Below are 144,179 nucleotides of genomic sequence, written 5' to 3' on the forward strand. Positions count from 1 at the left end.
ACCTGGTAAACAGGGCTAAGCTGTGGGGAGTCCTTCTGTCCATGGGCATCCATGCTCCCCTGGTAGGATATCTGGCCGAGCTACATAGAGACCTCAAGACCTCGGTCAGAGTGACAAGGGAAGGAAGATGCACCTGTCACTTTGACTCAGAGAGGGGGGTTAGGCAAGGATGCATCCTTGCCCCCCTCCTCTTTACTCTCTATATAAATGGCCTTGAGGCAGCTCTGACAGAGTCCCATATTGATATCCCACGTGCAGGGGAGACAAAGATACCTGTCCTCCTGTACGCGGATGACGCTGTCCTCTTAGCACGTTCTGGAGTGGCATTGAATAAACTGCTTTTATCTTTTGGGGATTTCATGTCCTCGCTGGACATGAAAACAAACGTAGAAAAATCCCACGTAATGATAGCAGGAGCCACAGGCAGGAAAAGAAAGATTAAAACATTCTTCTGCGCTGGGAAAGAGGTTAGGAGAGTTCCATCCTTCCCTTATCTTGGCGTGACCTTTGACGAAAAGGGTAAGTGGGGCCCCCAGCTTTTGGCCAAAAGCAACGCTGTAGCAAGAGCGGCTGCTGGGTTGCTCGGTTTCGCCAAAAAACTTGGAGCCCGTCCCATGGAAAGCATTATAAAGGTCTATAAAGCCAAATGTTTGTCGGTTGCTCAATACGGCTCTGTCATTTGGGGGTACACTAATCATGAATACGATAAGATTCAGAAAGTAGAAAATAAATTTTAGCGAACTCTGCTTTCCGTCCCCCAATCGACTTCGACATATATAATACACACGGAGCTCGGATTGGGCTATATTACGGACATTTTAAAGCTAGCCCCAGTTATTGGATGGTTGAAAGTGTGGCTCAACCAGGAGCTTACTCTAAATCATAGCATCCTCAAAGATTGTTTAGCCCTGGATAGAGCACACAGTATTCCATGGTTAAAATATGTTCAGACGCAGTTAACTCTAGTTGGCCGACCTGAACTTTTTTCTTCCCCACACACGATAAATCAGGAAGACATAAAAACAGTCAAAAATGTATTGACTGACCGTTATGTCTTGGAGAGGGAAGCCACAGAGTTAAATAAATCTACGATTAGGAAACACTGTATGCTAACATCTGTTTCAGGTATGGAACCGTATCTCTCTTTGGTAAACAAAGCATACCATCGTTTCCTTCTAACAAGATTTCGTCTTGATCTGATTCCATTCATCGTGGGTAATTTTAAACAGTGGACTAGACCTGAAAATGCTGAACCATGTGACTGCGATTATTTGTCTATCCAAGACACGACTCATTTTATCCTGTTCTGCGGTCATTACAAAGAGAGTAGGAAAAAATACTTGCTGCCTATATTGTGCAATATGGGTTTTACACAGGTAAAACCAGCTATGTTGTTCTTGCAACTTCTACCGAACCTAAAAGTGACATTTCATGTTGCTAGTTTCTTGGTTGCTGGCGCACGTATAAACAAGCATCGTTTTAAAATTAGGCACCTTGTCCCTGATTAATATGTACCTTCTATATTTTATTGATTTTATTCCTTTTAAATATCAATGTATATCTTATTTTGTATAACGTGTTTTTAGGGTTTTTTAAACAAAATTATGATCTATGCATTATGTGTCTTGATGAAATGTTCTCATGTATTGCTCGCTCTTTTATGATTTTTAATAATCGAATAAAGATATTTGACTGACTGGCTGCCACTTACGTGTATGATGGGGCCTAAAAGGGACAAGATGGCGTGGCCACTGTTTCACGATTTTCACTTTACTTTCAACAGTGGCTGGGGTGAACATAAATGAACGCCGCTTATATATACCTAATTTTGGTCATTTTCCACAATTGGGTTTAAGTAATATCCTATCTCATTGCCAGTTGTAGCGTCCTCCTCACCCCAATGGTGTCGTAGAAAATTTCATGAGTGATGTAATGTGAGGTCATTACCAGTTTATGGCAAGGGTGTGAGTTATAGCTACTTTAGAGCAGCAGTAACTGTAAGGAGATCATAGTCTCCTTATCTGCCAGCAGAGATCCCCTTGCCAGCTGTTGAGTGAAGTGGATAGAAACCCCCTAATGGATTGCCAAGCAGGGTTAGCTCAGGAAGTTTATCAATCTCTAGATCTGGTGGATGGTAAGAAATACTTGGTCCCAGAAATCCCCCAAGAGAGGGCACGACCACATAAGGTGTAGGAAGGTACCCAAATCCCCATCAGGAATTATCAGAACAAGTAAGATCAATGACAAAGCCGGGCTGGGGTAAGGTGACAGCGAAATAGCAGTTTATACAGTATCTCCCTGCCTTGAGCATGGTGTACAAAGTTATTAGTACGGAAGAAAACTTGACATTAATTGGGATCAAGTGAGAGATTGAGGTATTTTTCCCATTGTGTTTAAAAGGGCATTTTGCATGTAGGTGTTGGACAATTGAGCATGCTGTAGATTTGGGATATCATGCGCTTAGTCGATATATAATATTTTGAGTAATTTTTCAATGGGTGGGAGAGCCCAAGTGGCACTAGCTTTATTATGCACAATCAAATACCTAATTTGGAAATAGTGGAAGCGTTGAGACTCTGGGACCCCATATTCATGCTTTATATCCTTCAAGGATTTCAAAGCACTATCAGTGTAGAAATCTTGAAGGGGAAACAGTCCGTAGATCACCAAACTTGAAAGTCGCAAGTGTTCATGCTGGGTATTATTATTCACAATGATCCTGAGAGAGAAGGGAAAAGAAGTGAGGCCTTTTCTTTATTTTTGCATGTAAGAACGCCACACAGTAAACGTAGCCCAGGTAATGGGGGAAACATACAACAGCGGAACCATGGTACTTCACCAATCGGTTTGGCAGCCACTTTTTGGCTGACGGAACACCACTGCTTGTACGTTTCTCCCTGCAATCATTCAATCAAGTAGCAAGCTGAGAGGCTTGGTAGCAAAGTAAGAATTGGAACCCCCAGCCCACCCTCCCTAGAATGCCATGTATATATATCTTTGCAGAAAGCTGTGATCGGCCACCGGCCATATGTAGTTCATGCAATTGCCTGTAGGCCGGATGCCTTCTTTCCCAAGAGGCAGGGTCATCGCTTGGAACAAATGCAAAATGTGAGGTAGCAAGGTCATTCTGAGAGCAGAGAAATGCTCCACGCAGGAAAGCGCGATTCCTCCATGCAGCGAAGATATGGCCTCATACCGAATAAGGTCAAAGTGAGCTCTTGCTTGATATTGCAAATGGGTTCTGCCCATTTTGTATGCCAGCATTTTTGATCACTGGGGTTTTGATGGTGGAAAGTCTCACTGCCATTCATTTCATGGTAAATTGCACTGCGCATGTTTATCACCAGTATCAGCCTTTTAAGATAAAGCTGCTCTGCCACAGCTTGGGTAAGAGGCACTTAGGTGGTTCCATGTGTGCACACACATGTAGGATTAACGCAAGAGACTATGGTCATGTGCAGCCTAGTGGCTGCACATAGGTAACCTACCTGTGGCAGTTTTAAACTGCACATTTTACCACTCAAAATACCCCTTGTTGACAAGCCTAAACCTTCCTTTTAAATAATAAGCGTCCCATATGTATTGCCCATGAAGGCAGGGTGCAGATATTTAAAAGTAGGGCAAGTAGAACTTAATGTTTAACATGTCCTTATAGTGAAATATCCCAAAAACGATTTTCACGTTAGCAAGGGAATCATTGGGCAACCGTGGTACATTTATTAAATGCTAAATTTGAATTGGTAACAGCTAGAAAGCTAAATTACAGCTTAAAAGAGTTAAAAGTAAATTTCTCTTTATTGAGGTCAGATTTTATATTATAACTTTACAGATGCCACTTTTAGGAAGGTTGCTTTTTCGTGCATAAAGTTTGAGAGTTTCCAGCTGCCTGGGCTGGTGAAGGCTCTCCCAGTGGGAAATGCATATTGAAGCAAGACAGCTCTACAAAGGATGTGGCATCTTTACAGTTGGGCACTGCCCAGATTACACTTTAATGGGTCTTTTTCGAGAACACACAGACCTCACGAACAAGTTACTTATCTTCAGTAATGCTTTTTCTGGTAGAGAATATCTAACCACAGATTTCTCACCTTAGAATATACTAAACTAGTCAGACTGTTTCAGGAAAATTCTGAGCAGTACCGTTGCTTGCCGGTAGATGGCATTGATGGGTCTGGGTCATCATCCGAGTCGAAAGTGAAGTAGTGGTGTCCATATAAGCACCACCCAGGTGCAATGACATTAGTTTCTTTTGGAAACAGCTCTGCTAAAGATTTCCACAAGGTGTAGGAGTATCGGCCCAAGAGGCATGCTGTGTTTGCCAACTACAAAACTATGATGGTGAAAAAATACAGATGCACTTCCCAAAGGTGTCCAGCGCAATGGATTCCCTGTCTGGTGGAGCAGATGGGATTGCATTTGGGCTGACCTTAGATGTTGAGGCCTTCATCACCAGGCTCTCAGGGGAGGAAGGCTGGGAACCATGGGGTGGGATCGGGCAATCATATGGTGCAAAAGAACATGTACAAGGTTTGGCTCAGGGCCCTAGGAGAAAGTTGGTGAGGTCTTCAATAAAAGGAAGCAAGGGCTCAGCCAAGTCCACTCAGGGGTGAAGCACCTCTGTTAAGATGTTGGTCTTGACTTCCAAGGCCAACAACTGCAGGTAAAGGACCTCACCTGCCCAGCGCATCATGGTAAAGGATACACCCCCTCAAATCTGGGTCCAGGGGGTAAATCATGTCAGCGTCTGGGGAAGTGTTCAGCCCCTGGCCTCTCCCAGCTCCTCATACCAGTTCTCCATGGATCACGGTCCTCCTCCATAGTATCAAACCCTTCCTCCTCGTCATTGCCCTCAGCAGGGAGAGAAGTGTTATCAAGTGGTGGGATGTCCAGGCATTGGTAGGGCCTGGACAGTGCCAGCAACTCCGTTGACTGGCATTGGGGCTGTGTCAGCTCAGAGTCTGGGATCAGGATGGGCTTATTAACATTGAGCAGCGCCAGGATGGAGTAAGCCAGGACGGAGAAGACATCCATGTTAGCATCGGTCTGGATCCTGGATCGGATTCAAAGGGCTTAGCTGCCGTCTAGGGCAGACTAGCCCGTGGTAAGCCAGCCAGGGCACTTTGCGCCTCTGTGGGGCCCAAAGGAGCTCCAGAGAGTTGATGGCCTAAATATGGCATGCATCGAGTTCTAGAACTCTTAGGGGGCGGATGTCGTTCCGGGGCACACTGGGTAAAGCGGAGTAGGCCATGACACTGGCTCTATAGGTGGACTAGGAGCACGACGTTTACAGGGGAAGTTGAAGAACAATTTAACTTCTTTTTCTTACGCTTCTTAGACATATCCAAGTTGGAAGAAGAGGTCTTGGAGTGCAAAGATGACCATTCGCAGAAACATACCCGAAAACTGCCCCAGGCGGGACCCCAAGAGTGTTACAGGGGCAGAGAATAGTACAGAGACTTCTGTTGCACTCCCAGGAGCATCATCGGACACTGGTGAATCACCTTGGGGCACATGGACTTGCACACAGAACAGGTCTCTAAGTCATCACAACACCACAGACAGAACAAGTGGGGAGCAGACACCGATGTAAAAGTTACTTACCTTCGGTAACGCTATATCTGGTAGACAAACAGTCTAGCCGCAGATTCCTTAACTTGTAATTCTCTCCAGGTGCCAGACTGGGAATTTTTCAGCAGTACCTCTACACGCCAGGGGGCAGCGCCGTATGGCTCCACAGTGACATGGTCTCTGGATATGACATTAGTGGAGCCATACAAGTCCCTTCCGGCGCACTGACTCCAGTTTCTTCTTTTCCACGCAGCAATGCAGATCTGGAGAAGCGGTTCCTCGGGCATTCTGTTTTTGGCCTACTTCAACTCCTTTTTGCGTCTGGGATGAGTGTGCCTATGCCTTTGGGTTTTAAGACATGCGATATCTGTACTCGACAGATGTCGGCTACGGATCCACATTCCATCTTATATAGTGCTTAGGAGAGCACCACCACTCCGAGGAGTGCGACGCCTGTAAGAGGCTGAAGCCCAAGTCCTTGCGGGTAAGGCGAATAAAGTTGTTGACTGTGCAGCTTTCCCATTCGGAGACTAGGTGACGGTGATCTCCTTACCGCTCTGAAGTTTCTGCACGGGGTCATTCCCGTGGCAGTCATTCATCCAAGTAGTGGAAATCCCATTGGAAGGGATCGAGGTCACAGAAGTCTTCGGCCCACAAGTCGTGACGTCGTTGCTGGTTCCTGCCGCTCCTTACTGGAGGATGTAGCACAGGAGTCGACCCCGAGCTTCCCTCTTTATCCTGGAGCCAGGGCGACTATGACCCAGATGCAGGCATATTTTCATGTTCTACAATCCTTCTTTGGGTCTACACCTTCCCCTGGTGCACCTTTAGGCCCCAAAGAGGTGGAAGGGATTCTGATTGGAAGCATGCCAGTGGGTTCGTCCTCAGCACCGGTTGAGGACGTAGACTCTGTACCTGGAGTCATTATGTCAAGACACAGCACGGTGCAGCTTCCATTGTGACGTCGATGGCGGCAGATGAGGTAGCCAAGACACCAACACCACGCTGGAGAAGCCCATTCATGGTGCACGTCGATACAACGCCGCACCAACGCTGATCGGCGCAGGAGATGACGATTTTAGCCACTGAAGGTCCTTCACAGTCTCCTTTACAAATTGAGGATTAAGCTGGTTATGTTGCTATATCTCCAGTATTGCAAGAAGATACTGGTGACAGACACCTTGGTTGGTCTAGGTCAGCCTCAGGTAGGAGGTTCTTTGGCGGCATTTGGTGGAGACTGAAGTCTGAACACGTCTCCTAATTATGATCTGCTTTCTCCGCCATGAACGGCGACAGAGGCTTGTGCAGCTTTTGCCGAGACTATTAAGAAAGCTGCTGGAATACTAAAATTGCAGCTTCTGTCGGTGACTTTGACATCTGATCCATTATTAGATCCATTTCATCAAGGTGCCATGGGTGTTGAACCTTTAACCCCATCGCCGCTGGGCTAATACCCCGGGGGGGGTGGGGGGGCACGCGCGGTGCTGATGACGAGCTCAGCTTGTCATGCAGCACGGCGGCCGTGTGCTGATGACGAGTTGAGCTCGTCATGGCCACGCCCACTCGTTGGAACGCCCAGCACAGCGGGGTAATTATCCCCGCGTGGGCGTTCCACGGAGGCCATGACGAGCTCAGCTCGTCACCAGCACACGCCCATCGTGCTGCATGACGAGCTCAGCTCGTAATCAGCATGCAAGGTGGTATTACCTTATGGAGAGTTTATGTACGATATTCTCCTGTGTACTTGGGCAAGACCAATGTCAGGTATTTCTGTTGCCTTGGGAGAATTCAAAGTTAAGGAATCTGCGGCTAGATATCTCTATCAGAGATCTGTCAGCTACAAGGTTGCAGGAGTGGCGGAGGGAAATGGGGTCTAGCATCTACCAAGCAGAAGAGAATAGGAGGGACATAGTAACAATGAAGCAGGAGGGGGCGGAAAGGAGACGGAGGGAGAGCGAGGGACTGAAAAAAACCTGATCTCTTATGGAGTGCGAGTTTAACAAATAACAAAAAAGTACCTCTGCAATTGGGCAGTCACTGGAAGGACACTGGCCACAGACAGGAAACTATACTTGGTCCACGCTATATGTCAAGAAACGAAGAGACAGAAGAACAAGGAATCGCTGCCCTAGGAGAAGCAAGGAGTGGTAAGTAATGGGCGGGCCAGAAGCTCATTTTTGTTTTTATTTTCTGTACTAGAGATTTAACAAGCACAACAGAAACACGTTATATTTATTTTAAATGTTTTATTAGCATATTGCTGACAGTGGTTTTTGATAAACATTGAAAAACTTGGTTACAGATCTCCAAGATATAATTAGGCTTTCCCGTTTTCAGTTTCTAATTTCAGTAAATTCTGGTGGTGTTTTTTCAGCGTTTTCCAGTTATTTCAATACCTCAAAAAAACAGTGCTTTTCAGTGGTTACTCATTTTCACGCCCTAAAAAATAACTGAAAGTGAATTACCAGTGTTTATGTAACGCTTTGCTTTTATTATGGCTTGCTTTCTTCATTGATGCATGGTATATAGACAGTGTATATGAGGTCCAAATACATTTTTACAAGTCAAACCCATTGTAGTACACCGTACAATATTTCTTCAGTGAGTCTTTGGTCATTCGCGCTCCCTCTTTCCTTCTCATGTAGACTTTTATTTGCGAAAAGGCCCTCTCGACATTGGTACTTGACTGGCAACGCCAAAACAGCCAGTACACAATTTGCGGACTCTGGACACTGATGCAGCTTTCCATACCAATACTGGTGCACCTGAAGGTTGGCATTCTCTGGGACAGGTTCTGCAACATATGCATTGAACTGGCCTTTTCCCACATGTTAGCAAAGATACCACGTGAACCTACAGATGCTTTCAGGGTAACATTTTCCTTTGCAGCATGTGTAGCTGTAGATACACATGCTCTAAATAGACCGTAAAGCAGTACCTTCATAAGCAGTAGCAAGCATATGTTCAATGCAAATGCCTGAATGAAAGTCATTAAGACCGTCTGGCCAACCATAGACTGTTGGCTGGCCAGGGAACAGGCAAGATGGCAGCTGTCTAGAACGGGCCTATATGTGCTCCTCTGAACCAGACCACGGCGCTGTGGATTTCTTACTCCAGCGAGGGCAGGGTCTGTGCTGATTGAATCTACCTGACTGGGCAGCTCCATCCAAGTGAGAGCCAATAAACGTGTCTATTTATTACCTTTCAGACTTGGAAATCACAGACCATTACAATACTATTGCAGCTGACCACAGCGTCTCTCGAATCTCTAGAATATTAGTACAAAACACTGGAGCACCCTTTTTATGATGGAGGGCATTCCACTGTTTTGAGTGCAAGCTAACCATCCAAGGCAGCAAAGGCACTCTGCAGCTACCCTTGAGTCAACTTCAAACTAATTTTCACTGGAAACTGAAAAACTATAACAGCAAAGTGAATTAATGACATTTGTCTCATATTTTCCCAACTGGAAATGCAATCGTGTGGTAAATTCTGTGTTTGGAAACTGTGTTCTAAATTAAAGGGTCATGGCAAAGCATCAAATCTTTCAATGCTGCTTTTTCCGAAAACCGGCACTAGTAACACAAAATATAGAGTGTTTCAGAATATCGATGGCAACGTGCATCGCCAATGAACCCAGGAGCGGTCATTCTTGTATTGATTTTTACTGGGGAATTTTTTTTTTTTCTTAGTAAGTGTCGCTGGAATTACAAAGCGCCTATATATTGTGCAGTCGGTGAAAGGAGGCCTAGGCCCAGCTGCCATGCTAATGATGACTAAAGGCCGCCTGGTAGCTGCAGGGAGGTGGCATGAGGGCTGCGAAGCTTTGCTGGGCGAGCAGATATGAAAATCATTTCCATGTCAGTCAGCGGCACGAGTGAGGGGAGCAGCTTTACTATAGCATACCAACAAACCTGTTCTTTCACTCCATAACACGTTCAGGCCTGCGGCTTCGGGCCGGAATGTGATTATGTGCTGGGGAGAAGCTATTCACGTTACTATTTTAACTGACTGATATGGGGAGACTCAGTACTCCTGGGCTTTACTGCTGGCTTTATCCTGCTGCAGATACCATACCATGTTGGACGCTGTGGAAGGAAGGACACCGTCTTAATCAGCAGGATCTCGATATGCCTGCGAAGACCGCAAGCGGATCGAAAGCTCACGGTGCTGTAACAATCCTGGCAACGCCAAAATAAAAGAATATGCTCTGTCCTAGAGTAACTTAATCGGGTTCTCATGAAAAGGGCGCTAACAGCTTTGGGCCAAGTTCACCCTATATTCCGCAATATGCAAGATGAGCAAAGGCAGCAGTGCAGCGGCTGGTTGATCGGATCCACCCGAGACGGGTGCCCTCAGGAGAGGGGCACGGTCATGGACAGAGCCTTGGACGGGAGAGGGGCTTCTCCCTTCTCAGCCACACATGTCCCAGCATCCCCGCGTACAACAGAGGGTCATGTCATGAGTGAGTAAATATACAGTTACTGTACATAGTTTACATGTTAGTACTACATAGCTCACAGAGGCGCAACTAGAGTCAAAATCGGCAGTGTAGCTGCAGGGGCTCTAAGAAGGAGCGAAAGAACAACAGAGACTCGTTAAGTAAATGGTCTTTTTAAAGACCTGTGAAGTACTTGGGTGCGGCGACTGTAAGACAGACGGCAGACCACAACAGCTCCTCTCCCCGCCCACGTGAGCCAGGCAGGGGGCCTGGTGTTGCTCTGGCCCTAGGGCCATTCACACCTTAATGGGTGTGACTCACCTTCCGAGCTGCTTTCTTCTCGGGCCAAAATTGTTGTTGCCTTGTAATGCTTTGTCTCCATCAAGTGGCCAAGTGGTGCAATAACTCTGAAAATCAGTGACACTCTGTTTAAACCGAGTCAGCTGATTTTCATCCGGTAGGGTACGGTCGGTTTTAACAGCCTAGGTATACTGTAGCGTAAAAGGGGCACCAGGTGCCAACCAAATCAGTGCCCCCATAGCATAAGTAGAATACGACAAGTGGAACACCTGACACCCTCCACTTTTTCGCCAGACACACAGCCCCAGCATCATCCAGATGCGTCTCTTGCAAACATACAATTGTTATGTTGTTGCTTAAGGAATGAGAGGGCTCTATGCCGTTTAGCAGCAGGTGCCTAATCCCCTAAAGTGCCAACTAAGAAACTTTACCGCACACGCCATAGTCATTCATTCATTCACACACCCTGTCTGACAACGTGCCAGGACTCCTCACTCTTCTGCAATGACATGCCCTTTTTCATAACATAACATACGTTCACACAATAACAATTAGAGAAACACCCCCTCCACCCCACACGGACAATACTCTGCTAACATCACAGACGATTCTGCCCACTCGCCGATCGTGCCAGGACGTGCACAGCATCCCACTAAAGCCAACAGGGGCAACAAGAAAAGGCTGTTCCCTAATCAGCCCACCCCGTTGGTCTAGATGTCCGCTGTCATTTCAGAGTGCATACCTTACATATACACTAGCCGGGAGAAAGCCCCCCCCCCCCCACCCTCTCCCGACTCCCACTGAGTCCACCCACAGCAACAGACAATACCATAAAGCGTTCCTGAAGTTCTATGAAGTAATCCTGGGCGCAGCGAGCAACGGTGGGGCCCTGTATTGAATGTTTAATTACTTTCTCTCCAGGAAGATCTTCCAACAAAGTCTCAGGCACAGTGTCCTTTGTCCATTGTAGATTTGATCCTGTGAATCAGGATCAGCGGAAGCAGCTCCCAGCGAGATAATATCCACAGTACCCTCCACAAAGGGATCTGACTGCAGTGTTCCATCATCACCCACCATCATCCTCTGCTGCTATATCTCCGGAGCAATCTGCAACTCCTCAAATTTTACTGCTGCTGGCGGGCCCCATCAGGACGCGTTCCTCATCGTCGCTTCTGACCCCTCGCTTCTCCAGGTGGCAGCCCATCACCACTGCCAGACATACTCCGGGGAATCAAAGAATTGCGCTTTACACCTTTAGAGCACCTCCAGCTTGGCAGGATACAGGAGTATGTATTGCATGTTCAGCTCCCGCAGCTTGCGCTTCACTCCTAGGAAGGATTTTTGGGGGTCCTTAACTTGCTTAGTGTAGTCCAGGTAGATAGCGACTTTATTACTTTCATACTAGAGGTTCTGGTGTTCCCATGCCATCCTCAGGATGCAGTCTCTATCCCGATAGTTTAGAATTTTAGAAATAGCTTGCCGCGGTGCCCCCGGGGGCGGGGAGGGGTCAATAGCCTTATGCGCTTGCACGCTCTCTATATCCCAAACACATCCGACAGTAGGTTCACATCCACAGAAACAGCATCTATTCGGTCTCTGACAGTCTGCCTGGTCAGCCACTATGGGGAAGGGGGGGGGGGGGGGGAATAGTATACTGTGTAATGGTGTTAGATCCAGTCAGCTTCTGGGCTTTCTCTTCGCGATCTCCGACCAGTAGATGTATCAATGCATAGGGACTCGCCCAACACTAAATATCCCTAAAGCAGAAGGCCGACAAACAATGCTCCTTCGTCCCACAGTAGCGAGCTGGGGCCAACCTACCCCAGAAGGCTCTCATGTACAGTGACCTCAGGTCTGCCAGACTGCAATCAGAGATTTTTGCTTTACACAGCCAGCATGCCAGGGGGGAGAGGCCATGCGGTCGACAAACAATTCAGCACCAGGGTCTCTCCCAGTTATGCACGCATCATCCCTAGGGTCCCCACACGCTTACCAGGGGCACCACAACTGGACCAATGTACAGGGACACAGCTCCCACAGTTCAGCTGTTCCCAGAGCTATAGTCACAGGGGCAGAGGGCGGTAAACAGTCACCCCCCCCCAACCACACACCACCCCCGAAGTCCATGGCCACCACTTTTGTCTAGCCGCCCGGGGCAAGTGGGGGCCCTAAGCGCAGGCGCGATTAACCAGCACCCCAACCAGGCCCGCAGCGGGCCGCTCTGCCTCCCGAGCCCCGGCTGGGGGAGCGGCACCCGCCTCAGGCCCACTCACCAGCGTCAGCCGGACGTGCAGGCCTCCAAATGCCGTCTCACCGCCATTCACTTCTGGACGCCGATAGCAGGCAGCGCGTCCCAGGAGCACTCTTCACACCCGGACTGGGGTCCCCAACAGGCCGTCTTTCTAGCAGGCGTCTTCAGGAGTTCGCGTTCTCTGCGGCAGGGATCACGCCCCTGTAACAGACTGCAAACAGCCTCAGCCAGCCGCCCAGAGATCAAGGGCGCAGGGAGGGAGCACCACAAATCGGCCCTCCACTCGTTCCAAAGGGGGTTGCCCGCAGTACGTACTTTCGCGATTCCCGCAAAACAGGGTCGCAGCTCGTGCGGATGGACGAGAGCTGGCGAGGTTCACATCCTGTCAGTCATGTTGCTTGGCCACGCCCCCAAATACGCCTACAAGTTAGATGCAAACATTCTGTATACTCCAATTCCAAAAGAGGAGAATTGAGTAATATCATGGATTGCAGATGGGCTTCATTCTAGCTGCACACGAGGGTCTAGGTTCTGCACACGCAGGGATTACCGCAACAGTTTCTTTACTGTAACAACGCTATTGGTGGCCTGGCTTAACAAGGCAGACGAAGAATTTTGTCTTACAGTGCGACATCTGCTAGCAGATGAAGGGTTCCACCATAGCTCGTCCAGCACAGACACCATTACTAATATCAGACGGACCACTCGCATGTGTCTATTTGGACCACTGCAGCCCCTCTACAACTGGATGGGGCTTGCAAGTACATCATGGTGGCAGCAGATTCATGCTCCAGATTCTTATGGGTATGGCCTCAGAGCTCGGCTGAAGCTCAAACTGTTATAAAAGATTTGAGAGTCTTTATAGGGACATACGCAGTTGGCACATTACATTCTGACCGTGGCCCTGCGTTTAGCTCTAGGGCTTAAAAGGAAGCTATGGACGGTTTGGGTGTAGCAGTGCAGTACTACTCTCCATACCATCCCAAGAGAAGATTGGTTGTGGAGTGGAAATACCTGGACTTAAAAAGCAATATTTAACAGCAAGAGTATTAGGTTTGGGTGTTAGTTGGGTCAATCATTTATATGGGGAACAGCAAACCATTTGACATCAATAAACGTTTGGCTGTTTTACAGGATCTAAACGAATCCAGAGCACTACTAAGTAACGTGCAAGTAAAATGCACCGCCACAGAGAAAGTCCATTCAGTCACGGAAAGACCTGTCTGGATTCCAAAAGTCAGGGAACTGGTCAGAGAAAAAAAAAATCAAGGTCAAAGAAGAATTTGGGCCATCCTACAGAAAGCCTGTACCTGTCCTGGCCTCTTTCCGGCAAAAAAGAAGAGAGATTAGTCTCCATTGATCTGATCAAACCACACTATGTGGCTGATACTGAATAGTAGGCCACGTGGGCTCCTGGGTAGCAGACACTCTCCTCTCGCTACCATACAGGAAGACTCGTAACATTCGAAGAGTCACCAATTCGAAGTGATGGAGTCTCCAACAATGAAATGAAGCTCGTTCCTCTGGAAACGAGACTACAAATGAAAGACAAAAATCAATTCGGCCTACCACCGAAGTCTCCATCAATATGCCTCAACAAGAGACACCTACCAGTTCAACACAACCTGCTGAGCTACCAAAGATGGATCCAACTGCATCTGGCTACTTCATCGATTTTGATACCTTCTCTCTTGATCACAGTGAACTGGAGACAGTGCCAGCTCCAGTTTCTCGTAAGCAACAGATTCATGAATTCTACACTTTTATGAAAAAGACAACTTTAGTATCACCTTGGCTCCAGCTTTGGATCATAACTGGAAAATATTTTTTTCTGTTCTGGATTGGCCTTACTGTTGAATGGAAAATATCTCCCACAACGCAACGCTCTGCAGTATCCACTGTGAACTTGGTCTTGAAACCTCATACATCATCTCATCGTGAACAAAGACTTGTTTTCCGTGAACATTACAGCTGTTCCAATTCCTGATGGTATTGTTTGGAACAAGGTTGATTATGATGTATTTGGCCCTACTGAACTTTTGAAAATACCACATTTATTTAAAATATCTCTCAATGATATTACCTCCAGTACATTTTCTGATGGTTGGGACTTTGAAACTTTAAATAATATGTTGTCTGCATTGAAAAACCCACTGCATTTTCAAACAATGAAATGTTAGAGGACACATCTGATTTTCATAGCATGTACTGTTACCATCATTATGGTCATCGCCTTTTACACAAATCCAGTATCCCAGGTAATGTTTTCACATACCACCAATGGGAACATTGCCCATCACCACCAAAAGGTAGTTGGAGAAAGTTTGCACAAACAGTTTCCTATTTTTCAAGGTTTAACACTTCTGGCTCAACCTCATCTTACTATAAGGTTGCACTACACCTGCACAGAAAAATATGTTGACTAACATCAAGCAGATTTATTCTGCACACTTATTGCCTAAGTTTCTGAACAGGGTTTCGACTTATGGAAGGACACAATAGACACAAAATCCGTCTAGGGTTCTAAGGAATGGCAAGTTCAGGGAACAAAAGCAGTATTTAGAGCATGCCTCATTCCGCAAAAAATAATATTTCTGAATGAAACTGTGCAACAGACTTCCTAACTTGGCTAGCCAAGAATAAGGATTTGAACACACCACAGTTTTCCACACCTTCACACATCAATTTCACATCATGTAGAGGGATACAATAGATGACATCATGCAGTACAATACTTCAGACACCAAATGGAAGGGACGGTTAGTTTGGCCCACAAACAGATGTCAATCAAGATTCAGGGGTACAACCGAAGGGTTTAGCATCCATACACCAGACGCACGATATGTACAAAGAACATCCGAGGATAGTGACATCCTGCAGTGTTGGGAAGTTATGCCTCGATTTGCTAAAAACCTCTACTCTGTCCCAGGCGAAAAAGCATTCATACTTACTCTCAGATGATATGGAACTGAGGGATTTTTCATTAGGTCCCAGAAAGCCACGTCAAACACGTTTTTATTAAGTTGTCTATAATGAATTCTGGGAAATCTCTCAACAAGAAGCTGCGGAGTGACTGCGTGAAATGGATACAATTAACCTAGAAAAGGCGTTCGCTGTAGTTGACAATGGTATGACTGTTAACATCCAGGATTTATTCACTGGGCAACATTGTATCTTCTGCTATTGATATACTAGAAAATGACTAGGGTATGTGCCTCGGAGATTTATCAACAGTACGTTTCAGCATACAATCAAACTGGAAAACAGATTACAATGGCACAAAGGGGAGCAAAATATACAATGCTGCGTATTGAAAAATTGACAAAATACCTTTTTCTGTGGCAGAATCACAATCCACAAAATGGTTAATCCATGGCCATATAAGATTACCAGTCACAACTTTCCAGTTTCGGTATTGCCTAGAACATCAACAGGCAGGCAGATATGAAGCAATGGGTAGAGATTTCATCAAGGAATCTTGGGAATAGCCGTACAGATTGCGATGCAGGAATGGGTGCACAGAAGTGTTTCTTATCGGAACCAACTGCGATAATTCCTTAAGTGGATCTCTCCTATGGCAGATATCATGGTTCATGGGGCCTGCAATGATTCAGTTGCTAACTTATCCTGTCACTTGAAAAGGACCCCAGCTGCCGTTATTAAACCGGGATTAATGTTACTTTCAAATGTGAGTTACCTGATGCTGAATGATCAAGGTTGTTGTGAGATGCAATCGGCCATCAGCATATCTTGTAACTGTAGGCTCCACGGTTACTTGCTGTATGCAAGTATTGTTTCCACCGACCCACACAATCAGGGAGGCACCGCTAAGGCCTTCGTTGAATGTTTCCTTTATACGGTTTGATGCTCTGAGCCGAACGAAAGTCATGCTTTTACAGCAAACCGCGCCCTTAACCTACACTCGAGAAACTTATGATCGCCAGGTTTTAGGTCCTCGGCTGACATACAGGCACTAGTACGAACAAACTGCCCTTTCCATTTCACAGAAATGGTATAACGTATCTTTAAAATGTCTGATACGATAGATTCTGGACTGTTAAGCACCTTTGACATAATCCTCCGAGTTGTTCCCAACTTTATACACTCTGTATTCGGACGCATTTTTGGAGGGTTTCCATTGATCCCGTTTCTAATAGCAGGTATCCTGATTGTCCTTTTTCTGCTACGCAATGGGCGTCCCAGTCACCAAGGAGATGGAAAGAACGCTCTACGAGCGCCGATTCTATGATAGTATGGTACTCCATCTGGGCACACCTCACCTTCGGGAACTAAGTGAGTCTTGGTTCCCATCATTTCGAACAGTCTGGATAGACTGTTCTGCTTGTCCTCCGCTGCCTTTTCTGCAGACATGAAAAGGTGTTGGATATCTGTCTAACACTTCCATCAGCTGCGCCACAGGACGTGGATGCTTTACTGGACCCGTTAAAGGCCCACGTATTAAAGTGTCCTCTGCGTATTCCAGTGTTGATGTTGGCATTCTTAAAGCCACCATGGGACGATTCAGCTCCTGTTGGAATGGAGACCAGCTCCTCTACAGGCACACCAGTCATGGAGACTAAACCGGATTCCCCAGCATTGGCTGTGTGCACTGCAGAGGAACATCCGTGCTCGAGTGACCTGATCTGCGAGGTGTTGCAGGAACTCTCGTCTACGATTGCAGGCAACAGTAATGTTACGTCTCCCAGCCAGGCCACAAACATTTCGCTCATTGCGTGCTGGGAAAATTCGACCTTTTTCAAACACAACCAAATTTGGAATTTAAAAAAAAAATCCTTTTTCGAAACTGCATGGTTTTCAGTCTCATTGTTTGGACGATATATATGAACTTATTTAGTACAGACTTCTATCGCATACCCTAAATTCCTTTTTAGCCTTTTTTTATTTTTACATTTTTAAATGCCATTTTAATGGACCTATTAATAGTTGTGTACCACGTTTTGCCATACGTACAATTTTTAGTATGTCGTCCAGTCGGATGAGGAGTGGGTGTTATGTTCCATATAGGTACCCCAATATAGGCTCAGGTAGTCACCTAACCTTTCACCTATATTCTCTGAACCATTACACTGCATAACGATTCTTGGGACAGACCTTTTACCTAGTTACGGTAATGCCTAAATGACATGGGGGTTTCTCTGAAAAATAGCCTCATTCATTATGCACAAGGATTCTTGGAATCACAACAGGACACTATCTCTTGCATAATAACTATGTACAAGGGAAACTCCTTCCGTCATCCTAGTCCGACATGACACAGCAACGTATATCCCCTGGGGGCACTACTTTGGGTATATATCACCATATCCTGCTGAGGTAGTGAGCGGAGAAAAGGACTTCCATGCAGACGCACTGACGCGAGACGCTGAGGCTCCTGCACGCAGACACTCCAGCTCGCAGTGGGGTGTCCATCTTGAGACCAAGACTGGGTCCCGCAGTCTCTCACTTCAGGTAATGGGGTTGAACTTATCCTAAAGTGATTCTTTGCTTTTACACCTACATACATGCTAGGTACACTTCGGTACATCTAGTTAAGATTGAATCGTAGGAGTACGCATTCTACGATCATGTATTTTATATACTTGGCTGTATTCATTGTTTTAGCAAGATGGTAGAAATATACCATCCTTTTACTCAGTGCTAATAATCATTTATATCCGTTACTGTCCAATGGCTGTTTAAGCACACCTATTTTACACTAGAATGGCGCTGGTTCAATAAATGCTTATTGAAAAACGCCTCCACCGTTTATTCTGTGCATCTCTCTGAGACGACGTGAGCACAAGTGACTGAGCTAAAAGTAGTACACTGCTTCCACAGTCCTGAGCGCACAGGGTTGTCATGTTCGATAGTTGCCAAGAACTATTCTCTCCTTGGTAAGAGGGTTTCTAGTGGCACTGTGAGTCAGCTGGTATACAGGCTAACAAACCCGGTGGGGGTGTCTAGAATCAGTCTGGACACCAATCTTACAGTGTATGTTGTCTAAACGTGCAGATCCTATATCGTTTTGATAGGAACTACACAACAGCACATTAAAACTGTGCATAAATAAAGGAGGTTTTCAAGGTATCTATTAAACAAGGACTAAGTTAAAGTCCTGCCAAAGTCCAGGCAAAGGGAAATAGCCATATCTGGAAGAATTTTTGCTAAAGGCCAACTCACAAGACAACTATGAAAAGTTTCACTTGGCAATTTAACTTAAAAAAATGCAACACTTTTTTTAGGGGAGAACGTTTACTGCTTGGCAGTGTTGACAGAAAAACAAAATAAGTAAGTCTTCAGAGGAGAGACTATTTCCATTAAATTCTGTTGCAATCGAGCCAATGGGATCTAGTCTTCTATCGTCTCCATTGTGGCAAAAATATTTTTAGTTCTGATTGTGAAACTTTATACAGGATCCCTCCAGCAGCGTATAAAGGACCAGTGGAGTCAGCACTCTGGAAACTAATGGTCAACTGATAAGCCTGATAGCAGCTATGTGGTTGTTTGTGTGGTGGACAAAGGAAAAGACTATGAGCAAAGGAGTGTCATTTCAACCTACGCTCTCATTTCAGACTACAGCGACTGAAAGCATCCTGATACGGTGAGGGTCGCACATCAGTTAGCTAGAGACTATAGTCTAAGCAGAGTCACTGGGCCAGGGCGACTGACGCTGGAATCTGGGGACCACGGTTCGATCCCCGGCTCCGGCGGCAGGTTAGCCCAGCACCATGTGACTCTGGGCAATAGCTCGCTTAATCTTTCCGACGGCCCCCAGCGCCTAGAGACCCTTACGGGTGATTGTGCGCTTTACAAATGTGGACTTTACTTTACTATATCCCATTAAAAGGTAGAACTATGGGTTATCGATATTAATCTTTTGAAATCACTTTTTACCAGCACGTAAGCACAAATTATCGGTGACAGCAAGACACAACACAAAGGTTAAGCACAACTAGAAAAACCAGGGAGGGACAAGAGAGAGGACACTCTTGAGAGAACCTCATCATTTGAATTTGAATTTGAATTTTGAATTTAAAAACACTTATAAAGCGCACGTACACTGAAACAGTTTCATGGCGCTGGTAAGGTCCCTACAAGAGAATAAAGAAAAGAGAGCTAAGTGCCAAAAGCCTGCTGAAATAGTAAAGTTTTTAACGACCTCCGAAACTCCATATAGGAGGGGGAGAGTCTTAACGGTAGGGGGAGATCATTCCAAAAGGAAGGTGCAAGTACCGCAAACTTCTGCCCCCCCGCCCGCTTCTTTCTAAATCGAGGCGTGGTTAGTAAGGCCAAGCTCGAAGAGCGAAGGTCTCTAGTGGGGACATAGGAGGAGATTGCCGAGTTGATAAAAGCAGGGGCAGTCCCCGCTCTTGCTTGGAAAGTTAAACATCCTAATTTAAACTTGGCTCGCTGTTTTATAGGGAGCCAATGAAGGCTCTTGAGTAGTGGGGTCGAATGGTGGGACCTTGACAGTCCAAAGACCAGTCGGGCAGCCTGGTTCTGTATCAGCTGCAGTCGCTGCACAGCATAGGCCGGGGCTCCATTATAGATAATATTGCCATAGTCAATTTTTGACAGGACCATGGCCATTAAAATAAGTTTTAAGGCAGGGGCAGAAAAAAACCTAGCAACCTTCCTAATCACTCGAAGTGTAAAAAAACAAGAGGAGACCACCGAACTAATATGTGAGTGGAGTGTTAATTGATTGTTAAGCATAATCCCAAGTGTTTTAACTGAACATGAGGGAGGAGGGGGGGGGCCAAGTGCAGGGGGCCAAAAAGAAGGGGACCAGGGGTTGGCAGCACCGCCCGTCATCACCAATTCTGTTTTTTCCGGATTAAGTTTTAACTGATTGATGTTCATCCAGTCTCGGATAAATAGCATGACGGACTGGAAACTGCCAACTCCTGAGGGAGAGGAAAAATCAAAAATGAGTTGTAGGTCATCTGCATAATTGTATACAGTGACCTCCATATTCTGTAAAGCAAACACCAGCGGAAGAATATACAAATTAAATAATAAAGGGGAAAGGGCAGATCCCTGGGGAACACCACAGTTGACATTACGCTGAGGGGCTGAGAAGGTGCCTAGATGAACTGCCTGAGTGCGATTCGTCAGAAAAGACTCGACCCAGGCTAGTGCCAGCCCCCCTATCCCTGCCGCCCTGACACGTGATAACAAGATGTCATGGTCCACAGTGTCAAAGGCGGCAGATAGGTCTAATAAGACCAATATTTTGGGGGTGTTGGCATCAAGTCCCTCCCTAAGTTGGTCCATAACCGAGATCACCACCTTCTCGGTTGAGTGTCGTGGTCGAAAACCAGCTTGGCATGGCGCTAGGTAATTGCTGTCCTCAATAAAGGTACTCAGCACCTGGGAAACATGTGCCTCAGCCACCTTTCCCAGATAAGGTAGCAGGGATATGGGGCGGTAATTAATTGGGGAGGAGGGGTCAGCCCCAGATTTCTTCAGAATGGGGATGATGGTGGCAGATTTGAGCACAGTGGGAACCAGGCCATTAGAGAAAATGTCATTTATTACTGTGAGGGCGGGAGTAGGGCAGGTCAAAAACACCTGGGCCAGAATGTGAGCAGGACACACATCTGACGGAGACCCAGATTTTATGCGCTTGAGAAGTGGAGGCAAAGACTCACTAGTTAGCTCAGGTATGTGAGTAATAGACTGGGTATTTTGTGGGGAGGGACAGTCCAGGAATGACTTTGACGGGGGCGGAATATGTGCTTTTATTTGTGTAACTTTGTCAATGAAAAAATCATTTAGAGAGTTGCACAGTAGCTGGGAGGGGATATTCACAGGTGAGGGCCTGTCTGACGTTGCCAGTTCATGAACAGTTGCAAAGATTTCACGAGGCTGGCACTCTGCTGTCAGTATACGTTGTGAAAAAAAAGCCTTCTTAGCCTCTAGGATGGCTGTTTTATATTTAGATAGTGAGGTGGTATAATTAACCTTGCTAATCGGGCTATATTTTAACCTCCAAGCCCGTTCAGCCTGGCGGACCGCTAATTTAAGTACCTTCAGTGCAGGAGTAAACCACTTATTAGCATGGTGATGATGATTAATGGTAACCTTCTTTAAAGGGGCCTTTTCGTCACGAAGGTGAATTAACCAGCTGTCCAAAGTGGCCAACTGAAATTGAGATGGTGTATCAGTAAGATCAGGGCAAGTGGCGATTAATGATTCACAGAACGCGGGGACGTCAACACGGCTCCAGCTTCTGGCCCATAGCGTTTTAGAGCGACAAGAAGCATTTCGTAAGGGTAGGTCCAAGGAGAAAGACAGAAGATAATGATCAGACCATACACAAGGAACAATGGACAAATTAGTAGTGGATAAGTTAAGAGTCCATATTTGATCTAAAATATGTCCCCGGGTGTGTGTAGGGGTTTGGACATGCTGGATAAAATTTAAACTCGATAGTAATGAGGTAAAGTCCTTCGAGGTAGTGTCTTCTGCAGGATCGCTGGGCCAGAAATTAAAATCACCAAGTACAAGTACCGTGGCATTGTTAATCACCAGGGGGGCCAGCAGCTCTTGGAAGGCAAGAACAAACTGAGAGGGGGTTTGGGGAGGACGATAAACCAACACACAGGTTACAGGAGATTTCGGTGAGCCAGACCGTGCAACCAGACAATCCGCCACAGGTAAAGGAGGAGATGTCAATATTTGAAACCTAAGGCTGTCGCGAAAGATTAAAGCGACCCCACCACCTGTTTTGCCATCAGAGCGGTCAGCTCGTAAGATGGAGTAAGAAGGAGGAAGAGCCGCCAAAATACTGGGCTGGGAATCAGGGCGATACCATGTCTCCGTTAGGCACAATATATCAGGGCTGTCGCTGTCGAGGAGATTGAATATCTCCTGCTGATGCGCGACTGCCGACCTGATCATTATACAGTCTCCCTGCACAGAATACAGAACAAACAAGCAGATCAAAACAAACTGCACAGTTACAAACAAATGAGTAAAGCGCAACTATATTATTCACTGCATTGTTTACAGTGAAATCCACCAACAGCAAAAAGCTCATAATGCTAGGACCGGATAAGCAGGTACTCGTAGGCTGGATCAAAGATGAATGCACTTTTAATGAACTGGTCATTCACTTCTCTATATTTTCCATTAATCTTTGTGATTGTGGAAGCAATCGAAATTTTGAAAAAAGCCCAGATACAAATGATCTTCGTTCCAGAGTGACCTTCCTAGTGGTGTAGGAAGGTCACTCTGGAACGAAGATCCAATACAGGAGACTGAAATGCAGGCTGCGCCAACAATTTAGAGTATAAGGCAGAACAAGGCACTACAACTTACAGTCAAGCTAAGGGGTCTGGCTCCTGAATTTCTGCAACCAACAATTAAACCTGCCACCAGACTGCATGAGCATTTATAAAAAGCCAACCGGCTTTCTGTCACAAGGTCACATACATTAAAGTGGAAGAGATTTTGTATCTGGAGTTTTAATTAGCAGTAGCAAACCATAAAGATTTGCCTTAGTTAAACATCCATTCAGATGAACAACGATACACATTCATATGTGGCATATGGGTCAAAGAGTCAAGAGCTGCAGAAAAAAGTAAACACCCAGTGTGAACACACAAATTAGAAGTATAAAGCATGTTTAAGTTTACACTGATTGAGCAAAACAGTGAACGAATTGGGTGAGTCATCTATGGTATGTCGTTAGCACCCGTGCACAAAAATATGAACATGCAGCACCAAGCGCATACTAAATTCAATTTCTAGGTTATCAGTAAGCAGCACTAGTCTTTCCTATCCACTACTAGAAATATTACTCATCGAAATATTACTCATCAAAACTCATTTTAAAAGGGAAAACGTAATAGCTAAAACATACATCTATGTACCAAAATAAGCATACTAGTTAAAAAAGAAAATATACTTAAAATAATAAAATAGATAGAATATGCAGTTGTCCAAAATACAACTGAGGAGTTTCTGATCTCCTGACAGATTTCTCAGTAACACGAAGTTTAAATGTATAGCTTGGCTCCATCAAGATTTACGTTGACCTAAAGCAAAATATTGAAATTATGTATCTAGTTTGAAAACGTCCTCCGCATATGGTTTATTAAAACAGACATTTTTCAAGCAACACGTTCATGTATTCGGAACAAGAACTCCCAACATCATGACCGATACAAATTAAGAAATTCTCAAGATAAAAAAAAAATATGGACATATTTATTAATAGAATCACTTTTATATCATCTGTTCATATTTTACACCAACAAGTGCCTCATCTGGAATTATAAATTAGGTTATGCTGCAAGTAGAATGACAAAGATGATTACCATGACTGTAGCCAAAGCCAAACTGGATGGATACTTTCTTCAGTAGCGGCCACATTTATTAGTATAAATACTTTTTTTTTTTACAGGGGGAAGATAGATCAATGATAGTTGTTACAGTTTTCTTTAATCAATCATTTTGAAAATAAACGGATTCCTCATTCCACATTAATAAAATATGGAAAATGGTATCAGACACATAATGCAACTGTTCTACATTGTATCTTGTAATGTGCTAGCACAAGAAAATAACTTACGCATTCCTCTAACCAAGTATTTGAAATTATATAAACAAAGTAAAACATCTATTTTAATATGGATACGTTCTGCAACAAAGCAGAGCATTTACTGTATGACCAGCTTCTATCAGTCAGTCAGTAAACGGGCAGTGAACTAAAATGCAAAGCACTAAAACTGGTTTGAGACTGGCATGACTAGTTGATAACCTGCCACCTGGCCAACCTGCTTAAGTTCATCAATCAAATCTTCTCTCCGCCTCTTCCTACTCACTACCAAAAACCTGGAGGCACCTTGCCCATGAGATTTACTTTTGAGCCCATATCTTTGGGCAATTTGATGAATTTGCTTTCGCTCGTCATTGGTAAGTTCGTTAGAAAAAGTTAAATTCTCCTGACTGTAGGAGGCTGCATAGTTCCTTATCATCATCTCAATATCTCTTTTATTGACTGCATGGTTTCGGTCAAGATCAAGACCCAATCCTTCTCTCTTAAATTGTTCCTTCACAACGATGGGCTCAGCTATACCTTCGCCCTCTTTTCCCAAACCTCCACCAGTCCAGCCCATTTTTCTTAGTAGCTGATTACCAATGTTGTCGTCTTTAATTTTTTGTTTGTAAGCTTCTTGTGCCGATCGGCCACAAATCTGATTTCTTGAAATTGCCTCTTCTGTAGGGCCCTGCTTTAGTTTATTTACCACTGTAGGGTGGGTTTGTTTGAGTACTCTTAAAGCTTCTTCTGCTGCAATGTGTTTCACATTCTTTTTCAGGCCTATTCCCTCAGCAATAAACTGACTGTCCAAAAACACTTTGCACTTCCACTCCTCACCAGTCATTTGGTCAAAGGTATACTCAACTGTTACCTTATTGAACTGAGCAGTATCATGAAGTGTGCAAACCGGATTTGCAGAAATTTCATAAACAACAAGATCCTGTAGAGATTTGTTCTTCTGTGGAATAGATGCACTGCTTGTCATTGGGCCCTCTGTTTGTCTGATTTTCTGGACATTAGACTGCATTTTTTTGAGGATCCGGACTGCTTCTTCAGCAGCTGCATGCTTGCTGGTTTTCTTATTTCCATATCCCTCGGCAACACAGTGGTCTTGCAAAAACAATTTACAACGCCAAGCAAGAGAAGGCATCAAGTCATACTTGTATTCTAGTTTCATTTTGTTGGTAGAAGCAGAATTGTTAAGGATACACACAGCATCACTGGCATTTTCAGTAATGACAAAACTAGTCCAAGGTCTTGCAGAGTATGGTTCTTTGCTTTGATTAGCATCCTCTTGCACATTAGAAGAATCTTCCTTTCTAAATGTAACATCATCATCGTCGTTGTCGTCGTGCTGCAGCTCTTTAAGGGCTGGTGGGAATTCAGGTGTGGGTGCACCACATTGACAAACTACCAGGTCTTCTTGGAAGCCATGTTTAAACTTTCGCTGGACACTCCTAATTTCAACAGGCTTTTGTAAAAGTCTCATTGCCTGCTCTGCAGCCCTGTCTCTGGCTCCATTTTTGCTACCAGAATAACCAGTGGCCAAGTACACATTTTGGCATCTTACCTCACAAGCATAACCATCTCCAAGAAGCTTTTTGTTTCTTGGCAGATCAGCAGGTGGAATGGTTTTTAAAGCAGCATAAATATACTCTGGGTTGGTTTTGCATGCCTGAATACAACGAGTCAACAAAAATGTATGATTCACTTTTTCTGGAGCTCTCGTGATTTCAGGAGCATTAAGATTCTGCAATGCTACAGAAGAAAGTTTTTGGATTAACATCTCTCTTTTTTGAGTAGGTGAACACAGGTCCAATGTAATGTTTCTTTTAGGTCCCTTACGATTCAAAGGCATTCTGCCTGTTTTTCGAGGTGCTTTCACAAAGCCAATGCCTTTTCGCCCCTGTTTGTTGTTCTCGGTCCACATATCCAACACATGTGACCTAAAGTTTTTGGATAAAGTTGAATTGTGAGATTCAAATTTTGCAGAATAGTTCTGCTCCATTTTAGTCATAAAAGTTTCATTATAGTCCGGATCATTTTGAGAGTATTTGTTAAGTTGTGCATTTTCTTCGTGATCACTGAAGCTATCCAAAGCAAAGTCTGCAGAACTCCGTTCAAGCATACGATTGAAAGCCATTGTGCTATCAAAACACTTTGGTGCATCACGGCTAGTAGATTCTTTCTTTACTTCAAATGGTTTATTTTCTTCTTCCTTAATGGTGCTGGCCACAAAATGTACAGGTTCAAAACGTGGTCTTGGACGAAACTTGGAAGTAGTTTGCTTTGTTGGAGGTTCTTGACCTGTGAAATAAATACAAGAACAAACAAAATGTCAAACAATGGGCAAACTTTTCACTAAACATATCTTTGTGCTGAATTATGAGCTTTCCACACACCAATGATTTATGCTCAGACTCCCACGTTTTCTCCTGATACTGCCATTCAATCAATACCTGGAATACACATTTGGATGTCTCTACAATCATAATAGTTATCATCGTTTGTAATCTCTGATGCGAGCACTGTACTGTTTATCCTCCATTTGATAACTCACTTACTGTAAATAGGACAATACATGTATTTCTCCTTCGCATTTATATTGTGAACCAGCAGGTGTCCTCAGAAAATAACCTGCAATGTGCCTCCTAGCAACACTATCACACCAGACTGAATATCGCATGGCTCACATACTACTTTGCCAAATGTGAAAATTACCCTCCATTTCTGGAGTAATACTACCTGTGATGCGGTGAGGTGCTTAAAAAAAAAAACGAACAAAGAGTGGGGCCAGAAGAAGAAAGAAGTTTTCCATTCTGGGATATAATATATACACTATCTGACATGGGGGTTCTGTGGGGGAATCCCTAGCTCATGAAAGGCACCAGCAGCCTCCATCTTTGTTATAGCAGGGATCAGTCATTTACTACATCATACCTTCTGTAGACAATCGCATTCAACTGAGTTATACAAGCTATAGAACTGTTCATCAGGTGCTACATGCAGTAAAGTCTCACAAACACATATCCAGCTCCTTGAGCCTAGAACATAACATTTTAAGGGGATACGCAGAGTAATTATAACATTCATTAAAGATGATCTAGACCAGAGTTGGGGTTGGAGAATCTCAGAACATGCATCCATCCAAAATCATCATTGCATTTTATAGCTTTAGCAAAAAAATGCTTCGGACAGCAGTAACACTCTTCTGTTAGACTGGTTTGGAGTTCACAAACAAAGGCACAGCTAAAAATGCCTGAACGAGTGTTAGCTTTTGGCAATTAGATGCAGACCGTGCCAATGCGACTTGTCAAACAAACAGCAGTGCCATATCGTGCTATCCCGTTTGCCTTCAGATGATCAGGAAAAGACAATTAGGTGGTGCATTCCACTACTCCCTCCCCCGAGACAGATGCTGCTCAACTCTCCCTGGAGCATCTTGATTTTAGAAAGATGGTGATTTCCTTGTCAGCGATTCACTGTTTTTCTGAGGTGGTAATAATAACAAGCATTTGCAATGCAATAGGTCTCGCATTAGGAAAGTTTGAGCTATTGGTATTGTAAATGACAAATTTTTAATTTATGTGTTGGTTTTGAAAATAGCGAAATTAATAGCTTTGTCATTTACAATGCCAATATGTTCAACTTTCTCAAATGTGACACCTATAGCATTTGTAATGCAATATGTGTTGTATTTACGTGACTTAGGTGTATTGATCTTACAAATAACAATGGCTTTTATTTTTTTTAAATAATTAATACTTAAATGAAAGTTATTGTAATTTATAATGGCAAGAGCTTAAACTTTTGTAAATAAGTTTTGTGAAGTGAGGGCGATAGATAGAGTGAGGGCGATAGGGCGAGGGCGATAGATAGAGCGAGGGCGATAGATAGGGCGAGGGCGATAGATAGGGCGAGGGCGATAGATAGGGCGAGGGCGATAGATAGGGCGAGGGCGATAGATAGGGCGAGGGCGATAGATAGGGCGAGGGCGATAGATAGGGCGAGGGCGATAGATAGGGCGAGGGCGATAGATAGGGCGAGGGCGATAGATAGGGCGAGGGCGATAGATAGGGCGAGGGCGATAGATAGGGCGAGGGCGATAGATAGGGCGAGGGCGATAGATAGGGCGATAGCTAGAGTGAGGACGATAGATAGGGCGAGGACGATAGATAGGGCGAGGACGATAGATAGGGCGAGGACGATAGATAGGGCGAGGACGATAGATAGGGCGAGGACGATAGATAGGGCGAGGACGATAGATAGGGCGAGGACGATAGATAGGGCGAGGACGATAGATAGGGCGAGGACGATAGATAGGGCGAGGACGATAGATAGGGCGAGGACGATAGATAGGGCGAGGACGATAGATAGGGCGAGGACGATAGATAGGGCGAGGACGATAGATAGGGCGAGGACGATAGATAGGGCGAGGACGATAGATAGGGCGAGGACGAGAGATAGGGCGAGGACGATAGATAGGGCGATTGATAGAGCGAGGGCGATAATTAGGGCGAGGGCGATAATTAGGGCGAGGGCGATAGATAGGGCGAGGACGATAGATAGGGCGATAGATAGGGCGAGGACGATAGATAGGGCGAGGACGATAGATAGGGCGAGGACGATAGATAGGGCGAGGACGATAGATAGGGCGATAGCTAGAGTGAGGACGATAGATAGGGCAAGGACGATAGATAGGGCGAGGACGATAGATAGGGCGAGGGCGATAGATAGGGCGAGGGCGATAGATAGGGCGAGGGCGATAGATAGGGCGAGGGCGATAGATAGGGCGAGGGCGATAGATAGGGCGAGGGTGATAGATAGAGCGAGGGCGATAGCTAGAGCGAGGGCGATAGCTAGAGCGAGCGCGATAGCCAGAGCGAGGACGGTAGATGGAGCGAGGACGGTAGATGGAGCGAGGACGGTAGATGGAGCGAGGACGGTAGATGGAGCGAGGACGGTAGATGGAGCGAGGACGGTAGATGGAGCGAGGACGGTAGATGGAGCGAGGACGGTAGATGGAGCGAGGACGGTAGATGGAGTGAGGACGGTAGATGGAGTGAGGGCGGTAGATGGAGTGAGGGCGGTAGATGGATAGATGGAGTGAGGGCGGTAGATGGATAGATGGAGTGAGGGCGGTAGATGGATAGATGGAGTCAGGGCGGTAGATGGATAGATGGAGTCAGGGCGGTAGATGGATAGATGGAGTGAGGGCGGTAGATGGATAGATGGAGTGAGGGCGGTAGATGGATAGATGGAGTGAGGGCGGTAGATGGATAGATGGAGTGAGGGAGGTAGATGGATAGATGGAGTGAGGGAGGTAGATAGATAGATGGAGTGAGGGCGGTAGATAGATAGAGTGAATCTGTTTGTCACAAATTAAGCACTAGGAAAGCAGCACCAATTCCAAAGGCCACACAAGAAATTCTGTAAAGACACAAACCGTGAGCAAAAGGCAGGACTAAGAAAATAAAAGTCACATTGAGCGAACAAATGTACCTGTTTCCTCCCCGCCTCCCCAACACCACCTTAGGAAGGATGCTGTAGGCGGTTATATGTAGATGGCAGCACTATTGCCTTATATTTCCACAGCATAAGCCTGTGTGGGCACCACAGAGAAGCACCGCAAACCGCGGATACAACTGTGTTCTGTTAGTGGCATGGTGAGCGTTAAAACCGGTGTGTTCATACAGCGAGAGTAACGCTTGCCCAAAAGGATATAGTTTTAAAAACAGAAATTGATAATTTGGTGGGGGAACTGGGTCACTAGCACCACTGCAGTCCTTTATTAACTACTACACATGCCTGTCTTCATAAACATATTACTTACCTGTAACCTGCCCCATAAATCTATATTTACATTCACATGTAAATCTATGTGGCATTGTGTGTCCGGAGAGCACCCAAAAATTTTGCTGGGTTGACGAAATTATGTGCCCCAAAAAGTCAAATTTACTGAAAACAGCTGCCTCTAAAATCCTATTAAAGTTTAGTCCATATACTCTTCTTTCAGGTACATTCCCCCCCCCCCCAAAAAAATCATATTGTGAAGCTGCTGCCTCATGAAACACCGCCACTTCATTATTTGCAAATTAAGCATTACGAAGGCAGCAGTAGCTATGTGTTTACTGAGCAATGTAACTAAAAGGTTTACGAAACTAAAAGCCACATATCAAGTTTAAAGGGCACGCCTAAAACATTAAAAGCAGATATCGTGAACAAAGGCACAATACACAGTGAAGTGTAAAAGCCAAACGTTACGTCCAAAAGACTCGTATATAGGTAAAGAAGGTTTGTGTGGCCTGAAAAGGACACATTCGGATTCCAAAGAATGCACAAGAAGCACTTTAAAAGCACAAATGGTGAGCATAAAGCACATATAAGACAAAAAAAACTCACATATAGCAAAGAAAAGTACATGTTTGGCCTCCCCACTTTAGGATGCAGTAGGCTGTTAGGTGTACATGGCAAGCCCTATTACCCTTATATCTCCACAGCATAAGCCCTGTGGGCACCACAAGGAAGCACAAAGTACAGCCGCTGAATAGAAAGCAAATACAAGGACTGTGGTCTGTTTCTGGGATGGCGAGCTTTAGGCAGGGTGTGTACATACAGCACGACTAGCATCTGACCAAAAGGTTGTTGGAGAAAACTCTGTACACGGTTAATGCGGTGGGGGGACCGGGTCACTAGCACCATTGCACTCCTCCTTCATTAACTACTCCACATGCCTGTCTTCAAAAGCACATTACTTACCTGTAACAGTAGCTTTGCAACATAAATCCTGATGTCCATTTGTGTATATTCCAAACATCAATATATCTGTAAAGCCACTGAAATTATATGGCTGACGACCACCCAAATATATGGTCGGGTTGACTAAATTATGCACATTAAAAATGACAAATTTACGGTGCCTTGTCTGTATGCTAAAGATCGCAATGCAAAACCCGTAAACACATATCGTTTTCAAAGTATAAGTTGTGCAGGGCGATAGATAGAGCGAGGGCGATCGATAGGGCGAGGGCGATAGATAGGGCGAGGGCGATAGATAGGGCGATAGCTAGAGTGAGGACGATAGATAGGGCGAGGACGATAGATAGGGCGAGGACGATAGATAGGGCGAGGACGATAGATAGGGCGAGGACGATAGATAGGGCGAGGACGATAGATAGGGCGAGGACGATAGATAGGGCGAGGACGATAGAGAGGACGATAGATAGGGCGAGGACGATAGATAGGGCGAGGACGATAGATAGGGCGAGGACGATAGATAGGGCGAGGACGATAGATAGGGCGAGGACGATAGATAGGGCGAGGACGATAGATAGGGCGAGGACGATAGATAGGGCGAGGACGATAGATAGGGCGAGGACGATAGATAGGGCGAGGACGATAGATAGGGCGAGGGCGATAGATAGGGCGATAGATAGGGCGAGGACGATAGATAGGGCGAGGACGATAGATAGGGCGAGGACGATAGATAGGGCGAGGACGATAGATAGGGCGAGGACGATAGATAGGGCGAGGACGATAGATAGGGCGAGGACGATAGATAGGGCGAGGACGATAGATAGGGCGAGGACGATAGATAGGGCGAGGACGATAGATAGGGCGAGGACGATAGATAGGGCGAGGACGATAGATAGGGCGATTGATAGAGCGAGGGCGATAATTAGGGCAAGGGCGATAAATAGGGCGAGGGCGATAGATAGGGCGAGGGCGATAGATAGGGCGAGGGCGATAGATAGGGCGAGGGCGATAGATAGGGCGAGGGCGATAGATAGGGCGAGGGCGATAGATAGGGCGATAGCTAGAGTGAGGACGATAGATAGGGTGAGGACGATAGATAGGGCGAGGACGATAGATAGGGCGAGGACGATAGATAGGGCGAGGACGATAGATAGGGCGAGGACGATAGATAGGGCGAGGACGAGAGATAGGGCGAGGACGAGAGATAGGGCGAGGACGAGAGATAGGGCGAGGACGAGAGATAGGGCGAGGACGAGAGATAGGGCGATTGATAGAGCGAGGGCGATAATTAGGGCGAGGGCGATAATTAGGGCGAGGGCGATAGATAGGGCGAGGGCGATAGATAGGGCGAGGGCGATAGATAGGGCGAGGGCGATAGATAGGGCGAGGACGATAGATAGGGCGAGGACGATAGATAGGGCGAGGACGATAGATAGGGCGATAGCTAGAGTGAGGACGATAGATAGGGCGAGGACGATAGATAGGGCGAGGACGATAGATAGGGCGAGGACGATAGATAGGGCGAGGACGATAGATAGGGCGAGGACGATAGATAGGGCGAGGGCGATAGATAGGGCGAGGGCGATAGATAGGGCGAGGGCGATAGATAGGGCGAGGGCGATAGATAGGGCGAGGGCGATAGATAGAGCGAGGGCGATAGCTAGAGCGAGGGCGATAGCTAGAGCGAGCGCGATAGCTAGAGCGAGCGCGATAGCTAGAGCGAGCGCGATAGCCAGAGCGAGGACGGTAGATGGAGCGAGGACGGTAGATGGAGCGAGGACGGTAGATGGAGCGAGGACGGTAGATGGAGCGAGGACGGTAGATGGAGCGAGGACGGTAGATGGAGCGAGGACGGTAGATGGAGCGAGGACGGTAGATGGAGCGAGGACGGTAGATGGAGCGAGGACGGTAGATGGAGCGAGGACGGTAGATGGAGTGAGGACGGTAGATGGAGTGAGGACGGTAGATGGAGTGAGGACGGTAGATGGAGTGAGGATGGTAGATGGAGTGAGGACGGTAGATGGATAGATGGAGTGAGGGCGGTAGATGGATAGATGGAGTGAGGGCGGTAGATGGATAGATGGAGTGAGGGCGGTAGATGGATAGATGGAGTCAGGGCGGTAGATGGATAGATGGAGTCAGGGCGGTAGATGGATAGATGGAGTGAGGGCGGTAGATGGATAGATGGAGTGAGGGCGGTAGATGGATAGATGGAGTGAGGGAGGTAGATGGATAGATGGAGTGAGGGAGGTAGATAGATAGATGGAGTGAGGGCGGTAGATAGATAGAGTGAATCTGTTTGTCACAAATTAAGCACTAGGAAAGCAGCACCAATTCCAAAGGCCACACAAGAAATTCTGTAAAGACACAAACCGTGAGCAAAAGGCAGGACTAAGAAAATAAAAGTCACATTGAGCGAACAAATGTACCTGTTTCCTCCCCGCCTCCCCAACACCACCTTAGGAAGGATGCTGTAGGCGGTTATATGTAGATGGCAGCACTATTGCCTTATATTTCCACAGCATAAGCCTGTGTGGGCACCACAGAGAAGCACCGCAAACCGCGGATACAACTGTGTTCTGTTAGTGGCATGGTGAGCGTTAAAACCGGTGTGTTCATACAGCGAGAGTAACGCTTGCCCAAAAGGATATAGTTTTAAAAACAGAAATTGATAATTTGGTGGGGGAACTGGGTCACTAGCACCACTGCAGTCCTTTATTAACTACTACACATGCCTGTCTTCATAAACATATTACTTACCTGTAACCTGCCCCATAAATCTATATTTACATTCACATGTAAATCTATGTGGCATTGTGTGTCCGGAGAGCACCCAAAAATGTTGCTGGGTTGACGAAATTATGTGCCCCAAAAAGTCAAATTTACTGAAAACAGCTGCCTCTAAAATCCTATTAAAGTTTAGTCCATATACTCTTCTTTCAGGTACATTTCCCCCCCCCCCCAAAAAAATCATATTGTGAAGCTGCTGCCTCATGAAACACCGCCACTTCATTATTTGCAAATTAAGCATTACGAAGGCAGCAGTAGCTACGTGTTTACTGAGCAATGTAACTAAAAGGTTTACGAAACTAAAAGCCACATATCAAGTTTAAAGGGCACGCCTAAAACATTAAAAGCAGATATCGTGAACAAAGGCACAATACACAGTGAAGTGTAAAAGCCAAACGTTACGTCCAAAAGACTCGTATATAGGTAAAGAAGGTTTGTGTGGCCTGAAAAGGACACATTCGGATTCCAAAGAATGCACAAGAAGCACTTTAAAAGCACAAATGGTGAGCATAAAGCACATATAAGACAAAAAAAACTCACATATAGCAAAGAAAAGTACATGTTTGGCCTCCCCACTTTAGGATGCAGTAGGCTGTTAGGTGTACATGGCAAGCCCTATTACCCTTATATCTCCACAGCATAAGCCCTGTGGGCACCACAAGGAAGCACAAAGTACAGCCGCTGAATAGAAAGCAAATACAAGGACTGTGGTCTGTTTCTGGGATGGCGAGCTTTAGGCAGGGTGTGTACATACAGCACGACTAGCATCTGACCAAAAGGTTGTTGGAGAAAACTCTGTACACGGTTAATGCGGTGGGGGGACCGGGTCACTAGCACCATTGCACTCCTCCTTCATTAACAACTCCACATGCCTGTCTTCAAAAGCACATTACTTACCTGTAACAGTAGCTTTGCAACATAAATCCTGATGTCCATTTGTGTATATTCCAAACATCAATATATCTGTAAAGCCACTGAAATTATATGGCTGACGACCACCCAAATATATGGTCGGGTTGACTAAATTATGCACATTAAAAATGACAAATTTACGGTGCCTTGTCTGTATGCTAAAGATCGCAATGCAAAACCCGTAAACACATATCGTTTTCAAAGTATAAGTTGTGCATAAACCATTCACAAGCACTAACAGGGCGGCAATAGCTAATTATTCCCATCTACATACAAAATAATTTCATAGCATAGCACCACTTGCGTTCAAATGTATTTATTACATGTATCAAAATTAACAGTACTTCGTCCACAATAAAAGATGAATAACTACAACTAAACAATAAAAAATATTTGCCAAACTCGTACGTGCCACTTTGACCCTTTAACAACATCCCACCCTTATTTCTACAGTTTATATGCTTTATGTTGTGCAAGCTAAACAGAAAACACCCTGTGTGAAGCTACCGCATAATTAAAACGCATGCATCTCTTCTCTTAGAAATTAAAGTGTTAAAGCGGCAGTAGCGGAGGCCCTATTAAAATTCAGATGATCAACTCTGTGTAACGCAAGTTACAAATTAACCAGTACCAAAACGGCTATACCTACATGTTTGCAGCTACACACCAACAATGTTTGTAGCTTTAAATTGAAACAGAATCAATTTGTTAAATTAAACTTAAAACTTTTTTTTTTGTTTACAAAATTGCTTTCACGAGGTTTGTAACTGTGTTAATTACATAAAATACATAAACATATGTTATGGGGAAGAGAGCAGGCTCAAAGTCTGCTGTAGTGTAAGTTTCGGTGTAAAATTCTACACTTCAGAAAGGATTCCAGCACACGCTAATGAAGCGTAAACAAGCCGAGCAAGACATTGTGAAAGTAAAGATAAGAGAAAACTAGCCAGAGTCCACGAAAGTCTCTTGTTACAGACACAGGCTACAGCGTGGGAAACAAGCACCGTTTGTGAAGCATCACCATACAAAACCTGACGGCGATAATGCATTCCATTCAGACTTGCATAATCACGGTTTCACTCCCTCAGTCCTAAACGCCAAACGGATTGCAATAAGCCTTCGGTGACATTTACTCAAACACACGCAGTTAGCAGGGGCGGAGCGGGGAGAGGGTGTTAAGCAGCAGGGGCCTTTGAAGTGAAACTTCACTTCAAAGGTGTGGGAGGAGTGCGGCAGAGGGACAGACGGCGATTTGGTGATGTGCACGCGCATTTTAGGTCAATGCGCAAGCGCATTGACCTAAAAGCCACGGGCACAGCACCAAATCGCCAAGTTGGGTAAAGTCTGTTTAGGCCCCTATAGAGCTTCGCCAGCTAGGCGCATGCGCCCAGCAGGCGAGCCCTAAAAAGGTGGTCAACATTCTAGCACATTCTAAAATGTTCTTGCTTAGTTAGTCATACACCACAAGAACATTCTAACTTTTTAGGAATCACGTCACTGCTCTGTACAGGCACTTGCCCTGAATGTATCACTCTGAAATGCAACATGTGGCACCTTAAAAAAACGTGACAAATATGAGCCGTTGAACAGGCCACCAAGTAGTTTTGATCTATCGATGAGTTTAGATACAAGATGATGGAGCAATCATTTTCAAGAACGTTTTGAACATTTATGCATGCATTATAGCGAGTATTTTTTGTCATAGTGCTGCACTTGCACATTGCTATGCATTTCAGAGCCTCATGTGAAAGGCTTAGGTCTGAATTGCGAGCCTGATCAATATAAATAAAGTAATATGAGTAAAGTAATTTGATGTTCAGAGGTCGTTTTCACCCCAGTGGTGCTCTGTAAGAAGGTTTAGAGGTTAGTGGAGGTGGGTGGGGAAAGGAGGGTGGTGGACTTGTGGAGAGAAGGTGGAAGTGTAAGGTGGCATTGACAACTTCTAGCGTAATCAGTGTGTATATTAACTAAGTCATGGATTTTAGGTTTCACTTTCTAGACAGATTTTAGCTGTCTGGTAGGCGGAAAGCCTATTGAGGACCAGACCAAAAACGTGGTGGGCTTTGACTCAATCTACTGCTTATCATTAGTTACCTTTTCTGTCATTCATATTTCCTTTTTAGGTTTCGCCTGCCGAAGGCTGCGCTCTGCGCAGCTTTTCGGCGCAGGCGAAATCTATTGTTTACAATATGGGCTTCAGGAACGTCCCCCGGCTCCCATTGGCTAGCTCCATAAATGGAGGCTAGCCATTGGGAGCCGGATCTGTCCGTCAAGGTCGGACCAGATTCGGGGGCGTTCCCGCGATTTTTTCGCCCTCCGCCTCTGCGATGTCGTCATCGCGGCGGTGGGCGGAGTTTCGTTTTTTCTTTCTTCTGGGTTTGTTTTTGTCATTCCATGCCGACCACGGCCGCCGGAGGAAGCCCAGGTGAGTGTTTGTTCATTATGCACCCCGAATGCATACACATGATGGACGCCCGCAGTTCTGCCCGAGAGCATTGCCCACGTACTGTGGAGTTCCCCAGTTCTGCCCATGGTTCTGATTGCCCCCCCCCACACTATGCAACCCCCGGACTTTCCCATCACAGACTCGTACCCCTGTCTGGAGCTGCGGGCGGCGGCGGGGGGTGGCTGCTCCCAGTCCGTCCTGCGCTGACCCCCGGCCACGGCCACGCCCCCCCCCGTTCTTGTTGTCTTTCCTTTTCTTCCTCCGTTCTCTTTCTGTTTCCTCTCTTCTTCACCCTCCTGCTTCAGGCGTCTTCTCCACTGATTACCTGCCTCATATGTTTCTTTCTCTTCAGTACGTATCTCTCTCTCTTCCCCCCCTCCCCTCGTCCCGACTCATTTCCTCTCAATGCTCTCTTTCCCCCGCCTCTTTCTCCTCCCCTTTCCCTCACCCGCTCCTGATTTTATCCCCGTGTGTCCCCTCGGTCCCTTCTCCTTTCTCCTCCCGCTGCTCCCTCCTTCCTCTCTCTGTCTCCCATGGCACTGTTGCCCTCTTGTGCCCCCCGCACCCACCCGTCTCCCCTCCCTCTCCCCCTCCATGTCGGTGTTTCCTCCTCCCCCTGGCCCTCCCTCTGCCTCTTCTCCTCTCTTGCTCCTGATTTTATCTCCGTGTGTCCCCTCGGTCCCTTCTCCTTTCTCCCCCAGCTGCTCCCTCCTTCCTCTCTGTCTCCCATGGCATTGTTGCCCTCTTGTGCCCCCGCACCCTCCCGTCTCCCCTCCCTCTCCCCCTCCATGTCGGTGTTTCCTCCTCCCTCTGGCCCTCCCTCTCTCTCCCTCGCTGGGAGCTGCTGGCTGGGTCGGTGGCTGGGCTCGGCTGGAGGCAGTGCGGGCGGTGGGTCCCCGGGTGCATCCTTGGCCGGATCCCTTCCTGGCTGGATCCCAGCCCGAGCCCCGGGTCTGGTGGCTCTGGATCCCCTGCAGCCGCTTCGGAAAACTTTCCCTCCGCTGCTGCTGAGTTGACGCTGCTGCTGCTGAGGGCTGAGGCGACCCCCGCGCTCTGAACACCTCATCTGGACTCCCAGCGCTGGTCTGCTGGCTGCGGCCCTGGTCTGCGCCCCCCTGATCTCTGTAATTCTACAATGCCTGACTATAATTCACCCCACGATGATTATTTGTTTACAAGTGTTTTTCCTAGAGTCCTCTTTGCTCTGAAGCATGTGAGCACTATAGAAATAACACTAGAGTAATCTTCAATCTTTAGTGCAGTAAACAAACAGTTATTAAACGAAGGATGTGCAATGTTTAGTGCTGTACATATGATAGTTTAAGTGAAGTCATTTTTGCCGGGTGTCTCTGTCTGGTGAGTATTACCTCCTAGCTAAGACTTGTTTTTTGTATCTATCTTTAGCCAGTTTTCATCGTAGTGCAAAATGCTAACTGAAATAGTTGCAATACAAATCGCATTTGCGAGAGATTAAGCTATTGCCATTGTAAATGACAATGCCATTTATCTATCTGTTTCCAAAACCAACACATAAATAAAAAGTTTGTCATTCACAATGCCAATAGCTCAAACTTTTCCAAAGGCGAAACCGTTGCATTGTAAATGCTTGTTATTTGATGGCTTTACCGGTCTATCTTGTGTCTGTCCCTTCCCTTCTTCGGTTTAACTCTGCCAGGAGCATAACCTCTATACCATCTTTTATTTGAAGGACTTGTACCCCGTGCATTGGTCACATTTAGGGAACTACTTAATTCTTTTTCTTTCAGCAATCCAAAACTGCATGTGTTTTCTAGCCATCATGGTTTTTTTTAATTACTTTTTGGGGCATTCCTGGCCTAGTTCCAAGAGCCTCCATGTGCCCGCCACCCTCCAGCAAACTGCTGCTGGCCGGTCCCACATACAATAAGCGTTGGCAAAGCAAATAGGTCTAACCTATGCAAGATTTATTGGCTTTGTCAATGTTATTTAGACATGGTGCACAGCAGCTCGTGCTGCTGTGTAACATGGCTTGAAGTCAATAAAAAAAGCGATACGACTCAGGCAGCGTAGACAGCGTCATTTCGCGTTTGTTTTTTATACACCATGTTGCACAATAGCACCCACTGGTGTGCAATGTTACAAAAAAAGCAGGGGGGAGTAACACTAGGGAGGCACAAGGGAGGAGGCACGGCACATGAGATGGGGGCAGCAACACAGAGAACGGATGGGCGGGAGGGGAAATAATAAATAGTACCTGAATCACAGCGCAACCAGTGGATGGGCACTAATTAAGTTCAACCAATCTGTGTTTGGGCCATGCACCACAGAAAGGAACAGAAGTTGGCCTGTGCTATCCAATCAGGAGGCAGCAAAGAAGAGTGACACTGAAGCTGACAAATACTAAGCAATGAGTGGGCTCCAAGCCCTTTACTGTAATCAATACATCTTGCAAGCGAGAGCACAAATGGTACATGTGCTGTTGCAGGCTCGAGCTAAAAAGCACTTTCAGCATAGTCAAACTAATTTTATTAGTATTTTCATTTATTTATTAATCCATCTTGGACTGGTAAAGGAAGTAACATTGCACAAGTAATTTTGTAGCAGGCACTCACATGCGTGGTGACGCATGTGTGCGCATAGGTCACCACTGCACGCCTTCGAAATGATGCAACCTTTCTTTCTTGTATTTTAATCGATGCTACATAGCATCCGCAACAAACACTTTTTGCCTAAGCTGTACAACATCGGTAAACAGCATTGGCAAACCCACAAGGTCTACAAAACAAGGCCTAATAGCTTTGCCAAAGCTAGTTTTCTGCACAGAGTTATCCTATTGGGGATTTGGTTTTGTATCATTCAAACTACCCAGCGCCAGCTCTCGAAAACTGGTAGCAGTCAACTAATTACCTCCAATACAGGCTAAATTCATGATGGTAATCTGGTTTAAGGGGGTGATCTCTGTTCCTCACCTAGAAACTGATGGACAGAAAGAATGCGGATGGTTACATCGGGTCTGTTCAGGGCGGTTCTTCCATGGGGGCGTTTGGGTGCCGCCCCCCCTGCTTTCTCGCCGTGCGAGAAAGCAGAACTTCCTGGTTAGTTACTCGAGGGCAGGGGGGAGTGGCTTGGGGGAGTGGCTTGCCCATTGTTGTTAATACTGACTGTATGGGCAGCCTGAGGCCGCCCAAACAGACAGTATTCCCAACAGTGGGAAAGCCACTCCCCCAAGCCACTCCCCCCTGCCCTAGAGTAACTCTCCCTGTTCTCTCTGTATGCTGCAGCAGCAGCATACAGAGAGAAAATGACGTAGCCTGGGGCAGCCGGCCGCACCAATGAAAAACGCGGCAGTGGAGAGGGAGGCTGCCTGCTGCGCCGCCTTCCTGATGACGTGCTGGTGCTGCCTGCAGGACTTGAAAGCGAAGACGGCGGGAATCGGGACGAAGTCTCTGGAGTCTGCTGGACGGTAAGTTAAGTTTACTTAACTTATTTATATTTGTATTAATGTATTTGTGGTGTTAATGTGTTTCCAAACCCCTGCCGCCTCCCCCCTCATGCCCTCAGGTCGTCGCGACCAAAGCTGGGTGCCGCCATTGGTGGGAAATTTGCACCCAGGGCCCCCGCAGTGCTGCTGTCACTCCTTGCGGAATAGTAAGGCACCTCCAGGGCCGGTGGAATTAGGCTGGGCCGAGTCATTACTGCTGGCTTTTGAAGGTGAGCAGAGGCTCATTGTAGCGGGAGCAATAGTCTCCCACCGCCATCACCCAAACTGGTGTCTTTATGCTGTCACTACACGCAACACAGTGAGGCACCTCCACGGCCATTCGAGGTAGGCCAGGCCACGCTCGTCAGTGCCGACCAGACTCTATCACAGTGCAGAACACCCTCCCAGTGGTCTGAAATCATGTTATTTATTTTATTGTGCATTCTTAACTCAATGTAAACGCACACTTTAAAAATGTATTCACGTGAGTATCCTTGTGAATATTTATTCTTGTGAGCAGTGCCGCCGGTAGTAATGGGAATTTCGGTGAAGGTCAGTGTGAGAACAGCTCCGTCTTAGTAAATGCTGTGGCTGTGGGAACACGACTTTATGAACTTTTTGGAACGTTTTAAGCCAGAATGTTTGAAAGCATATATTTATTTCCTAAATATAGCCTTGATGGATTTTCTTTTCTATTGCGCAGTGAACCGCAGCTGTTCTTTTGTGAAGCCCAACTCATAATTTACAGTTCAGGTTGTTTCAAAGTAGGACATTTTGAAAGACAATTGTAACGTGATATTGTATTGCACAATGTTTTATATGTGGTTGTCCAAAGGACCATGTTGATTCTTTAGTGTTATTTTGAACCGTTTAGTGCTGGGATCATGCATTCCAGAAGGGGTGTCATGTTTGACTTGTGTTTTTAACAGTGCTTGGCAGTTGGATGGACTGTATTGCACCAGTGTTTGTTAATTCTTAATTCTTATTCTCTTGTGTTCTTAGTTGTAAAGTGTTATTTCACTTTTGTAAAAGTATAGTTTGTGGAAATGTAGCAGATAGCAGCAAACCTGCAGCCGTATTACAAATAGGGTGCGCTATCCAATTTTTTCGGTGAGGCATACCTTTAAATTTGTATGCTGGGTCCAAATGACAGGTGTACCTGCTTTTTTACGCCCCGCCACTTTCAAATGTCACCAGCCGCCACTGGTTCGGATAATAGCTGCCCTCTACAGTACTGGGTTCAGTGGGCTCTAATTTAGTGTCCAATCAAGACCGCTTCCTACTCTGTATACCCAAATCTGTCAGTTTTAGCATTTCCCATTACGGACATATTGCCTCTATGACAAACTGCAGTCTTAGTCTTTTGTCCCTTTAACTCAGCCTTCTAGATTCTTGCTAGGTTAAATGGCCTCAGGTATGATTATCCCCAGGTCTTTCTATACCAGGGTTCACATTAGCAAGACATGCAAGGTTTGTAACAATCAACCAATAATCTTCTAGTAGTTACCTTAGTAGCTTATCGCTAGAGGTTTTTGTGCCAGAGTTCCACACCAGATATGTACCGTGAACCCTAGCCAAAACTCCACTTCAGAGAAGCAGTTTAACTCTACCGACCTACAGAGACAAAGCGCCTCTGAGTGCCTGACACATGACCTAAAGGATAGGAAGAAATCTACCCTCCAACCATACCCCAAAGAATCAACTCCATTAAGTCTCATACCGGCTCAGCAATGTTTAGAGGCAGATCCCGGTCAAGGATGGATAATGGAAGAAGAGTCATGGATGGAACACAAGGCAGAGGACCAGGCCGAAACATCGGATAATAAGGTGGAAACACCACGACACGACGCCGTAGATTGCATGACAAAAGTCGGTCTTGCGATCTAGAGGCTGAAGAGGGAAGACAAAATGCACAGAAGCCGATATCCTGCAGGAACAAAGGCCAACATGTAAGACAGGCAAACCCTGTAGAAGAAGGATAGAAACTGGAGCAACGCAAGCTGCGCTAAGGCGGAAGAAAAAAGGGCCGCACTAAGTAGTATACAGTGACACCAGGAAACGCGAGGAACCTGAGAAGGTATCCACACCCGCCCAGCTTAGGACAGAGCTATACAATAGCCAACAAGTACCCCACCTAGGGGATGACACGTCCCCAAACAAAACAGGGGAACACCTCTTAGGGAAACACGCAAAAGAGGTCAAGAACTTAAAAGACCTGTGGGTATCACCGCAGGCGGCTTACCAATCAGCCAAAAAAAACACAGATGGTCCAACCTGAGGACCTATACGGCTTCACTAACAGCCAAAAAACATACACCACAAAAACTGAAGTCTCTACCAGCAGCCAAAAGTACAGAGGAGCCAACTGAAGGACCCTGAAGGCATTCTAAGCCACACACAGCACACAGACGGGCCAACCGAAACACTAGGCCCAGAAAGAAGGGTGGGATAAACGCCTCCCATAAGACACCTGAGGACCGACACGCCGAAGCTTACGAAGGGGGCGGAGGACAGAGCCCCGCAAGGAGTCGTTGAATAGCGGAGGGTCAACAAGACGCTCCCGAATACTTTCTGGAAAGATACAATCACGCAACCAAGCATGTCTGCGGAGGGCCACAGAACTCGCCATAGCGCGGGCGAGAGAATCAGAGACATCCAAGGCCGCACGGAGAATAAATGCAGCCAACTCCCGACCATCCAGCACATGGTGCCGCATATCAGAGCAGACACCTTTGTGGGAGGGGCGAGACAGAAGGGACTCCACAGAATCCCAGAGGCCGGAGGTAGCCCTGGCCAACACACAAAGTGTGTTGAGTGCACGCAGAGCAGCACTAGTGGAAGCGAAAATGTTACGCCCCCAGAAGTCCAACCAACGGGCCTTCCGTGACGGAGGAAATAACACCGAAGGCAAGGAAGGAAAATCAGTCTGCAGGACAGGGCCCTGGGCAGGCGGGTGGGAAAAAAAGAGACTGGATCGTGCGGGACAGGGCAGTTGTGGAGCGGCTGAGGCACCGGGTCCGCCATAGCAGGAAGCCCCCAGAAGAGAGTTGTGGAGCGCAGCTTCAAATGGAAGAAGCAGCTCCCCTCCACCAGAGCCCGGTGCAGAACCTCCAACAAGTGATCCGTTGGGAGTGGAGCGACCGGGTTGCTCATTTGCAAAATGCCGGTGGCCATGGAAATGGCCCAGACAAAGGCTACACTCGCCTCAGTAGGGCGTAGTGAGGGAGAGAGCAACGCTTCCGTGTGCGACGGCTGCAAACTAAGCCGCCCGTCCCCATGCCTCCTTGAGGAAGAAAAGACCAGCCCCTGTTGGAAGACCCATAGACGAGTGAGGGGCCTGAGGGGTCTCCAGAGAAGGCAGAGAAGCCTGCGAGCAGTCAACTGCAAGGTGCGAAGAGCAGGTCCTGTGGACGTGGAGACGGCGTAGAACCGGCCCTGGAAGCTGCCGGGGAAAAGGCAACTACGCGGCCTCCAGTCTCCGGTGAAGAGGAGACAAGGAGACGACAATCCTCCAGAGAGTAAGGAACATCCGGAGAAGAGTCCTCGATCCGACATCGGGGAGTCCGCCATGGGCACCGGTGCATCCTCGATCTGCACCGAAGTGTCCACCAGGGGTGCTTAGTCGGCCTCCACCACCACGTGCCTTATAGGAGAAAGGGGCGGGGACGGTGCCGAAGCGGCCAATGAATGGCGCAGAAAAGGCACAGGCTTGACCTCCGATGAGGCAGCCGCCTGCGCAGAACTCTGAGAGGGACTCGGGGAGGCGCCCCAGGTCCCGGCCTTCACCTGCAGCGCAGCCAGGGTCGGGGAGGAAAGCAGTCGGCGGCGGCTCAGCCACCGGTAAGACAGCCGCCTGCACAGAGGACCGAGGGGGACTCGGGAATGAGCCGTGAGTCCCAGCGACCTCCTGCGACACCACAGAGAACCCCGCAGGGTTTCGCGGCGAGGCAGGGGCGCCATGGGTCAAACAGGAGAACCCGGTAGGGCCACACCTCGACGACCCCACCCCTCCAAAACCTGAAGCTGAACTCGTCTGCGCCAGGGGCAAATTCGCCGGCGAGTCCGTGGAAGGCCCCACGCATGGCGAGGGATCCGCTGACATCTCAGGAAGAGGAGGCCCAAAGAAGCCTGCAGAGCCGTAGCGTAGGCCTTAATTTGGGCCCTGGTCGTCCCAAGGCCGGAAACGGAGGACTGGACCTCGGTGACAAACTGTAGGACTTACCGGCAGGCGAGCAACGCCCGTGCGGGCTCGATGAAGGACTAAGCGGCGGCTTCTGCACCCTTCTGCGGTAGTGGACGGACGATGTGACGAGACCGAGCTGGACAAGCAGGCCGAAAGCAATTTAATCCGGCGCTCCCACCGGGACTTCGGCTTGAGATGCTGACAAGCGTCGCAGTCCGTAGAATCATGGTGCTCGCACAGACACCACATACAAATAGGGTGAGGGTCCATCGCCGACATCCGACACGTACAAGAAGCACACGCCTTGAAACCCAAAGGCATTGCACACTGTTCCCAACGCAAAGGCGTTAAAATAGGCAGAGGGAACTCACTACAGGCGAACAGGAAGCTGTGCTAGGTCCATATTCCATGGCAGGGACCCAAACCCCAGGGTAAAGCTGGAGGAGTCAACCAGTCATGAGGAAGCAAAAGGTGTGACCAACAAGAAGCAACGAAATTAGAGTGATGTGGAAACCAACCTATGGTAAGTACTGTTGAGTAATGGATGGGCTCTAGGCCAGTCTGAATCTTTTTTAACAATTAATTTCACTGACTGGGCATGCGCACTCCTCAAGCGCAACCTAAAACTGTAAACTAGGACTTATATTGTAATTGTGCCAGAAAAGCAAATAGACCAAAGAATATACAGTAGGTCTCAAGATATACGTGGCATTTGTTCTTTAATAAAAGCACTATTTGATGCCCCAATCATCAAAACTTAAAGAGAAAATAAATGGGACAATGTAATTATCCTTAAACTGTTCGGGTCTGATGGACAGCCAAGCCACCTTTGCACAATATGTAAAAACTCATTAAGGCTATAGACTGAAGCGGGATGATGCCACTCTCCTCGTACTTCTTATTGTACTTTTGTGGAGGTTTTTGCTAACCTGACGCAAAAAAGAATTCAATACTTCAGTGAAGGTCTATTGAGAGCTTTGCATCTGTAACACACCACTGAAGGCCAGTGGCCAACTCCAAGGCTTTGACGCCCTATTCTTTGAGAACTAGCCCTCAATACACTTGAATACTTTAATTTCAATGTTCTATCTTTGTACACTACAGCACAGATTCTCACCATAATGTGCAAACTCGATTGCTAGATGGCAACGTATTCATGCCCCTCTACTTCAAACATGTAAATTCTACACCATACTCTAATTTTTGGTGTGCATAAATTAGATTGACTGACTATATATATTTATAGAGTGCTTGATTAACCTAAAAAGGGATGCCCTGTCACTAAGCAGACATTGAAACACTGTGCTAGAAGTAATGAATGTGTTTTAGTAGTTTAAGGAATCTCAAACTTTTCTGCTCAGAATTTCATAGGCCGAGTGTTCCAAGCTTTGGCGACACCACAGTGAAAGAATGACCACCCATTATAGCCTTCCTAAACCTCAGAGCTGTGATATACAGAAGCTGGATGTAAGCGGTACTAAGGTTATAAAAAATAAAAAATAATAAAAAAAAAAGAGAAGAGATTACATATAGCTGCTTGCAGAAAGATCGTGCAAGCTTTGTGGCATATACATACCACTTTAAAAATCCTCAGATTAGAAACTGCAAGCCAGTTGAGTTAGATAAGATGGTCCGAAATGTGGACATGACACATCTGAACAATACTCTAGGTCCAGACAATCTTATAGTGACTCTCTCTATCCATACTAGTGCCAATGCCCTCGCATTCATTCACTGTCTATAGTATATAGTATATTCCACAAATGCTCACTCTCTAAAGAGAAAAACAAAGAAAAGTGATGGGCTACATGCTTGAAGTTCTCTGTAACTGGCAATTACTTCAGGCTACATCCCAGTCTATCATTTTTTAGCCCACAATGCCATCTACTCTGGACCGAGACCAGCCACATGCAAAATAGGCGTGTACCTTCTTTATTAGGAACAGCCCAGCCTGAACTTTCTAGCAATTTGTAATTCCAATGGTAACACACATGCAACCCATCTCATTGTCCTTTTAGCCTTATTCAGTCAGTGGTTGGGGCTTGAGTCTAATGCTACTCTGACCTCAGGACAGATGTTACAGCACGCCTTTCGCAATTAAAGTGTCTCAGTTTAACAAAAAAAAAAAGTGATGGGTGGAATGCTTGCATTAATCTTCGTCACTGGTTATTAGTTGGTGATGGGTCCTTGCTCTGAGCGGCAGTTCCTAAATGCTGGAAGCAAGCGTTAATCTACTACTCTTGAAAAACTACCTTCTGTTGCACTGATGGATCCTACTAATTATAGCATAATCTAGCTTCTTTCTCTACCCACCAAAGTTGCAGAAAAATTGGAGAACAACTTCAAATACCTGTAAATCTCTAACTCTCTCTATGGGGTTTCTAAACCTCTTATTGCAGAGTCAGCTCTACTTGCCACCACCAGCTACATCAAGGACCAGAGTGGTTCGAGACTGCCCTGATCCTACTCAATACTTCTGTGGCTTTCTATGACGTGTTCATTTCCACTTTGCTCAAACAACTGTTTGAATTAGGCATTTGCCTAAAGGCCATGAACTAGTTTGGCTCCTTCCGATCTTCCAGGACGTTTACCTTCCTCTTTTCCATTCACCTGAAGCTAATTTATCCTATAGTGCTTTAGGGGTCCTCCCTGAGCTCATACTTTTTCAATATCTTCATCCTCCCTCTCGCTGACCTAGTTAGATCCTATGATTTCAATACATTCTTATATGTGAAAGACACCTAAATTAAACTTTTAATTTCTTGCAATTTTTATGTTATCCAAGTCAAATTTCACTATTGCTCCTTGGATAAACTGCCTGAAACTGTATATCAACAAGACAGAGGTCCAAGGGGCAATACCGGAAGTCTTTACATCTGGCAAGCTCTTTTCAGTTAGTCTTCAGTATGGTGGCCTACTCATGTGTCCCGCATGTTCGCTTGCAACATCTGCTAAGAACCTTTGAATCGTCCTGTATGATAACCTATCCATGGATAAGACACAGAGCTGTTGAAAATCACGGAAAACCTTTACCTAGCTGCCTCTATTAAGGCAGAAATCAGTCATCCATAGACAGATTACTTCCTGTTTAGACTACAGTAATGCCCTTTACTTCGACATACCTTAATACAGCAGCTGCAGTTTACTCAAATTCTAACTGGTAGACTTATCTGGAATCTTCCCACCAGTTCTCATATTTCACACTAACTTAGGGACCCGCATTGGCTTCCTGTAAGAAAGTAATCTCTTCTCAAAATTCTGTACTTCGAGCTCAAGGCCTTTTAGGAGACCAGCCCAGCTTACCTCAACAAAAGGCCAAACCCTTACCAACTCATATGGGCTCTTCTTTCCGATAATCTCCATCTGGCAATTGTCCCTCAGATTCATCTCTGTAAATAAGGCGGTCTAGCCTTATCTTGCCAAGCATTGGAAAACTCTTCCTTCTTACATTTGCCAATTGTCCAGCATTATTATTTTTAAGGACTACCTTAAAATGCTGCAATTGCATTAAAACAAATGTGAGTTGTTAACTCCTTGAGATAGAATCTATCAGTACTAACATGTCCTACGTATGTAGCTGTTCAGAGATATAAAATGTAAACAAATTACTAGTGACTAATATTAATTCAAGCATTCCACCCATCACCTTTCTTACTCACCCTGGTATATGATCCTTATCACATACCTGCCAGATGGCCTTGCCCTACTCTAAAGCTCAAATTTTTAGCCAAAAGCAAAACATATAGAAAGACGTAGCCCAAAACACACAAGTCTCAGAATGGAAAGTGTAACTGTGTGAAAAGCCACGAGATGAAGATGTGTGTTATTAACCTAATTCACTTTGGCAGCTGCATATTAAAAACATTCAGGAGCACAACATTTTAGTTAATTCTCTGCATCAAGGTAGCATCCTTGGTGATCTAGGTTACAAAAGGAATGGATCATCAATGTAAAGAAGCAAAGGGATGTTCCTAGCACCAACTTTTGGGGATGGGACTTAAGATGTGTAATCAGAGGTCGGGGAATGAATGCAATAATCGAACAAAAAAAATGACATATACCTTTCGTATTCGCCTGATGGATGCAAAAATCCAGTGTATTCAAAACTGAGCATAAGTCCGACACAAATCATGCTACTATTATGGACTGCTATCAAAATCTTAATAAAAGCGGCTAGTTCAAGACCAATTTCAGAACGAATTGACACAGGAAAGCAGTGTGCATAAAAGCAAGGGAGCCAAGCTATTAACAGGACCTTTCTGAGCACAGGAGATACAATATATTTTCTTGCATCTATGTACAGAAATGTCTGACAGCCACATTAGCAATAACATTTCAAACATCGTTTACAAAATAATCAAGAGAGGAAGCAGGTTAACAAGAGGCTTCACAATTTAACTGGAACCACCTTAGACCAAGAAGCAGAAAATGTGCCTATTACAGGAACAATAGTAAAATTATTTTCTAGTAAAGGTACCAAAAGATTTAGGTAAAACATGGATCTGTCAACAGGGGTGTACAGCCTTAAAAACTGCACCATAACCATTTTAGATCAAGAGTAAAAATATGCCTATTACAGGAACAATAATACAATGATTTGCTAGTAAAGATACCCAAAGATTTAGGTAAAACATAGACCAGTCAACACAGGTGTAATATGAATAAAAATAATTTGTGTCCAGCCTGATACTGCAGTGTATCCTCTGCATTCAGGAACCTAAAATGCTACCACTCAAACCTTATTCCAGACGAGTGTCCTGCAAACCAGGGGCAGAGTGCCCTAAATGCCAATTAAACGGTTACAAATCACATCCTTCAGCTAAACTACTAGTAACCAAGCAATTACAACTGTTATGGTCAGCGCAAGCCACAATTTTCTAATCTGACCTCATAAGCAGACCTGCAGCCTCCTCAAGTTCACACCAGGGCTTTACTTAAATCGTCTTCCTTCGTTATACCAATGTTTTGTGCAATGCCCTTTTCTCAAAGCTTCCTTCATTATTTGAAACATGTAGTGGCAAGAGGGTCTGAAAGGGCTAGAACAGGTCTTTCTCCTTTGTCCTATGCCTAACTATACTTAAAATCCATGAAATATGGATAAAAAGTGTATCCACTTGAAGAGCTGTTTGATGGTGAAACTGGCAATTCTTTTTGCCACATAGTTCCAGAACGGGTGTTGAGCAGTGATCTGGTGAAACATAGGCTGGTTTAGCCACTCGGATTTAGTTTGGTCAATGAATTAGCATTATTTGTTGCCATTTTGTGGGAGGGGGCGTAGGGGGCATAAAGTTGTTTTAATGTTGTATTGCCTGTCGTGAGTGGATGAAAACACAGTTAATGGAAGAGGATTAGTGAGTGATGCTTCAAGTTTGACCGTGTGGTCTTCCGGCACAATCTACTAATGATATGCTTAATAAAGTCTTTTTTGCACTTTAGCGGATGCTACAGTCTGGACGTCCCATTTTTCGTTGGGGATTTGGAAGATTTTTTAAATTCCCACAGAATTGTACTTTGATACAAATGACTGCCTTAAAGAACGATGGGGTGGGAAAGTTGAGAACTTGGGAGAGGGTGTACAGTACTAGCGAAGTGATCACAACCTTGATGAAGTTGAGTCAGCCCATCACAACAGTTTGAGAGGGTTCCAAGAAGAAGTTTTGTTCCTTCTTTTTATTTACTTCAGGTTGGTGTAGTGCAATAAACCTAGTGAATTCACAAATTGTGTGTGCGAATGGGTTCAGTTTGAACTGGACAATCTGGAAGAGTATTTCAGACAGATTAGTGAGGGGTCAACCTGTATATGTTCCTTTTTTACATTTTAGCTTGGAACCGAGGTTTAACTGTCATTTTTTTTATGCAGGGTGTAATTGAGAAATGGGATCTTTCAGCAGGATTAGGACATTTTCCACCTATAACAAAAGTTTACAATTATAGAGGAGAATTTTCATGTCTTAAGTGCCATGGTTGTTATCAATTGTTTACAAAAAAGGCCTGAGGGTCAGTCAGAATCAAAGTGTGGAAAAAGGTAACATCCTTGTATGGGAACACATTGAAGATAGATTGCTGCCGACATGAGGCCACTGACAAGAAATGCAGTTTTGGCGCAGGACGTTTTGTGAGATTCTTAAACTTCTCAGGCAGTCCAGGCCATTCTATAGTGCCTTTTAAGAGAGTCATTATTTCTCATAAGGGTGTTTTCATTATCAAGAGTGATCCTGTGCCAAAGGTTATTAAAGTATCCAGAAAGTGATACAGCTCGAATAATTCCTCCAGAAAGGTCAGATCTATTGCCAGGGATTTCCTTGAATATGGGATCAACACACATCTGTACTTTTACTTTGTCCCATAATTGCACCAATGTTGTACAACAAAGCCCAAGAAGAAGTAGCCAGTAAGCAAGGAGTTGATATGACATTAGGAACTTTAACCTTTATCATTTAGATTCATTTAATATAAATGTATTGCAAAAAAACAACAATAATCTTACCCTGTTGGACACTTGTAACAACCATTAAGCTCAGCTGCAAGAAATATTTCTGTTCCTAGCAAACACCTATCCCAATGGTGTAATGAAGAGTGGTGGACTAAAACTTAGATGAAAAACTGGCTCAAGTGGACCCACGTTTATCCAAATTTGAGGACAGAAACAGGAAGCCTGAGTCAACCAATGTTCAAAATCTTCACTCAAATGAAAACGCTCTTGGCACAGCTTAAACCAGTCCGTGTGAGCACTGAACGGTTGAAGCCAGCACCGGTCTCATGGCTACAGGGCAGCCTGCAATAGAGTCTCTGCCTTGTACAGTAAAGCCCAGGTTGTCTCAAATTGACACCTATGTTTCCTCTTACAGCTTCCACGTAGAGCACAATATAGGACACGCACCAGAACCATTTATAGGAGTCTAATAATATTTATAAAGAAGGACCAGTGGGGAAAAAAAAACCTGTACGCTTTAACTATAATAACAGCAAATACTGGTTGCATCCTTTTAAGAGGTGGCAGCAGGAACCCCCTCTGTAGTTAAGAGGGCAATTTAGGAAAACCTCATTTGAGAGGAGCTAGGCTCAGCTGTCATACATCTGTGCTCAATCTACGTCACGTTCAGTACGCTTGCATACTATCAAAATCACTAGAGCATGGAGCAAAACATGCAGGCAAAATATTCTAAAAACAACAATTGATTGACAGAATGCAGAACAATGTCATACATTCACAGAGATCTGGACCTAAATACATCTTTTTTTTTTTAGCTCTCCACGCCATACCAGTTTGAACCCAGCCATATGCTAATCAGCCTGAACCCTGCGCCCAACGGCAACAGTCCAACCCGAACTGCCAGTTTGGGCTGGACTGAGCCCATGAGGCACAGGGTCAAGACTGATTTGCATATGGACAGGTCTAAACTGGGGTGGCATGGTGAGCAAAAGTATGATGTATTTAACCGCTATCTCTTGACTGGGGGTGAAAGTTTTGATTTGTTCTGCATTCCGTCCATCAATTGTGTGTCTTTGGCAAAATATTCTAGGACAGCGCAGTGCTGGGACAAACATCTGGAGAAGAATGGCTGGAAGGCATACCTCCCTCCATTTCGCTGCATGTAACTGAGAAAAGTGTGTCTGGTGCACTTAACTGATGGACAGGCACAAGATTACAGGTCCTTTACCTATGGGTCTGCTGAATGTGACTTGGAGCCCATCGGTAATACTTTGAGTGTCTGAAACCCTTCGGTTGCAGGCATAGTGCTAAACGAGAGCAAGATTAGTGTATTTACTATGAAACAGACCGTGGTAGAAAACACAGAAAAAGAAGGCACTCTTAGTTTACCATGCTAAGAAACCGCACCTCAGCGATAAAAAATAACACTAAGACGATCACTTGAAGGAGAATTCAAAACTCCCTTTGAATTAAATACCAGAACGGCTGAAGGAATGGCAGCTTTGAAGCACGGCTGCACCACCCACATCCTTCGGAGAAAAGCAAACGCTTTTTAAACTGTTCAACATACTTGTCTGGCAGAGAATGTTCCATCAAATTGGAGAATGTGCACTGATAAACATGTGGAAAAACAGTGCAACCAGCAGACCAGAAAATCTGCTTAGAGATTCTACTTTTGAAAAAAATTGGGGGGGGGGGCATGATATTGGCATCAAAGTAAAACAAAAGAAAGGCATCCAAAAGAGTTCCACGCAGAATTGAAAACTCGAGGAACAAAATGCATCGTGCAGGTTAGTACAAGAAATGTTATTAGGGCAACATGGGAGATGCGACTGCATTTAGTCAAGCACTCACAAGACAAACGTATTTATACCTTAATAATCAATACAAGACGAACTGAGCTAAATATAATAATCAATCGTAAGCTTTATAATAAACCATGAAGCACTTCTCAAAAGAACACAAGAAATTAACAACTAAAGCAAGGAAAGAGAAGGTTTTCAGCCACACAATTACAAATCTAATATGTATGCATAGTCTATCAATAGCGAAGGAAAACAAGCATTTGCAATGCAATAGGTCTCGCATTTACCAGTTTGAGCTACTGTCATTGTAAACAACAAAGTAATTTATGTGTTCTTTTTAAAACTTATAAATAAAAGGCATTTGGGCTGTCCATGAAACTTGCTGTTATTTTTCTCAAGAGCTGTAAAACATGGAATAAAACAAAATGTAATACTTTTCCTGTCAGGCCACAAGAGCAGCAAGCCATCTAATATTCACTGCATTTGCGAGAGTAGTCACCCTGCCTGATAGATAATACCTTTAATAACTGAAATAATTCTGAAACTCAGCCTTCGAGATTAAGTGCGAGTGAACCACTGGTCCAGAGGTGGTCGTTGCTATCTAGAGAATTTCAAGAATATTTATAGCACCTGTAAATGCAACATTGTTCAATCGCTACTTACTGGTACTTATAATGTTCATACAAATGCTTGAAAAACTAGTCGGGCGGCGCACTGCGCAAAGCACAGATTTTTAACTTTTGTGTTTAAGCCACGCCCTTAATTACATTGGCCACACCCCTTTCAGAGCCCACCCCCGTTTTCTCATCCCACTTAAAGCCCTACTTCCAAGGTCACAGCTCCTGTCTTGCACAGGGCATTGCGCCTGCAGGTCTATCCTGGAAAGATTTAGACTTCCACAAACTGAGAAAAGACTATACTTTGCCCACGTGGCCTGCAACTAAGCTTAAGCAAAGCATTCCACCAAAATTTGCTTAATCTGCCTGCGAGGACAGTGCTTGCAGCAGAAAGGAAATACTACATGTTTCACAGAACTGTTCCGCCTCGCGAAATTCCATTGTAATTTCTTTCCTAGTTTCAGGAAGGTTTGGGAAAGTATCGGCATTTCGTAGTGTGCCAATGCGTCAAAGGAAATGAGGCCTAGTGTCAGAATAGTGGGTTATGCATCCTGAATACCAAAGCACATACTTTGCTTTTGTTGAAAGTTAGTTGGAGTCCATTATGATAATGTTTGAATTTCATTGATTTTTTGCAGAGATATCAAGTTTATTTTTCCAAAATGCATAGAGCGCAAAAGATCACTGGATATATTGATTGACTTTGAAAAGAAAAAGTCAAGAAAAGCAAAATTTAAGTGATGAAACCGATTAAACGGATATCAAGGAGAATGAAAGGATGTTCAAATAAAAAGGAATATATGAAACGATATGGAGGAAGAATCTCCTGACAATTTGAGTGATGTCCCTGGCAGGGCTGAGTTCCAAGAGGCATACACTGTTGAGAACCATGAGAAGCACACCCTGGTGAGCAGTGTGACATGCATGTACTATCGGGCAGTGGTGAAAGGCTGGTTGACAGCGCAAGACGCTGGCTGCGAAACGTGAAGTGTTAGGCAGTGTGAGAAGCAGCCCCAGATAAATCAGTGTGAGCCTTTTGCACTAGTGAGTGCTATAGGAAGCTGTTACGCAACAAGAGCAACATGCAGTGATTGGTAGCGGGGGAAATGTTCACTAGTGCACAATGTGAAAAGCTAGCACAGGGAAAAGCGAGGGCGAGAATCTGACACTAGAAAGCATGGAGAGAACTATTCACGCGAGGTGTGAAGAGCTAGCCCTGAGCCCCAAGGTGAGAACTCCACAGAGGGGCTATGTGTGAGAAGTGGGTATTGGTTTGTTTGTATGCAGCATCTGTTTAGCGCGATCCAAGTTCAAAGTCAAAGGTGGTAATAGTGCCAGGAACCTGCACAGTTGGAAGCAAGGGCTTAGCTTACATTGGTGGAGTAGGTTCAGTGGCACCAGGCCTAAAGACCTGAGGAGCCCACGAAACCCTGATTGTTGTATTCTAGAATACAAAGAGCAGCAAAGGGTGCAATTCCTTCAAGCACTGGGGCCCACGACACCTTGGATAATAGCTGGAAAGTATAAAATGCTGCCACTGGTGCGTAGTTTGAGAAGCGGACTCTAGTGGACATTGTGTGAGCTTGCAATGCTGCGTGCAACTTTCGCGGCTCGTTTTCCCAGTCCGGTACTTTTTCCATCAGTACCAAATCGACAACCAAATTTCTTCTGAAGGCCTAAAAATGCTTCGGTTCTCAGGGCGTGGTGTGCAAGAACTTTCTCCTCCGCCTCCATTGCTGTGTGCCTGAAGGGCAACTATTCCCTTCCGCCGGATTTGACAATAAATAAAATACTTGCACACCCAGAGTTCCTCTGATAATATTAGGGGGATAGTGTAACCACGGCTGAGCCACGCACGCACGCACACTGCGTGGGACGGTGGCCTAGAGCAATGACATCCTTGCGGCTGGCGCCTTGTTCCCACCATTAGTCCCTGGTGTCGGATTACTTCCGGCTCTTGGGAACTCCTTATTCCATTATAAGGCACCCAGGCGAGGAAGGCTAAGGGATAACCATTAACCCCTCCCCCTTCGAAGCCAGGCACAGCATCCAGGTTTCAGGCAACAGAAAACTAGTGGTGCGCGCGCACCACAGAAGAGCGGGGGAGGGAGCGCGGCAGCGAGGCGAACGTGCGCTGCGGCGCGTGCTAGCCACAGTCGGGAATGGGTGGAGCAAAGGTGGGACATGCGCCCGCCTTTGCCCACTTGCGTGCTGGCTTCAGCACGCAAAAGCCAATGGCAGCCGTGGAAAGCTGCTCACACGCACGAGTGTGTGAGCAGCTTTCAAAAACCCCATACAAAAGGGCTCTTGCGCTGAGCAAGCAATGCTGTGCACTGCAACGCAGGCAGGAGCCCTAAAAAAAAAAAAAAAAAAGAGGTTGTAGAGAAAAGGGACACAAAGCAAAGGTGTACGGCAGTCAAAAGAATAAGTGAGATGACATTAATTACCAAAGGCTAATCACAGCCAAAACCTGTGCAGAGCTAAATGAAATATACAAACTTTAACAATTACTGGCAATAGGTCTCACCTAAATGAGGCCTATTGATTTGAGTTGGAGGTGTGCAATGTGTGTCGTGGGTGGCTCTGTGTGGAATGGAGTGGCATGCCGCAAATGCTTTAACGCCGTCCACATTTGAGTGGAGTGGCACTGTGTGGTGTAGACTGAATTGGCATTGTATGGAGTGGCAATTGTGTGGAGTGTTGTGGCACGGAGTGCCGTCGCGTGGCACGGAGTGCAGTCGTGTGGCACTGTGGGAAGTGGAGTGAAATTGTGTGGGGTGCCACTGTGCGGAACAGAGTGGCACTGTGCAGAGTGGCACTGCATGGGGGCGGTGGGGGGGGGGGAATTGTGTGGACTGCACTAGCATTTTGTGGTGGGAATTCCACAATGAAATTGGGGAAATTAATGGCATTGTGTGGAATGGACTGGCATTGTGTGCGTGGAATTGTTTGGCATTGAGTGCCGTGCAATTGCTTGGCACGGTGTGGCTATGTGTGGGCTGAGTGGGGTAAAATTGTGTGGTGTGGAATGGTTTGATACTGTATGGTGTGGGATGGCACTGTGTGGCACTATGTTGGGTGGAGTGGCATTGTGTGGAATTGCATTTCGCAGAGTGGAGTGGCACTGTGTGAAGTAGATTGGAATTACGTGGAGTGGAATTGTGCTCCCTGGAGTGGCAATTTGTGGGACTGTGTGGGGTTGAATTGTACAGGGTGGAATTGTTTGGTACTATGTGGGATGGATTGGCTTGTGTTGCACTATGTGCAGAGGTTGGAGTGACATTTAGGGATGTGGAGTGGAATTGTGAGGCGGAAGCAGAACTGTGGTGACATTGTGTGACTCTATGGAGTGGCATTGTGTAGTGAAGTAGTACTGTGTGGAGTTGCGTAGAACTGTATGGCACAGTGTGCTGTGAAGTACAACAGCGTGTCGTTGAGTAGAATTGTGTGGCTCTGTGTAAAATGGAATTGTGTGGCACTGCATGTAGTGGAATTGTATGAATTTGCGTGGAGTGCAATTGTGTGGCATTTTGTGGAGAGCCATTGTGTAAATTGGCAATCACTGGCGTGGAGGGGCATTGTGTTATTCTGTGGCGTGGAGTGGCACTGTGAGAGAGTGGCGAACAACTGTATGGCATTGATTGCTGTGGAGTGTAATTGTGTGGATTGGAGTTGTATGGAATGCTTCTAGTGCAATGGAACTGAGTGGCTCACTGTGAAGTGGAGTGGAACTGTGTGGTGTAGAGTGGAACTGTATGGCGTGGAGTAAAATAGTATGGCATGGAGTAAAATTGTTTGGCGTGCAGTGGAGTAGAATGGCACAGTGTGCACATAAATCTGTTGCCCTCTCTCTCTGCAAATTGTACTAACGCTGTCACATTGCAACCAGAGCTTCTCAGATTAATATATTAAGCTTGTTGCGATGCTCCAAAGAACAGATCCATGAAACCTTTGTTTGTTCAATGCAATGCATTTTTTTTACTTTGACCTGGTGTTTAGATGAAAATAGCTCAAAATATGTCCTTAGCATTAGAAATTAAAATGGAAAGAACATGCATTTTTTCAAGACGTTAAACTGTGCAAGTCATTAAAGACATAGGATGTTAGTAGAATATATAGCAATGAGATGCAACATGCCTGACCTACGAATTGTACACTGCAGATGTTAAGGAAGCAGCAGTGTCTCCTGATTAATGAAACGCCATACTGGTTTTCCGGATAATATCGAGCTTGCACAAGTTGGTTGAGTTCTTGATCCCAAATTGTCCAACTTATCCCCCAATCCTTCCAAAGGAGAATCCGGTCTATTTCTAAAAAGGACTTTCATCCATTGAAAGTTCCTAGTTTGTATTTTGTCACCAGGAACAACAGACAACATACACCTTTCTAATATTTAAGTGGTCAGAAGTAAATCAAAGAATAGCAGCCTGTATGGGAACAGGTAAAACGGGTGAGTTTACAGGGGCATTTTAAGAAAGGTAGCCGATTTCTGCAAAGTGAATGAGAAAACAGAGAAGGGGTGGTTGGGAATAAGCCCCATGAAAAAGGGGGATGGGAGAGGCAGAAGAAATGGCACCTCATTCCCAGCACGAGCAGAGGACAGACTAATCAAGAGGAATCAATCTGTGCTTGGTCCGTGCTCCACAAAGAAACATTTCTTCAGCTTTCACCTTTGCATCTATACCTCCTGTATCCATCTCAGTGAAGCACACCTTTGCATCTATACTTCCTGTATCCATCTCAATGAAGCACACCTTTGCATCTATACCTGCTGTATCCATCTCAGTGAAGCACCCTTGTAGAGAGATTAAGTTAAAAGAATAGGTGTTAGAGTAAATTCAAAAGGCAAACTATTCTAAATGACATCCAGCAGATCATTAGGCCAAGCCCACATAGAAACAAACATGACTATTTGCTTCACCTCTAAGTCACATGATAGAGATAAGGGGATTGGATGAGGGTCCTATTAGTTGATCAGAAGATTAGAAATTCTGGGAGAGTAAGTCTGAGGAATCAAACTCTGAATTAATAGGTGACCCTGGAGGAAGTCTGACATCGCCGATATCCCACTAAGATTCTGGTGAAGACAGCATCATAGTAGGTCCATCAAACCAAAGGCAGCTGTCAAGAACGTCTAATAATAAGAAAGCTTCAGTAAAAACCACAACATCCCTGCTTTGAGATCTTTAACAAGGTTTGAATATGAATGCAATGCAGGTAGCTTCGAAGGAAGAGTTGCAATAAGTCACAATTAAGCTGGTAGGTTTAGATTTAAAAAAATAAATAGAGTAGTAGAGTGTCACTGGTAGGATATCAGCAGTTGAAGGAAAGATGGCAGCAGAACAGGCTGGCTGCCATTCCAGGAAATAAGTGAACATGATCACATAAAACGGAAGATCTGGAACATTTATGCTTTGAAGCTACTCCTGAATGAAAATGAGGAGATACCCTAATGGAATGCATTCTAAAAACAAATTAATGATGGCTTGCAGGTTTGAAAGAGGCTCTGAAATTTCCCTAGATTTGACAATGAATAGGGCACACAGAATCACTTTCCAGAAATCTAAGAAAGACAGTTGCTCTCAATGCAGCATAATTTACTTAGATTAAAAATCAAGTTTTGGATAGAGAAAGAAAAGAAAGATCAGTCAACAGATCTGAGGATTATAGTGATCTTTCATTTAAAACAGCAGAAAGAAAGGTGCTAAAACAGATTGTGACCACTGAATTTAAAGTCGTCAGGACACAAACAGAACTAATCCAGAGGGCGAACTTTGAAGTTCAATGTAGTCACTTTTCTGATTTCTAATGAGGCTAAGCAGGCACAACACTTTTGGGAATAACTATTTACTAATAGTTAAGAAATTTGGTTTGAAGAGATGTAATAGTCTTTTTGTGATATAAAACATGCACCAGGTGATGGGAGGAATGCTCGTAAATAGTTTAACTACTTGCACAACTACTTGCACACAGTATAATTTTAATCCTTTACTCCCCCCCCCCCCCCCCCAACACTGTGGCATGCTACACAGAGGACTGCTGTTTGCAAATCAGTACTGACTGCTCTTCCTTGAAACAGTTGGTCTTGATCTGCCAGGTGATAACCTGAGGTTTTCTGAGTTTCATGTAGAATCTTAGTTCCTAAATAAGTAACCTCATCATAAGATCATGAAAAACCATACAAGACATTTGTAAGTGATGGGTAACATTTCGGGTTTCTGCATATTCACCTTACACTTTGTACAGATTCCAAGAATTTCCAAAATATTCAATAAAGTTCAAAGCATATCCTAGACATGTGTCCGAAGCAGAAAGAACTACCTATATACCATCTAAATAAACCAGATTATTATGCTCCTCCAGACTAGTTCCCAGAGTTTATAGCACCTGTTGCTACTCTACACTGGTCTATCTGCTAACTTCAGAATAACGTAGGCAGGAAGTCTACTAAGCATAATATTAAACATCAAATCTATTTCATTTAAGATTTGCGACTAATATCTCCTCAGTTCTGGACAGTGCCGTAACAAATACAACAAGGAGCCCGTCCCTGCACACATCATCCAGCACTCCTTTCTCCTGGGCTTATTCCTGGAGTGTATCCTACTCAGAATAGAATATCAATATAGGGCTAGTTTAGTTAAGGTCTCTTTATAAGCAAAGCGGTTGGCGCTCATTCCCAATGCAGTGAAAACTTCCTTCGATTTCTTACGTGTCCAATTTCGCCCTTGATCGGTTTTCCATCGCTTCCGACCTGCTGTTTTATTGGGAAAAAGATTTGCCATGTGAACCTTTACATTTTGTACAGCTTGTGCGTTTCTGTCTTTGTAAGGAGCCATTTCCTGAAGGAGTCATCAGTGTCCACACCACATCGTTTACACCTGTATGGGAGACCCATTGTCTAATCTGGAGATAGTTGTGCCAAAGCGGCTGTGCCAAAGACTGAGTGGCTGCACTAAGTCAATGTTAATATTATTGAATGTATTTCTGACGTTCAAATAATAGTTCCTCACATTCTTAAAACGCATCCTTTGCCAAGCTAAATACTGCTGCTGGTACACACCTGGGGTAAAATCTAGGTTACCCATGATCACAGTGAGGAGAGAGTAACAGTAACACAGTCCCTTCCTAACCATCACAGCATATCATGAAGCCAACGTGCCTCTAGTGACCAGTGAAGAATATATACCACAAGCAAAATGTTTTCTGGCCAAGCAAGGTGGATTCCCATATATGGTTTCCTACTACAGCCTGGTCCATAAAATACCAACGCTTCTTGCCTTCATCCTTTTCACTCTAGCGCAAGTCGCAACTGTACTGCATGGTAATAATTTAGAATACAAAGCACCCCAGATACCCTCCCCCCTTCGCTTGGAGGTCGTTACATGATTCTTATTGCCTGTCTAGCACTCTTCCCTTCCTACACAAAATTAATCGGTTCCCACTGATTCTTCCCCAACACTCTTTGTGGAGGCTGAAAAAGCAGTCATTGCTATCCAAAAGTATCTTGGCAAAGTATATACACAGTGACAAATCAAACCAGCCGACAAGGGGGGCGCCATCGTGCTTATGAACCTGAGAATGTACCGGAAGAGTGCAACAGGCTGTTAAGTGACACCAACAGCTATGAAGTGTATCACATCGACCCGACCAGCGGACTCATGAATAGAATCAAGAGCATGGTGGATGAGGCGGTCACCAACGACTGGATCAAGACATATAGCTGAACTTCTGACCAATGATAACCCCTGTACACCAAGGTTCTATACTCTCCCGAAAATCCACAAGTATAAAATGCCGCCACCAGGAAGACCGATCGTGTCTGGAATAGCTTCACTCTTGGAACCCTTGTCACAGTTCTGTGATTGGTTCCTCAAACCAAGTGTTCAGAAATCTCCATCATACCTACGAGACACGAAGGATGTCCTCTGCCATCTACGGGACCTGGAGATAAACAGCACCGGAGATATATTCATAACTATGGATATAGAGGCGCTCTATACGAGTATCCCGCAGAGGCACACTCTAGCTGTGGTGGAACGGATCTTACTAAACATGGAGTGGGTATTCACAACCCCGGTACACTTCATCCTCGAATGTGCAGAAGTGGCCCTCACAGAGAAATTTTTTTTTTTTATTCGAAGATACGATATACCACCACATCAAAAGCACGTCCATGGGCAGCACATTTGCGCAGAGCATGGCGTGCCTGTATGTACATCAGTTTGAAGAGGATTTCATCTTCAACCAGAGTAACCACTATGCAGCACAACTGAAGACCTGGAAGTGCTACATAGACAACGTGCTCATCATATGGCCTGGAAAGGTGGAAGAAGCAACAATGTTCACACAATGGATTAACACCAAGGATGAACACTTGAAGTTTACACACTCTATTGATAAAGAACGTGCCATCTTTCTGGACCTGGATATCTCGATGACCACAGAAGGGATATGTACAAAAGCACACAATAAACCAACTGACAAAAACAGATTATTGCTATACGAGAGCTACTACCTGAGGGCCCTTCGACAAAATCTACCGGTGGGCCAGTTCCTTCAAATACGTAGGACCTGCTCTAACATAGAAACACAAAAAGCAAGCTGACCAAATGGAGAAGAAACTGTTGGATCGCAATTATCCTGCAAAAATGGTGAAAAAAATGAAAGAAGAGGGCCAGGAACAACCATCGGGAGGGACTCCTGGAGACCACCAACAAAGAAAAAACGATAGGGTAGTCTGTTTCACTACTTATACTTCGGTATCAAATCTAGTCCAAAACATCATCGGAAAGAAATGGCCCATTCTGAACAGTGCAGACAAACAATGGACTCCACCCCTGTTCACGTTCAAACGGAGCAGGAGCCTATACGATGATTTCGTCCAGGCACAATTACAACAAAAACAAACAACAGACCAAACCACACTCTGGAACCAGTCGAGACCTTATGGACATTTCCCATGCGGGAGCTGCGTAGCCTGCCCAAAGACAAACAACCAAGAAAGTGGATATAGGTACAAGCAACCCAAGGCAGTTAAAATACTTCAGCAATTGCAATACTGAGGGTGTGGTATACCTGCTGACATGCCCATGTGACCTCAGATAAGTGGGCATGACCACAAGAAAAATAAAGACTTGTATAAACGAACATTGCAGCACTATCAGGTGTAGGAAATCCAACACCAAATTAACCAAACACTGCCTGGAAGTAAACCACAAAGACCCTAACCTAAGAGGGGTGGTCCTGGAGGTCATGAATAAACGCAAAACTGACATAGCGAAAGCTCTGTTTGTAAGAGAGCAACGTTGGGTTTTCAGTCTACGCTCATGGGATATTGGACTTAATGATGAAATCCCCTGGCTACAAATGGGGCGGTAAGAACCACCACCTTGTTTTAGTCTCCAATTTTTCGCAGAATTGTGGCTACTGAGCTGCTCCTGTAAATAACTAAAGGAGTAACATGCACCAGAATACGACTTAAATCAAGGGAAGAATAGCTATTCTATGATGACTGCCTCATTTCCATCACCGGGTTGTGCCCTGGGATCACTCACGAGACAAATTTGTTGACCGTAGTGCTTTATTTTGTGGGCGTGTTAATGGAACCCCCGCTTTACTCATCCCGCAAATTCACTTTCTGTGGAGGGTATTTTGTGTGACCATCACATTATTAAAGCGCCACAAATAAATGGGACGCCTTCCATAATATTTGAACATTAGACCCGCAATGGGCTCAAATACTTTTATTTTTGCCTGGTATGCACACACGCTGACTCCGTATCACAGGGCATACATAAACTTGATGTGTCCCATTAATACCAGGTATATACTAAGAACCGCCGCGGAGAATATGCGCACACCCCAAGCACTTTGCAAAACTACAGATAAGATTTGTGCCAGACTTCTGGTTCGGACACCGGATATGCACACATTCTAAACAGGCGCCCACTTCCTGGTCAGACGCACTCATGACCAGTTGGGCTTGCCTAGAATCAGGTGCACACTGGGCGATCTACACAAACGCCGCTTGTGACAGCGGATATCTACGCACATCGGAGCGACAGCTTGGGCGCAGGTCAGGCTATTTTTGACTAACTTATAACTGGCGCTCGCAGCGACTACAGAAATCATACAGGTTGTTTCAATTAGCAATTACTGATCGCCCCTCCCGCTAGTCCCACCAATTTAACACACTACTTATACTGCTTGCACCACCATGTTCATTCTTCACCGGGGAGAAGAGCTGAATACTGCTAGGTGATGCCGTGGAAAGCGCACCTTGATGAAGTAAGGCTACTGTGTGAGAATGGATGATGGATGCATGTTTAGAAGGGAACACCTTCCGTGTTTTACCAACCTTAAAGACTCAGGGTTTGACTACAGGGGCTTTCCCTTTATTCCCCCTCCCATGAAGTACATAGGGGGAAGGCTGTGGGTAAGACGTGGGAGTTCTCTCTCCCCCTTGTTTTAATCACTTGTGTAATCACGTATGACAGACACGTGTTACACACCTAACCACGCACGCTTAAAATGTGTTGAGTGGTTCCTGCTTTTACATGAATGACCTAAATATCCTGATGATTGTTTTGTGCGTTTCTTCTTTTTCCTTCACAGGATACAAAGGACCCCCAGGTAGTGGAGAGTGACAAAGGTCACCCCACCTTTGGTTTTCTAACCACATTGTTGGTAAGAGTGGAGCCCTTTATAAAGATAGGTCCTGATGAATGCCATGTACCACTGCTGACACTAGGCACATGTCGACCCAATTCTACACGGCGAGGGGTTAATAACTTTCCCCATACCGCCGTTAACTTGTTTTTAGATACCATACAGTTACCTAGGCCATTAAAATTCAGTAAGGCAACTGTAATGGTTTTTAATTTCACTCACTCACTTTGGGCTCCCACTTAGCTTAGAAGTGCATCCCTGTCATCAGGTGTATGCCCGCCCTCTATCAAAACAAGTTTTTAGAGGGCAAGGACGGCCGATGATGAAGCATGACACCAGGTGGTGTGTGAGGCCAGTCCTACATTTTTTGTGAGATGCCTACACTCACATAGAAATAACACCCCATAGCATCATCTAGGTCATTTTAGTGGGAGCGGCCTCATTTATGTAAAAAAGTGTACTATATATATATATATATATATATATATATATATATATATATATATATATATATATATATATATATATATATATTACATACAGGAGAGACCTCCCATGTTTAAATCTACCTGCAGCAAGTAAACCAGCTCTCTTGAATTTGCCTGTACTGTGTATTGTGTGGAATAGATACCCGGCAGACAAAGCAAACACAGAGACTGTAGTACAGGTTATGCCACCTATTTAAAGACGAAGGCAGAACATGACACTATAACTTACATTAGTTGAAATTGCATCTCTGGCCGAATTTTTTCAACATCTAAGCTGGCCACCAGAATGCATGAATATTCAAAAGAAGTAGTAGTCAACAGGGCTTCCAACACATGGTCACATACATTAAAATGGAAGAGAGTTTGCATCAGGAGTTTGGGTAAGTGGTACAAAGCCAAACAAGCCCGTTAGGCCCAACACAACAAGTTAGGATTCTCCTTCATCCAGAATCTCTACAATACATATTACATTTTCAGTGTTGTTGTTTCAGTGTTGCACTTGCAGAAAAATCTGGACTGAAATGTGTGTACGGTCATTACTGGAAATGTGAAGCACAACTTGTGTAGCAGTCACTTTCGAAATGGGGAGCTTGGAAAATGGTCTTTTCCTGTACATTAAGAGTCTAGGTCAGAGTTGTTAACGCAATGGAAAAACCTGTCCAGATTTAACAGAGAGGGCAACTTGCCTTCCAGTGAGGTGTTGATTTTTAGAATTAGTGGAGCGATGTCTCAGAGGTTTTATTCGTGTTATAGGTTATATATAGATCATCCACATAAGATGAGTTACTTGACCTTATGATTTGAAGTACTTCATACATGTCTAGTTGTCTGCATAAACCTATACAAATAAGACATTTATGAATTTTTTTCATAGCTAGTTAATAGTTAAAGAAAAAAACATGATCATGGTTCTTGAAGAATATTTCAGGCTTGTTCAGGTGTATATTCTCCAAACCAACATTAGTAGCAGCCTTCCTGATTAAGATGAGGGTAAATCAAGTTGGTTAACTTGAAATGGGCGGCTGATGCACCATCTTGTCCAATACACAATATCAACTTTCTTATGAGCCACAGATATTAACCACTTCCCTGGTGCCATCGGCCGTCGCAAGCACTACCTTCGTAGTGCTGCCCACCCGCGCACGGAAACGCCCACACCGCGGCGGAATTACCGCCGCGTTTAACGGGTTAAGCTCATTCAGTAGCATGATAATTATGCATAAAAGGCTGTGAAACAACGTTTGTGAACTTAAAACTACGATAAACATTCTTTTGAAATAGGAAAATAACGAGTTTGTAAAAAAAAAAAGTTCATGTTGAAAAGAAATAGAAAAAATGGCTTAGTTATAAAAATGAACACAAATTACTTTAATATTTTACAATTCACAGCTGCTTCAAAAGCAAATAATACTTACCAGGAATGGCAGCACTTGTTCTTTTTATTGCTGTAGTTCCTGGAACAAGCTCATATGAAGGAACCGTCCCAATATCAATACCTTCAGACATCTCCAGAACTTTTTGCATGAGTGCTGTGCCATACCTGCATTTAATGCAAATTAATATATTACTATTATTCATGGAATTTGGGAAAAGGTTTTCCTACATACCCCACCCCATCGCCCTCCTAACGCCCTTGTTTTTTTATATTCCACATGGACACGGCATTACATTTTTTTTCTTTTCAAATCAACGTTTCTCTATCTGACCAGAAATGGTCCTGCAACAGGCATCACACATTATTGTAACAAACAAGGCAAACTATTCTGTGGGATTTCAACACATGGGTAGAATTTGCACCAGCAAATTTAGTCAAATAATTCAACTCCCCCATAAGTGAAATAAAGTTCAACAAACTAACTTGATTACTTGGGTAAATCAAGATGGGAGCAGATGCAGTTAACTAGCCTTGCATACATGGCATTCTTCTTGCCTGAATTACGCATCTACCAAGGAGCTTGTTAGATTCCCAAGTAGGAGTAAAACAATAAATGTAAGGGGTTTGTATCCCTTAATGGAGGGAGAAGATCGTTACATGGTCTTCTGCTCGTTACTCTATATAAAAGTTTCAGAAATTAAAAATCATCAACATATGAAGCTGTATTAATTTTTAGGTCGTAGTCTACCACACAGAGCAGCTGTCTGATTTACAAAGACATCTTGGGGACATTCTGAATGCTTCTCTCAGAACGCATTCCGCCCATTGCTTATCACCACTGGCTTTGTAACTCGCATTTGCTTGCTTTCTATTTGTTAGCTTTATTTGTTTTAGGCTACCCAGCATTTCTTTGCCCGTAATATGGAGCATAGCCTCACCATCACTCCTTGTATTCTTACACAAGTGCTTGTTTTCTGTAAACGGGCTTTTAAATGTTATTCTTATCTGGTCAGGTTTGCTGTGCAAATGTCAAGTTCTGTCTTCTGATGAAGCTTGGCATTTACTTTTCTGTTTCAGACTTCAAAGTGAGAGGATTTATGTGACAATCATGCTGGGTACCCTTGTGAGGGGAAAGGCTGTAGGTTGGTATTTTTCCTCGAACACACCAACAACTAAATGTCTGTGTTGTAAGGTGCAAGTACTATGTGGTATGGTGGGGTGCCTTACCATATAATACTAGCACAATACACAAAGAATGCCCCCAGGTGCTCTCTCTGTACACCTTCTTTCAGTACTGTTAGAGTGGCAAAGAGCAGACCAGGTACTTGAAGGTACATGTGTTATGCATTTCACATCACCAAAAAGGGTGATAAGTAACTGACACGACTCAAGAGAAATCCGAAACCAATTTATAACAAGCATTTACAATGCAACGGTTTCGCCTTTGCAAAAGTTAGAGCTATTGGCATTGTAAATGGCAACCTTTTTATTTATGAGTTGATTTTGAAAACAGATAAATAAATGGCATTGTCATTTACAATGCCAATAGCTTAATCTCTCGCAAATGCCACACACACACACCGAGAGCCCCCCCACACAGAGCCCCTCCACACACACACACAGAGCCCTCCCCACACACCCACACAGAGCCCCCCACACAGAGCCCCCCCCACACACCCACACAGAGCCCCCCCACACCCACAGAGCCCCCCCACACCCACACAGAGCCCCCCCCCACACCCACACAGAGCCCCCCCCCACACCATATACGTTTCCCCTCTCAGACCTATCATATGAAAGAACAGAAGTGAGGGTTGGCAACTCTATTGTTTTTAGTAAACTTATACAAGACTCAGCACTGTACATGCTGTGCGCACTTCTCTAAAGTGGAAAAGACACTGGCTTGATGTCTGTAAATGTACCGTGTGTTTTTATGCAGGGGGCGGTCTCTGCCAAATGCTGGTTACTTTGAGGTGAGGGGGGCACAAGGTATCTAGTGTGCAGCCAGAGTTGAGACTGCTGGGCGGGCGGCCCTTGACATGAAAATGAAAGTAAATAAGAAACTCAGGTGATCTGTTCGAGGGACGGCCCCGCTAACGCAAAATGCTACAACGGGGTAGTGGGGGCTCCACACAATCGTGGCAGAGGCCTCAACACAGACTGTTCCAGCCCACACAACCACCCCATCCCCAGGGCTTCATGTTATCCGGTGGGTGCAGGCGGGGCCCACCGGCACTCTTCTTTGGGGACGGAACTCATTGATAGCCATTAGTCTTTGACCCAACGGCGGAAAGAAAGAGGGAGAGCAAGACCGACAACAGTGGCAAAGGGAGAACACACAGATGAAAAGGAACCCAGGCGTGTCCAACCTAGGTGCAGGAAAGCTATACTGGTGGATAAACAGACATGGTGCGACACAGACTAGACGGCCTTGGCATTTGGCAACCCCGTCATTCTGCAACAACGCCAGCAACATTCTTAGAAACATGTAGGCGCTAGGACGTATTCTTCTCCATAATAAAGCACTGCCCACCTCTGACTGAAGCTCCCTAAAGACCAGGCAATAAGTCTCAGACTGCACCGATCGAATATAAACCCCTAACGTGAGGGAACACAGAAAGTTAGACACCCACGGCTTTCATCACCCGTAGAGGAACATGAAACATGCAGTCCTCTCACAGTGAGCTACGACGGTAACGTATCATCGCATGGAACAAGGGCGGCATGGGGTCATCGCATGAAGAGGAGCTGTGCACGTGCCGAGAGCACAGCCTGCCACTGCATGGAGAAGAGCTGCAGGAACTACTGAACGCCGTCATTACACACAGATCCGTTACTGACAGGCTATCACCACATGAATATCAACTATAGGCATGCTCTTATGATATGGAGATTACCTATTAGCATGCGGTCATCATATGAAGAGAACAGCACCCATCGCATGTAAAGGAACTATAGACGTGGTCTCATCATATGAAGATTAACTACGAGTGAGCGGTCATCAAATGAAGAGCACATGCTTTAGCCAAAAACGTAAAAAGTGCATTGGAAAGCACTACACACATGGTGCAGCTGATAGCGGGAGCTGGCATGGGAGGCGAGGCCGCAGTCTAAACAAACCCTGGAGGAGCCTGTAGGCCTCACGGACAGCGGGAGGGGTGGTAGCCTCACGGACAGCGGGAGGGGGAGGGGGGTGGTAGCCTCACGGACAGCGGGAGGGGGGGTGGTAACGTCACGGACAGCGAGCGGGAGGGGGGGTGGGAACGGGAAAAGACGGAAAGAAGAAACGGAAAAAGAACATGAGAAAGGGAAAAGACAAATATAAACAAAATGCTGCTTGGGCAGGCACACGGACAGCGGGAGGGGGGAGGAAACGGCAAGGAGGGCGGGCAGGCACAGGGACAGCGGGAGGGGGGATGAAACGGCAAGGAAGGCACTCACCTGGACTTCCTCCGGCGGCGGTCGGCCGCGGAATGGACAAAACAAACCAGGACAACAACAAAAAATAAACCCCGCCCACGGCCGCGATGACGATGCGAAAAGGGTGGAGAGGGAAAGAATCGTCGGGAACGCCCACCAATCGCCTCGGAAAATGACGGACAGTTCTCTCTTCCAATGGCTAGCCTCCATTTATGGAGCTAGCCAATGGAAGAGAGAGGCTGAACTGAAGTGTACAGTGTAACTCAAAAGATTTCGACCTGCGCCGAAAAGCTGCGCGGCGCAGCTTTTCGCCAGGTCGAAACCTAAAAATAGCTTTGATTTTTATATATCTTCAGACAACAAAACTAAATCAATACAGTTATCAATTCTAAAGCAGTAAATAAATCAGAACTTTGCAATGTGAAAACATTAAACCTTGAGGTCAATCAGAAAAACACATACATTCAGTTACATAGAGAGTGAGTTCAACGGAACCCACTTGGAATTAAGGTTTGGTGAATCCCTAGATCAGTTCAGGGCAGCTAGCACAATTTTACCAAGCTCAGGAGAACAGGGTGCAGAGGTGCACTTTAGCTGTCAAACAAAGCTTTCAATCAGGCCGCGGTGTTGAAATGATTAACTTGGCAAAAAGGTTAATGCAGGTTAGTTGAGCAAAACGAGTTGGAACTTAAGCAAGGAGCAGGCCCTGGACCAGGAATCTCCAGGCAGATCCGAACTACCTGGCTTGGGGGACTCTGGTGCAGAAGTGCTCTTTGCTATCCATGGTGCTGACCCAGATATGTGGCCAGAGGAGCTGGCAGGCATGCCAAGAGTGGGTTAAAACAAATGCAAGATCTTTCAAATGGAGCCACAGGGGTGGCTGGTCGTTCGTGCAGGTTGCTCTCTTCTCTTGAAGCCTTGAGTAAAGCAGGTAGGACTGATCAATATGCCTTGGTACCTGCAAGCACTCTAGTGGAGGGAATCTTTATCCAGAGGACATGGGGAACGTTGTGGAAACCTAAGCTTCACTGACGGGCGAAACTACAGTTCCCAGAAGCCACCTGCCCAGGGACTTTGAGGGGCCACATCAGTAGGCTCGGGGAGCAGGGCATCGAGGTCATGGACTTAGCAGTTTGTGTCTGCCGACTGATGGGGGACTAGTTCCTCTAGGGGATGTTCGTGTGAGGGAGGACTAGTAGCCAGTGGCCAATTAGTCCAGTGCCTACTCCGCCCCAGGAGTGACGACATCCTGTGGGTGCAGGTAACTAAAACGAGTCCAAACTTGATTTCTAGCCTAAATTCAAGATGGGCAAAACCAGTCTCGACTTTACACCTCAACTAAAAAACACCCTGGAGATGTGGGCAGTTTTTGTGGAGGCGGAATAGCAAATGCCTGCCCACGAAACACAGTGCCTGGGGAAAGGGGAGGCTTTGTCCTCCAGTGGGCTGGGTGGGAGGGGGTGGGGGGGTGTGGCGGGGTTCCTTTGTCCAGTGGTGCCAGTGAAGCCTTTGAGGCTCACTGCTGCACCGGTTTTAATCACTACCCATCCTGTGTGGGTGCCAACTCATGCTCACACGGGTCTTGGTCTCTGGGAGCGGTACACACTCTCCAACTGGAGGTCAGATTTCAGTCTTTTTTAAACAAACTTTGTTAGGTTTATAATTTTAGCCAGTAGTACAGCATATCTCTTAGCCATTCCCCACATATAATTCCAGGTCATTTACGAATATTTAGTACATTTCCATGCTTACTCTTTATCTTGGTCATGAAAGGCTACAGTCAATAAACCAGGGGTGCATTATCTACTCTTCAACATATCCCGTAATACACAGTAATCCCAACAAATCTTAAACTAATCCAACTACCCCCCCCCCCCCCCCACCTCCACCTCCCTTCCAGGCATGTCACATCCAGTGCTTCTTTGTAACTTTCAAGCCCTATGAAGTATGTGCAGTCAGTGGACTCAACTGTTAAACAATTCAGACTTGTGCAGGGTACCACTCCCGCATCGCTGATCTTATACTTACGGAGTGGGGCGAGTAAGTGCATCTGTGCGCCGCAAAGAGCCTATTCCGTGTCTGGGGCTCCTAGTTCTGTTTCATCATCACTCACAGCATCCGGATCTTTCAGTAAACCCACCAAGTGATCCCACGCTCCAGCTGCCTCTAGCGCCTTCTCGCTCCCCACTCTTCTTGCTAGTTGTAACCTAACTATGCCATCACATTCTGCCCATTTGAGAAAGTCTCTCTTCCAGCGATCTATGTTCGGGGGCCCACTCGCCTTCCAATGCATCGTAATTTCCCTTTAGGCTAACACCAGTCCCAGGTCTATAAACTTGCTGGTGATCTTAGTTTTGGCTGTATGGGGGAACCAATGCAATGTACAAGTCCCCACTGACAACTCCAACTCCCTTCCCATCACCTCTTAATAGTGCAAGCACTGCAGTTCCCAGCCCACCCGCCGGACGTACGACGCCGCCACCCTCAACGCACTCAACACCGGCCGATTCCCAGGATGCCACCGAGCCACCCCGAGACGCACCCACGGACCCTTCTGCTGTACCGCCTGCAAGTTCATCTGCATCCGGACCTGCCTCGCACCAGCACCCGCCAAGACGAACACCAGCAGCAACCACCTCAAGTGCATCCTGCTCAACACCCGCTCAGTCCACAGACACGCCATCGAACTCTGGAACCTCATCGACACCACTGCTCCTGACGTTGCCTTCCTCACGGAGACCTGGATGAACGCCTCCTCAGCGCCTGACATCGCCATCGCCATCCCAGAGGGCTACAAGATCACCCGGAGGGACCGCACCGCCAACCAGACAGGAGGAGGCATCGCCATCATCCACAGGGACACCATCCGCATCACGACCTTCACCGACGACATCCTGACTACCGCCGAACACCTACACTTCCAGATCCACACCGACCCGAAGACCACCCTCAGAGGCACCCTGATCTACCGACCCCCGGGACCACGCACCCAATTCAGCGAGGACATCGCCGACTTAGTCAGCCCGCATGCCCTCCCCTCCGCTGACTACATCCTCCTGGGGGACCTCAACTTCCACCTGGAGAACAACAACGACCGCAACACCACCACCCTGCTCGACAACCTCGGACTCAAGCAACTAGTGACCACCCCCACCCACCTCGCCGGACACACAATCGACGCCGTCTTCTCATCCAGCAAAGACATCGCCTTCAGCCACGCCACAGGACTCCACTGGACGGACCACAGCTGCGTCCACTTCACCTTCAGAAGAACGACGACCCACCACCACCAGCAACAGGTCGCCCGCAGAAGCTGGAGCAAGATCACAGCCGACCAGCTCGCCGCCTCCCTGAGCCAGCACCCTCCCGCCAGCTCAGCGAACCCCAGCCAGGCCGCCAACAACCTCACGAAGTGGATCAGCAACTGCGCGGACGAACTCGCCCCACTGAGGACCCCGCCCAGCAGACCCGGCAGCAAGAAGGCCCCGTGGTTCACCGACGAACTCAAGAGCTCCAAGAAGAACTGCCGAGCCCTCGAGAAAGCCTGGAGAAGGGAGCCAACACCGGACAACTTGACCACCCTCAAGCTTGCCACCCGGAAGCATCACCAACTGATCCGCGACACCAAGAAAACCGCATTCAAGGACCGGCTGGATAACAACGCACACAACAGCAAGGAACTCTTCAACATCGTGAAAGAGCTCTCCAACCCCAACGCCGGAAACAACGACATCACCCCATCGCAAGAACTCTGCAACTCCCTCGCCTCCTACTTCCACAACAAGATCGCGGACATACACAACAGCTTCAACACCCAACCGACGAACGCCACGTCCAACGCCACGTCCAACTCGACCGAACCACCGCCCCCCACCACCACCCTCCGCGCCTGGACTCCGATCTGCACCGAAGAAACCGTCCGCATGATGAACTCCATCCACTCCGGATCTCCGACCGACCCCTGCCCTCACCACGTCTTCAACAAGGCCGACGCCGTCATCGCACCCCACCTGCGTGACATCATCAACACCTCCTTCACCACCGCCACCTTCCCTGAGAGCTGGAAGCATGCCGAACTCAGCGCTCTACTCAAGAAACCAACAGCGGACCCCACCGAGCTCAAGAATTACCGCCCCATCTCGCTGCTCCCGTTCCCAGCCAAAGTCATCGAGAAGACCGTCAACAAGCAGCTGGCCGCCTTCCTCGAGACGAACGGATCCCTCGACCCCTCACAGTCTGGCTTCCGAGCCAACCACAGCACCGAGACCGCCCTCATCGCTGCCACCGATGACATCCGAACCCTGATGGACAACGGAGAAACAGCGGCCCTCATCCTACTAGACCTCTCCGCGGCCTTCGACACCGTCTGCCACCGCACCCTAGTGCATCGCCTCAGCAACGTCGGAATCCAGGAGAAGGCGCTGGAATGGATCATCTCCTTCCTCGACGGAAGAACACAGAGAGTCCGTCTACCACCGTACAAGTCAGAGGCCACCGAAGTCATCTGCGGCGTCCCTCAAGGATCCTCGCTGAGCCCAACCCTCTTCAACGTCTACATGAGCCCCCTCGCGGCCATCGCACGCCAACACAACCTCAACATCATCTCCTACGCCGACGATACCCAGCTGATCCTCTCCCTGACCAACAACCCCGCCGCCAGAGCCAACCTTCACGAAGGAATGAAAGAGGTAGCCGAGTGGATGTCGACCAGCCGCCTGAAGCTGAACTCGGACAAGACGGAAGTCCTCACCCTGGGATCCTCGCCCTCCGCCTGGGACGACTCCTGATGGCCCCCCGCCCTGGGCACCGCACCCAAACCGACAGACCACGCACGCAACCTGGGCTTCATCCTGGACTCCTCCCTCTCCATGACCAAGCAAGTCAACGCCGTCTCCTCGTCATGCTTCAACACCCTGCGCATGCTACGGAAGATCTTCCGGTGGATCCCCACCGAGACCAGGAAGACTGTCACCCAGGCACTCGTCACCAGCCGACTGGACTACGGCAACGCCCTCTACGCCGGAACCACCGCCAAGCTCCAGAAGAGACTCCAACGGATCCAGAACGCCTCAGCCAGACTCATCCTCGACATCCCACGACACAGCCACATCTCCGGACACCTAAGAGACCTGCACTGGCTCCCGGTCAACAAGAGAATCACCTTCCGTCTCCTTACCCACGCACACAAAGCTCTTCACGATCAAGGCCCGAGCTACCTCAACAACCGCATCAACTTCTACGCTCCCAAACGACACCTCCGATCAGCCAGTCACGCCCTCGCCGCCGTCCCCCGCATCCGAAGAATGACAACAGGAGGAAGGTCCTTCTCCTACCTGGCCGCCAAGACCTGGAACTCCCTCCCGACCCACCTGCGCCTGACCCAAGACCACCTCGCCTTCAGGAAGAAGCTCAAGACCTGGCTGTTCGGGCAGTAGCAGCACCCCCCCCCCCCTAGCGCCTTGAGACCCTCCGGGTAAGTAGAGCGCTCTATAAATGCCTATGATTGAGTTCAATAACCAGTCAGCAGCGGGCAGCCCCACAGCATATGAGGAAAGTCCGCCCCCTCTCCTTGACACCTTGGGCATTCGTCTGAATCCGTGTTAAAATACGTTTGAATTTTTGCCGGCGTGATGTGAGCGCGGTGCAAAATATAAAAGTGAAGCAATTGAAAGTGGGCATTCGTGGTGCTTTTCCACGCTCTCTATACCACCTCATCCCAGGCTCTTTCCGGAATCTCTTTGCCCACATCCATTTCCCACTTTCGCTTAAGTTCATTTCGAGGGGCCAACCTCTCAGTAGTTAGGCGCTTGTATAGGCATGTGATCGCTTTAACCTTCCCCGCTGCAGTTACTACATATTGACATCCCAACTAAACCCTAGGTTCCACCTGGCCCTCTTTCCAGCGCGCACGAATAGCCGCAGTAAGCGCCGCATGGAGCAAAAAGCCCCCTCCTCTCAAATCAAAGCGCTCCTGTAAAGCACCAAAAGGTAGCATGATTCCGTCCTCATAAATCCCCAATGGTAGTCAGTCCCCTCTCGACCCAGTCATTCAGTTCCCGCCAAGACCCTCTGTGAGGAAGTGCCTCACACATTGAAAGCGGTATATGAGGGGCATATGGCACCTTCAAGCCCGCCCTCTTGAGACTGCGCCACCAGCATTGCTGTGCTGTTCTAAGTTCTTCCGAGAGAACGCCCATCCGAAGAGGAAGGTCCAACACTATTTGAGAGAGCTGCTGCAGTTCCGGAGTACCCACTCCTTCCTCTTCCGTGCCTCGCAGCCTCTGTGTCAACCATTGCAATTGGGCAGCCAGATAGTAGGTCTCAAAATGAGGTACCGCTCAACCTCCCTCTGATCGCGGTCTCAGCGTCACTTTCAGGGCGACCCGTCGTCTCCCAGTACCCCACAGAAACCCCGTAATCATAGATGTAAGTTGCTTAAATATCCTCACTGGAATCCATATCGGTAGGGTTCTGAAATAATACAACAATCGAGGAAGGGCCGCCTTTTAAAGTAATGCCACCCGCCCAGCAACCGATAACGGCAATGTTCCCCAAAAATCAAAACTGCCCGCTAGGCCCTGTATTGCTCTACCAATGTTCCCCTCTAATATATCCGATCTGGAATGATATATCTGGACCCCCAGGTAGGGTAGGCACCTGCATTCCGACCACACTCCTGCTACATCCTGTAGATCTTGCTGATGCCCGTCTATGGGGAACAAACATGATTTAGCCCAGTTAACTCGAAGGCCAGACATCTCCCCTAACTCATGCAATACCGCCTTCGCTACCAGTAATTGCCTCTCTGTGTCTCCTAGGAACACAAGCAGGTCATCCGCATATAGGGCTATGTGATGAATTTGATCCTGCACCTGTAGACCTCAGAAGGACCTCCCCGTCCTAACTTTCATCGCCATGGGTTCCATGGCCAACGCAAATAGGAGGGGGGGGACAACTGACATTCCGGTCGTGTGCCCTGGGATACCTCGCAAGTCTCCAATATCACCCCTCCCGTCCGAACCCGCGCTCTAGAGGATTTATAAAGTAAAGCCATCCATGCTATGAAGTCATCTCCCAGACCAAACCGGGTCATAAGAAGAAAGAGGTAAGGGCATTCAAAACTGTTGAATGGCCTTTTCTATATTGAGGGCAAATACCGCAGCAGTTGCTTTAGGGCAAGTGTCCGCCTCCAATATACGCAGCAATCGTCGTAGTTTAAGGTCGTATTCCTAGTAGGAATGAAACCAGATTTGATCATGGTGAATTAGGGTAGTCATGTAGGGCATCAGACGGGTGGCCAAGATACGGCTTAATATCTTATAGTCTGTATTAAGCATGGACAGCGGACGGTACGAAGCGGGATAATAACCGCCTCTCTCGTACTCACTGGGAGGTGACCCTGGTGCCTCGCCCCGCTATACAAATTCACTATCCGCGGCCGCCCATCCCCCAGGTTTTGTTTCGCGCCATGTGCTTAATAGCCACCTGCACGTCGATGTCCCCACCTAGAGTTGCAGCTTGATCGACCCCTAGTTGCGGGAGTTGTAGCTCACAAGTGAACCCCTCAAAATCATCTCCGGTAAGGACTATCCTGCATAAGCCCCGATAACCCCAAAACAACCCATTTATACCTTCCCGAGTAAAGCAAACACCTCCCCGGGTATCACGAGCATCCATTATTGGCGAGCCCCTGCGCGATGGGCTAGCCAGGCAGGCCAGTAATGCCCCCAGACTTCTCCCCTTCGACATGAGTGCATGCTATATATGCCTTGTAATCAAAGCATCGCAGGCGCTCCACCTGCCCTGCCATTGCTGCTCTTGCCTCTTCCAGGTCCCGCTGTTTATTCGGCTTGCCAGGACGAGCCTGCTCAGCCGCACGCAAGTGTTGCTCAACCTCGTTTATCTTCTCCAAGAGCACTTTACGCACCCCCACCATCTCGGCTACGCAGCGTCCCCGAAGCACTACTTTAAATGCATCCCATTCTACATTCGGCGTGGAGGCCGTTCCCATGTTATCCCCGAAGTATTGAGTGAGCCATACCCACTGCTTCCCTAAACACTGGATCCTCCAAAGACTCTGGGCGGAGCCGCCAAGTAGGTATCCGGGACCGCGACCAGCGCATCTGGAGCAACACTGGATTAGGATCTGAGAGCGTTCTGTCAAAGTATTAACTACAGTGCACCCCGGCGTGCACATCCGTAGTGCATAGCAACGCGTCTAAGCGCACGTGCAGATAGTGCAACACAGAGAAATAGGAATAATCCCGGTCAGCCGGATGCTGGGCCCTCCAAGTATCTACCAGGCCCCATTGAGCCTGCCAGTTTCGCTTGAATTCTGCTATCTTATGAGTGGGAGCATTAGGGATGGGATGGAACGATCCAAAGTCACATCAGTTACGCAAATAAAAATCACCTCCCATCAAAACACCGACCCGATAAGATACTAACTTCGTAGATAACTGCACGAAAAAAGGCTGGATGCTCTGTGTTAGGTGCATAGACACTGCCAAGGGTGATGTCCTGCCCATCCAACTTCCTAATGACCACTACAAACATACCCTCTGGATCAATAATCTTTTCTCTGCATTGAAAAGGCACTCCCGCTCGCACCTAAATCAGCACTCCTCGGGCATAATACAATTGACCGCGACAACGTCTCTGTAACGCTGCCCCTTCCTGCATCTGCATATGCGTTTCCTGTAGCAACGCAATGTGAACTCCACGCCACACCAAATATGCATGCAACTTTTGTCTACGCCACATTGAGTGCATGCCCTGCACTTCCAGGATAAACATTTCAAATCACTCGCAGAGCTCATCCTGACTGCATCTGAAAAGCACCTCTGCTATCTAAGGTAGTGACATGCCTGGCCCTATAAACCCTGAAAACTAATAAACAATCCCAACGCCCCGTCCCCAGTACAGCTACTATTGTGCTAGTACCCATCCAAACCATAAAATCAACACACTCAAAAAGCCTCCGAAGAATTCAGTCACTGGGGACGGTAGCTGGCTCAAGAAACTCCTAATTAACCCCACCAGCCCCAAATCTACTAATCCAGGCCGGAGTTGTTAGCCAGTCTCTCGCCAGCAGCAATAGTTTGTGAATTTCAAGCTCGCTCCCATCTTACATCCATCTTCTCCAAGCTTGATTATCCGCCGTCTGCGGTGTCACCACAGGCACCTGCTCCTCGCCAGTTAAAGATGAGTACAAGTCCTGCCCAACTGAGCCATCGGTGGTAGCGCCCTTCTCTTCTTCAGTTACAGGAGGACTGTTCTGCGCCAGCTCCACCACCGCCTGCAGCGCCGCTGCTCCTTCATGAGCCGTCTGGGTAAGCGTGGGCTTCTTCTGAGTTCTGTTGCGGATACGCCGTCTCGGTTGCACAGGTCTATTGGGCAGTTGGGCAGCTCCCCACCCCTCGGGGATTCCTTCCTATAGTTCTCCAGCAAATCCCATGCCTCTTGGGGAGAGCCACAGAGTGCGTAGTGCCTTCCAGGATAATGCGCAATCCGGCCGGAAACATTAGGGAGTATTGGAGTCCCTCCTCTCGCAGAGCCAAGAGGCGTGCCTTCTTTGCACTTCCATCGAATAGTCCGGGAATAGCGTGACCGTGGCATTGTCCACTGTGAAGGGGCCATCGGCTCTTGCCTTCTGTAACAACAAATCCCGATTACGAAAATGGAGCAGGTAGGCCACTACCTGTCTTGTGATCTCCCTGGAGCCGGCAGTTGGGCCGGTAATCTATGGGCTCTCTAAAGCATAAAAAAGGTTGTAAGTCCTTCTGGAGCCACTACATCCAGGAACCATCGTTCCAGATAAGCAACCATGTCTCCTTCTGCTCCCTCCGGCAGTCCCACGACACTTACGTTGTTCCTGCAATTGCGGCCCTCTGCATCTTTGGCCCTACGTTCCAGCGTCGTCACCCTATCCGTTAAAGCCTGCACTTGCTGCGCCACATCCTTACGCGCTGGCGCTATTTCCGCAATGTGAAGTTCTGCTTTCTTGACCCTCTCAGATAGTTTCTTGTGCTCGTTCCGCAGGATGCCAAGTCCCACCGCGACCGTGCTAATATCTTGGTGTAGGGTCGCTTTCGTGTCAGCTATGGTGGCCAAGATCTGTTGCAGCTGCCGCTGCACCTGCAGTTGCACTCCCCACACTTTGCTGAAGGCCCTACAGTGCTAGCCTCAGTTCTCCCTGCCGCACAGCAAGGACCGCCGTTCTGTTTCAAGCCTTGCCTTTCCAGGTACACAGCCCCCTCCGGGATGACAGATTGAATCCAGCCTGCAGAACCAAGGCTAGCTGACAGTGTCTTGGCGGCTCTTGTGCAATGTAGTAAATGCAACAAGGACGGTGACTTTTCAGCCCATCCTCCATGTATTCATTGATGTGATTACCCTCTGAAGTCGTGTTTGACTAGGATTTTCCCTACCTCATGCCCCATGTGTAACTACGTGACTACAGATCTGAACACGTCGGATCGCTCTCCGACCCCTCCTCAGTCACGGTCCACTTGCCAGGGGATTAGAGTCCCTCCGCGCCTCCCCCTCAAGCCGCACCATCGCCTTGGGGGACCAGCAGAACTTTAATTGTGCTGTTCAGTAGGGGCCCTGTTCTTCCCAGATGCTCAAGCGCACCCCCAAGCAGCTTTTCGGTAAGCTCGGGGCCAGAACGTATGCAGGCAGTATAGGGGGCCACTCTGCCCCGAGGTGTAATGCCACAGCCAAGTCTCAAACCCTGCAGTGATCGCTGGGCCCTATTATAGCGTTGAGCATTCGCTCCCAGGTTCCTCCCAGTGGACACCGCAGTTTCTCCCTCTCAGGGGGCCCACCAATATGCAGCCACCTCTCCAGCTGAGCTCCTAGCAGACGTTCACTAAAAGCAGGGCTCCCCAGCGAGATCAGCCCTCCGGTTCCGACCACTTTGTAGGCCCGGAGTCAAGGGGCTCCCAGCGCAGTCCCTCGAAGTGCCCAGTTCCACAAATCCTCAAGGCGCTGTCCGCTTGCCCTCCTCCGCCGGAGCACCCGTGTAAACACCAAGAGCAAGCAACAGCCCCAGTTCTTCTATTAGGGACCCGGGCAGCTCCTACTCATGTTCAGGGCCTCCAGCCGCCGTGCAGGTTGCGTCCCTCTCACCGCCGTCAATCCACCACACACAGCGCTCCCCTGGTAGCAGGCAGTCTTCTACACCAGGTCGGGGGAGAGGGGGGTGAGTCAGAACCCGACCCCTCTCGGCTCCTTAATGCTTTCTCTCACAAACAGGCCGATTGCCGCCTCCCGTGCTCAGTCGCACTAATACGAGCGCACCCGCAGGACTCCCAGAGCACTCAGTCCAGCGCTCAGATCCCCTCAGCCGTCTCAGCAACCCTGTCACCGTGGCCATTTTGCGTGTAGACAGCACCGTAGAGCCAAGTCCCGGCTCACGCTAGGTCCCGGCTAGGGAGCTCCTTCGGCATTCGATTGGGTGTCTGGGAGTCGTGCCCCCCCCCCCGCTATCCTCAGCTATCAGCACGATTTATACTACGGGCAGCAGGCAGGTCCCCACTGCGCAGCCCTCCAGCCGCCTGCGCCACCTTCCCCCTTCTGGCCGGCTGCCCCCTCTCGGGCCGTGTCGGCACGATATCTTCTGCTGGGCTCTCCACACAAAGGAATCAGCGCTCAGATCCCTGCGGCAGCCCTCTTCGTTGTCGCTGCCATTTTGTCGACTCCCGGACTCGCAGCTCCACGACCGGTTTCTCAGCAAATCACGGCCAGGAAGCTCCTCTCTTCACTTCCGATCCTCGCCGCCGAGCCCAGCCCCTTCAGAGGGCTCGATGGCACAAACTTCCGGTCCGGGCAGACAGGATAAGAGAGGCTGTAGCAAAGAACTCTGTTCACGCGACCGCCATCGCCGCAAGCGTCTCCGTTAGACTTCAGTCTTGGTGGCAAACCTTCAAAAAAGCTCGCCAATGCACAAGAACACTGGGTTAACTTGGTGGACACGGTCTAAAGTACTACCTAGGTGCATGATGGTTAAAGCTCAACACCACTACCTATTGGAGTTTAAAGAGCCCGGTGTTTGAAACCAAACATGAAAGAAGTTGACCAGGCATCATGGAGCTGGACATAAACGTAATGCTCATATGTCAGCCCATGTTATCTGATGGGCCACCGGTCACTTGCGGTAGAATTAGATTTAGAATGATACCACTATATGCTTGCACATATACTTCCACACATAATATAAAGCACCCTGTCTCCTGGACTAAAGGAGGCCACCTTAGGGGTGACTGACTTATTAAATGCAGTGAGGTGACCCTGTCACACTGTGTGTGCAGGGTCAAACTCAAGCAGGAAAGTTGCTCTTAAAGGGCTGACGTGACAGACCTACAGACTGCGGTTTTACTCGGGTCACTCAGGGTGGCACAATAAGTGCTGCAGCCCTGGTATTCTTTTTACATTCCGGCCCTAGGTACCATTAGTACCATATACTAGGGCTTTACAGGGGTGTAAAAGTAGTTCCCAATTGGGTGTGCTAATTCACATTTACAGTTTAAAGGAAAGAGCACTAGTGCTGGGCCTTGTTAACAGGACCCAGCACACTTCAAGATCAATTAGCACAGCCATCAGTAGCAAAAAGTGGTGGGGATAATCATCCAAATAGGGCACTTTACAACAGCAGTCTTTACATTATCTGTAAATATATTTCAGATTAAAGCAGGATTAGGACACGGCACTACGCAACATTAGTCCACGCCACAACACGGCACTCTACAAAACGATGCCAATTTAATCCATTCTATGCTACTCCACTCTCCTCTACGCCACAAACCTTTAGCCATGCTAAACAGCAACCTCACTGGTGCACAACATGGCTAAAACACATTAACAAAGCCAATAAATTTTGCATAGGCGAGACCTACTTGCTTTGCCAAGACCTGTACTTTTTAATTAGTACCTTGCTTACAAACTAGCATGCTTGAACCAAGCAAGTAAAGACCGATGTGGCAAATTCTCACTAAATAGTAAGACAGAATAGCATACAGCCAATTAATTTTCGTGATCTATAGCTGCACATCGTATCGCCACAACCCAGTGGCTTATAATGATTCGTTAAGCGGAGCCAACAGCAAGCATAATTGCGATTCATCTGGCAGAGAAGAGGCCTTAAAAATTAGATGAACGCAGTCGCACATCTTTTTCTTTGCTTGAACTCAGAATGTGTATCTACTTTTAATGCCACACAGAGCCATTAAATGTTCACTCTAGGACAGGCGAACTGCATTCCATTTAGCTAATCTTTCATTCATCAACAGTAAAGTGTGTACCATGGGTAGGGTCTGCAACTAGTTGGAAAAAACCCAAACGCATTATAAGGATTTGATAGTGTTTTTGGACAAAGGGTATACCCCATTAAATCTCCCATACAGGAATTTTGCTACTAGCTATTAAAACACAAGTAAGCAAAACTATGTGAGCATCGGTGGTTTCAAAGAGAGCTGTAGGAGGGGTTGAGTTACTAGTGCAGAATATGAGGAAGGGGAGGAAATATTAACCACTCTAAAACCTAAGTGAGGTACAGCACGATATGTCTATCTACCATTTTTTGTTTTTCTAATAACTTTAGGGAAGTTTGACGAATCTTCACGAAACTTCCCAAACAAAGTGGCCTACTTTACCTACTTCTACCTGGAAAGTTCTGCAGTGATTCGTCAGCGGGGCACGAATAACAAAAAAGAGGGGGGTGGGGAGGGAAAGGGACCCAAAACCATTTTCCCCAATGTAATGTCTAAGGAGATTTTGTGATTTTTTAGATACTGCTACAAGCCGAACCACTGAAAGGATTCACACCAAATTTGCCAGAAAGCTAGCTCTTGGTCCAGAAAGAGCCCTTTTTAGGTCTTGCAGACGCGCGTTTCTCCCTCTGCGAGGCTTCTTGTGATCGATATGATTTCAGACGTGTAGTGTAGGCTCCGCGCCTTCTTTCCATTCGCTAGCGTCATCATGCATGCTAAACCCTGGCTTCCCATGGTTAGTGACGCTTTTTAGTCCCTCATGGTTACTACCCTGTCTACTTTTAGCCCCGCTCAACTGGACTGGATGCTTTACTGGCGGAGTGACACTCTCCCCTTCATTACTCAGTGTATGCACTTTTTAGGGGGAGAAAGCGCAATGTAAACAAGCGTCTGCCGTTCGCAATGCCAACAGCTTGTTATTTTCAGGTAGTGCACTGAAAGGTACCACAAGCATGAGCGCTAATCTGTAGAAGAAGCCTGTCCCCTAGTGCCCTAGCTCAGCAGCTAACACGGATAATAAAATACATAAGGATGACCACACACGCCTTCAAGTTAGAAGCAGAAGTGTATTTCTGTGCATTTTTAAACACACAGACATTAATAGGGCAGCTATTAATGTGATGCTGCAACAAACTGGATTCATATTTCGTCCTAACAAATACTTTTATGATTTATTCTCAAAGTGAAAATAATTTTAAAAAACTAAAAACACGTGTTTATTCAAAACTACATTTTACCGCATGAGATAGCAAAGAACGCGACATTATGTATATATGCCCCCTGTGTATATGAAAGGAAACCATTCGAGCATGGTAGCGGACTTCAACGACGGTACGCTGTGCCCCTCCCCTTTGTGGCATGTCGATTTGTGCCCTCTGTTCAACTGCAGCTTTACATCACCCTGCATCTAATTGGTGGAACAAATACAGACCGACACATTCACTGCAGTGGCTCAGGTGTCCGTTACTCCAGCAGGTTTGTGCATGTTGAATGGATGTGTGGCTCGCATTCGTGGTCTGGCTAGCCCGCCTTTCTCTCCTGCATTGGGCAGAGGATGGTGTTTGGGATTGTTGGTGTGTGCAAACCAAGCAGTGATTGAAGCTGAGCCGCAGTGTGTGCAGGCGTGGAACTGCCCCTCCCCCGATGTTTATTCCCAGGCGCTTGACATCCCATGAGGCTCACGGCACGCCCCCGGAGCCAGCGCAGCGGCTGACTGTCCCTCCGTTGTGTGAGTTCAGCCGCGCGTCGGTTGGCCGGAGGCGCTGGAGAAGAGAGAATGCTGGGATACCGGAATGCCTGACACACCCCCAAGCAACCAGAGATGAAGAGTGCCACAGAGCGTATTGCCCCAAGTCTGCGGACACTGCCTGAGGCCTAAGAGCCACCTGCGAGTAGTATCAGAGATAGTCCCTCCCCCCTTTTCCCTGCTAGACAACCCCCTTCCCAGTTTCTTCTACACACCGCTTCTGTATAAAATCTTAGTCACCCAATAAACCCCTCCGCCCTTCATTGCTATACTTCTCTTTTCGTTAACAGACCATTCTCCACTCTTCTTCGTTAGCTGGTTATTCGCAAAAGAAGGTGAGGGGGCAGGGAGTACTGGAGGAGTTGGTGGGAGAGAGGCTGGGAAAAACTGCAGGAGACAGCTGGCAATAATAGCTCAGTGCGTGCGGTGCTCAGGGGTTAGCTCAGCTGCTGCTTGAGGGCGTAATCACCTCAGCTACACAGTTGTGCGTGGTGTGAATTAAAGGCGCTGCTTGTGCGTGAAGGTTGGTGCTCAATCCAACATCAACATTTTTTATATATTTCCGCACCAAAATTATGGGCTCTGTTCCTTCCCATTACTTTAGTGCCTTCTCACCCCCCCGCCCTCCCTCCCGTTGTCCTTGCCCTTCACTCCCCCCACATACATTAATATTTACAATATCAATAGCTCTAAATCAAACCATTGTGAGACCTATTGCATTTTCAAGGCTTGTTGTAATTTGGTGAAGGTCGGTTATGTTGTTTTGGTGTTAATAAAGAAATAAAACTTTGTATATCTAAGAATATGGACCCAATAGTATATTAAGTTTTTTTAAAAACATACAAATTCACAGAAAAAAGAAAGGTTACAGGGACGTTATAGTTATGCTCACGTTTTACCCTCACAAAACCATAGAAATTCAGCAGATCTGCCAGAAGGGGGCTCTGGCTTTCATGTCAGTCATACAGAGTGTGAAGAACACTAAAGTATGCCATCTTAAGTAAGACAAAGTAGTAAGAATATTACGCATCGATGTACACCACTAATGCACCACTTTTGTTCATGGGTACCCCCACAATCAAGGGTTTTGGTTTACCACCTCTCAAAACGCTCCCACCATGGCCAGAACAAAGTCGGCAAAATGCTATCACCAGCTAGTCAATGTTAAACCCTCCACAGCCCAACAAGGCATATAATAGTCCGAGCAGAGAAACCACACATGTAAGCAGAGTGGTATGTATGAGTTTGCCACATGTTTGATGGGTTTTTGGTTGAGCCAACCAGACAGTGCAGCTGCCTGGCTGAGTTACCTGGACTTATAGCCTACCCATTGCTTACTAATGACTGGCTTTAGTTTCCCTTGCTTGCTTATTCAGTGGCTTTCCTTGCTGCAGCTTGTTTATCTTGTGTTTGCCCCTCCCCTGACACACAGCCTCTTTAATGTTAATGTTGCTTATAAAGCGCAAACAATCATCCTGAGTAGGATATCACGGCGCTATAATGTCTGTGGTGGGCGGTAGGCTAATACAGAGTAGTTTGTCTTAATCTGGTTTGGGGAAGAGAAAGGTGACAATCCGTCAGCCTGAGGTTCATGGGCAACTCGTTCCATTTGGTTGCGGATAGGTGGGAGAAGGCCCGTCCACCCATCCTAGCTCTCTTTACTCGGGTAGTTCTTGCTCTCGCTGTTGTCTGAGACCGGAAATTCCTAGATGGCACATAAAATTTGATTTTTTTTTTTTAGAATATGTGGGCCCGTGTTATACAGTGCTCTATGCGTTATGCACAGCATTTTAAAAGTGGCTCTGTCGTCTCATTGGCAGCCAATGGAGCTCTCTCAGGCAGCTCTTGGCTGGGTCGTATTTCCTTTTATTGCAGATTGCTTTTGCCGCAGCATTCTGTACGACCTGTAGTTTGGCAAAAAGATAGTCTGCCATACCTACAAATAGGGAGTTTCCATAGTCCAGCCTGCTCATCAGTAAAGACTGGACCAGGATCTTCCTGCACTCGATAGAAATCCAAGGGAAGACTCTTCTGAGCATTTTCAATAATGCAAAGCCTTTGCCGCAGCTTGTTGATACATGGGTTTTCATGGACAGGGTGTTGTCCAGTGTCACTCCTAAATTCCTTGCTGTCACTGTCGGGCTAGGAGGGGTACCCAGGGTTGTGGGCCACCAGCTGCTATCCCATACCATCTTTTTGCTCTCTCTCGCTCGTGTGCTTCTCCCTATGCCCCTGTTTTTTTCTCCCTCATGTGCTTTTGCCTGCCTTCCAAGTTGCTTCCCCATCCACTACCCCACTGAAAGATTAAAAACAGAGTCAGGAAATGTATAACCGTTTACTAGAATAGAAGAAGCCTGAAAAGGCGGATTTACACAGATTTTTTAGGCGTATTTACACAGATTCTTAGGAGACTTTACCCTTTATAAAAGAGAGAACTATAACTTCCTGTAGCAAGCAAATTGGACCCCACGGTATCTAGATAACTGACCAAACATCTGATATTAGAGGATGTCTCAGTTTTAAATCCTGTGGATACACAATTTGAGACTGCCTTTAAGAAAAAACACGCAAGTCTAGCTGTACAACAGCAGGGATTTATGCTACCTATAAGTCCAAATCTCTGGTTAATGATTTCAAAATGGTTACAACTCCTATTGAGGTAGATAAAGACTGCTCTAGCTTGTGGCCAGGAATGTAGTAGTAAGCAAAGTTTGTCTGAAATAATTTGTGACATTCTGAAGGCATTTGCTTTTAGCACTGGGTTGAATATGGAGATTCCAAGGAAGAAGATGTACAAAAGGCTAGTTTGTTACATTTTTCATTTGAAGAATCCACTTCTGTGGAAAGTATTTGGAAGATTAAAACATTTTAATTAAAAAAAAATGCCCAAACCTCTATACTTCAATTTAAGCCATCACAACATTTTTCACAGGTTTTTTTCGCAAACGTTGCTCTAAGTATCCTTGAGCACCAGCTGGTAATGGGAAAGAACAGCCTTCTTCCTTACAAAACGAGGGCAACCAATGATCCAAGTCCTCCTCTTCCAAACCCAAGAAGCAATCCGGTCTATGCTATTCCCCATACTCAATGAACCAGTTCGAAGTTTTGTTTCTCACTCTCTCCCATCAAACCTGGGTAAACTTCCTCCCAGGTTCCTGTGCATTGGAAGTAATTAGACGATGCTGTATGGACTTTCTGTAGACCCAACCATATTTGAGGATTGTTGCTACAACTTGGCCCAGGGTTATAGGGCTTCATGTTAAAAGCTATTTTGTGGCAAAGTCTCTGATTGTAAAATTGGAGCCTTTGTGACCGCATAATCGCTTTTGGTTATGTTAAAAAGCCAAATTGCAATTCGAAAACTTTATTGAATCTCAAAATAGGTTTGCAACTACGTACTGTACCGCAAATTAAAAGGGTGTCCATTACAATTTGAGATTTTTGATATGTACCAATGCATTCGTATGTTACAGACATCTCACCCAGGTAACCCACTCGCAAACTGTACCCCTTCCCTTTGTCAAAGCTGTAAAAAAACATTTTTTGCAATAGTAGTGACCACTGCAAAACTTTTTTCTTTTTAAATGCCCTTTTTAGGTCGAGCCTGTAACAGCGCGCATGCACTGTCTGGTGAAGACTTCATGTAGGGGGTTTCACAACTAACCTAAGAATTACACACGCTTGTGAGTGTGCTTTTTGTTTTGGCCCACGCTATTGGCCTTTGCATGCGTCTTCTTAAAGACGGCACGCAATTGCCAAAGGCTGGCGCACTGCTAAGACCATGGCATATTGGTGTCGGTTACCCTCACGGCCGGCATGTTGTTTCAATTATCGTGCCCAGACACGGCGCGATAATTGAAACCACATGTCTCGCTGTGGCCCGCCGCACCACTCATTCAGAAGTTGCTGTAGGAACGCGCCAAAGACCCCAAGAAGCTTGTCTTGACGGGGCTGCCCATCGTGCACTGGCCAAAGAGGGATAAGGTAAGATCTCTTTATCTAGTTTCCCTTGTGTGAAACTCTATAGAGTGCACACATTTTAAGCCGTCTCCCTCATGTAGTCTCTCCCCCACACTCCTGTTGCCCTCGCGCTCGCCTGCATGCTTCTCTCCAGTGCTTCCACCCGCGTCCACCTACTGTGCTGCTTTCCCCCCATCCCTAGTGCTGCTTCTGCTCCTGCCACCCCCTGTTGCTTTTTACTCCCCCATCCTTTCACGTTGCTTCTGCATCCCCACCTCCCCCGTGTAGCTTCAGCATTCGTCCTCTCCCTCAAGCCCCGTGTTAATTTGCTGTTTGCCCACTGTCTCCCATGTTGGTCTGATGTTCCCACCACCTTCCATAATGATGCTTCCGCTCCCTATGTCTTAAAAACATGCTTTTGCTTATTTTCACATATTCTAGGTGCGCTTGTGTCGTGTGGGCATCAAATGCTATTTTTTTTGTTTAACTTTAGTTACGCGTGGTGGATGCTGTGCAACTTGTTAAGCTACCAACCATGAAAGCCGGCGAGTTATGCGCTCTCTGCTGGCATCATGCGTGACCTGCTTGTCATGAGCAAGATTTACAACGGGGACAATGCGGCCTTTCATTCTTCATTGGTCAGTCTGCTGAGTACTGTCACATTAATTACAGGGCTGCCCAACAGATACGTTGATCATGAATGCGAACTAAAATATTTAGTTACTCAGCTCAGAACTCATGTTTACCTGCGCCCCTTCTGCCGGTTCTGTTTCGTCTAGAGGAGCAAGAAGGGAGCCTCTTGGTTCATTTAGGGCAACACAGAATCCCTACTGTTGGAACCGAATATCTTAATTTTATGAGTTAAACTCTGGCTTCAAAGAATCTTAATCCAGAGGCATTGTCGTTTGTTTAATATGTCATAAAGGAATATAGCTTCATCTCAATGTGACATCGATACCGTTGATATGAACGGCTTTATAGTTCCAAGTCCAAAATATAATTTTCATACACGTAAATTCTTGCGGCCTAGTGGACGTTGGTAAACCACTGTGATTCTGGTTCTGTACAGTAAGCAAAGCAGGCTTAAGGTGCAACCTATTTGATTTTCTAGGGGAGAGGATGTAGCCTTACGGTTAGGGCAGTCGACCTCGAAGCTGGGGAACTCAGTTCGAGTCTCGGCAACGACGCTCAACATCCTGTGATTCTGGGCAAATCGCCTAATCTGTGCCTAGCAAAACAAACATTTGCAATAGGTCTTGCATTTAAGCTAGTTTAAGCTATTGGCATTGTAAATGACAATGCCTTTTATTTATGTTTTAAAAACAAAACAAAACTAAAAGGCATTGTCATTTGCAAGGTCAATAGCTCAAACTCGCATAAATGGAAGACCCATTGCATTGCAAATGCTTATTTCCTTCAATAGCTGCACACGTGGGTACACAACATGCAAGTAGGGGAGCTATGTAGACTACTACACCCTTTATATAGGGAATACTCTCACTACTCAGCAGTACATGCACTACACTCCAAGCTGGAAGAGATGTTTGGCTCACCTGCCCTGGCTCCACAGTGCGCACAAGCAACCCACTTGGGGTGAACCATTCAGATCACAACCCCTTGCTGAAATCACTCAAGTGGGAGAGACCCAAACAGAAGATTGCTACTTGGCGCCAACCTGCATCTGCTTTAGACAACATGGGAGTCAGCACATAAATAGGTCAAACCATAGAACAATACTTCCAGAAAATTGAGGGTTCTGCTTTAGATGCCCTAGTTGACTGGGTCGCGTTCAAGGTGGTTCAGAGGGGATTGTATTTTGGAAAGTTGTGTGGTGTGTGGAAGTGATTGACAACAAAAGGGCTTACCATAGAGGACCACATTGAGATGCCTGACAAAATGTGTGATTTGCCAAGATAGTCGCACATCACTGATAGAATTATGAAAGTACTGTAGGACACTCGAGCAGACTGTCAACAGACTGCAACACCGTCCTTCAGCGACAACATGATCAGGGAGACAAAACTGGTCGCTCATTGGCTAGGCTGAGGTCAGAATCCCCCAGTTGTCCAATAACAGCTCGCCACTGGTGGTGTACTCCATCTTGAGATCAATGCGGTATTTGCAGGTTACTAGTATAAGGTACTGCATAGGGAGACCTCAGTGGTAACGGCAGATGCGGATTCCACGTATCTAGCGAGGGTTAAAACTCACCATAGTCGGGGGACGGGGGTTGTGGGGTCGGGTGGGTTCGGGGGTTTATTAATGACGAGCTTATTTTCAATGCATACTTGAATATTTGCTACTTAACTGATATACTGTACCTGTAATGTTGGTGGTGACCACCGATTGGTGGGGTGCAGCTCTCTTATTGCCTACTTGCTCAATAAAATTGGTTTTGAAGAAAAAAAAAAAAACTCACCATAGTCAGTCCTCTACACTGGAAAGAAATGGCTAGCCTGTTATCCCGTGAGGAAGTAAAGGGAGCAAAAGCACAGGCAGCACCTGGTAAGGTACAAGGCAGAGACGGATTCCCAATCAAATTCCGCGCTCAGTTGGCACCTGGGTTATTGAAGGATTATAATGAGGTGATGTCCTGTGGGTTCCTCCTGAACTCCATGAGGGAGGCAGTGATCGGTTTTTCTCCCTAAGCACAGCAGCGACCCCTTCAATGTGACGTCCTATCTTCCGTTTCCCCTTCTAAATTAGGACTATAAAATGCTTGCAAGATCTTGGCTTATCGGTTAGCAGAGGTCGTTGGCACATTTGTACACTCCGACCAGAATGGTTTTATGGCTGGGCATAACATGTCCCTCAGAGGCAACTGTTTTATACCATGGGCTGGGCGGGATGCACGGAAACTGCAGGTTGGGTTGTAGCCATAGGGAAGGCATTTGATACCCTTGGATGGCCTTATCTTTTGGCGTTCATGCAATACATGGGGTTTGGACGTCCTTTTTCAGATGGGGACGGAGGGGAGGCGCTGTTATACACTAGGCCAGTCGCTTGGGTGCATATCGGGAGAGTAATACGAGACACATTTTCAATAACTAGGGAGACAAGACAGGGTTGCCTTTTGTCCCCATTGCTGTTCGCCCGGGCAATGGAGCCACTGGCATGCTTATTACGAGATCGAACACCACAGTGGAACCTCACGATACTGGGGCACCCACACATCATATCCCTATACACGGACGATGCGCTTGTGTACCTAAAAGCAGACTACCAAGTTGCTAGGAGTTATGTTGCTACTAGATGACTCTTGGAGTATATCGGGACTCCGCATCAATTGGCAATGACCTCCAGATGTAGATTGCTCCCTTTCTGGTCCAGCTTACAATTGTCACAGATCGGTAGGATCGCAATATATAAAATGCTGGTGTTACCCAGATTGTTGTACTTCCTTGTGGCCATTCCGATGGTCATAAGGAAGTCATTCTTCAGGAACTGCAGGGCTTACTGGCAAACCTAATATGGGTTAACGGTAGATGACATGTGGCCCATACCAAGTTATATGCCCCTTTAAACGAGAACTGGAATACTGAACAAATTGGGTGGACGAGCCCTCTTACACAGACTCCTAGACACCATTCAACTCCAGGATCTCCGTCTGTCTCTTACGACAGGCAGCCCTACACACATGGAGGCAGTACACCTGTGGAGGTGCGAGACCCACAACTTACGCTCCCAGCCTTCTGATATGCGCCATGCTAGAATGTGCTGGTTTGAGGGCGACATACCGGACTGGGAGGAGGCAGGGATCCGATCTTGGATGGAAGTGATGACTGACGAAGAGGCGCATACCTCCGAAGAGATGGTACTAGATTATGGACTGGAACAGTTTCTGCTCTACTCGGCCCTCAGGAGTGATGCGGAGGACGTGTGGCTCTGACCGAGGGCGGTCATCCATTTGGGATTCACTAGAGGCTGTACTGACTTTGGGGAGGGCAGCACTCTGCTGGGGGAACTAAGACACTAGGAGACTGGAGGAGGACTATGCGGACAACTAAAATCTCAGACATGGTAACACGCATTGCTTTGTTCTGACTTATTCAATTTAAATTCCTGCAGCCCGCATATCTAAACATGAATAGGGTCACAAAGATGTATCCAGGAGTGAATATTAAGTGTCCTAGGTGCAGGATGGAGGATGCAGACATCATAAACATGGTGTGGTTGTGTGTGTTGATATCTGCCTTCTGGCTGCATGTCACACAGACTAACTGGCTGGCTGTTCCCACTGAACCCTATCCATTGTATACCAGAAATAGGGTACGTTATAAAGAAGATGAAGGGGCTGATGAGATTTCAAAACCTGGCATTAACTCTAGCAAAGTGCTGCATAGCCATGACGTGGAAATCAGCCGAAGAACTCCTCTGGACAGGTGGCGGGATGAAATGCATAAATGAGCTGTAACTGAACTAGCGGCACATAGAATGTTGTGCAAAAGGGGAGTGGGAACCAACTAAACTACTGGAATGTCTACCTGGAGAAACTAGAGACGAACTCAGATCACCACCCCCAATGAAGGAAACACCACCCTGCTTAAAGAGCTGTGCGGAGCTCAGCTCACTTCCTCCATAGGGTTCAAGTGGCATGGGAACCGAATGTTCCCCAATAGACACCACCAGTGTCGCTAAACAAGACAGAGTCTTGATACAGGATAAAGAAACTGGATGGGCACAAGGAGATGAGGAGGGGAAGCGGGAGGAATATATGCACAGGCTTTTTATGTTTATTTTATATAGTGCGAACTAGACCTGAAGGTAACAGAGCGCCTTACATAACCACCAGTTGTGTTACAGACTGACACTAATTTTTGTTAGGCACAGGGAGATTAAATGATGTGCCCAGAATCATAGGTTGTTGAGCGTACCTGCCGAGACTCGAGCCTGGTTCCCCAGCTTGGGGGTCGACCGCCCTAGCCCCTAGGCCACATCCTCTCCCCTACATGGTTCATGTTGATTGTTTTTTTCTTTTGTAGTGCTCATACCGAAATGTGAATGTGTTTGTTGCAGTTGCCTCTTCTAAAAAAAATTCCTCCAATTTTTCTATCCGTATGCTAACTTACGTGCTTCCTGTTAACCCAGTTGGGTATGCTTGCTCCTCCACGATCAATAGAGTTTATGTAGGAAGAGCAGGAAACCTACTCATGTTACATTGGGTATTGTCATGAATAAACATGGACAAAATGTAACTGACTTCTCTTCTCCGGGCAAGAGTATTGTTACTTTATGTGATAAGTGGATTAGTTTCACATGGCAGAATGCAATGAGCATATTTAACAAGCATTGGCATAGCCAATAGGTCTTGCTTTTGGGACCTTATAAGTATTTAGTTATGCAGCACAAGATCCTTGGGACAACAATATTAACTGCTGCATGGTTAAACACTTATAAGGTCCCAAAGGCGAGACATATAGGCTATGCCAATGACTGTTACTAATGCCACTGCAGTGTCATAAAACTGATGGGGCACCATCAGTAGCCTAGAAAATGTGAAATGGGCCCTAGTGCACGGACGGAAATGTGCCCCTGGCTGATGCCTGAATGATAAAATACAGCAATAATCAGGATTCAATGGGCCCCGCTTGCCTCTGGGCCCCAGTGTACTGCACCTGCAACACCAATGGCAGCTACACCTCTGGGCACTAGCTTGTATTTTTTTGGGAGGGGAGGGGTGACAAAATGAGTGACTAAGTTCTCCACAGTCGTATCTTAGGCCATGGATAAACATTTAACTGCAACACAGAAGAAGAATCTGCAAGGTTTGGTGTGACAATACAAGTAGAAATAGGATTTCAGCAAGATAGCTTGTTAAGGGCCAACATATTGGCTTAGACAGTTCTTGTTAGTTGTATGGTATTGGGGGTGGAATAAACAAAATGGAGGGCATGTTATGGACACACCTACAAGAGCCATAAAAAGTATTAAACAAGCATTTGCAATGCAATAGGTCTCGCATTAGGAAAGTTTGAGCTATTGGCATTGTAAATGACAATTTTTTAATTTATGTGTTGGTTTTGAGAATAGCGAAATTAATAGCTTTGTCATTTACAATTTTTATTTATTTATTTTTATTTTAAAAGTTTTATATAGCGCTAGCTTGACCCGTAGGTATCAGAGCGCTTTACATACATACAGTAAACAAGTAAACATTATGTAAAAAGGAACCACCCTATTAAAAGAAAATTAATATATACACTGTCTTCCAGTATGTCTTTCCTGTTGCTGAGATAATGCTATGCTGATACTCAGGTGATGCTGAGTTAAACTGACATGGTGCTGAGTGATGCGCTAATGCTGAAGTTGTGCTGAGGTAGTGCAACGCTGATGCTGTGATGGGGCTGCGCTGGTACTGAGTTGGTGCTTTGCTGGTGGTGCACTGATGCAGAGGTGGTGCTGTGCTGATACAGAGGTGGTGCTGTGGTGGTGAGTGATGCTGAGGAGATTCTGCGCTGGTGCTGAGTGATGCTGTGCTGGTGCTACGGTGATGCAGAGGTGGCAGTGCTGCACTAATGCCAAGGTAGTGCTGTGCTGGTGCTCAGATCATGCAGAGTTAAATTGAAGTAGTGCTTAGGTGGTGGTGTGCTTGTGCGGAGGTGGTGCTCATGTGGTGCGGAGTGATACTGAGGTGTTGTTCAATGATGCTGAGGTGGTGCAGAGTGATGCTGAGGTGGTGGTGTTGAGTGATGCTAAGGAGATGCTGGTGCTGAGTGATGCTGTGCTGGTGCCGCACTAATGTTGACGTTGTGTTGGTGCTGAGGTGGTGTTGTGCTAGTGCTGAGGTAGTGCTGCGCTGGTGCTAAGATGGTGCTGCGCTGGGGCTGAATAATGTTGAGGTGGTGTTGTGCTGATGGTTGTAGTAGTGCTCAGCTGCTGCTGAGTGATGTTTAGGTGGTGCTGCTGAAGTGGTCCTGAGTGACTGTGACTGGTGTTGAAGTGGTGCTGCGCAGATGCAGAAACGGTGCTGAGGTATTGCTGCACTGATGCATTGGTGTTGCGGTGGTGCTCAGGTGGTGCTGTCCTGGTGCTGAGTGATACTGAGGTGGTACTGTGCTGGGGTGGTGCTGCGCTGGGCCTGAGTGATGCTGAAGTGATGCTGTTGTTGTGGTCGTGCCCAGGTGCTGGTGAGTGAAGCTCAGGTGGTGTTGCTGCAGTGGTGATGAGTGACGCTAACTGGTGCTGAAGTGATGCTGTGCAGATGCTGGGGAGGTGCTGCGATAGGTGTTGTACTGATGCGAAGGTGGTGCTGTGCTGTGTTGATGCTGTGGTGTTAAAATGGTGCCGTGATCAGTGATGCTGAGGTGGTGCGGAGTCAAGCTGAGATGGTGGTGCTGGTCTGGTCTATGACATTTATTTTCTGAAATTCCGTCTGCTTACAGTGTCTTAAACCCTCTGCAGAGGATAAAGTGCCACACGTTGGCAGTCAAAACAATTACATAAACATACATATAAACCAGTCAGGCAATATTTCTTCTAATGGAGGGTGCAAAAAAATGAAATTTCGTGCAGTTTACTCCCGTGATTTGTAGCCGGTTTTCTAGCAGCAAATCCTGGGAGCAAATATTTAAGATGTGATTTGCACCCTAAATTGTGAGTGGCAGTAGCGTAGCCAGCGTGTCATGGGCCTAGTGCAAGCAATGGGCCACCATGGTTGCTGTTTCAATTATAAAATACAGCAATAATCAGGGCTCAACGGGCCCCTCGGGTCTCTAGGTACCGGTGCCACTGCACCTGCTGTACGAATGGAAGTCACGCCGCTGAGAGGGAAGAGGGGAGGGGTTTGGGAGTTTGCATCTGAAACAGAATTAGCATCACAGTTGTAACTAAAAACTTGGACCCGAGAAATGTACAGCTGAAACATAACAGTGCGGGAGTGCGAGGGAAGGAAAAGTGGAAGCAAGAGAGCAGGGAGGGAAAAAAGGTGAAAAGAAATAGACTTAGGCATTGTGAAAAGGAAGAAATGTGAACAAGCCTAAGCCAGCAGCACATGTAGTTATAGGTGCAGCAGTAATGAGAACCAATTAGCGCCCGCGCTGCCCTTGAGCACATTTGAAGGCACAAAAATGAGAAACTCGGAAGCCAAGCCATTGCCTCGTAACATTGTCCTCTTTCTATTGGTGATGCCGGTTGGGTAACTGACGCAGGCACTGAAACTTCTACTATTGGAGGGGGGAGGAGGGTCGGGAGGTGCCACGTTAGCCTCATCTCTTCAGCAACCTTTTATGCACCCCTTGTCATTACATATACCGGCAGAGCCTGCCACATAACCCAGTTTCCCTTGCACACAGGCCCACTTTTATTGTTCCTCGACTTGCTGTTTACCCTGGAGCGTCTTAGACGCCCATTCTCTCTGCTCTGGTGTCTCAGGGAGAGGAGGGGGTGGCGTTTAAAAGGAACGGAGGTATTGAGGCATATGCGGTGGAGGGAGGGGCGCATGCGAGATTTGCGTGTGGAATCGTGCCTGTGTGAGCTGTGAGGTGATGGGATGCTTCCTCTGCGAGGTGGGGGCATAGTGCATTAAAAGTGTACAAGCACGCAAAGAGAAAAAAAAAAGACGCGAGTACAGTGAAGGTGCGTGTGGAATCGTGTCTGTGTGACCTGTGAGGCGATGGGATGCTTCCTCTGCGAGGTGGGGGCATAGTGCATTAAAAGTGAACACGCACGCGAAAAGAAAAAATAATGTTATCGACAGTACCTTGGTTTCAGCACCCCGAGCTCTTCCAGCCTCTGAGGGGCGCCGGCTTCAAAGGTCTCCGGCGCCCTCCTCTGACGTGTGCAAAGTGCGCCTCGCGAAGCCCCTTGGGCGTTGTAGGCACAGGGGCTGCTGGCGCAAATGAGCGCTGGCCGTTACCCTCACTGCGTCGGCACCACAGGAAACAAGGGGGCAACAGAGATGCGTGAAGTTTCTTGTTCGGGTCTGACAGCAATTGGCAACAGCTGGGCCCTCAAAAAAGTTACATAAAATTAATACGGAATGAAAACAAGGGATAGAGATGAAATGGAAGGGCATATAACGGGGAAGTAATGAAGGAGGTATGTGTTTGATGTGGGGTTAGCAGCACAGGGTTGAGAGTAAAAACATATGGAGTTTCATGGAGTGCTTTACAAAAAAAAACGGAAGTCAGGCACTTTTGCCTGAGACGGGGGCGTGGCCTGCAATCCAGCAGGAAGTCCCACCCGCCGCCACAGCCGCCGAGGAAGAAGTGGAGCGATGAGACACTGAACACGCCGAAAGAGCCCGGTAAGTGGTGGGGATGGGGGTCACGCGCGTGGGGATGGGGGTCACGCGCGTGGGGATGTGTCTGGAGTGCGTGTGTGTGACTGTGGGGGAGGGGGGTGTGTGTGAGCGAGTGTCTGCCGTGTGCCTGCGTGTGCATGCACTCGCCTGTGTGTGCGCATGCAGAGGGGTGGGGGCTGCCTATATGTGAAGCGCTCTGATACCTGATTCGGTTCGGGGCTGGGAAATAAAAAAATAAATAAATAAATTAAAAAAAAATGCTGAGTTACTCTGCGCATGCGCGGGTGAGACGCGCGCTCCCGCGGTGAAATCCGCGAAGGAAACGCTCGTGTCAGATTGGTGTCCACTCTCCCAATAACGGGCAACATTAGGTCTGAAGCAGACTCTCTCAATGCTCACGCATTGAGCGTACGTCTGCTCGACCTAAAAATTACGAGATTGAATTGAATGAAAATGTGAAACTAAGGGTGTCTGCAAGCTTTGAATGTTTACTAGTGAGAAACACACTATCATTCAGTTTTTCAAATAAGCAGGTACATATGGCTGTGTAGAAAATCTAGACATGCAAACCATTCGAGAATAGGGCTAAAACTACTTTCTTTAATGTTCTCCTTCCAAAATAATCAGAAAGGTAAATAGGACAAACAGCAGCAATTACTAGAGAAATATAACAAGAGTTGCAGTGTATTTTTTGGACACTACTGCTGCAGGTTTACACAAAAGCGCTTACAAAAGGGAATGATCAATACAAGCGCCAAACAGAAGAGTCGCTCGCTCACCTGGGGATGAATGCCACTTGGCCGAGGAACAGAGTGAAACAAGAGTTTAGTAGTGGAAGGAATCCACAGTTGAAAGCACCAGCGTGAGTCATTTTGTGTCGATAGTCGAGCAGGGAGTGCTGTAATTAAAGGCTGTTGTGCCTGCGCGGGACACATCCCTGGAAGCAGCTTGGGGCAAGAAGGACTAGATTGCTGAATCACTGTATCCGACCGAGTGATGTAAGCAAACCAATGCGAGTCATTGGCTGATGCATGTCACAGGTGCTTCATGGGGAGACCGACGGGGTGCCTGAAAAGAAGATATGTAGTGTGGCGCATGGAAGCCCACAATGAGAGCACATTAAAATGGCATAAAGTGTTGTCTACAAGCCGAGAATTAGCTTAAACATTTTTTTTAAGGGACTACCTAGCCACAGGGTGCCCACATGAAGACGGCAGTACCGAAAGTGAGCATGTCAGGTAGTGAGGTGTGGGCTTACCCACAGGGGGAGCAAATTAACAATGGCGCATGGACCAAGGCTCCTGGGGCCACCAATAAACACAACAATCCTAAACCACAAGCAGTCAAAAGAAAAAGTAGTGCTAACATATATGCCCGATTGTGACATGCTCCATATAACTGCGGTGACCAAAACAGCAAAAGGAGGGGGCCTGGGTCTTGGATGCGCCGGGGGAACGGGGGCAGTGTGCTCACGAGCATGCCGCGAAAGTGATTTAAAAGAAGTTGGCACCTCAAGTGCGTGAAAAGAAGCCCGGGAGTTGTGTGCGCGCGCCGCGAAAGTTATCGCGATCAGATTCACGGGATAAAGCCACATGGCAGCTGCGCACGTTGCGCGCGCTTGTGTGCGTAACTTCAAGATGGTGGCTGGAAAAAGCATGTGGGCAGCACTTTGAAAACTCGCTTCTAAATGTCTCGCACAGCAGCGCATGCGCTGACTCAAAGAGACCTAAAAAAAGGGGGATGGGGGGGTGACACAGAGGCCCCTCAAAATTTGCCCTTATGCTCCGTCAGCATTCATATGGAATACCTTCCTAAAATACAGTCTGGGTGGTATATGGGCGCAGGAGAATTAATGCTCCCAAACCCTCGGCCAGAGTAACCGAGTGCTGACACGTGGCACATTTCCAATGAATTTGTGGAAATACATTTTTAGTACACGACCACCGCCAACCCTCCTCCTAAAGAAAAGCTGTGATTCGATACCCATTACTCGAAGTGAAACTCGGTGGAAAATAACTTTGGTTTGGCAAAATAGTGATTTTCAGCAAAAGGGGCACATGCAATTCGATGTCCAATATGCAGTTCATACAAAAATATTGGGTTATAGGGTTCATGTTAGACTAAAACAGATGCTGTTAGGAACCAAAAAAGGTCTATAGCCATCTTCTTGGTTGATGTGTTAAAATTAGCAACACTGTTTTGATGTTCCTTACATAGCTCCCAATCCACCTACCATGTTCCCGGATTTGTTTTCTTGGATTTTTCCCTATCTGACAAAAACCAGAAACTTTAAAAACTTTTAGAAGCTTACTAAATCCAGGTCAATTGAGTATAGTTTGCGAGTTACAAGTACCTGGGAAATCAAAGCCATTTCTCTAGTAAGCATGTCTAATTAGTTATGGACTGTTCTTGTGAAAGCTCTTAACTAAAATGCACAGATCAAGGCAGATTATTCAAAGGGGTGGGGTTAATTGTCACTCATGTTCACGTCTCCAGTAAAATAACAAAAATGCATCAGGAATATTGAGACCAGATTGTGAAACGGACTCCTCGGAAAAACAGCCAGGGACCAAATTTCGAATAGCGTAATAAACTATTTTTTTTATTGCCAATCAGGTGGAAAGCAGACTGGACTGAAATTGTGTGAAAGTATCCCACTAGCATTGCAATAACTAGATAGCACAACCCCTACAACAAACAACATATCACCTCTCTAATTAATACTATGAATACGACTCATAACTATCCTCCAACAACAAATCACATCGCACCACTCTTTTTTCACAGGACACCTTAGAACACAAACTTAACCTCACCTCAACACTCTCCCAACGTGGTACCACTATTTCCCACCTAAGCTCCAGGCTGTCTGCTGCATTTGACTCAATTCCCCCAACATAAGGCCCATTACCCCGATACTCAATAGCAAGGAGCATTCACCACCCTCACGCCAAGAGATTCACTCCCTACCTCTCCCAAGCTGATATTACAAGCTACGACACCCTGACATTATCACGCTCCCTACTGTCAATACCCGGCAAATGATATGTAACCAAATACCAATTATTTTGCTGACTTGATCCAAACATTAGTCTCCCCTAAAGAAGACTGGCCAACAGAAATATCTTCCCGATTGCAACCAAAACACCGGACACTCCTTACACCAAATCATACACATTGGCTCTATTCTGCATGCTTCATAATTACAGATCAGCTATGAAACATAAGCTTGAAATTTCTGATTTATTGCATATAGGCCTCAAAAAAAATCTACTCACCCACTTGCTATGGCAAGTCAGATTTTATCAGGTTCAACTAATTATAGAACCTTTTTGCTGGTTTTGGCAAGTGAACTTCAGCTGAAAAGGAACAGGTGTGTCCATCCTGAAACTGAATGAGCAATAGCCTTTAAATCTGGTTTTATCTTGACACATTTGCTGTCTGTTCAAGGAGAGGTCAAATGTCAGTTTGTCTTTGTACTAATTGTTGCTCATCGTGTGAAAATGGTGCTTACTTTTCTCTTATTACAGTTAGAGGTTTTTGTCAAGTTAGCTAGGTGAAACAGATGTAAGATGAAGTTTTTTTCTAACTCATAACATTTACACAGCTTGTAAATGAAAAGTAAATATTTCAAAATGTATCCAAATTTACAAAAGCACATTTTACTTGATGATCTGCAAATGACAAATATTTGCAAAAACTCGATCTCCAAACATTTTTTATGCTAAATAGTTTTATTAGTAAAACCGTAAGTCAGTGGGAATTTTGTGGCCATTTCTATTGAAAATCTGGTGATTGCACAGGAGGGTGCTACCACTTAATCTTTTAGGTATGTAATTATTAAAAGTGATGTTTGGGCTATTAAATCAAACAAATGTGCTTTTTTCAGCAGACATGCTGAACTCTCGTATTTGAAGGCAGTTTCATATGTGATATAAAAAAAGAAAATGGCGGCTCTGTGAAATCAAATATTTGCCCAGGATCACACAATCTGAAAACATGTTATGGGTCAAGATCATTATAATTAGGTCAAGTAGATTATTTAAGTCACTAGACCTGCAGGTCTACTAACATTTTTAAGTCTTTTCGAGGCCTGGCATACTATAACAAACCTACTAAGTCTCACAGAGACCTTCCATTGGCCAACAGGACCGGGTGGGCTTGGGGATCAGGAATGGCCGTCTGGTCTTGGCGGTGGGGCAGGGGTTACTGTAATTATCTGCAGACCGCAATGATAACCTATTCTAGCAGAGACCTGGTTCAATGACACAACTCATACAATATTTGACCTTCTTCCTCCGAACTTATTCCATCATCAGAAATGACAAAGTAAACAGAATCTGGGGAGGCGTGGCTGCAATTGTCAGAGCCCTACAATGCAAAAAGCTTCCCAATGGTCCTTTCCACACTCCAATGCCTAACTTTATAACTAGGTGTACAACCTTCTGTTCAGATTTAATGTCATGTGCCTTCACTGAGGAATACATTGATCTTGCAAGTGACCAACCAACACAAACTGATCTTTCTAGCTGATTTTAAACTTCACTGGGGCAACACAGATGATTCTTCATTTAACCAGCTTGCCACATTCTTCTCCACAAACAAACTGGTAGAACACAACCTTAAACCAATGCACAAAATGGCTCCATACATGATTTATTAATCTCTAAAGAAGACCTGCTCTCAGTCGACGAACCCATTCCAGTAGCCTATTCCAAGCACTTTCTCTTTCCCTCAATACAACTCTTATACTGTGATGAGGTCACCCAAAAAGAGACCCCCTGGTTGTGCAACATCATGATAATCGACATCAGCAAACTCAGCAAATCTGCAAGGAAGGTACTCCCCCTCCCCCTCATTCGTCTCAACTCCGAGTTCAATGTCTCCACTATATCGACAATCTCTATGTTTTGCTTGATGAGGAAGCTCCACTCCAGAGCAAGAAGAAAAGAACACCACCATCTGCTCCTTGGTTCACTAAGACTCTATTCAAGGAAAGAAAAACCTTGAGATCTCAATATAATAAAAGAAACTGGCACCTTCCACCACTAATTAGGCATGCCGCCACAATGCAAGATCCATTATCAAAAGCAAATTTTCCATGCGAACGTATATCACTTCAGATCCCTACTTGACTCACACAAAAATCGACTGAAGCAATGATTTGATTAAAACAGCTACCAGCCATCCCATGCCTGCTTCCATCAAACTCGATGAACCCTCCAAGAAAACAGAAGAGTTATTACAATTTTTTGATTCCAAAGTGAAATCACTCCTATACCGCAATGAACATCCTATCACCACCACGGTGTGCAAAGCCAGAAACACCCTCTAAACCTTTGACATTATCAAAAGAGAACGCCTTACTTGAAACATTATGAAAACCAAACTATTAAATCTTTGTGGACCCTATCGAGAGTACTATTTCCAAAGATCTTTTACACACACGATCCCCTACTAGACAGGGCTAGTTGATTTCTCGCTCAGCCAAGGATCTTTCCCCGATTCGCTCAACACTGGCCAAGTCACTCCACTTCCCAAAACATGTGATGTGAATGACCTAAATAACTTTCGTCCTGTTACCAACCTACATTTTCTTGCAAAAATCATCAAAAGATGTGCTGCCAAACAACTCACCCAACACATCAAAAACAATAACTTTTTGAACGAATTTCAATCTGGCTTCAATCAAAGATGCAGTAAAGAAACAGCACTGCTTCAAGTTGTCGATGAAGCTCTTCAAGTCCTAGACTCTGGCAGCTCCTGCCTCCTTGTTCTCCTCGCCCTGGCGGCGGCTTTTGATACAGTAAATCACCATAGGCTTCCAGACACAGGGGTCAAGTGTTATACTGACCCTCTGGGAGACCGACTAAGAAAGGCAGGGATTATATACAATCAGTATGCAGACGACACCCAGCTTTAACTAAATATCTGACCCACACAGCAGCTACTCCTCGGCTATGGAGCGTCATTCCGGTATCAGCAGTCTCAAAAATGGCAAATATAAAATAATAATACATCATGTTTATTATTGTTTCACTTTTGCTTGGGCAGTCACATGGGGGGTGGTGGGCACTTATCAGTGTGCATGACGGCCGGCAAAACCGCTGGGTGCCCCAAAGCTTTTTCAACCCCATCTGTGTTGCTGGGTTGAAGACAGCAGGCACAGGCTCCCAGTCTCCATGGGAGCTCAAATCGAGGGTGCTCAGGTCAATCCTGACGCTGCTCTCATGACATGAGAGCAGCGTCAGGATTGGCCACAGGGGAGTCTGGGAGCCTGTGCTGCTTGCAGTGGAGCCCGAAGATCAGAGGACCTGCAATGCGGGAAGTAAGTTCTAATTTGTATTTCATTTTGGTCCTTCTCCGTTGTCGTCCCCTCCCACCACCTCACCTTTTTACCTTCACACCAGCCACCACTGGATCCACACACGACATCTCCCATCTTAAACAACAATCCATATGGTCGCACACTGCTCCTTCTACCAGCGAGTTGGCCCCTGGGCATTATGGTAAATGCAGTTTGTTCCAGTGTGTGCGCTTCTGAAAATATTTCGAGTATATCCACCGTTGTGCTGGCCATCCCTGGACACGTGTTTCGAGGTCATTACCTCTCATCAGCAGGGAATAGGCGTGTGTATGGGGCTGCTGCGTAGGCTGCCAAAAGTGTTCTCAGGTCTTGATACCTCTCGCGGCGCGCAGGTGCGTAATCATGAGCTCGTCAGCTCGACCGGCTCAAGGGAGCCTTAATAAACAACAATCCATATGGTCGAACACTGCTCCTCCTACCAGCGAGTTGGCCCCTGGGCATTATGGTAAATGCAGTTCGCACTACTATGAAAGGCAGGGATTATATACAATCAGTATGCAGACGACACCCAGCTTTAACTAAATATCTGACCCACACAGCAGCTACTCCTCGGCTATGGCGGAGGAGCGTCACTCCGGCATCAGAAGTCTCAAAAAGGGCAAATATAAAATGATAATACATCATGTTTATTATTGTTTCACTTTTGCTTGGGCAGTCACATGGGGAGTGGTGGGCACTTATCAGTGTGCATGACGGCCGGCAAAACCGCTGGGTGCCCCAAAGCTTTTTCAACCCCATCTGTGTTGCTGGGTTGAAGACAGCAGGCACAGGCTCCCAGTCTCCATGGGAGCTCAAATCGAGGGTGCTCAGGTCAATCCTGACGCTGCTCTCATGACATGAGAGCAGCGTCAGGATTGGCCACAGGGGAGTCTGGGAGCCTGTGCTGCTTGCAGTGGAGCCCGAAGATCAGAGGAGCTGCAATGCGGGAGGTAAGTTCTAATTTGTATTTCATTTTTGTCCTTCTCCGTTGTCGTCCCCTCCCACCACCTCACCTTTTTACCTTCACACCAGCCACCACTGGATCCACACACGACATCTCCCATCTTAAACAACAATCCATATGGTCGCACACTGCTCCTTCTACCAGCGAGTTGGCCCCTGGGCATTATGGTAAATGCAGTTTGTTCCAGTGTGTGCGCTTCTGAAAATATTTCGAGTATATCCACCGTTGTGCTGGCCATCCCTGGACACGTGTTTCGAGGGCATTACCTCTCATCAGCAGGGAATAGGCGTGTGTATGGGGCTGCTGCGTAGGCTGCCAAAAGTGTTCTCAGGTCTGGATACCTCTCGCGGCGCGCAGGTGCGTAATCATGAGCTCGTCAGCTCGACCGGCTCAAGGGAGCCTTAATAAACAACAATCCATATGGTCGCACACTGCTCCTCCTACCAGCGAGTTGCCCCCTGGGCATTATGGTAAATGCAGTTCGTTCCAGCGTGTGCGCTTCTGAAAAAATGTTGAGTATATCCACCGTTGTGCTGGCCATCCCTGGACACGTGTTTCGAGGTCGTTACCTCTCATCAGCAGGGAATAGGCGTGTGTATGGGGCTGCTGCGTAGGCTGCCAAAAGTGTTCTCAGGTCTTGATACCTCTCGCGGCGCGCAGGTGCGTAACCATGAGATCGTCAGCTCGACCGGCTCAAGGGAGCCTTAATAAACAACAATCCATATGGTCGAACACTGCTCCTCCTACCAGCGAGTTGGCCCCTGGGCATTATGGTAAATGCAGTTCGCACTACTAAGAAAGGCAGGGATTATATACAATCAGTATGCAGACGACACCCAGCTTTAACTAAATATCTGACCCACACAGCAGCTACTCCTCGGCTATGGAGGAGGAGCGTCACTCCGGCATCAGAAGTCTCAAAAAGGGCAAATATAAAATGATAATACATCATGTTTATTATTGTTTCACTTTTGCTTGGGCAGTGACATGGGGAGTGGTGGGCACTTATCAGTGTGCATGACGGCCGGCAAAACCGCTGGGTGCCCCAAAGCTTTTTCAACCCCATCTGTGTTGCTGGGTTGAAGACAGCAGGCACAGGCTTCCAGTCTCCATGGGAGCTCAAATCGAGGGTGCTCAGGTCAATCCTAATGCTGCTCTCATGATATGAGAGCAGCGTCAGGATTGGCCACAGGGGAGTCTGGGAGCCTGTGCTACCTGCAGTGGAGCCCGAAGATCAGAGGAGCTGCAATGCGGGAGGTAAGTTCTAATTTGTATTTCATTTTTGTCCTTCTCCGTTGTCGTCCCCTCCAACCACCTCACCTTTTTACCTTCACACCAGCCACCACTGGATCCACACACGACATCTCCCATCTTGCCAACACCATGAACTGTTCAAGGCTGGATGACCTCTCACAACCCAAGACTGAACCCTTGCAAAACCAAATTTGTTGTTTCCTCTTCGAATTCCCCACCACCAGTATAAACCTGGAAGGATACACTCAACATCCTGAACAGCAAGCCCATCATCGTTGACTGTGCCAAATCTCTGGGAATCACTTTAGATAAAAGGCTCAACCCTCAAATTCAAATCATTACCATGGCCAGGAACGCGCAATATCAACTATGCCTTCTTTGGGGAATCCACAGCTACATCCCAGAGCAAGACCTGAAATATATTACTCAAGTTCTGGCTATTTCCAGAATCAGCTATTATAACTCAACAGATCTCCCAAAGACCCACCTCACCTCTCTGAAACCAGTTTTAAATAAACGGCACATTTTGTCTGCGAGGCTAAAAGAACGGCAATTACTCACCAATTCTCGTCACTCTTAGCTGGCTCCCCATTGTAACCAGGATGATTTATATAATGGTCTGTATCACCTACAAGGCCTTGCATACATCCACTCCTCAGTACCTAGTCAACAAACTAAAGCTTTCAGGAAACAATCATGAAATGCAGAAGCTTTGAAGTTGTAGCCTCCAACCTTCACAAAAGAACTACTCATGGCTCAATACTTCCCAGTTAGTGTGACTAGAATTTGGAACTTCCTACCCCCGAAATTACGGACCACTACCTCATTGTCGATCTTAAAAACTGAGCTAAAAGCCCGTCTCCTACAAAGATATTTTGGCTAGTTGGCCCCTTAGCCAACCTCCCCCAACATACTGTACCCAAGACTGAATCTATAGCTGACAAATAGCATGTATGGTTATTTGTGACATTTCTAATTATACGCTGTGCTTATGTGTGACATTTAAATGTATTATGTGTGACATTTTGCAGGACCCTTGAAGGTCAGCTGAAAAAAAGCAGTTTCGTCCTTGTAATGAGGTTAATCTCACACAATGTTATGTTTTGTAAGGGGCTTTAAAATACTTACAATCCCCCTGCAAGATGACTAACCTTTTCAACATGATCCCCATGCATTTCCAAACTAGTTTCTGCAAGCCTTACTCAGACCTCGGCCTTCCTACCTCATTTCATACCACTTTCCATCTTTAACTACAGCTTGTTTTTCTCCCATTCCCTTTTAAGCACAGATTCTTCCTTTCACGGATTATCTTATGCTGGTCTAGCCCTGTCATCGGAGCACCACTGCCTGCTCTCACCAATACACCTGCTTTCTCTCTAATTACTCTTCTGTAGTTCTGTCTTCTCATGATAAATACCTGCTTAACCACTGCCTGCTCTTACCAATACACCCGTTTTCCTCTACTTACTCATCTGTGGTTCTGTCTTCCCATGATAACCACCTGCTTAAACTCACGCAGGCTCAAGCACGCACAGGTGGCCAAGGGGAAACGGCTTTTACAACGAAGCCGTTTCCACGAAATCTTTAACCACGCATGCTGTACAACGCATGCGTGGTTACAACTAATGCCTTTACTACGATGTTTGTAGTAAAGGCATATGTGGTAAAAGTAAAAAAAAAGGGGGGGGGGGCTTGGGGGGGGGTCTCCCCCCCAAATAAAACAACTCACCATAAGTCACGTCGGCATCAGAGTCGATTAAGAGAAATCGGTAAAAATATGCCGTTTTCTCTTCACGACGTCACCACGCAAATAGTCGGTGAAAGGTTTATGCGTGCTAAACGAATTCCGTTGTAACGCATGCGTGGTAAAGGCATGCGTTGCAACGGAATTCGTTGTATCATATATTCGTGGCCAAGGCGCTAAAAATGCATTTTAATGCGGTGATGTAGATTACCACATAAAAATGCGTTCTTCTAACGATTAATGCGTGGTACTTGGCAGGGGTGTCAGTCAACCTAACTGCAATAGTCCCGAGTTCCCCTCACCTAGCCTCCTCTTGTACTTTGTATATAATGTGTGCTTTTGTAACGATCGAAACGAGGATACTTCCAGTTTCAATTCGCCTCCTGTAATGTTCGTAACTGTTGTGTTGTAATTTACTCTGGTCTTTCCCTTAGATTTGTCCCCTCTAGGTCTCCGTTCCTCTTTCTCCACGCTGGTGCATTCCGATGTAACCAGATGGCATTATAGATAACTAGCAGCCGTTTGTAACTTTATATATCGCTAATGAAGACAGTTTTACTGTAAACTAAAGCGCTATGACACCTTTGGGTTATGTCAGCATTATATATAAACTGGACAACGCAATGGATCTTACATGGAGTTTGTGTTGTATGGGATTAACCCATCTTTCCTGTATGATCAAAGTTTTGCTTGAAAGCATCCCTCGAGCATTGCACACTATTAGACAACTTCGTACAGTTCGAGAAAGGACTGTGATGCACCTAGCCTCCGATTTCCTAAAGCAATCTGCTCTCCTACGCGACTGTCTCTATACCCCTCGGTGGAGAGGCCGATCTACCGATTAGTGGAGGTCAAGCTGCTGGGGTCATGTCACAGCCCACTATGTACGCTGCAATTTTGGGTAGTGAAGACAGAAATATGCACCCACGCGCAGCTCTATCTCCTGCACTCACCGGCAGCCCATGAAGACGTGGTTGCTCCACACCATAGACATAGCCAGCAGTTGGTCCATTCGTCCGGGGCCATTGTACTGGGACATGTGCCGCATGATGAACTGCTTGCGCGCGTCCCACTGCTTGTCGCTCTCATGGTACTGGCGGAGTAGGTCGAGGAAGGCAGGATCCACGGTGTTGGTGGAATCTTTTGGTTCCTTGGCAGGCGGCTTCCGCAGCCCGGCATCTCCGCCGCCCTGCGCCATCTTAGCTCCTAACACAGCATGGCGGCCGGCCGCCGCAAAGCCTCCTGGGTAAGGTAATGGGGGCGGTCTAGCCGAGCCCCGGCTGCACCGGTCAGACATTCCTCGATCACTCGGTCTGGTGGCTTAACACTGGGGGACGCTCGCTCTCCGCTCCAGAGCCTGCATGTTTGCACAACACACTACATTTAATTTACTCCGTAAAGTGCTCCCTAGTGGCTGTCATTTTCAAAGACGTCACGCTTTACGTCACTCCTCCCTCGAAAGAATCATTATTGTGCTGCCATTGTGACAATTCATGGAAAGAATAGAAAGACTTGTACTCCAGTAATTCGAAACGCAACGCAAAGCCCACTCGGCGACAGGACAGACTCGATACATGCAGAAGAAAGATCTGATCTGTGGCGGAGCCAGGGGTTTGCTGTAGGGTGACCCGGCGTCCCCGTTTTGTCAGAACGGTCCCTGTTTTTAACCAGCTGTCCCAGCAAATTTCAAGAAATTTAGCTCATGTCCCCGTTTTTGGAGAGGGTCGACTGAAAATGGTGGGAGGTGTTTTTTATGTTTTACAAAGCAGGGATACTGAGCAGTTGTTTCAAGAAAGCAATTTAATTAACAGGCAAGCTACTGGGCTTAAAAATTGCATTTTATGTATGTTCTTACTGCCTGTTCTGTAATTCTCTGCTGAGGAGCGCTCTCATCACTTGAAGTAAAATTGTAGTCTTTCTTCTATTTTTGTGAAATGTCCCAGTTTTTGGCTTTAAAATTCTGGTCACCCTTGTTTAGAAGCATACAAATAGCTTCATGAAACTCATAACTCTATCTAGCTATACATGTGGTTTTATATCTTCGTTACCCTACGGCATGGAAACCAGGATGTAGCATAACAACCAGTGCTGCAGACTTTGAAACAGGGGAACCGGGTTCGAGGTTGGCGTTGGCTTAACCTGTAATCTGGGCAAATCACTTAATCTCCCCGTGCGTAGATAAAAGTGATATATCCTTGTGTAATATCACTGGTGCTCGTGCAAAGCGCTTCAATACCTTCAAGTCGAGTTCGTGCTATATAACACCGGCAAAAAACGAAGAAATGCATCATTACATAAGTCAAATTTGAAACATTGCGCACATATGCTGTCATGTTACAATCTAAAGTTCTGCTAGCTGCACAAGAATACGATGAATAGCCTCTTATTTGGCCAGCTGGCAACTTATCTACTGGCGTAAGTTAGCCTTTTATTCGGCCAGGAATGTATTTGCTGGCTGAAGTTAGTGTTATGTCGTGCATAAAGTAGGACCTGCATAGGTAGCACAATAGTAGCAGCAGACACGGAGACACATTGGTATCAGCATACGTGAGTTGTTTATTTATAGACCTCATGGTTTCGGGTTGGGAACTGTAATGCTGTTATTTATTCCCCCAGGGAGCACAGGACACGTGTAGCTTGGAAACAGGTTAACTTATTATCGTCTCGGGAGAGCGCCGGGAAACACGTCCGAGCCATGTTCCAGCGCGCACTCAATGCCCTAAAATGGCCGACACGTGATTACGTCCTCACGCCACCGCACAACAACTGGAGCGCTACACTACATATCTCCCTCCGTTATTATAGATATAAAATCGAACCACAGTCTCACCATCCATCAGCCCCAGGCTGTTCATCTCCTCTCATATCATAATCTTTGTACCTCGCGGGTCTTACCACAGTTCTCCCCGACTGGGTGCGTCTCACCGGGGTAAGGGATTGACTCTCCAGACTCTCTGCTTGTGGGGGTACTCCCATTTTTCTAGTTCCCAGGGAAGTTTCTCTCCTCGGGGTTTGGCAAGGGCTCCCCTGCACTTCCATGTCTACATCGTTGTCCACTCCTTCCACTTCTTCTTCCTCTTCTCCAGTCCCTGCATTTTTTTCTCCTTCCTGTGACGGCACCCTGTCCTCCGATCGGTTCTGACTTCCTTGGGGTCGCACTTCTCCTTCTCGGGACCACTGTAGTATCTTGTTGCATTTTGACATCTGATCTTGGGACCATGTTTCCCATCACTTAACAGCGCTGCCCGGTTGTACACCTCTTTCACCTGCAAGGGCTCACTGAATTTACTGTCTCCTTTTCTTTTTAGTTGGACCAATTTGACTCTGACCCATTCCCCTCGTTCCAATTTCGTTTCCCTCACATTCCGCCTCTTGTTATAGTGCTCTGTGTATATCCTTTGGGCTCTTTCCAAATTGTGATGGACAACCGCAGGGGACCATTTGCTCATGACCGTGTGTTCCTTCCATGCTAGGTTGTCTTTCGTGAAAGGGTCCCGTCCTCTCAGGATCCGGAAGGGGCTGTATCCTGTGCAAGTCGGAGTGATCCTGTAAGCCCACAGGGTGCTCTTCACGTCCTTTTCCCAATCCTTTCCTGCTCCTATAGCTGCTTGAATGGAGGCAATTATTACACGGTTAAACCACTCGGCCAGACCATTGCCTGCCGGGTGATATATGGATGTGTGCTTTATCTTGATGCTATTCCTTTCCATGTAGTTGTTCCATTTCTCCGAGATGAACTGCGGCCCATTATCACTCAAAATGGAGCGAGGAATGCCCTCCCTGATGAAGGTGGCTGAGAGGAATTTCAACACTCTGTCTGAGTCCATGTCTTCTTGGATGTCTATTTCTGGCCACTTCGAGTACCTGTCTATGAGTACCACCACATACTTTTGTACTCCATGAGCATCCAGCACTGGACCCAGGATATCAATGGACAACTCTTCCCACAGGATTGAGCGGGTATCAAATTTACCCAGAGAGGGGCGCATAAAGGTTTGTGATTTGTCCGCCCCTTGGCACTATCCACATTCCCGAACATATCTTTCAATCGTGCTGTCCATTGCTGGCCACCAATACATCAGCTTAGCTCTCGTTTTTGTCTTCACGATGCCTAAGTGCCCTTCATGCGTTATAGCCATCAGATGTGGTATCAGGGAAGAAGGGGGAACTACCTTCTCGCCTCTGAATAAAAATATACCTCGGTCTCCTATGGACAGCTCCTCCCTTACTTCGTAGAACTTCCTTTTGCTCTGGTTTCATGTGTTTCTTCTCAGGCCATCCATGCAGTATAAAGTGCTTTACTTTTCCGACGTCTTGATCTTCCTCATACGCTCTCTCCCACTCCTGCTCGCCTATTACTTTCTCATGGTCCTCCATGAATGCGACACTGTCGTCTTCATTTTCCATACATGGAGGAGCCTCCTCCATGGCTGATGCTCGACTGAGGTAGTCCGCCACCTTATTCTTTCCCCCAGGAATGTACTCCACATCATACCTGTAATCCAACAATTTCAAGGTCATTTTGGCAATGCATGGGGTGGCAATCGCATGTCCGCTAGATGTGAGTACCTTGACTAGGGGTTTGTGATCTGTCTTTAGTTTGTACCTGGTCCCCCAGATGAATTGACGGAACTTCCCCTTGGCCCATACTGCAGCTAACATTTCCTTTTCTATGACGCTGAACTTTTTTTTCTGTGGGAGATAGCGTCCGGGACGCAAAGCTGATAGTGACCAACTCCCCATTCCTCCTCTCCTGCATGAGGACCGCCCCTAGGCCTTTTTCACTAGCATCCGTAGTGGGTATGGAGTTTTCTTGCTGGTCGAATCCTTGTAGCGGGGTGGCCTTGCTGATGTCTTCCTTGATTTTTTTAAACTCTCCTTGCGCCTCGTCCATCCACTCAAATGTTGTCTTGTCTCGGTGGATTTAATGCAAGTGATGGTTCTTGGTGGCAAAGTGTTGTACGAACTTACTGTAGTATTCTGCCATCCCTAGGAACGACCTCACTTCTTCCTTACTCTTCGGGGATGGCGCCTCGCAGATGGCTCTGACATTGGCTTGTTTGTGTGTGATGCCCTGATTACTGATCTCATGACCAAGGTAGGTCACCGAGTACATCCCAAATCGGCACTTTTCCCACTCTGCCGTGAGCCCATTGAGTTCCAGGATCCTCAACACTTCTGACAGCTTCTTGTCGTGGTCAGCCTGATCTTTGCCCATCACCAGGATATTGTCTTGGAAGTATTGTACTCCCTCTACATTCTTGAACAATCTGTGCATCAGTTTTTGGAACACCGCCGCTGCGGACGCCAGCCCAAACGGCTTTCTGCGGAACTGATAACATCCGAATGGCGTTATGAATGATGTGAGTTTGCGGCTCGTGTGGTGAAGGGCTATCTGGCGGTAAGCCGAGGTGAGGTCGATAGTGGAAAACCACCTTATCCCTTTCGTCTTCGCCAGCATCTCATCTATCCTGGGCAGAGGGAATTTTTCCACTATTATGTTTTTGTTTAGTTCCCTCAAATCCACGCACAAGCGGACTTTACCATTGGGTTTTCTCACCACTACCAGGGGTGCCAACCATTCCGCACAGCTTATCGGTTCGATGATGCCATTATTTTCCAGCCTCTGCAGTTCCTGTTGCACTACGTCTCGAATGGCCAGCGGTATATTCCTCACCTTGTGGCATACCGGTCTTGCGTCTGCCTTGAGATCGATCTTGTGTGTAAATTTCGTCAGTTTTCCAACTTTGCCCCCAAATACTGCGGGGAATTCCTCCTTCACTCTGGTGACATCAGATTGGCGTTCCAAGCCCGTCATCAATACTTGTGTGGCACCTCCCGGGTCCAGCTGTATGCCTAGATCGCCTTGCGTCTGAAGCATTCATCCCATACCGTTCTTTGTATTATGGTGTACGGGGACCCTGAGTCTGCCACCATCTTTATCGGTATTCCCCCTACCACCAGGTCGCATTGCGGTTTCTTGGAGCGGTTGCAGTCGATGCCCAACATGTGTTCTTCTACACACAGCACGCTGTCCTCCTCTTCCTCTTCTTCATCTCCTACAGCAACTGTCTCCTGGGATATGTACTTAACTGTTGGTCTCGTCTTTTTGCGATGACACGCCTTTTCAAAGTGTCCGACAATTCCACAGAACATGCATTTGGCGCGAAAGGCTGGGCACCATTTGTCGTACGCAGCATGGGTTGGGCTGCCGCATCGGTAGCATTCTTTCTTGTTCTCCTTGACTTGACTTCTACCTTGTTCAGCCCAGGGTGTCCACTTGGTTTGCATCTTCCCTTCCGCATCTGCAGCCTTGCTTCTTCCTGGTGGTTCTGTGTCGGTGATCTTGTGACCATAGGCCTGGCTGTCGCATCCCTCCTTGCTGCGTCCGCACACCTCTGGATAGTTCCGCTTTCTTTACCATAGCGATAACTTCCTTCAGAGTGGCATCTCAGTTCACCCACAGCTTGTCTTGGATGGCCGTATTCGAGGTGTGCATGACTATTTGGCCCTTGATGAACTCATTGTGCAAGCTGCCAAACTTACACGTGATTGCTAATTTCTTCAGGGCTGCGACATACTCATCGATGGACTCTCCTACCGCTTGTTTCCTTTGTTGGAAATTGTATCTGTCTATGGATGTGCACACCGCCGGTCTGTAATGGTTGTTTAAATCTTCTATGGCATGTTGGAATACGTCGTCATCCGCCGCTTGTCGTGGTGCTTGGACTAGATTCTGGAATACCCTTATGCCTTCTGGGCCTATGTTGTGGAGTAATATACTCTTCCTTCTCTTGCTTGGAAACGCCTCCCCACTTTCATCTTCTAAGACCTCTAGGTAGTTCATAAAGTATTCCCTCCAGTCCTCCCATTTCATCACGGGGTCCCCAGGCTTGTGGAGGAACAGGACTGGGGTCATGAGCGACAACGGTTGGGCACACATGTCTTTTCACTTTGCTGGTTGCACCTCCTCTCCTCTGGGACTGCCTGGTGTGCCCAATTCGGCCGGGTGTAGGTCTTCCCGAGGGCTGGATGCACCCCCTTCACCTTGCAACGTGTGCTCCGCCAGGGCCCCCCGCTGCGTGGGCTGTGTTTTATCGAGGCCCGACCGCGTAGGGATTGGGGTTGCCAACTCCCCCTCCTTTCTCTGTGCTCACAGGCACTCACTGAGGGTGGTCCTAGCTTCTGTCTCCCCCCACAGGTCGCAGGTTTTGTCACGATCGGGAGGCGTATGGGCTCCTGTCCCTGTTCTGGCCTTGCACCCCTGTCCTTGCAGCTGCAAGCAGCGTAGAGTTGCGCTCTAGCTGGATCTCTGTCCTCTGCCACGCTCTCCCGATGTTCCTCCCTTGACTCTGCTTCTCTTGTGTCTCTGTCCCCAGGGTGTGTTGGGTCCGGTCCTCGTGGCTGGCTCATGTTTGTTTTATTAAATAATGTATTTTTCTTTTTGCCGCATCCCGGCCACGTTGCCACTGTAATGCTGTTATTTATTCCCCCCAGGGAGCACAGGACACGTGTAGCTTGGCAACAGGTTAATTTATTATCGTCTCGGGAGAGCGCCGGGAAACACGTCCAAGCCGTGTTCCAGAGCGCACTCAATGCCCTAAAATGGCGGACACGTGATTACGTCATCACGCCACCGCACAACAACTGGAGAGCTACACTACAGGAACAAAAAACAACTTAAACCTGCCAGAATGGGAATCACAGAATCACTCAGGACTTTTCACACGCTTGTGCGTTGTTGTTTATTAGCATTTTTCCTATTGGGCTTTGCGTGCCAAGACAGCATGCAATTGGGCAAAGGCGCGTGTGTGATGTTCTTATCTTCTCTGTCTCTACTCCTTGCCCTTTCTCTCTTTCCTTTGCTCTTCCTTCATTTTTTTTTTTTTAAGTTTAGAAAGCTTTATTAAGTAGGATATACAAAGTAAAACATCATTACAAAAACAAATGGCAATGAAAAGAGATAGAAATATTAAAATGTAACAATATGTAATGCAATCCCCAAAAGGGATATAAAAACTGTACCAAGGAACAACGCTTTTTAAAGGTATTTTGTTTTGTGGGAGGGAGAGAAGAAAGAGAGGGGAGAGAGAGGACGAAAAGTAAGGGAATCTAGAGTACAAAATCAATACTTGAAATTGCTATAAGAAAATAAAAATGAAATGAAAAAATAAACATCAATGAAAAAGAAGGGAATAAAGAGGTAAAATTCAGGGAACATGTCTGGAAAGGAAATCAGTTAAAGGCAACCATTTAAAAAAAAAAACTCTTTATTCTCGACTGTACAATAATCATTACAGCAAGACGAACTTACATTCTGTACAGCATAGTCATTTTCTCTTTTTCTCTCAACTGAACACAATGACAATTTGCATATATATCATGGCACTTCACGTAGAAAAAGTTATCCGAACTTCCAAGACAATTCTCTGAAGTGTTTAAAACCTGTGCACCATTAGCAGGAACGTTAATATTCAGTGCAATACGTCATTTAAGAAACAGAAAGTAACCATACCCCAATTCCTCCCTCCTCCCCGTAACTCCCACCCCCTACCTTGGTCGTGATAAAAACCCCAATATGTGTCACTCCACAACAGTAATGCCGATCAATCACCTTTCATTACAAGGGTTCCGAATAGCCTGCGCGTCTGTGGGCTCCAGTTCACTTCAATTACACTTTCGGCACACCACATGGTCATATTTATGGTCTATCCACCTGCGATAGTGTCATGTCCATCCCTTCCAGGCCCAACAGCATAACCTCCCTGTAGGAGAGTAGGGTCTGCTATCCTATGGTCACCCCACATTTTTGCTTTTTGCTTCACTGGTTTATGACTTAATGTGGCTGTGGGCCTGCTAATCAGACCCACAGCCTGCTGTTTTCTCTCTAAATTGATGCCAATGCACAATAGGTGCATTACGAAATTGGAACTGGTTCACCTTATTGGCCCCTGTAACAGTGTACCCCAGGTACCCAGGGCATAGGTGCTTCCAAGGCCTAGCAGGGGCTGCAGCACGTATTGTGCCACCCCTGGCCTGGCCTCCATATTTGACACAACTGGCTGATCACTCTGCTGGGGTAAGTCGGTGTAATCACCCCTTACTTAGGTGTAGTATGCCTATACCTAACCCAAAATGGACACATATGTTCCTATCAGCCACTCCTATGGAAGGCCTCATCAATCCTGGAGGCAGGGTGCTTGGAAATATGTGAGATGGTGCTCTGGCATGAGCTGAGCCTGTCTGCAGCTTTCGGAACCAATTCCTTTAGCTGTTCCAAGATACTGCCATACCATATACTCTTAAGTGCATTATGAACCTCGCGGTTAAATGCTATCTTTGGTTTGGCTTTATCAAAACATGTCGAGTAAGGTGTCATACGAATTGGAATACTACCCCCTCGCCAGTTCTGGCGACGGGGGTAGCATTCCACCCTTCTAGAGGGACACGACATGTACATAACCTGAAACCCGGGTAAAGTTAAACATGAGCCCCAGCATCACAAAATGGATGCTGCCACCACAGACACAAGTCTGACCTCCTGCTGCTGGGAGTCCTTCCAGCGAGGGCGACTTGGACAAAGGGTTTCCTGCCTTGGGAGGTGCTAGCACCACCCCAGACAGGGTTTTGTGTATTGGGTAGGACAGGGCTGAATAGAATCAGACATGCCTGGGGCACACAAGGTGTCCCTGTGCATATGCCAGTTCAAACCGGTGCTGGGGCTCTCCAGCCCCAGTCTTGGCGCGAAGCTGGACAAAGGAAAGGGGGTGTAACCACCCCCCTTCCTGGTCCCACCCAGAGGAGGGACCTAGCAGGTAATCCGGCCCCTAGATTTGGAATAAGAGTAGGAGCTGTGTCCCAAGACTTCAGATCATCCTGAACTCGACTTAAAACTAAGAAGAAAACTGGACTTCGACATTCTGCTGCACAGAAGACTGAAGAGAATCTCCCTTGTGGCCAAGGAGTGACCACCCTGTGAATACAGGCACCAACCAGCAACTCGACGTCTGCTTTGCCGCCGCCTCCTGCCCGAGCCCGAGCCCAGAGCCTGACAAGACCCAGACTCCCAGACATCTCAGAGCCCGATCCACAGTCCCTGAAAAGAAGAGACACGTGGAGGCACCGAGAGACGTGGGACCGGACATCTTGGAAGACCCCCGAGAAGCTGACTGCGCAGCACCCGAGGCACCCTCGACGCTGTGCTTTGGGGTTTGAGAAGCCCCGACACCGAGCAGCATTTGCACCGAAGATCAGCCCCCCAGCATCTCCACGATCTGCGTGGGGCCCTTTTGCACTTTGCCACTCAACGCGCCATCCCGGTCACTTGCCACGCGGCTAGTGGCCATCTTGGCGACGAAAACTACGACTTGCACCGCTGGTCTGGTTGCTCCAGACTGGCCCTTGCTCCCCTGAAAAGGAGCACCCGCTCTGACCTTGCTGGTCCGAGTGATAAGCTTTTTCCACTTCCTGCGTGGCTTGCATTAGCCAAGGCCTGTTTGCTCCAATCAAGTTGCCGACACCGCCATCAGCTAGAGCCTTCGTGGGACAGCTCGTGATCGACTCCTGGACGTCCTTGACCTCTTCGTGGCTGCGGAGACAAGCTGCACCTCTTCACCTGTTTGCACCCGACATTGCCTGGTTCCATCCTGGTTCCACGGTAGTCACTGGCTAGTGACTTTGAACATTGTACCCTCTGCTTTCAGGTCTTCACCTCTTCAGATCCGCCCTTGGATCCATCGGAACTCTCCTCGACGACCTGCCTGCAGCATCTTCAGCTCCAAGCACCATCGACCTGCGTGACGAAACCCGACACTACTTCGCACCTGTGCACCCGCTTACTGTGGGTGAGGTAACTCAGCAACGCCGGTGTTCCCACACTGGGATACACCTCTAGTGCCTGTGTCTAAAGTTTTATCCTTGTAGGTCCATCGGAAGGTTCCTAAAACACTAACTTTGTAACTTTTACGCACCATTGACTTAACATTGGTGCATGCGTGCACTTTGAGCACGGCACCCGAGTCCCGCGGGCCTTTCCCGACCTCATCACTGTTAGTCCCGAACAGCTCCAGCGATTCCCCAGGCCCTAGGCCTCTTTCCTTTCCCCATAGTGGTTCTTATACCACTATTTTAGTATATGGTTTAGGTGGCTCCTAGGGCTCATCCCTATTGTGCAACTTTTGTATATTTAAACTGTGTTTTGTTTTAACGCATTTGCTTCTGTGCTCATAAAGAGTATAGGGGATATTTGTAGAAATAAATCTATATATATTTTCAATATATATCTGTGTGGTGTCCTTTCATTTGGTATTCAAGGGGATTGTGTATGGTAAAACAGCTTGCTTCACATGCCTTTACAGAGTTTAGCCTAAAACTGCTTTGTCCACGCTACTAGGATAGCTGGTCTATTAAGGTTGACTTACAACCAATCATCATAAGGGTTGCTTGGCATGGTACAAGGGGATCACTAGAACTAGTGAGCATCATATACCAGGCCAACTTCTCACATTGGTGAGCAGCGGTTGGGATTTGAGTTTGCTGTTGTTTTACCATTACAATCTTTGGAGAGTATCATTTGAAAGATCATACAGGTACCTGATAGGTACACTAAAACAAGACTAGTATACTTAAGTTCTACTGAACTTAGTTGTTGTAGAGGATAGGAAGTAGCACACCCTGACTACAACTACTAGATAGGTTTAGTAGGTAAACACCAGTGTAGGTAGATTGCAACATATCCACCCACACTAGAGCAATGTCTGGAGCAGAGGGATCCACTGGACCGATCTCTGTTGAGAGTGACCCTCCAAGGGCACCATCCAAATTTGCTATCTTTACTTTTAAAGAACTGAGGCAGCTGTGTTCCTTAAGAGGAATCAAAACGGGTCCTACCCCTACAGCAGACCACCTCAGAGAGCTTTTAGACAGGTCTGAAGCTCTAAAGACCTCCAAACCAGGCCCCTCAGGGACTGGAGATGGAGGCTCTCCCACTGAAGATGATAACACTGACACCCCTGCCCCTGTCATCCAAATAGATGAGGAAGACCAGGTCACTGGAGATACTCAGCCAGAGGATGAGGAAGAAGAGGAAGAGGAGGAGGAAAGTGGGTCTGATGATGAGAGAAATAGTCAGGTGTTAGTCAGCAGGCTTAACCAGGCTAACTTAAGCTTATTTGGGCCTGCAAGTGGGTCCAACCCACTCAGACCCCAAGTGGACTTAACCAGGAGCAAAGGAGGAGAAGGAATCACTCAGGTGAGTCCAATGCCTCCCAAGCTTCTAGAGGCTCTCATGGACACTCCAGAAGGGAGTTGTCTAGCCCTCAGAGAAGGGAACATGAGGCCAAAATGAGAGAGGCTGAACTTAGGATCCAGAAGCAAGAATTAGAAGTTGCCCTGGCCAAAGAGAAGCTTGCTAGAGCAAGACAGCCTAGAGAGAGTGGATTAGGATCCACTGGTGGCAGCAATAAAAAAAGGATAATGTCAGGTCCTATGACAATAGAAACCTGAGTAATATTGTGCCCCCCTACAAGACTGGGGATGACATCCACAACTGGATGACTGCACTTGAGAGAGCCTGCAGAGTACAGCAGATCCCTCAGGAGCAGTGGGCAGCAATCTTGTGGCTCTCCTTTGAAGGTAGAGGCCGAGACAGACTCCTCACAGTTAGTGATGGGGATTCTAGAAACTACCTGGTCCTGAAGAGTGCTCTGATTGATGGGTTAGGCTTAACCACTGAACAGTACAGGTTAATGTTCAGAGGCACCCAGAAGATACAGACTCAGGACTGGTCTGAATTTGGTGAATGTGCCACTAAGGCTCTGGAGGGCTGGTTGCTGGGAAGTAAGGTTACAGACTATGAAGGATTGTACAATTTACTGATGAGAGAACAGATTTTAAATAACTGTCAGAACCAGCAGTTGCATCAACATTTGGTTGACTCAGATCTGACCTCTCCCCAAGAATTGGGAAAGAGGTCAGACAAATGGGTTAGAACCAGAGTTAAGCAAAAGAACCAGAACCAGGGTGGTGACCAAAAGAAAACAGACCAGAAGGGTGGGGAGCAGAAAGCTAAAGACCAGAAGTCTTCAACAGGGCCCCAAACTAATACTGAGGGTGGGTCCCAAACTTCCAAGAAGAAGAATAAAGAAGGTCAAAGAAAACCCTGGTGTAGTACATGTAAAAACACCTCTCACTGGACAAGTGAGTGTAAAAAGGGTGGAGCCCCCAACACTGCAGCCCCTAAGGCACCTGCACCCAATAGTACAGTTAGCAGTGTTGGTCCACAAACTAAGGGGGTAGAAGGTATCACCTTGGGAACTGAGGGATATTCTGTGGTACTGAATATTCTGGACCCGTGTTATAAACATGGTCGTATCATGACGATTTTGATATCCTGAGACCGAGAATGGCAAGTACACTATGCACAAGCATTTTCATCATATTGGAGTGACGATTTCACCTCGAAATTGCAGTTTCTGTCCTGAACCCTCGGGTTCCATTTTGTGTACGGCAGCCATTTTGTGAGTTGCCCTCACATAGGCCAATGACTAAGGCCAAACCGGACTCTGTAGGACACGTACACCTTTGCTGACTTCTCTCTGACCTGGGCAAGTTGACTCCACTGCCAAAGGCCAAACCTGTTCGGTCAGTTCCTCTCCCAGTGGCCGAACGAGATAGTATCAAGGCACAACATGCCATAAACCTTTCATCGCACACAAACCACGCCTAATCTTGCACACACCTGTCCCTGTTCCTACTTTATGACTCACTTTACGAGGAGGGGGTGCCCGTTTTTATTGGGGGTCCGTCGATATCTGATGAAAATACTGGGCCTTGCCTGGTAATTGATTGTGGGCTGAACAAATTGAAATATAGGCTTGTCATCATGACTCTGCTTTTTCTTTGTAGTGAAAATATGTGCATGGTCAACTGTAATGTAAAGAATGTTTGCCTGAAGAATAATATTTTGTATAAAAAGAGAAGGCTGGCTTTGTAAGGTTGAGCAGTCTCCTGAGAATATACACCCTGTTGTACTTCTAGGACGCCTGTTACTTGGTTGCAGCCAATAAATTCGATCTTTAACTTCACCTAGAAGACTCTGTGTTTCTGTGGTCTAAACAGGAAGGACCCGAAGTCATTGGGTGTTGTCCCTGGCACCGCTGGGTTACCGGTTCAGTACCGGTTCTGAAAAACCCAGTATTTCAGTTGGCGCCCAACGTGGGGCGATTTCAGCGGTACCGGTCCAAGCCAGAGGTTCGTGAGGATCTTCGTGTGAAAATTCTGGAGGAAGGCCGCCACTTCATCGACCCCTGCATGTCGACGTGGTCCGAAAGTCTTTGCTGCGAGGTTCCCCGCTTCCCGACGGCTACAAAGGACTGCTGCCCTGACTATCGCCCTGATTTGGACCCTTGATGTTTGGTAGAGCGAAACGATAGACGAGTCTTCTGGTGAAGTCATCGATACCTCAGTTAAGTATAAGTGGAGCGTCTCCCAGTTCTTAGTTTGGGTAACCCCTTGGGATCTTTTGATTTGGAACTTGCAAGTACCAAAGCCGAAGGACTCGTGTATTCACGAGAATATCGTATTCGATAATCCTTTGAAGTTTGAAGCTAGACTAGAGAGCGAAGATGCCTGGTCTTAGCAGACTTGGAAATTTGTTTTGTCTTGGTTGTAATAGGGATTCCCGATTGGAGGACTCGTGTCCGGTTCCTCCGATTGGAACTCCAACCTACGAGCTCTATGTGAAGCATGGCGTAGGCCCAATCACATATAATGAAGTATGGATCCGATACACCAGAAAAGACGGTGTTTTAAAATGGCCCCAATATGGTAGCTTTGACACGGAGGTTTTAGATAACCTCGAAGTTAGACTTTTTAAGAAGAAAGCCCGGCCGACGATGTTTGACTCTTTCCGCCTATAGCGAAAGGAAGCCAAACAGAAAGAAATTAAAGTAGCTAAAAAGAATAAGAGAGAAAAGGGTATCTCGATAATGCAAGCTGCTATGCAGTATAAAGATGATGAAGAAGAACAGGCAAGTGAGCAGTTGCACAGGCAACGTAAAATAGCGATTGATAAATGTTATCCAGTTTTGCCGCCTCTTCAGCAAGATGCAGCAAAAGAACTTGAAAAAGACCCTCCTTCCCACCTAATGTCACACTTATTGAGTTCGCCACCCCCCTATGCGCAGAGTGCAACCGAACCTCTGCAGCCTTTAGTTGTGCAACCTCCGGTTGTTGTGCCTCAGATTCTTCCACAGCCACCAGCTGCTCTTCAGTTGGCTCCTACTCCTACGGCGCAGCCTCCTCAAGGGCCGCCGACTTGGCTACCTGCTCTATCTGTACTTCCTACGATCTTGCCTACTGCATCGACTACCTCTTCTGGTATTCCTCCTGATACTGCCTCTGCGTCTGCATCTGCATCTACCCTGCCTCACCCTGTTTTTCCTCCTGTTCTCCCGTCTGCTTCTCCTTCCGTTCGACAGAGAATGACTGACACTGTCGCTAGTCTTCTGTATCCTCTATTTGGGGCATCTAGTATGACCCCTGTTTCAACGCACAAACAGTTGCGTAGTCAACTGCCCGACTCTAGAGAACGGGAGACATTGGATTATTTGGCACATAAATGGGTTACCGACCCGACAAGATATGAGCTAGAGTCTGTTATGGATGTCTTCTATCAGTGGGAAGCACCAAAGCAGAGGTACGTCTTTGATAAAATGTGTACTTTCCTTTGTGAAGATTTAGAGGAGAATGATTTGGAGCCCAATCCACCCGAGTTATGTCATGTACGGTACGAGTTTGGAAAAGGCACAATTGTGGGTTCAGATGTTAAGAAAGCAGTCGCGACATTGTTATCGTTTAGGAGTGGAACTATTTCTTAACAGTTGTTTGAGTCTGATTTTTCTGTTAAGAGGAAAGTGAGACAATATCCGATGAGAGAAGTACCCCCAGTTTGGAAAGAAGGGGATCTACAAGCTAACCCACCTATTCAGCCTCATTTTCAGCGTGTTTGGGTACATGTTCCATGGAAGCCCTTAAACAGACATTGCCTGATCCCTGTAAAAATCCTGCAGGGTATTACAAGGAATTGTCACAGACTGCAAGCTCTTGCGTTATGAATTTAGCGGATATAGACATGTTGTTTGGAAATGTTGTTCCACAGCCTTTATGGGGAAAGATTCGTCATGCGGATCATGATCAGGAGTTAGGTGATACATGGGTTAATATTGCTGCTGCTGATGGCAGACAAGTTGGAGGTGCTAAACCCGAACCTTTAGTGGCAGAACTCCCTGGTAGAATAATTACTTACATGAAGACTTTAATGCCTGCGATGCGAGTGAATTGGGACAAGTTGTCTGCGTGTAAGCAGAAGAAAGATGAAACAGTGTCTGATTTCTTCACTAGGTTTGAAGAGACGTTTATCGACCACAGCGGTCAAGATATGAGTACAGAAGGTGGTCAACGGTTGTTCGTTGACAAGTTCGTGCATAATTTGCTTCCCGAGTTGTGTAAAAAGTTAAAAGATTCAGAAAGTTTGTGGGCCGTTTCCTCTTTAGCACAGATATTGGCTACTGCGCAGTACTACGAAAATAGGGACAAAGATGAAAAGGATAGGGCAGATAAGAAAACGAAAGAGTTAACAACAAAGGTCCTTTTACAACAAGCATATCCGCCACGTGGTGGTCAGAGTAACTATCAGCAACCTCAACAGTTTCAGAGGAACTCGCAAAGGTTCGAGTATCCTCAACAGCGTGTCCCTGTAGGTCCCAATCAGTGTTCATATTATAAAGAGGAGGGTCATTTCAAGTACAGTTGTCCTATTTTGTTACAGCGTATGAATGGTGCTGCTGGTGCAAGAGGTCGAGGTGTTTCACAGGCGCCTAGAGGTAGAGGACGTGGAAATTTCCCCCAGAACGCGCGCCCATTTCCACCTCAGAATTCAATGAATAGTTTTGATCAGCAGAATAACCCGTCTGGTGGGACGCCTCAGTACTATGCTGATGACTACTATGCAGAAGATGGGAATATGGAAGGTAATGATTGCTAGGACAGCCATAGACAAAGAGAGGGAGTTGTTTCAGTTACAGTAGATCAGAGTGGACCTTATGTTGAGGTGATTACATCAGGTGTGTCAGAACCTTTTCTGTTGGATACTGGTGCTACAAAGAGTTCTATTATGCACTCTAAACTCCCTGGCACACCTTTGTCTGGCGAAATGAATGTTTCAGTAGGTTTTTCTGGCGCTCCGGTTAGGAACCCGATTTCTAGTCCTATATCGCTTTCTGTTGGACCTTGTGAATTGGAAGCACCCCTTATTCTGACAACAGGTTGTGGCGAGAATTTGTTAGGATTAGATCTGTTGAAAAGATTGTATGCAACATTGTATTGTTCTCCTTCAGGAGTACAACTTACACTGGGTAAGAAAGTGATTTCTCCAATGTATTTGTCAAGGGACAAACTTCCAACAGAATTGTCATTTCTTCCTGATACTCTTTGGGCTACTGGTCCTAATGATGTGGGTCTTTTGGAAATACCGCCATATGTTGTGACATTGAAAGCCAATGTTAAAATGCCACGTATTCCCCAATACAAGATCTCCAGTGAAGGTGAAAAAGCGTTGCTAGCGATCATTTATGACTTGATTGAAAAAGATGTAATTGAAGAGACAAGAGGCAACTTTTGCAATAGTCCTGTTTTGCCTGTTTTGAAGCGTAAAGATCCTTCTCAGCCACCTGTTTACAGATTCGTGATTGATCTTAGAGAGGTGAATAAAATAGTTGTGCCACAATTCCCAGTTGTCCCTGATATCACTGCCCTATTGACTATGATTCCAGCTTCCGCGACTTGGTTCTCGGTGATTGACTTGAAGAATGCGTTCTTCAGCATCCCGATTGCCGAGGAGAGTAGGGATATTTTCGGCTTCAGTTTAGGAGGTCGAAGCTTCCGCTTCAAACGCGCTCCCCAGGGCTACTGTGAAAGTCCATCAATATATAGTCAAGCTTTAAAAACACAGCTTGATACGATTGTTTTACCTGATGGCGCTACACTTATTCAGTACGTTGATGATTTGCTTGTTGCTGCAGACACTGAGGAAATTTGTAAAGAAGCCACGTTGTCATTGTTGCGACATTTGTCTGATCTGCATCACAAGGTGTCTCTTTCCAAATTGCAATATTGTCGACAAGAAGTGACCTACTTAGGTCATCTCTTATCGAAGGAGGGAAGGAAACTGACCCCAGAGAGAATTCAGGCAATAGCGAAATTGAGTGTGCCCAGAACACAGAAAGAAGTGCGTGCTTTCTTGGGTATTACATCCTATTGCAGACAATGGAGACCGAATGTTTCTTTGTTAGCCAAACCTTTGGTGGCATTAACTTGTAAAGATACACCGCATCCCCTTCCATGGTCTGAAGAGTGTCAGAAAAGTTTTTCCGAATTGCGCAATGCATTATGTTCGGCTCCTGTGTTGGGTACCCCCGACTACAGTAAGCCCTTTACATTGTATGTCCATGAGAAAGAAGGTTGTGCATTATCAGTGTTGACACAGTTGTTCGGAAATAGGCAGCATCCATGTGCGTATTTTTCGTCGACTTTAGACCCGGTAGCTAAAGCGTTGCCGAGTTGCTTAAGAGCCACAGCGGCAGCAGCTGTTTCCATTCGGCAGTCTGCTGGTTTAGTGATGAATAATACATTGATTGTGATGGTTCCACATGCAGTGGACACGTTGTTAAACAGAACCAAGACACAGCACTTAACTAGTGCTCAATGGTCAGGTTATGAGTTAACACTGTTAGCGAGTCATGTGCACATAAAAAGATGCAACACGTTGAACCCAGCTACGTTGTTGCCGATTGAAACAGAGTTAGATACTTCTGAACAGCATGATTGTTTTCTCAGAACAGAAGAAGAAACGAAAGGGAGAATAGATCTTAGTGACACTCCTCTTTCAAAGTGTGATGGTACCTTATGGGTGGATGGTTCATGCTTCAAGCTTCCGAATGGTGATACGACTGCAGCATATGCTGTCACGACTTTGCATACGATCGTTGAAGCTGCACGTATCCCACATAATTCAGCTCAAGCAGCAGAGTTGATTGCACTTACACGAGCGTGTGTGTTGTCGAAAGGAATGAAAGTGACCATATATACTGACAGCCAGTATGCATTTGGTGTGGCTCACAGTTTTGGACGATTGTGGAAAGAACGTGGGTTCCTGACTTCGCATGGAGCTAAGATTCAGCATGGTCAGTTGGTGAATGAACTTCTCGAGTCACTTACTTTGCCCTTGCAAGTTGCGATTGTGAAATGCAGTGCACACAAGAAGGTGACTGATGATGTTGGTCGTGGAAACGCATTTGCTGACGAAGTCGCAAAAGAAACAGCGAGGGATGTGATGAGCCGAATGTTTGTTGCAGGCCCAGCAAGATGGATTGGTGACGTGGGAATGTGTGAAGACACGATAGAGAGTGTGAAGTCTATTCAAGCTGAAGCTACAGAGAAAGAGTTGAGTGTATGGAGAGAAAGTACGGGTAAATTGGATGCAAATGGTTGTTGGGTTGAACTGTCAGAGCATCAGAGATGGTTGTTACCCGATGCGTATGTGCTTGCAGTTGTTACAATGGCCATTGGAATGGCTCACATCAGTGTGAAAGGGATTTGTAAGTTGTTGGCTCCGGTATGGCAAAATGCTGGAATTCTTAAGTGTGCAGAGAATGTGGTCAAGAATTGTATGGTGTGTCTGAAATACAACTGTGGTAGGGGAACCCCAACTCCAGCTGGTCATTTTGCACCTCCTACGTATCCGTTCGAGGCTTTGCAGCTAGATTTCATCCACATGGAAAGGTGCAACAATTTAAAATACGTACTCGTTGTTGTTTGCGCCTTTTCAAGATGGGTAGAAGCATATCCCCTGAAGGACAACACTGCCATGTCCACAGCTAAAGCCCTTGTCAAAGAATTTTTCCCCAGATTTGGAATGCCGAGAATGGTCTGGAGTGACAATGGGAGTGAATTTGTGGGTCGAGTGATGAAGAAAGTATGTGAAGGGCTAGGCATCCAACAGAAATTTCACGCTGCAAATCACCCCCAATCAGCTGGACTAGTAGAGTGCTACAATGGCACATTAAAATTGAAATTGGCCAAAATCCAAGCGAGCTCTGGTCTTAAATGGCCTGACGCTCTGCCTTTGGCACTCCTCTCAACCAGAATGACTGTGCATTCACGAGTGGGACTTAGTCCCTATGAGATTGTGTTCGGCCGTCCGGCCAACATATGGGGAGTGCCGAGGCCGACCAAATTTAGTGAAATCGAACACCCTGTACTGCTTGACTGTTTGTACGAATTGACGGCTAAATTGCGTGTTTTACTCCAACAGGTTCACGATACTCTGCCTCAGGTCTCTGAAGCTCCAGGACATCCGATCAATCCTGGATCCTGGGTGCTGGTCAAGAATTTTCAGCGAACAAAGAATGACCAGCCCCGGTGGACCGGCCCTCATCTAGTTCTTCTCTCAACAAGATCAGCTGTTCGAGTGGAGGGGGAGAAAAACTGGATCCACGGCGTACATTGCAAGAGGGTCCCTTTGCCTCTGCCGTACGACCGGTGGGTCCAGGAGGGTGTTGCTGACTTTGAGACTGAGACTGTGCCTCGTTTTCTGCCTTTCAGTGATGCACGCATAAAAGGAACAATTTCTGAACGTGAAAGTGACAATCTTTTGCAAGAAGCTGTGCCACCGTCAATTCGATTGGACACTACAGAGCCTGAACTCCTGTTTAAAGACCAGACAGTATCTGGGAAGCAACGCTATAATTTGAGGCCAAGAACTATGGACAAATAAAAATCTTCCTTTTCTTTACTAATTTTTTTTTAAGTGCAGCTCTCTCATCTGAGAAACTTTTTTATTTTTGTTTTTCGAACCACCATCTGGGTTCAGCTGTAGGGTCGCGGTTGCCCAAGTCTTTGGGGTGCAGCTGAAGACGTTAGGTCGACAGTTCTGGTTGGTCTAAGGGAGTTGCCCTGGACTGACGGAAGCATTCCTTAGCATAGAACACCCTACCATCGCGAGCAGCATTTTAGAGAGGATGGAGTTTTTCGAGATGGCGAGACCTGCCAAACAAATGAACTTTAAGACTACAATTTGCAGAATGATGACCAAGAAACGTTTTTTGATATTATGTATTTTCATATTGTTCAGTGTAATAATGTTTTTTATAGGATATGTTTTATTCTCTTTTCGAGTGACATTTGCACCCACTTCATCGCCCATACCTCCTCCTACTACTATTTCCTCACATTCTTTTCAACCTCTTCCTGAACATGAATCCGCTAGGAGATTAGAGTTTATTAATAACTCCTTTGTTCAGCTTTTGCACCAACACCAACTAGTAATGAACACGACCAACTGTTGGGTGTGTGGTCTTATGCCTCACACAACGGATAAAGGTATCCCTTATCTGGTCCTGCCATTCAGCCACAATGGTTCTGTGTGGGCATACAGAACAATGTTCATCTACGCACATGAGACCTACCCCCTACGTTCTGTGGAAGATAATCCTAAGAATAGTGCTCTAGTTAAGGGTATAGTAGATATGATTAAGGAAGATATTTACTATGAGACTATCCCGAGAGATGAGACACTAGTATATATAGGATGGAACGTGACCGGATATGGAGTTACTCTGAGTGAGAAACAGCAAGCTAAGAGATCTTCCCCGATTTGGATTGTACCCCATCAGGGTCACTTATGTCTGCAAGGTATTGGCAAGAATCCCAGGGCTCAGTTAGGGAAAAGCATCTGCACTGAGACATACGTCTTTGCATCTCAGACTTCCCCTCCGTTATTAGCAGCTAAGGGTACCTATTTCATCTGCCATGATAGAGCCTATACATGGTTGCCCCCTGACTTTTCGGGCACATGCTTTGTTTCGTTCCTGTTGCCTCCCACCTACACAGCAGCGGCAGATTACCATAAGACAAGAATAGTTAGAGGTGTCTTCAGTGAAGAGGACACTGCAGAACAAGAATTTGGAGACTTCGTGAGGGGTTTTCTGCCGTTCTGGGGACCCGTGGTTAACAGCAGGAACATAAGGCAATTGACAGGGGTGGTTGAATCCACCGTGGTTGAAACTGCCGGTGCCCTTAGTAACTTGACTGCTGAGCTCCACTCGGATCGTCTTATGACCCTTCTGAACAGGGTAGCCTTAGACGTCATACTTGCAGACCAAGGTGGGGTATGTAGGGTGATCCAATCGAGTTGCTGTGTTTTCATTCCAGATAACGCTCCAACAGTGTACCATGCCATCTCCAAACTGCATAAGATTTCCGAATCTATTCATGTAGACAAAGGAGATTGGTCGTTAATAGGATGGTTCTGGGAACTGGTATCCGGCTGGGGATGGAAAATTCTGATGGTCATTGGGATGGTCTTAGCCGTCCTTTTCCTGTTCTGTCTGTGCGTACAGTGTGCTCCTGCTATATGTGGCCTCAGTGCTACATCATGTGTAAGGAAACCTGTGTCAAGAGACGAGCTCTGTAATAGGATGATGCTACAGCAACATCTCAATGACTTTATGAATATAGACCTGGACTCAGATTAGCGTGAGTATAGGTTATTGCCTATGTGAGGGCAAAAGGAGGGTCTGTGGTACTGAAAATTCTGGACCCGTGTTATAAACATCGTCGTATCATGACGATTTTGATATCCTGAGACCGAGAATGGCAAGTACACTATGCACAAGCATTTTCGTCATATTCGAGTGACGATTTCACCTCGAAATCGCAGTTTTTGTCCTGAACCCTCGCGTTCCATTTTGTGTACGGCAGCCATTTTGTGAGTTGCCCTCACATAGGCCAATGACTAAGGCCAAACCGGACTCTGTAGGACACGTACACCTTTGCTGACTTCTCTCTGACCTGGGCAAGTTGACTCCACTGCCAAAGGCCAAACCTGTTCGGTCAGTTCCTCTCCCAGTGGCCGAACGAGATAGTATCAAGGCACAACATGCCATAAACCTTTCATCGCACACAAACCACGCCTAATCTTGCACACACCTGTCCCTGTTCCTACTTTATGACTCACTTTACGAGGAGGAGGTGCCCGTTTTTATTGGGGGTCCGTCGATATCTGATGAAAATACTGGGCCTTGCCGGGTAATTGATTGTGGGCTGAACAAATTGAAATATGGGCTTGTCATCATGACTCTGCTTTTTCTTTGTAGTGAAAATATGTGAATGGTCAACTGTAATGTAAAGAATGTTTGCCTGAAGCATAATATTTTGTATAAAACGAGAAGGCTGGCTTTGTAAGGTTGAGCAATCTCCTGAGAATATACACCGTGTTGTACTTGTAGGACGCCTGTTACTTGGTTGCAGCCAATGAATTCGATCTTTGACTTCACCTAGAAGACTCTGTGTTTCTGTGGTCTAAACAGGAAGGACCCGAAGTCATTGGGTGTTGTCCCTGGCACCGCTGGGTTACCGGTTCAGTACCGGTTCTGAAAAACCCTGTACTTCAATTCTGGCCTAGTCAGAACCCCTACGCTGGCTGTTCTGATTTGTGATGTGGAAATTGATTTATCCACTACTGTCAGTCCCAGTAATCTGGGCAAGTACAGACAGACACCTTTGATTAATGAAAAAGTGGCTCAAGCATACAGGGACACATGTGCCAGTGTCACAATGGTGACACCTAGCTTTGTGGACCCTGGACAATACCTACCAGGTGATAATTACCTGGTGACCAATGCCAGCAATGTCACTACTACACATAGTGTGGCACTTGTTAACTTTTCCTGGGGAGGGGTAACTGGCCTAAAAAGAGTTGTGGTTAGTGCTGATCTCCCAGTAGAATGTGTGTTGGGCAATGACCTGGAGAACTCTCTATGGTCAGAAGTTGAGTACAGGACTCATGCAGAGATGTTAGGGATATCAGCACATGTCCTTGCTGTGACCAGGTCACAGGCCAAAAAGTACCTCTCTGAACCTCAGGTCTTGGATCCTGGAACAATGGACCAAGCACCTTCCAAGAAGAAGAACAGGAGGGTAAAGGCTGTGCCTTCCCAACTGCCTACAAGTGAGGATCAGCCTTCACAGGAAGATGATCTTGAGACCCCTGAAGGAACTGTCCCTGAAGAGCTTGAACCTGACCAGGTTGAGATTCTGGGGACAGGGGGACCTTCTAGGGCAGACTTGGGGCAGGCTCAGTTAAACTGTCCTTCTCTTGAACCCTCTCAGACAGCAGGTGGCTGCTGAGGCTGCTGGGAATGCTCAAGGTACCCATAAAGTATATTGGGATGATGGGCTCCTTTATTCAGAGGGTAGAAACCCCAAGCCTGGTACAACCAGGAGGTTGGTCATACCTCTGCAATTTAGGGGCTTCCTTCTTACCTTGGTACATGATATTCCCTTAGCAGGACACCTAGGCCAGAATAAAACTTGGGACAGACTTGTCTGTCATTTTCACTGGCCTCACATGTCTGAAGATACCAAGGAGTTTTGTCGCTCCTGTGTGACCTGCCAAGCAAGTGGCAAAGCAGGTGGTACTACAAAGGCCCCCCTGATACCACTACCTGTGGTGGGGGTGCCCTTTGAAAGAGTGGGGATTGACATTGTAGGACCAATGGATCCCCCTACAGCTTCTGGGCACAGATTCATACTGGTGGTGGTGGACCATGCCACCAGGTACCCAGAGGCAATTCCACTTAGGACCACAACAGCTCCTGTTGTGGCCAGGGCCTTACTTGGAGTTTTCTCCAGAGTGGGGTTTCCTAAGGAGGTAGTATCTGATAGAGGTGCCAACTTCATGTCAGGATACTTAACAGCTATGTGGAAGGAATGTGGTGTCAACTACAAGTTCACCACTCCCTATCATCCACAATGCAATGGGCTTGTTGAAAGGTTCAACAAGACCCTAAAGGGCATGATCAAAGGATTACCTGAAAAGCTCAGGCGAAGATGGGACATCCTTCTGCCCTGCCTTCTGTTTGCTTACAGAGAGGTCCCACAAAAGGGGGTTGGCTTCAGCCCCTTTGAATTGTTGTTTGGGCACCCTGTAAGAGGACCCCTGTGTTTGGTGAGGGAAGGATGGGAGTTACCTCTCAAAAAGCCCAAACAAGACATAGTGGACTATGTACTTGGTCTCCGCTCCAGGATGGCTGAGTATATGGAGAAGGCATCCAAAAACCTTGAGGCTAGCCAAGAATTACAGAAAGCTTGGCATGACCAAAAGGCTGTCTTGACTGAGTACCAGCCTGGACAGAAGGTATGGGTGTTGGAGCCAGTGGCCCCAGCAGCACTCCAAGACAAACGGTCTGGACCCCATACAATCATTGAAAAGAAGGGAGAGGTTACCTACTTGGTGGACCTAGGAACTCCCAGGAGCCCCCACAGGGTGCTCCATGTTAACAGGCTGAAAGCATATGTTGACAGGGCAGACATGAGCTTGCTCATGGCTACAGATGAGGGGCAGGAGGAAGAGAGTGACCCTCTCCTAGACCTGCTGACTCAGAACCCTGAGGATGGCTCAGTTGATGGTGTGGCCTTAGATGGCAGCCTCACTGAACATCAGCAAAATGACTGTAGACACGTTTTGCAGTCATACAGACACATGTTCTCCCTGACACCCAGTCAGACTAACTGGTGTACCCATGTGGTGGACACTGGTGACAGTCTCCCTGTAAAGAACAAAATTTACAGGCAACCTGACCATGTCAGTGATTGTATCAAGACTGAGGTGCAAAAGATGCTGGAATTAGGTGTCATTGAGCCTTCAGAGAGCCCCTGGGCTAGCCCAGTGGTTCTGGTCCCCAAATCTCACACCAAAGATGGAAAGAGAGAGATGAGGTTCTGTGTGGATTACAGAGGACTCAATGCTGTCACCAGGACAGATGCACACCCTATTCCAAGGGCAGATGAGCTCATAGACAAATTGGCTTCTGCCAAGTATTTGAGCACATTTGACTTGACAGCTGGCTACTGGCAAATCAGGTTAGCTGAGGAGTCTAAAGCCAAGACAGCATTTTCTACCCCAGGTGGGCATTATCAATTTGTGGTAATGCCCTTTGGTTTGAAAAATGCACCTGCCACCTTCCAAAGGGTGGTGAATCAAGTCCTTACTGGGTTGAATGACTTTTGCGCAGCATATCTGGATGATATTGCTGTCTTTAGCTCCACCTGGGAGGATCACCTGGTCCACCTGAAGGAAGTGCTAGAGGCTCTGCAAAAGGCAGGCCTCACTATCAAGGCAACCAAGTGCCAGATAGGGCAGAGTAAGGTTGTATACTTGGGCCACCTTGTAGGTGGAGGCCAAGTTCAACCACTGGAGAGTAAGATCCAGACCGTAAAGGACTGGTCCCCTCCAACTACCCAGACTCAGGTCAGAGCTTTCTTGGGCCTGACTGGGTACTACAGGAAGTTTGTTAAGAACTATGGGTCCATTGTGACTCCTCTTAATGATCTGACATCCAAGAAGATGCCCAAAAAGGTTCAGTGGACAGTAAACTGTCAAAAGGCATTTGATGACCTGAAGAAGGCCATGTGCTCTGCACCTATCCTGAAGAGTCCTGACTACTCAAGAGAGTTCATTGTCCAAACAGATGCTTCTGAGTTCGGAGTGGGAGCTGTGCTTTCACAACTTAATGTAGATGGTCAAGACCAGCCCACTGCTTTTATTAGCAGAAGGCTGACCCCCAGAGAGAAACGTTGTTCAGCCATTGAGAGGGAGGCCTTTGCTGTGGTGTGGGCCCTGAAGAAGTTGAGACCATACTTGTTTGGCACTCACTTCAAGATTCAGACCGACCATAAGCCCCTCTTATGGCTTAATCAGATGAAGGGTGAAAACCCCAAACTGCTCAGGTGGTCCATTTCCCTACAGGGGATGGACTTTACAGTGGAGCACCGCCCAGGGACTGACCATGGTAATGCAGATGGTCTCTCCAGGTACTTCCACTTAGAACATGAAGACACAACTGGTCAAGGTTAGTCTAATGTCCCTGCGTTTGGGGGGGGGTTGTGTAGGAGAGTATGGTCTGCTATCCTATGGTCACCCCAAATTTTTGCTTTTTTCTTCACTGGTTTATGACTTAATGTGGCTGTGGGCCTGCTAATCAGACCCACAGCCTGCTGTTCTCTCTCTAAATTGATGCCAATGCACATTAGGTGCATTACGAAATTGGAACTGGTTCACCTTAATGGCCCCTGTAACAGTGTACCCCAGGTACCCAGGGCATAGGTGCTTCCAAGGCCTACCAGGGGCTGCAGCACGTATTGTGCCACCCCTGGCCTGGCCTCCATATTTGACACAACTGGCTGATCACTCAGCTGGGGTAAGTCGGTGTAATCACCCCTTACTTAGGTGTAGTATGCCTATACCTAACCCAAAATGGACACATATGTTCCTATCAGCCACTCCTATGGAAGGCCTCATCAATCCTGGAGGCAGAGTGCTTGGAAATATGTGAGATGGTGCTCTGGCATGAGCTGAGCCTGTCTGCAGCTTTCGGAACCAATTCCTTTAGCTGTTCCATGATACTGCCATACCATATACTCTTAAGTGCATTATGAACCTCGCGGGTAAATGCTATCTTTGGTATGGCTTTATCAAAACATGTCGAGTAAGGTGTCATACGAATTGGAATACTACCCCCTCGCCAGTTCTGGCGACGGGGGTAGCATTCCACCCTTCTAGAGGGACACGGCATGTACATAACCTGAAACCCGGGTAAAGTTAAACATGAGCCCCAGCCTCACAAAATGGATGCTGCCACCACAGACACAAGTCTGACCTCCTGCTGCTGGGAGTCCTTCCAGCGAGGGCGGCTTGGACAAAGGGTTTCCTGCCTTGGGAGGTGCTAGCACCACCCCAGACAGGGTTTTGTGTATTGGGTAGGACAGGGCTGAATAGAATCAGACATGCCTGGGGCACACAAGGTGTCCCTGTGCATATGCCAGTTCAAACCGGTGCTGGGCTCTCCAGCCCCAGTCTTGGCGCGAAGCTGGACAAAGGAAAGGGGGTGTAACCACCCCCCTTCCTGGTCCCACCCAGAGGAGGGACCTAGCAGGTAATCCGGCCCCTAGATTTGGAATAAGGGTAGGAGCTGTGTCCCAAGACTTCAGATCATCCTGAACTCGACTTGAAACTAAGAAGAAAACTGGACTTCGACATTCTGCTGCACAGAAGACTGAAGAGAATCTCCCTTGTGGCCAAGGAGTGACCACCCTGTGAATACAGGCACCAACCAGCAACTCGACGTCTGCTTTGCCGCCACCTCCCGCCTGGAGCCCGAGCCCAGAGCCTGACAAGACCAGACTCCCAGACATCTCAGAGCCCGATCCACAGTCCCTGAAAAGAAGAGACCCGTGGAGGCACTGAGAGACGTGGGACCGGACATCTTGGAAGACCCCGAGAAGCTGACTGCGCAGCACCCGAGGCACCCTCGACACTGTGCTTTGGGGTTTGAGAAGCCCGACACCGAGCAGCATTTGCACCGAAGATCAGCCCCCCAGCATCTCCACGATCTGCGTGGGGCCCTTTTGCACTTTGCCACTCGACGCGCCATCCCGGTCACTTGCCACGTGGCTAGTGGCCATCTTGGCGACAAAAACTACGACTTGCACCGCTGGTCTGGTTGCTCCAGACTGGCCCTTGCTCCCCTGAAAAGGAGCACCCGCTCTGACCTTGCTGGTCCGAGTGATAAGCTTTTTCCACTTCCTGCGTGGCTTGCATTAGCCAAGGTCTGTTTGCTCCAAATAAGTTGCCGACACCGCCATCAGCTAGAGCCTTCGTGGGACAGCTCGTGATCGACTCCTGTACGTCCTTGACCTCTTCGTGTCCACGTGGCTGCGGAGACAAGCTGCACCTCTTCACCTGTTTGCACCCGACATTGCCTGGTTCCATCCTGGTTCCACGGTAGTCACTGGCTAGTGACTTTGAACATTGTCCCCTCTGCTTTCAGGTCTTCACCTCTTCAGATCCACCCTTGGATCCACCAGAACTCTCCTCGACGACCCGCCTGCAGCATCTTCAGCTCCAAGCACCATCGACCTACGTGACGAAACCCGACACTACTTCGCACCTGTGCACCCGCTTCCTGTGGGTGAGGTAACTCAGCAACGCCGGTGTTCCCACACTGGTATACACCTCTAGTGCCTGTGTCTAAAGTTTTATCCTTGTAGGTCCATCGGAAGGTTCCTAAAACACTAACTTTGTAACTTTTACGCACCATTGACTTAACATTGGTGCATGCGTGCACTTTGAGCACGGCACCCGAGTCCCGCGGGCCTTTCCCGACTTCATCACTGTTAGTCCCGAACAGCTCCAGCGATTCCCCAGGCCCTAGGCCTCTTTCCTTTCCCCATAGTGGTTCTTATACCACTATTTTAGTATATGGTTTAGGTGGCCCCTAGGGCTCATCCATATTGTGCAACTTTTGTATATTTAAACTGTGTTTTGTTTTAACGCATTTGCTTCTGTGCTCATAAAGAGTATAGGGGATATTTGTAGAAATAAATCTATATATATTTTCAATATATATCTGTGTGGTGTCCTTTCATTTGGTATTCAAGGGGATTGTGTATGGTAAAACAGCTTGCTTCACATGCCTTTACAGAGTTTAGCCTAAGACTGCTTTGTCCACGCTACTAGGATAGCTGGTCTATTAAGGTTGACTTACAACCAATCATCATAAGGGTTGCTTGGCATGGTACAAGGTGATCACTAGAACTAGTGAGCATCATATACCAGGCCAACTTCTCACACTCCCAGTCTTGCGCTATGGGATACTTCCGCTGGCCCCTCTCCTCTTCTCGTCGAAGCACCACCCCCTCCGCCCTGCCCCACGTCACTAGGTCTGTCTGCCACAAAGTTATTCTGGGTGGTCTGGGTGACTTCCACCTCATTGTCAACGCTGTTACTGCTAGTAACAGGGCCAGATCTAGAAATTTCAGTTTAACTTTTTGTGTTTTGGGACGTTTACGGGACCCCACTAGACAATACAAAGCTTCCTCCGGCACTGGCAGGTTAGTCACGGTATGCAGTGCCTGACAAATCTCCCCCCAGTAACTTTGTAAGTGTGGACATGTCCATAACATGTGAAGAAATCCAGCCTCATCTTCTCTACAACGTGGGCAACAGTGGGGGGAGTCCGGGAACATCCTATGTAACCTCTGGGGAGTTAGGTATGTCCTGTGAAGCACCATTACCTGTATAAATTTGAACTTAACATTTCTCGACACTCTCTTGGGATGCTCAAGAACAGTCCGCCACGCCCCATCCGATAGTACTTCGCCCGTGTCCTGGACCCAAGCTTCTCTAAGTGCAGTAAGTGGGATGGCCGCATGTTCCCTGATCCCGGTGTAGAGCCATCTCACCAAATGTCCTCCCGCTCCCATATAGTAGAGCAAGTGAACCAGTTCCTGTTACGTGGGTCGAAGTCGCTCTGAAGCCCATGTATGACGTATGTAATGGGACACTGTGGCATGCAGCAAATATAACCTCTGGGATGCACCCGTGATCTGTAGGAAGGAATCATGATCCATCAATGTATCGTCTCCGAAGAAGGCTCCCACCTCATCTACCCCCGCTTCCACCCAGGGACGTATTTTATGCAATGTGGGTCTGCCCTGCGGTGTTGTGATGCCCAGCAGGGGGATGTTCCCCGCAAAGGGTACTGCCACTGAAGTATAGGCTAGTGTCTTTTTCCAGCATAATAGGGTCGTGCGCAGGAGGGGGTGGCAATCTGAAGGGAGCTTGCTTCTGGGTAATAACAGGGAATGTAGTTCTCCCCGCGCCAGTCGGTCTGCCGAGTAACCAATCTTGTGTAGGTTCTTGCCCGCTATCAAGTGTGCCAGCCACTGAAGTTGGCTGGCATAGTAGTACCCATGGAAGTCCGGCGCCCCCAGGCCTCCCAATCTGGTCCCAAGTTGGAGCTTACGGAGACTGATACGTCGCCGCCCGGAGCCCCAAATGAGGTTTATCAAGACCGTGTTCAACGCATTAAATATCTGTGTAGGAATGATGACAGGCAGATTAACAAAATAATATAACAGGCGAGGGAGCATGACCATCTTTGAGATGGCAATCCTACCCATAACAGAAAGGGGCAAGGAAGTCCAAAACCCTACACTGCTACGGAGGCGAGTAATAGCTCTTCTGATATTGCCCTCTATCTGGTCCTCAGTTGATCTGTATACCTGTATGCCCAGGTATTTGAACGTGGTCTGTGCTACCGGGATCAAATGTCCTCCAAAGTGAATGAAAGAGGGGTGAGCCGACTCTCTAAAATAGAAGCCAGTGGACTTGTCAGGGTTGATAGCCAGACAGCAAATCGGCTAAAAATATCGAATAAAGTTGAGTGGTCTGCCACCAAGTCACGGAAATACAGTAATATATCATCTGCATAGATGGATATCAGGTTGTGTGTCCCCCCAATCGGAATACCCATCCGGTCCCATTGAGTCCGGAGGGCTATGGCAAGGGGCTCCAAAGCCAATACGAACAGAATCGGTGATAGGGGGCAACATTGTCGTGTGCCTCTGTAGACTGCGTAGCTCTCCGATATGTATCGGCCCGTGCCTGCCCGGGCTGTCGGATCTGTATATAATAATCGAATCCATTTCACTAAGGAGTCCGGGAAGCCAAAGCGCTTCAGGGATTCAAACATAAACGTCCACGACAAAGAGTCAAACGCCTGTTTTAAATCTAGTGCTATACAGCCTGCCTGAGAGTATTCCTGCGGCGTGACCGTCATGAGGGCATGTAATCTCATTGTGTTCTGTGATGTACTCCATCCTGGAAGGAACCCACATTGATCTGGGTGTACAAGAGTGGGGAGTTGAGATTGTATCCATAGGGCAATAGCCTTACTAAGGATCTTGTACTCTGTAGAGAGCATGGACAGGGGCCTATAATTTGTCAGTTCAAGTGTGTCTCTTCCTGGCTTGGGTATGAATGTAACTAAGGCCTGCATCGTAGATGCAGGTAAATGACCCTCCTCAAAGGCCGCCTTATACACCTTATCCAGGATAGGCACTGGGATGTCAGAGTATGTCGAGTAAAACTCTACTGGAAGCCCATCCATGCCCGGTGTCTTATTCCGATTAAGGGACCGGATGGCGGCACGGATCTTGTTGCGTTATGGACCGTCTATTTCCTTCTGCATGTCATCCGACAGGACCGGGATGGGCAGACCATGTAGGAACTCAGCCACTCGGTCTGGGTCTTCCAGGGGAAAGGGAGCATATAACGTTCTCAGATGGTCATGGAACGCCTTATTAATCTCGGTCTGTGCATTGGACTATGACGCCTGACCTATCACGGATCTGGGTGATCACCGGAGGATCCGGGCGGTCTCGTACCAGGCGGGCCAGTAAGGTGCCCGATCTGTGCCTCAGCATGCTGACACATAAATATTCTTTGTGATCTACATTTCTCAGTGTTTCTAGCACTTCCGTGTGATTAGTATTCCCTGCCTGCAATTCTCCCCTCTTTCCTGGGTCCGTACTCGCCTCTCTCTCTAGCGTCTTCAATCGCTCCTCAACCTCGCAGAGTTTCTTATGGATGTCTTGCCTAGACCCCACTAACTGACCAATGGCAGCACCCCCTACCACGACCTTCATGGCGTCCCATACAAGCAGGTTAGACGTAGCGGAGTCCCAGTTTTCTGTAAAGTAATTATTCAAGGTTGCAGACAGGGACGCACAAAAGGGGCCTTCCTCTAAAAGGAGTGGGTTAAGTCTCCAGGAGGGCACCGGGGTCGGTACCCTACCCCAAAGCAGGCTGAGTGTCAGAGGTCTATGATCGGAGAAGGTTTTAGCTAAGTTCTCCGAACTACTACTCTTCGTCAGTAATGACCTTGAGCACATGAACCTATCAATCTTGGTGTGTAAGTTGTGTACGGGAGAATAATAGGAATACTCTTTGTGATTCGGGTTCAATTCCCGCCAGGTATCAATCAGTCCCCAGCCCTCAGCCCAAGCCGCAAACATCTCAGCCAACTTTGTTACCCCAGCCATCTGAAGAGGGGATGCAATATGTCCAGATCTAGATCTAGTACCATGTTCAAGTCTCCACCCAATATCCAAGGGATGTCTACCCAATCCGACAATGCCAGACCCATAGTGCGGAGGAATTTGTCCTGATCAAAGTTCGGGGCATATATACTGCCAATCACTACCAATGTACCATCCAGTGTGCCTTTCACTCTAATATATCTGCCCTGGTCGTCCACCTTTCTCTCTATTTCAACAAATGGTGTCCCATGTCTGACCCAGATGGTCGCACCCCGGGAAAAGGCAGAATAGGACGTGGAGTAAACCCCTCCATTTCTTCCTCAGTGTCAGAGCTTCTGATACCGTGAGGTGGGATTCCTGAAGAAATGCAATCTGTGAGTGGTGTCGTAATAGAAACGCATGAATCCGGTGTTCTTCTGAATTGCCCCGAGCCCACGCACATTCCAGGTAACAAATCTATAGGATCCTACAGCTTCAGCCATACTCCCCTTCTATCTGACCTCGGAGTGCTAGTAGAGCCTTCACAGTGTGGTGTATAATTAGCAACCAGGAGACGTCATTTTCTAAATTCCCCACCCTGAACTGAGCTAACTTGGCGCAGCAAATCAACAGTGCTGAGCCGAACAGAAACATCCAAACACAAGTGCATTCGCCATTGGGGGGGTGGTCAAGCACCATGCCTATCATCTGAGCTGTCATACCGGGTGCCGCCGGCTCAGTGGTGTACCAACCCAGGGACATATCTATTAGTAGCACTTACTCTTGTGTAACCGACTGGAGCTATCCCTATAGGGGGGACCAATAGTTCTGTGGGGATGCAACAAAATAAATACAGTTCCCCAGCCCCCCGGATACCCCACTGCATGCCAAAACCATAACAAAGTCACCAATCATTGTTTAGAAAAAGGATACCAATAGTCATTGTGTATGCTGTCCGCTCAAAGCAGAGCCATCTATCTGTTCAATTGTCCAGCATGTCGTCTGCCGCTCTGGGTGTGACGGTTGGGAACAGGATCACGCTGTGGTCTGAGTCAGAGTGGACCATGCTGTCATCCGAGTCCGTAACAATCTTCTCCTGGCCCTCCCGAAAGGTACCCACCATAGCCAGCACTCCCATCCGGTCTTCCTTCTGCTGCTCTCGCGATGGGCCGCGTCGTCCCGACCTCCTCCCTGTGCTCAGGGAGTCTCCGTTCTCTCTACAGCCCCCGGCTCTCCCTTGGTGAAGGCCTAAGCAGGCCCGAGTCCCCGCGACTGGCCCCCCGATGCTCGTAGCTCCCATCGACGGCACACAGGGTCCTCCGGGTGGTCTCCCTGTCGTTCTCACCCCACAGCTGTAAATATTAGCCGTCCAGTCGTGAATAATCAGGAGCAATCCCCCAGGCGGGCCCGGAGTTCTAACAACACTCGACCGCCATCGTGGCTGGCTAGCCACGCCCCCCAGTTAAAGGCAACCATAACAAGTCTTTTTTGATTAATAAAGGTACAGTGGTGGCAAAGGCACGATCGAGCCTATGATGGTGACATAACAGGTTCCACCAAGCAGTATATGAAATCTTTGAAATATCTTTCCAGTTCGTTGTAATTATCTGAAAGGAAATAGCTATAAAAAGATCTATGAACTTGGAGGGCGGAGCCAGCCGCGCAAGGAAATGGCCGCGCCGTAGGCGAGCTCTCCAGATCAAGCCACTATCCTGCAGAAATCCTGGGTTTCTAAGTGCAAAACGCCGACAAACTTTGTCCGCCCTGCGAGCGTGAGAGCTGCGCTACCTGCTGATACCATCCATGTGAAATTTGGCAGACCTCAAGGCCAGAGCCCCGGGACACACCGGGAGCAGCGAAGAACATTCCCTGCTGTACGTGATCACGTAATCGCTACGCAAGCCCGCGGCTGTAGATGCGGAGTATAGGCCGCGGCGGGCCGGAGGAGAGTGCTGTGGCCCCGGGACTGAAATCTATCGAGGGCCGACCGAGGACCGAACCGGCTCTCCCACACTGATCCTGCTGAGCTACTGAGGTGCAAAGAACGCTATCGAGGTAGGAGTGAGGGAGCGCTGATAGACTTGAACGGAACATCTACCCCCTGAGATACGGATAGCGTAAACGGTGTGTCTGCATCGCGATCTATGCTTTCCTGCGCCTCCCTCGGCCACCACGACACATAGGAAGCCAGCGACAGCCCCACACACGTACCCCAGCTGGAATTTACTCTGAATACTATGCGCTGACTGCACCATCTTGGCTGTTTGCTCGGCCTGCGGCCAACTGCTGTGCATTGTCGGACAAACCTCGCTGGGCAGACCGAAATACACTGCTGCTCCCCCCTGCTCCCGTACTCCCCTACCGACAATGGAGGTGTGGGACGGCTCGGTGAGGTTTGTGGGGACAACACGATCCTAGTCCTAGGTGCGCTCGATATCCGACCAGGAACCACTTGCAAGTCGGGCCTCCGCCACGTGTTGCCCACTGGAACTACCCTCGCTATCACTTCGAGACCTTGTTATTGGGGTGCGCGTTGCTGAGAGCATGCACCATCTACCCTCGCCATTTGTCCTGCTGGATGTGAGCATGGGTAAGCCGGAGAAAACGCAAATCCACTTCGACCACCAGCGAAAGACACCCACGCCGCCTGCTGATCGCCCGGCGCCGGCTCGCGACGCCGCACCTTCCCCTGCTGCACAGACACCAGTGGATGTCCAGGATATGTTTACTGCCATCCAGTCCACCCTGACCAACATTGATGGAAAGATTGACTCCCTAACATATCGGGTGGACCGGATGTCGGAGCGATTAGATAAGCAAACCGAACGCATAGATATGGCGGAGCGCCGTATATCGGATGCAGAGGATGCCGCGCAACAGCTTGAACTGAAGCATAAAAAGGTGGGTACACTCATGCAGAGCCTGGCAGCCAAGACGAAGGATTTAGAGGCAAGGTCTAGGCGTTGAAACCTGCGCATCTTGGGAGTTGTGGAGACGACCCATACAGGCAACATGGAGACATATGTAGAAACTCTCCTGACCACCATTCTTGGTAAAGATATTTTCTCCACGGTTTCATAGTGGAGCGGGCACATCGTGCACTGGCGCCAAAAACGGCGGTTGGAGCAAAACCGCGCCCTATTATTGCCAAACTGTTGAATTATAGGGACAGGGACGCTGCGCTCAGGAAGGCCCGAGAAATCGGG

At 47.0% G+C, this 144,179-nt stretch overlaps 1 protein-coding gene across 1 annotated transcript; it reads right to left on the reverse strand.

Annotated features, from left to right (window-relative positions):
* Window positions 1-23,755: 23,755 nt before the first annotated feature.
* Window positions 23,756-109,468, reverse strand: NKRF (NFKB repressing factor). The gene is made up of 3 exons (XM_078688699.1): window positions 108,948-109,468; window positions 66,088-66,212; window positions 23,756-26,418 (listed from the first exon to the last, which is right to left on the reverse strand). The coding sequence occupies exons 1-3, from the start codon at window positions 109,289-109,291 to the stop codon at window positions 24,293-24,295; spliced, it is 2,595 nt and encodes an 864-aa protein (XP_078544825.1). The 5' UTR covers window positions 109,292-109,468; the 3' UTR covers window positions 23,756-24,292.
* Between the last annotated feature and the right edge of the window lie 34,711 nt (window positions 109,469-144,179).

This window comes from Lissotriton helveticus, chromosome 4_1 (assembly GCF_964261635.1).
Source record: "Lissotriton helveticus chromosome 4_1, aLisHel1.1, whole genome shotgun sequence".
Lineage (NCBI taxonomy): Eukaryota > Metazoa > Chordata > Amphibia > Caudata > Salamandridae > Lissotriton > Lissotriton helveticus.

Coding starts and splice junctions, on each gene's coding strand:
- NKRF (XM_078688699.1), bottom strand. CDS start 109,291: ATGTCTGACCGGTGCAGCCGGGGCTCGGCTAGACCGCCCCCATTACCT. Junction 66,213..108,947: donor CACGTCTTCATGGGCTGCCG/GTGAGTGCAGGA, acceptor CATTAAATGCAG/GTATGGCACAGCACTCATGC. Junction 26,419..66,087: donor AACAAGTGCTGCCATTCCTG/GTAAGTATTATT, acceptor TTTATTTCACAG/GTCAAGAACCTCCAACAAAG.